The sequence below is a fragment of the Bombina bombina genome, chromosome 1 (genome assembly GCF_027579735.1).
Source record: "Bombina bombina isolate aBomBom1 chromosome 1, aBomBom1.pri, whole genome shotgun sequence".
Lineage (NCBI taxonomy): Eukaryota > Metazoa > Chordata > Amphibia > Anura > Bombinatoridae > Bombina > Bombina bombina.
Genome location: NC_069499.1, coordinates 339,094,845 through 339,239,023, shown reverse-complemented (window position 1 = coordinate 339,239,023; position 144,179 = coordinate 339,094,845). Strand labels below are relative to the sequence as shown.

Sequence of the window (144,179 nt, the reverse complement as noted above, 5' to 3'; positions counted from 1 at the left end):
TTATCCCTTGCACCCTACTCAATTCCAGGAGCCCGAATACGCCAGCGAGGTTTTGCTGGCCCTCTGGCAGTCAGCGTTTTAGTGCATCCCTTTTACACATTATTTAAACATTGATGATAACTGTAACAAAATAGCTTCATAGTTATAATAAGGAGGTTTATTATTTATAGTATAGTTTATTATAAGAGAGTTATTTTTTGATAGTTAGGCAGTTAGCTGGGCGTTCCAGGGGAGTGTAGTTTAGATATTATGTCAGTGTAGGTGGTATTAGGGACTTAGATGGGCGTTCCAGGGATGTGTAGGTTAGGCTTGACATAGGTGTAGGTGGTGAAGGGACATGTGCATGTGACTTCCGTATCGATTCGGTATTTTAAAATTTTGTTTAGTTGCATTCGGATTGATTTGTTATATAGCAGTCATTCGTTTTGGATGCATTAAGATTGATTCATTATAGCAGTCATTCATTTCGGATGCATTTGGAAGTTCATTATGTTCGGATTCATTTGTTATATGTTACGTTGATTTGGATGGTTCCTACCAACACAAAAGGAATTGTAATTGTTTTATCTACTATATTTAATTGTAATATATCTCTATTGTTTTTTTTAATAATAAATATGGAACGGCAAAGGAATTGTGATTAGTCCAGAGAGTCAGACTATCGCGCCATGGCCATTCGAATAAAAAGAATGAATCCAAACTAATTTGGATGTTTCGTTACAAATGAATTCGGATTAGTTTAGTTTCATTACTAGGGTAATTCGGAGATTCGGATACATCCTAATCTCCGAATCATCCGTATTTAGTTGGAATGTTGATTCGGAACAAAACGAATTGCACATGTCTAACAGGAATACATCACCTGAGCTAGTTAGTGTAGGTGTAAATAAACTTAGGTCCCCATGGCAATATTTGAAGTGTGCCTACACTGAAACTAATTTTAGTTTCAGTGAGCGCACTGTCTGCGCCTTGTAGGCACACTTCGAATAGGGCCCCCCCCTCCGCAGCAAAATGCTGACAAGCGGCAATGTAGGCAGTGACATCACGCTCCCACTGACTTCTATAAGCGATAAATCGCTGCTCATCGGCATTGCTCGGACAAGCCCCTTTTCTTTGAATATATATCTGTTGATGCTTTGAATATTGGGGCCTTAGTCTGAACTTCAAATGAGTAGTACATTTTTTTCTGACAAATTTCAAAGGTATGCCTATTTCCACTCCTCCTGTATTATGTGACAGCCATCAGCCAATCACAAATGCATATATGTATATTCTGTGAACTCTTGCAAATGCTCAGTAGGAGCCGATGACTCAAAAAGTGTAAATATAAAAAGTGTGCATATTATGTTAATTTAAGTAAATTGGAAAGTTGTTTACAATTGCACGCTCTATCTGAATCATTAAAGTTTAATTTTGTCTTGTGTCCCTTTAAGAAGATGTAGTAGTTTCAATTACACTTGTATTAAAATGTTATATGCAAGCAAAACTAGAGCTAAATTACAGCCACAACATAATGCACTCGATTGATTTGCAGGTTTGTAGTTTGCAAACACTGTGCTAAATTTGTTATTGCCCCCACAACTCAGTGGTGCTGGTAGTTACCAGCAATGCTGCTTCAATGCCACTCCACCATCATTAAAGTGATGGCAAAGTCAGTTACTCTATATGTCAACTAACTGGCTTTACCATCACTTTAACTGTTTGGTTCCCTGCAAAGGGGAGACGCGGCACAGCTACTACAAGCTGCATGGCAGCTCAGCACTCCGAACATAAAAGAAAAAAGGTTTCCACCATTACACACAGGCTCTCCATTTTAGAGTCCCAATGTACTCCAGCACAGTTCAATCTATGTGCAATATGCAAAACATCATACACAATTGCTCACTTAATATCATATAAATCAATATATCAATAAATGTGACCTCAACGGTACCTCTTCGTGGGGACGCATCTCATTCTAGCAGCTTTCGTTATCTCTGCTCTAACCTCACTGCCGGTCATGTGCCGCCTCTCAATTAAACCACACTGTGATGGGCATGAACAGCAAGGAGGATAACATTGTCTCTTTTAGACTATAGAAACACATGGAGCAGCGGTTCTTCTTAAAATATAACTTTTATTCTCAAAGTCTTTAAAATATATCCACAGTCCACACATATAAAACACAAGCTTAGTTAGTTAACTAAGCTGGTATTTTATATGAGTCTAACTTCCATGGATGTATTTAAATAACTTTGAGAATAAAAGTTATATTTTAAGAAGAACCGCTGCACCAGGTCTTGTTGTTTGCACCTTACCACTACACCCAACCTCTGACTTCATGAATGAAGCCTGCGCGCAGTACTTGCCTACAGCCTACGCGCAGGTAATACATTCAAATAAAAATAATTTTAACAAACCTAAAAATAGTAAATTAAAAAGTATTAAAATCTTCTTGGGGCAGTTCTGCAACAAAATTAATGAGGATTGCAGTACTGACAGTGCAAGAAGCAAAAAGTACACAGCCTGCTGATATGGACAGAGAAGAAATTAAAAGTTCACAGTCGGTTCGTAAAGTAGTAACTTGGCTTGGAAAGGTTAATCAAGCTGCTTTTCTTATGCTGCTGATGAACTGCAGCTCTGTTGTTTAAACTAACCACTCTGTTTTACTTTTGATGCTAATGGATAAATTAGCTGCTAACTCACAGATTGTAGCCTTGCACTACTAACTGTCTTGTTTATGCTTTTTTACTTTATGCCATAATTGTGCATGCACTTTACATGACTTATTGCTGCTATTCGTTTCAACTATTATTTCCTGCGGGCTATGTACCTGAATTATATTATCCTTAAGCTACACTGGAATCCACTATGTAGGGGTACCACTCCTAAGGGACTAAATGCTTATTTACTTATTTAAATACTTGAATAGAGTTTTGCTCATTGGTGTACTTATTAACTTTGGATATTGTGAGTTTTATTAATAAATTTAAATAGATTGATTAACATTTTGAGATCTCCTCCTCCTTATATTGGTTTGTTTCAAAAAGCATTCTTTTGAAAATGTAATAACATTGATTGTGTGGGGGGCTCATTTTGAGTTTTGCCAACGTGGAGGTCCACTGTGTAAGACTTCGAAAACCACTGATCTTGTCCTATTTAAATAACACATTGCCATCTTTTTTACTTCTAAAATGTAGAACCTTATATTTTCCAGTATTGAATCTCATTTTCCATTGACCAGCCAATTATTCCAATTTTTATAAATCCCCTTGCAAAGCAATTTGATCCTGCACTGACCTAATGAAATTACACAACTTTGTATCATCTGCAAAAATAGAGATATTACTATTTAATCTTTGCTACAAGTCATTAATAAAAATATTAAAAAGAACAGGGCCCACTACTGATCCCTGGGGGACGTAACACAAATTCAGATTCCATGTTTGAAAAACAAGCTGAGGATTTATCAAACAGACTTATAGGCAGAGGTTATAACAGTAAGGATTTAAACAACACTTTAAATGAAGTCAGAAATAATCATCATTATAAGTCAAAAAATAAGTCCAAACTGTTTGATAGTAAAATTTAAAGAATATTATTATCTTACAGCGCTGCGTGTGGTGACCTCTAGCTCCTGTCTGTAGTGGGCCCCCCCAAGCACCCACTAGGTGAATAAGAAGTGTAAAAATAGATAGATAGGAGCACCACAAATAGGCAAGGTCTTATATAATTTTGTTTATAGGTCTAATGCTAGACCATGGGTTAGAATAGCATATAGTAAATGTATAGAAAACGTCTCCGGATAAGATTATGTAGCACAGGGATAGGCTCAGATGTTTGATATAAAATATTATAAAAAATTATTACAGTTTGCTCAAAATATCATATAATTAAAAACAATTAAGTACATGGATCCATGTTGACAAAATCCTATATTATATAAGTATGTCCTAAATAGTCTAATCACAAAGAAGGCAGGATCCAGCTTTTGTATATAATAAAATCCAAATTTTATTCAGTATAATTTAAAACGCCAAACAGGCTATAGAAACAGCACAAACAAAGTAGGTGTGTGAGCGTGACACCAGGGCTTACATGTTTCGGCCAGCAGCCGTAATCATAGCCATAGGTGCCATGCAGGTGAGTGCATACTTAAAAAGGTAGTAGTAAATTGTGATTGGACAAAATACAAATTAAAGAAACGCCCACACTTCGCAGGTAGAAAAGGGAGTTAACCCTTACTTCCCTAAATATGGAACAACACGTATAGATACATAGACATGTTAATATGTGTACAGAGTTATGGTATAGAATTCAAGACATCATTAGTGCATGATATACATGTTGGAGAGAATAGATAAAAATAAAGATAAAAATAAAAATAAAAGTTCTGGCCATACAAACCAACAGAATGCTATATAGATGTACAAGACTAAACACTATACAAAATAGAATGCTGCACTAGATGTACTATACTTCAAATTATGGTGCAAAAATGTATAGAATATAAAATATTTAACTTATAATACTTGACACTTCTAATACACAATATTGTATAGTAAAGTTTAGCCCCTGTCTACCTAATCTTAGTATAGTGATAGAATGTGTACTATGTAGACAATGCACCTAAATTTATATAGTGGTGCTTGCGGCTAGTTGTAATACTAAATAGACATTATGAATAATGTATAACAGGATAAGAGGGAAGGGGGAGAAGAAAGAGAAGGATGAAAAAAAAGGATGAAAAGAGAACGCATAATGTATAATTCAATAGTAATGAAAGTATGAAGGAACATATACTAGAATAGTAAAATGAAAGCAAATAACATTGAGTAAAAGTGTGTATAATAGTTAGATATATGCCCTAAACGTACGATGATATACGATTTATATTGGAAAAACATAAGAGCAATGTATATATATTCATAACCTTAATGGGTAATACATAGACCATGGTATGTCCTGAGAGTAGATGATAGTTCTTAAAGAGATAGATGTATACATATGTACTACTCTATCTATAGGGCAACAGTAAAATAAGAGGTATATAAACCCATAATATAGTAATATCAATAATTGCACAGAATGGTAGTTGGATGTAGTGTATAGTGTGTTATACTCTGTAGTATATGAGGCATGGTGTACATAACGGCAGGGCTTACCGATGTGACTATTCCCAAAAGTTGATCAAATCATATCTGGAGTTTAATCCTAATGGAAGTCTAGTTTTTAACGTATAGATCCAATATACTTCTCTTTTAGCAAGTATATTCTCTAAGTTGCCACCCCTTTTTGGGACTTTGGCTTGTTCTATTGCCAGCCATTTAAAAGAATTTAAGCTGCATCTATGTTTAGTGGCAAAATGTTGAACTAGAGGTGTGCTTGACGTACCTTTAGTGATTGTTGAAAAGTGTTCCCTGATGCGTGAATTGATGTCCCTTGAGGTTAACCCCACATACTGGATGTTACATAAGGTGCATATAATAATATATATGACATCCGTACTTTGGCAGTTGAGACAAGTTTTAATAGGATATGTCTGACCAGTTGTTGTAGAAGTAAATTCTTTTGTAACCCAAGCAAAGTCACAGGGTTTACACTTTTTATGGCCACATTTAAACATACCTAAATGTTGTAACCATGAGCTAGTGGGTTGTGATGTCTGTTTGAGTTCTGTTGGCGACAGGATGGATGCTAGTGTAGGGCTTTTTCTGTATGAGCACCTAACCCCTTGTTTTACGGTGTCAATCAGCTTATCATCAGCTGCCAGCAGAGGAAAATGTTTCTTAACTATATTACAAATCTGTGGGTATTGTGTACTATATGTTGTCACAAAGTGTACACCTTGAAAATCACTATGTATTTGTTTGGGTTTGTCTTTCAAAAGTTGGTCTCTATCTAACTTGTCCACAGCTGATCTCGCTTGTTTGATATGTCTGCGTGTATATTTTCTTTCTTTAAGCCTCTTCTCAAGGCAATCAGCCTCCCGCACATAATCTACAGTATTGCTGCAGTTCCTCTTTAGCCTAGAAAATTGGCCCTTTGCAACAGCATATGATGTGTTTTTGGGGTGACAGCTGGAAGCGTGCAGGAGGGTATTGCCAGAGATGGGCTTGCGATATACTTTAGAGGTAATGTGTCCGCTACTTTCTCCTGTAAGGCATAGATCTAAGTAACTGATAGACTTTGTGTCTGTGACATAGGTAAAATTTAAGTTTAGATCATTATTGTTAATCATTTCCATGAAAGATAATATATCTACAGGTGACCCTGACCAAATGAAAAGAAGGTCATCTATGTAGCGTTTAAAAAAACAAATATGTGATCTGTATGGGTTACTATGGTCAAAGATGTTGTCTAGCTCCCATTTGCCAAGAAATAGATTTGCATAGGAGGGGGCGTATTTCGCCCCCATGGCCGTTCCACATCTCTGAACATAGTATCGCCCTTCAAAGGTGAAAAAATTGTGAGTCAAAAGAAATTCCAGGATTCTCAAAACATAGTCTTGAAAGGCAGGTGTGTATTCTGTATGTGTGATCAAAAAGTACCTAACTGCCTCAATGCCTTTATTATGTGGAATTCTGGAATATAATGAGACTACATCCACTGAAAGCCAGTGATAATTTGTTTGCCAATTTGTATCCCTTAGCAAATTGAGTACATGCTTTGAGTCCCTGGTATATGAGGGTAGTTGGTTAACCAGAGGTTGTAAAATAGCATCAAGCCACTGGGACAATCTTTCAAATAAGGAATCAATACCACTAACTATTGGTCGGCCCTTTACATCAATTAATGATTTATGGACCTTAGGGAACATATGAAAGACTGGGATCCTAGGATATTTTACATAAAGATAGTCAGCTGTATTTTCATCCAAAAAACCATGTTCAATACCATCATCTAGGATACCACATAGGAGTTTCTTATACTCATTAGTTGGATTTCTGGGTAAAAGTGAGTAGTCTGAAGGATTACTTAGCTGTCTGAGAGCTTCTGATACATAATCCTTCCTATCAAGGACTACAATAGTACCGCCCTTATCTGACGGTCTAATCACTAGATTTGGTTGTTGTTGTAGTGACCTGAGTGCTTGAGATTGTCTTTTAGTCAGGTTATTTGTTGTACTGTCTATAGTCTCTTTTAGTTTCTGAAGGTCAGCCTCTACACGTGCGTGAAATGTCTCTATTATTGGCCCTCTGTTTTGTATTGGGTAGAAGGTAGATTTGTTTTTAAATGAAAAAGCCCTATTCAGTGTTCCAGATGCACTATTACTCTCTATGGCTAAATTTTGTAGAGATATAAGATCACAGACTTCAGAAAATGTGTTTATACCAGTACATGTTGTAGTGTGGACGCTAGTTGATTCAGAGTTGCTAATCTCATATGAAATGTCTGAAAAATGTTTCTTAAGTGTGATATTCCTTACAAATTTATTGATATCAATGAGTGTTTGGAAGATGTCAAAACTTGTAGTAGGTGCAAAACCTAAACCCAGAGAGAGTACATCAATTTGATCATTAGTCAGTATAGTTGAAGATAGGTTTACCACACTATTTATTTGTATTTGGTCTGTGTGCGGTTGCCCCGTACAGGGTATCTCTCTTGGCTGTTGTGTGGTGTCCCCCCTATACCCTGCAGAGGTGGACCCATTGGAAAAACCTGATTCAAAAGTAGCATATCCTGTGCCCCTGTGTTCCCAATGTGTGCCCCCATTTGTTCATCTGGTCTATTAGTAGAGACATATTTGGACACAGTATTTCTATCTTTGGATCTTGCTGCTTGTGGTACCAGGTTTACAGATGTTGTGTTGGGTATACTGGGAGTATTAGAGGCATTAACAGCATTTAAAGAAACAATGGGGACAGTGGGTGCCTTTAGAATGCCCTGCTGAGTGTTAGACATAGTGTTTGTTTGTGTTACTCTATCTATCTCATTATCACCACCTGAATTATTCTCGCCTCCTGAGTTATATTCGTCAGACGATCTGTCTGTATCACTATCAGAGAAGCTGACCTGTTTGCGGTGACCTCTACCGTGTCTACGATTGCCTCTACGGTGTTTGTTCTGTGGTAAGCTTCGTCTATAGTTGGAACGTTGTTTTTTGTTCCAAATATACACTGAGTTTTTCTGATAATCAGTTTTGTCACGTACAAACTTGACATGTTTGTTTTCCATTATAATTTGCTTACCACGGGCCAAAGACTCTTGCAGAATTTTATCAAATTTGGCAAAATCTGGATCAATACTTCTATTGTTAAACTCAATCTGAAGGGTTTCTATCTCTAGTTTGATGTCATTTAATTGCTTTGTTCTATATTGTATTAGTAAAGACATTAGTTGGCATGAACATTCTGATAACACTGCATTCCATTTATCAACAAATTCTACATCTGTAGTATCAACCTCAAATGTAGGAAACTTAAAAATTCTCAGTCCTCTGGGAATCATTTGGGCTTTAAGATATGATTGGAATGTCCAAATGTCCCACTGTGCTTTGGTTTCTTTAAACAGGAGGGTTTCCATAGTATCAAATAAAGTGCTGTTACATATGTTTGTCTGCAGAAGAATTGCATATTTGAAGAGCTGTTCTCATCCTTCTTTATTTCTTACTAAATAGTCTAAAACAGATTTAACTATCTGAATGTTAAATTATGTATGAGTTTCACATATGCAATGGTGTGGTCGCTCTGATAAGTGACCTCTCTAATGTGGTTTACACAAAAGTTATGTGATAAAAACAAAGAAACAGCAATACAATGTCATATAGGGATGAAAACAGTAATTGGTGTGATGAACAAAGATGTGAACGTTGTGTTCAAATATTAAAAAAGGTCTCCAAAAAAATGAGATCTACAAAAATAGTTGAAACAAACATGTGAGTATAAATACAAATAAAAATTGTGCTCCACAAAACCATATATATATATATATATACTCAGTCCAAAGTTGTGAGAACAAATTGCAGAAATTGTAAAAAATGTTGAAAAAATACTGAAAAAAATCCTTTGTGAGCAACTAGTGTGTACACAAACTAGTAAACGTGATTAAGAAGTCGTCTTGGAGGTGTGAAAGTTCCTGGAATTTACTCCATTTGATGGAATGTTCCTTTATTTGTAATCCTAAAAAATGTTTGAAGATCAAATATAAAATTGTGTAAAAGTGTGAGGAAAAAATGTGAACGTGTATGGTAAAAATAAAATTAGAGATAAAAAATAAAAATGATGATAAGAAAAAATAAAAATAGAAATACTCTGGGAATTCCTCAAGACCTGTAAATGAAAAATACTGACATAGTGTAATACTGTTTAGGTTTTTGATAGTAAAAGTAACATAATTTTTTTCCATAGAATTTACTCCCCAATTCAACGATATTTGCAACATATTAAGGCGTAATTTACCTTTATTACAGAGTGATGAATTATTGGCACCTGAAGTTGAATATTGCAAATTGGTCTCTAAGAAACCAAGCACATTGGGTAAGATACTTGCTCCAAGCATGGTTACCAGCCAGAGAGTGAATAAGACCAATTGGCTAACCAAAACTGGCAATTTTAGTTTTTGTTGTGCCAGAAATTGTAATTGTTGTAGCACCATTAATGTTAGCAAACACTTCATCAGTAAAGTTACAGGACAAACGTTTGACATTAATCTTTATGCAAATTGTGGCTCAGATTTTGCAGTATATCTACTACAATGTGGTTTTTGTGGAATTCAGTATGTAGGGTTAACCACACGTACTATACGTACTAGAATTAGTAAACATATGAGGGACATCAAAAACTTTGACAAGGATTCCCCCGTAGCCAAGCATTTTATATATATTTTTCAAATATTCCCAATATTCAAGTTAGTATCATCGATAGAGCTACTGCACCACCCAGAGGAGGTAATAAAATTTCAAAGGTATGCCTATTTCCACTCCTCCTGTATCATGTGACAGCCATCAGCCAATCACAAATGCATATATGTATATTCTGTGAACTCTTGCAAATGCTCAGTAGGAGCCGATGACTCAAAAAGTGTAAATATAAAAAGTGTGCATATTATGTTAATTTAAGTAAAATGGAAAGTTGTTTACAATTGCACGCTCTATCTGAATCATTAAAGTTTAATTTTGTCTTGTGTCCCTTTAAGAAGATGTAGTAGTTTCAATTACACTTGTATTAAAATGTTATATGCAAGCAAAACTAGAGCTAAATTACAGCCACAACATAATGCACTCGATTGATTTGCAGGTTTGTAGTTTGCAAACACTGTGCTAAATTTGTTATTGCCCCCACAACTCAGTGGTGCTGGTAGTTACCAGCAATGCTGCTTCAATGCCACTCCACCATCATTAAAGTGATGGCAAAGTCAGTTACTCTATATGTCAACTAACTGGCTTTACCATCACTTTAACTGTTTGGTTCCCTGCAAAGGGGAGACGCGGCACAGCTACTACAAGCTGCATGGCAGCTCAGCACTCCGAACATAAAAGAAAAAAGGTTTCCACCATTACACACAGGCTCTCCATTTTAGAGTCCCAATGTACTCCAGCACAGTTCAATCTATGTGCAATATGCAAAACATCATACACAATTGCTCACTTAATATCATATAAATCAATATATCAATAAATGTGACCTCAACGGTACCTCTTCGTGGGGACGCATCTCATTCTAGCAGCTTTCGTTATCTCTGCTCTAACCTCACTGCCGGTCATGTGCCGCCTCTCAATTAAACCACACTGTGATGGGCATTAAGGGATTTACACTTTAACTATCTTCACAGGTACCTGCTACCCAAATGCTCCCACTTTACCTTTAGTTTGGTAACCCCTTTTACCCAATTTTCATATACCAATAATGACAGACACAGATTTGGCATTAGAAAAGGTCACATTTATTAAATTCAAATCTAAATTATGAAAAATGAGCGATCCTCAACTACTAGGATAATAACATATCCTTAATCCAATTTGGATTTGAATTGATAACACAATTCATGCAACAGCATGACGAGAGAACTGGGCGTCCCCACGTAACCAAGGAGCGTGACCGCGCGCAACTCAGGGGCGTCAATTTGCTAGTAACGGGCCGAAAGGTCTGCAGACTAGGAGGGCTTGTGGGTTTGACCGACAGACCAATACCCCGCCCCCGTACCCTACACACCTCCCCCCATTACTGCATTACCCACGTGCCAGGACGCCCACTTCCCGCCACCAAAAGAGGACCCTCTTGCCGCCAACCAAAGCACACCTAGTGACCTTTTCTTACCTTATAAGGGTCTTTACGATGGCCCTCAGATCTCAGACCTCAGAACAGATCATAATAGCCTGGTTTACATTTTTCCTACTCTTGTCGGATCATAACAGATCATAACAGCCTGATTTACCTTTTTCCTACTCTTGTCGGATCATAACAGATCATAACAGCCTGGTTTACCTTTTCCTACTCTTGTCGGATCATAACAGATCATAATAGCCTGGTTTACATTTTTCCTACTCTTGTCGGATCATAACAGATCATAACAGCCTGGTTTACCTTTTCCTACTCTTGTCGGATCATAACAGATCATAACAGCCTGGTTTACCTTTTCCTACTCTTGTCGGATCATAACAGATCATTACAGCCTGATTTATCTTTTTCCTACTCTTGTCGGATCATAACAGATCATAACAGCCTGGTTTACCTTTTCCTACTCTTGTCGGATCATAACAGATCATAACAGCCTGGTTTACATTTTTCCTACTCTTGTTGGATCATAACAGATCATAACAGCCTGGTTTACCTTTTCCTACTCTTGTCGGATCATAACAGATCATAACAGCCTGGTTTACATTTTTCCTACACTTGTCGGATCATAACAGATCATAACAGCCTGGTTTACCTTTTCCTACTCTTGTCGGATCATAACAGATCATAACAGCCTGGTTTACATTTTTCCTACTCTTGTCAGATCATAACAGCCTGGTTTACCTTTTTCCTACTCTTGTCGGATCATAACAGATCATAACAGCCTGATTTACCTTTTTACTACCCTTGTTGGATCATAACAGATCATAACAGCCTGGTTTGCCTTTTTCCTACTCTTGTCCGATCATACAGATCAAGGCACCAGCATTGTAAAGAAATAGGCGGCCCCACGTGACTAAGAAGTTGTAGGACATAGCAAATAACACAAGGTTTGAAGAGCAGGCGAGCATGTTATTTTTACCGGCAGACCACCACTCAATGTCCATCCTTCCTGTGTGACACTATCCCTCCAAGACAGAGACCAGACTAGTTCAGTCCCCACCCATTTTAGCTTGAACCAGCTGAATATTTATTTTACCTGCTCCTGTAGCTCAATCGAAGGAACCAAACCTATGTCTTTCCCACCCAGGTGTATAATTAAGATATCGGGTAGACCCCACTTTCTCGTAGAGATCTGTGCTGTCCCCAATAACTGGTTTCATTTCATCCCTCTCTTCCCAATCCACCTACTTCCTGCTTCTTTAGAACTAAAACCTAAGTTTGCTCCCTGTCTGGTTGCAGCTGTGTGTGAAGCTGCCCAGTGCACGTAGGAGTGTCTGATTATCCATAATCTTGTGGCTCTACCTGAAATGGACACACCAAACAACACATTATCACCACAACGTAACCTAGCTTCTCCACTACTAATGAAAAAACCCTTTTGAACTGGAACCTGGTTAAACTACTACCATTCTTGTGCCTAAAGAACATGACGCCCTTAGCAGGGGCCACACCTAAATAGCCTCTCACATGTGAAACAGGACATATTTACCCCCTGTTGCTTTAGAAGTTATCCAAGCCCCTTTCCCTTCCCTATCTGTCTGATCTTCATATGAATATTAGTCCTGATTCTACAGGCATTCCATCCTCAATGCTTTCCCAAAGCCAGCATAAATATCGTCGCAAAAATTGTATTCTCAAAACCAGCAGTACAAACCTTGTTTAAAATTTTTTCTAAGATTTCCAATCTCTCTGCTGACCAACCTCTAACCCTTTTCCTAACCAGGAATCTTTTTTGTCGCATCCACTTCCTCCAACAGCTGCGCAAAGGAGATTCCTGCCATTACAGTGCTTAAGTTGCCTTTCTTGATACCTGCGTGCCTAGGTTATACCAAATTGTCCAAAAATATCCATGTCCGTGTTGTCAATGATTGTCTGACCAAACCATTGATTACCTCTAATTGCTCCCAATCTGCCAAAGATAAATGGGGCAATCCTTGCCTTTCTGCGCCGCATTGGGTGCAAGCTTCCTAAAGGCCTCCCATTTAAACCTTGATAAAGCATCAGCTACGACATTCTTAACTGCTGGTATGTGTTTATAACTTTATATTATGCTCTAAACATTTTAAAACTAGAGGCTGCGTGAATGCTATGGCCTGAGGGGAAGATGCTGATAGGTTATTTAATACAATTACAACTCCTCTATGTCAGACTGGAACAAAATGCTTTTGTTAGCCAATTCTTTCCCCCATAGTTCTATCGCTGTCACAATTGGGAAAGATTCAAGTAACACCAACCCTTTTCATGCCAAGCCTGCGGCCACTTACCCACGCATCTTCTGCCATCCAAATAAGCCCCCAAACCCTGCCCTTCCTGCAGCATCTGTATATAACCGGATTTCATTAGCTGTCACCTTCTGCTCCCAAATCCTGATGCCATTAAAACTACTTAGGAAATGATCTCATACTTTTAAATCCCCTTTTTATTGACTGTTCAGTCAAATCATGTGACTAGGCTTTACAACCCCTCTGGTAATCACTTCCAACCTTCTTTTAATGATTCTTCCCACTGGAATCACCCTGCATGCAAAATGTAACAGCCTCAGTAATTTCTGCATATTCCAAGTGATACCTTCTTTTATAAATCACCTGCCGTATGGCCTCCCTTATCTTCACAACCTTATCTTGGGGCAATCTGCAATGGGGATTACTGAATAACTCTAAATGCCTAGAAAGAATAACTTAGAACAGGGACACTCTGATTTGTCATCTGCCACTGGAACCCCCATCTCTACAAACATTTTCAGCAGTACATTAAGAACTCTATCACATTCTCCTGTACCCTTTCTACCTACTACCATGAAGTAATCAAGGTAATGCACAATACTACTCTCACCTGCCCTTCTCTCTACCAGCCAATGCAAAAGTGCTGGACATTTCAAAATCCACACAAGATATAGCGCACCCCATAGGCAGATATTTGTCAATATAAAACTTGCCCTCAAATTTGCATCCCATCAAAACAAAACTTTTTGGCTTTATAGGTAGTAATCTGAATGCAGATTCCATATCAACTTTTGCTAAATCAGGACCCAGCCTGCCAACCTAACCAAATTTACTGCCTGGTCAAATGCTGGTAGGATACTGATGCATAATTTACTGACTGACCCTTAGGGTAGGATAATCGCTGAATCATTCAGAATTTACCAGCCTCTTTTTTGGTAACCACTCCCAAAGATAATTTAATCAAATTCTTTAGCTGTTTGTCATTAAAGGGGGGGCCTGCCATCCTTCCTAAGGCTACCTCCTTCCCTAGTTTTTCTCTCAAAACTTCTGGGAATTTGTAAGAACCCCCCATATGCCATCCATGTAACAATCAGCGATCAAATGCAAATACCTCATCATCCCTTTTGTCTGTGCATAGAAAGCAAAACCTATAACCCATTCAGGGCCTTCTCAGCGTTTTCCACTAATTTTGTCTTTAAATGCCTAGATAACGGCAGCAACCTTGTTGCTGAGACTTCATCATCTGCATCATATTCCTGATCAGATTGTTCTGTATCCTTATCCTTTAAACCCCCGTTCTCTCCCCTCCATTAGATATTTTGCTTAATAGAATGTTTCAGCTGTGTATTCAATAAATATGAGTACAGTTTAGGAGTGCCCTCCCAATGAGATTATTTATGGATTATGAATATTAATAACAACAATAAAATTATTGTCAGCAATACCCCCAATTCACATAGTAGAATCTTAGCAGTGCACCCCAGAAAATTGTTATATAATTCCCGAAGCGCACTCCAAAATCACACTATTGAGATATTTAGCAATTAATGACAACAAGCTTACTATCAAATATCAAATAAAATAAATAAATATCCCAAATTAAAATATTTGCTTATTTCTGAACAGGTTGTTTTTATAAACACAGTGATTATATGTATGCAGTAAATAGACTATTGGTTATGACCATATATATAAATTGATTATTACCATATAAAAATTATAATATAAAGTAAGGTTAATTAGATTAATTAATATTCAATTAAATCGCCTGTATCCTGGATATGGTCACGTTATTATTAGGAAATGACTTTACCTCAAAATAACTTAACTATAAAATATCACCATTTAATGTTACTAGATAGAACAATTTATGATTAGCCAGTAACCTTAACGAATTTGGAATATGGCTTATATAACATATAGCTAGTAAATATTAAAGCTACTATAATTTCCAGAAGGTATAATTTAGCTATCTAACCGAAATAGTTATATATGACTTAAATTAGGGCTCAACAATCCCAGGAGCCTGAGAGCCACTGGCTCCTAGAATTTTTACCCCCGGCTCCTAAAGGGTTATTATCCATATATCTATATACAAATCTAACTGTCTGGCTCCAGAAGATATGCCTGGCTCCTAAATATTATTACTGGCTCCTAATTTTAAACAAACATGTAAAAACACTGACTAAATAATCAACCAGAGCATTTTATACCTATTAACAATTCAATATATCAACAAGTACAGCATAATGAGTCTGATCTGGCCACAATCAATTTCAAAACATTTACCAGTAACTAAAAATAGCTTATGAGTATAAAAAACAAAAACCCTTTCTACAGTGGTAAATTGAATCAATGCTAGCATGAATATTATATAGGATACAATGATCTATTTGATATTAAATTATAGATATAAAATACACTATTAAATCACAGCTTTAAGCTGTAGAACCTATTTATACATTACCAGCTAGAAATGTAACAATGAATGAGTATACAAAGTTCTTTCCCAATTTCTTAGCAATTATCCTGTTCCTTGGAGCCATTTCTGCAACAAAGAAAACTGCTCTGCTCTGAAAAAAGAAAATAATTATTGTGAGCTCCAAGCATTGTGCAATCATCTTTATAGGCAGTTAATTTCCTCAACTCCTGTTCATACCCCCTCTCCCCCTCCTGGCCAATCCCTGTGCTAGCCTATTTAGGATCAGCTAGTTGCAGCTTATCTACACTGCCCATCCCTTCTTCTATTGTCCTGCTATAGCTGTGCTATCCAAAGGAAGGGGCTACGCCTAGCCCCCAACCCCCTATAACCTTCCCAGTCAGTAAAGTCAATCTCCCTTAAGCTGTTCCTCTCCTATTTTAGTCGATACACTTTGCGAACAGCAAGGAGGATAACATTGTCTCTTTTAGACTATAGAAACACATGGAGCAGCGGTTCTTCTTAAAATATAACTTTTATTCTCAAAGTCTTTAAAATATATCCACAGTCCACACATATAAAACACAAGCTTAGTTAGTTAACTAAGCTGGTATTTTATATGAGTCTAACTTCCATGGATGTATTTAAATGACTTTGAGAATAAAAGTTATATTTTAAGAAGAACCGCTGCACCAGGTCTTGTTGTTTGCACCTTACCACTACACCCAACCTCTGACTTCATGAATGAAGCCTGCGCGCAGTACTTGCCTACAGCCTACGCGCAGGTAATACATTCAAATAAAAATAATTTTAACAAACCTAAAAATAGTAAATTAAAAAGTATTAAAATCTTCTTGGGGCAGTTCTGCAACAAAATTAATGAGGATTGCAGTACTGACAGTGCAGGAAGCAAAAAACATAATTTATGCTTACCTGATAAATTCCTTTCTTCTGTAGTGTGATCAGTCCACGGGTCATCATTACTTGTGGGATATTAACTGCTCCCCTACAGGAAGTGCAAGAGGATTCACCCAGCAGAGTTGCTATATAGCTCCTCCCCTCTACGTCACCTCCAGTCATTCGACCAAGGACCAACGAGAAAGGAGAAGCCAAGGGTGTAGTGGTGACTGGAGTATAATTTAAAAAATATTTACCTGCCTTAAAAAACAGGGCGGGCCGTGGACTGATCACACTACAGAAGAAAGGAATTTATCAGGTAAGCATAAATTATGTTTTCTTCTGTTAAGTGTGATCAGTCCACGGGTCATCATTACTTGTGGGATACCAATACCAAAGCAAAAGTACACGGATGACGGGAGGGATAGGCAGGCTCTTTATACAGAAGGAACCACTGCCTGAAGAACCTTTCTCCCAAAAATAGCCTCCGAGGAAGCAAAAGTGTCAAATTTGTAAAATTTGGAAAAAGTATGAAGCGAAGACCAAGTTGCAGCCTTGCAAATCTGTTCAACAGAGGCCTCATTCTTAAAGGCCCAAGTGGAAGCCACAGCTCTAGTGGAATGAGCTGTAATTCTTTCAGGAGGCTGCTGTCCAGCAGTCTCATAAGCTAAACGAATTATGCTACGAAGCCAAAAAGAGAGAGAGGTAGCAGAAGCTTTTTGACCTCTCCTCTGACCAGAGTAAACGACAAACAGGGAAGACGTTTGTCGAAAATCTTTAGTTGCCTGTAAATAAAATTTAAGGGCACGAACTACATACAGATTGTGCAAAAGACGTTCCTTCCTCGAAGAAGGATTTGGGCACAAGGATGGAACAACAATCTCCTGATTGATATTCCTGTTAGTGACTACCTTAGGTAAGAACCCAGGCTTAGTACGCAGAACTACCTTATCCGAGTGAAAAATCAAATAAGGAGAATCACAATGTAAGGCTGATAACTCAGAGACTCTTCGAGCCGAGGAAATAGCCATTAAAAATAGAACTTTCCAAGATAACAACTTTATATCAATGGAATGAAGGGGTTCAAACGGAACACCCTGTAAAACGTTAAGAACAAGGTTTAAACTCCATGGTGGAGCCACAGCTTTAAACACAGGTTTAATCCTGGCCAAAGCCTGACAAAAAGCCTGAACGTCTGGAACTTCTGACAGACGCTTGTGTAACAGAATGGACAGAGCTGAGATCTGTCCCTTTAAGGAACTAGCGGATAACCCCTTTTCTAAACCTTCTTGTAGAAAAGACAATATCCTAGGAATCCTAACCTTACTCCAAGAGTAACCTTTGGATTCGCACCAATATAGGTATTTACGCCATATTTTATGGTAAATCTTTCTGGTAACAGGCTTCCTAGCCTGTATTAAGGTATCAATAACTAACTCAGAAAAACCACGCCTTGATAAGATCAAGCGTTCAATTTCCAAGCAGTCAGCTTCAGAGAAGTTAGATTTTGATGTTTGAAAGGACCCTGAATCAGAAGGTCCTGTTTCAGAGGTAACGACCAAGGTGGACAGAATGACATGTCCACCAGATCTGTATACCAAGTCCTGCGTGGCCATGCAGGCGCTATTAGAATCACTGATGCTTTCTCCTGTTTGATTCTGGCAATCAATCGAGGAAGCATCGGGAAAGGTGGAAACACATGAGCCATCCTGAAGGTCCATGGTGCTGTCAAGGCATCTATCAGGACCGCTCCCGGATCCCTGGATCTGGACCCGTAGCGCGGAAGCTTGGCGTTCTGTCGAGACGCCATGAGATCTATCTCTGGTTTGCCCCAACGTCGAAGTATTTGGGCAAAGACCTCTGGATGAAGTTCCCACTCCCCCGGATGAAAAGTCTGACGACTTAAGAAATCCGCCTCCCAGTTCTCCACTCCCGGGATGTGGATTGCAGACAGGTGGCAAGAGTGAGACTCTGCCCAGCGAATTATCTTCAATACTTCCATCATTGTTAGGGAGCTTCTTGTCCCTCCCTGATGGTTGATATAAGCTACAGTCGTGATGTTGTCCGACTGGAACCTGATGAACCCCCGAGTTGCTAACTGGGGCCAAGCCAGAAGAGCATTGAGGACTGCTCTCAATTCCAGAATGTTTATTGGAAGAAGACTCTCCTCCTGATTCCATAGTCCCTGAGCCTTCAGAGAATTCCAGACAGCGCCCCAACCTAGTAGGCTGGCGTCTGTTGTTACAATTGACCAGTCTGGCCTGCTGAATGGCATTCCCCTGGACAGATGTGGCCGATAAAGCCACCATAGAAGAGAATTTCTGGTCTCTTGAATGGAATGAAGGACACGGCATGCACTTTGAAGTTTTGTTAACCTGTCCTCTGTCAGGTAAATCTTCATTTCTACAGAATCTATCAGAGTCCCCAGGAAGGGAACTCTTGTGAGTGGAAAGAGAGAACTTTTCTCTTCGTTCACTTTCCATCCATGCGACCTTAGAAATGCCAGTACTATCTCTGTATGAGATTTGGCAGTTTGAAAGCTTGTATCAGTATGTCGTCTAAGTACGGAGCTACTGAAATTCCTCGCGGTCTTAGTACCGCCAGAAGAGTGCCCAGAACCTTTGTGAAGATTCTTGGAGCCGTAGCCAGTCCGAATGGAAGAGCTACAAACTGGTAATGCCTGTCTAAAAAGGCAAACCTTAGATACCGGTAATGACTTCTGTGAATCGGTATGTGAAGGTAAGCATCCTTTAAATCCACTGTGGTCAAGTACTGACCCTCTTGGATCATGGGCAAAATTGTTCGAATAGTTTCCATCTTGAACGATGGAACTCTTAGGAATTTGTTTAGGATCTTTAAATCCAAGATTGGCCTGAAGGTTCCCTCTTTTTTGGGAACTACAAACAGATTTGAGTAAAACCCTTGTCCTTGTTCCAACCGCGGAACTGGATGGATCACTCCCATTAATAAAAGATCTTGTACGCAGCGTAGAAACGCTTCCTTCTTTGTTAGGTTTGTTGACAACCTTGACAGATGAAATCTCCCTCTTGGGGGAGAGGATTTGAAGTCCAGAAGGTATCCCTGAGATATGATCTCTAACGCCCAGGGATCCTGAACATCTCTTGCCCAAGCCTGGGCGAAGAGGGAAAGTCTGCCCCCCACTAGATCCGGTCCCGGATCGGGGGCCCTCAATTCATGCTGTCTTAGGGGCAGCAGCAGGTTTTCTGGCCTGTTTGCCCCTGTTCCAGGACTGGTTAGGTTTCCAGCCTTGTCTGTAGCGAGCAACAGCTCCTTCCTGTTTTGGTGCAGAGGAAGTTGATGCTGCTCCTGCTTTGAAATTACGAAAGGAACGAAAATTGGACTGTCTAGCCTTGGCTTTGGCCTTGTCCTGAGGCAGGGCATGACCTTTACCTCCTGTAATGTCATCAATAATCTCTTTCAAGCCGGGCCCGAATAAGGTCTGCCCTTTGAAAGGAATATTAAGCAATTTAGATTTAGACGTAACATCAGCTGACCAGGATTTTAGCCACAGAGCTCTGCGTGCCTGAATGGCGAATCCTGAATTTTTAGCCGCAAGTTTAGTTAAATGTACTACGGCATCTGAAATAAATGAATTAGCTAACTTAAGGAATTTAAGTTTGTGTGTGATGTCATCTAGTGTGGATGATTGAAGTGTCTCTTCCAGAGACTCAAACCAAAATGCTGCTGCAGCCGTGACAGGCGCAATACATGCAAGAGGTTGCAATATAAACCCTTGTTGAACAAACATTTTCTTAAGGTAACCCTCTAATTTTTTATCCATTGGATCTGAAAAAGCACAGCTATCCTCCACTGGGATAGTGGTACGCTTAGCTAAAGTAGAAACTGCTCCCTCCACCTTAGGGACCATTTGCCATAAGTCCCGTGTGGCGGCGTCTATTGGAAACATTTTTCTGAATATAGGAGGGGGTGAGAAAGGCACACCGGGTCTATCCCACTCCTTAGTAACAATGTCAGTAAGTCTCTTAGGTATAGGAAAAACGTCAGTACTCGTCGGTACCGCAAAATATTTATCCAACCTACACATTTTTTCTGGGATTGCAACTGTGTTACAATCATTCAGAGCCGCTAATACCTCCCCTAGTAACACACGGAGGTTCTCAAGCTTAAATTTAAAATTTGAAATGTCTGAGTCCAGTTTATTTGGATCAGAACCGTCACCCATAGAATGAAGCTCTCCGTCTTCATGTTCTGCAAACTGTGACGCAGTATCAGACATGGCCCTTGCATTATCAGCGCACTCTGTTCTCATCCCAGAGTGATCACGTTTACCTCTTAGTTCTGGTAGTTTAGCCAAAACTTCAGTCATAACAGTAGCCATATCTTGTAATGTGATTTGTAATGGCCGCCCAGATGCACTCGGCGCTACAATATCACGCACCTCCTGAGCGGGAGATGCAGGTACTGACACGTGAGGCGAGTTAGTCGGCATAACTCTCCCCTCGTTGTTTGGTGAAATATGTTCAATTTGTACAGATTGACTATTTTTTAAAGTAGCATCAATACATTTAGTACATAAATTTCTATTGGGCTCCACTTTGGCATTAACACATATAGCACAGATATCTTCCTCTGAATCAGACATGTTTAACACACTAGCAAATAAACAGCAACTTGGAAATACTTTTCAAAGTAATTTACAAATAATATGAAAACGAACTGTGCCTTTAAGAAGCACAGAAAAATATTATAACAGATAAAATAATTAAGTTATAGCATCAATCTTTGTCAGAATATACAGTTTTAGCAAAGGATTGTTCCCCTCAGCAAATGATAACTAACCCAGGCAGCAGAAAAAAAATACACAAATAAACGTTTTTTATATCACAGTCAATACAATCAGCACAGCTCTGCTGTATGATTACTTCCCTCAAAAAAGACTCTTGAGATCCCTGAACTCTGTAGAGATGAACCGGATCATGCAGGAAGAAAATGAACCTCTGACTGAGTTTTTCTGATGCATAGTGAAAGCACCAAAATGGCCCCTCCCCCACACACATAACAGTGAGAGGGATCAGTGAACTGCTCTAATTTAAATCAAAACTATTGCCAAGTGGAAAAAAAGTGCCCAAAACATTTTTTCACCCAGTACCTCAGAGAAAAAAACGTTTTTACATGCCAGCAAAAAAACATTTTACCTCAATAATTAATTGTCATTTAAAACCTATTGCAAGTCCCTGCAAAATAGGTTAAGTCTATGTATACAGTTTAAAAGCCAGAGAAGTACCATTTCCCAGAAAACTGAAGTGTAAAATATACATACATGACAGCCTGATATCAGCTACATCTACTGCATTCAAGGCTGAGTTTACATTATAACGGTATGGCAGGATTTTCTCATCAATTCCATGTCAGAAAATAATAAACTGCTACATACCTCTTTGCAGATTAATCTGCCTGCTGTCCCCTGATCTGAAGTTTACCTCACTCCTCAGATGGCCGAGAAACAGCAATATGATCTTAACTACTCCGGCTAAAATCATAGAAAAACTCAGGTAGATTCTTCTTCAAATTCTACCAGAGAAGGAATAACACACTCCGGTGCTATTATAAAATAACAAACTTTTGATTGAAGATATAAAAACTAAATATATCACCATAGTCCTCTCACACATCCTATCTAGTCGTTGGGTGCAAGAGAATGACTGGGGGTGACGTAGAGGGGAGGAGCTATATAGCAACTCTGCTGGGTGAATCCTCTTGCACTTCCTGTAGGGGAGCAGTTAATATCCCACAAGTAATGATGACCCGTGGACTGATCACACTTAACAGAAGAAAGTACACAGCCTGCTGATATGGACAGAGAAGAAATTAAAAGTTCACAGTCGGTTCGTAAAGTAGTAACTTGGCTTGGAAAGGTTAATCAAGCTGCTTTTCTTATGCTGCTGATGAACTGCAGCTCTGTTGTTTAAACTAACCACTCTGTTTAACTTTTGATGCTAATGGATAAATTAGCTGCTAACTCACAGATTGTAGCCTTGCACTACTAACTGTCTTGTTTATGCTTTTTTACTTTATGCCATAATTGTGCATGCACTTTACATGACTTATTGCTGCTATTCGTTTCAACTATTATTTCCTGCGGGCTATGTACCTGAATTATATTATCCTTAAGCTACACTGGAATCCACTATGTAGGGGTACCACTCCTAAGGGACTAAATGCTTATTTACTTATTTAAATACTTGAATAGAGTTTTGCTCATTGGTGTACTTATTAACTTTGGATATTGTGAGTTTTATTAATAAATTTAAATAGATTGATTAACATTTTGAGATCTCCTCCTCCTTATATTGGTTTGTTTCAAAAAGCATTCTTTTGAAAATGTAATAACATTGATTGTGTGGGGGGGCTCATTTTGAGTTTTGCCAACGTGGAGGTCCACTGTGTAAGACTTCGAAAACCACTGATCTTGTCCTATTTAAATAACACATTGCCATCTTTTTTACTTCTAAAATGTAGAACCTTATATTTTCCAGTATTGAATCTCATTTTCCATTGACCAGCCAATTATTCCAATTTTTATAAATCCCCTTGCAAAGCAATTTGATCCTGCACTGACCTAATGAAATTACACAACTTTGTATCATCTGCAAAAATAGAGATATTACTATTTAATCTTTGCTACAAGTCATTAATAAAAATATTAAAAAGAACAGGGCCCACTACTGATCCCTGGGGGACGTAACACAAATTCAGATTCCATGTTTGAAAAACAAGCTGAGGATTTATCAAACAGACTTATAGGCAGAGGTTATAACAGTAAGGATTTAAACAACACTTTAAATGAAGTCAGAAATAATCATCATTATAAGTCAAAAAATAAGTCCAAACTGTTTGATAGTAAAATTTAAAGAATATTATTATCTTACAGCGCTGCGTGTGGTGACCTCTAGCTCCTGTCTGTAGTGGGCCCCCCCCAAGCACCCACTAGGTGAATAAGAAGTGTAAAAATAGATAGATAGGAGCGCCACAAATAGGCAAGGTCTTATATAATTTTGTTTATAGGTCTAATGCTAGACCATGGGTTAGAATAGCATATAGTAAATGTATAGAAAAGGTCTCCGGATAAGATTATGTAGCACAGGGATAGGCTCAGATGTTTGATATAAAATATTATAAAAAAATATTACAGTTTGCTCAAAATATCATATAATTAAAAACAATTAAGTACATGGATCCATGTTGACAAAATCCTATATTATATAAGTATGTCCTAAATAGTCTAAAACAGATTTAACTATCTGAATGTTAAATTATGTATGAGTTTCACATATGCAATGGTGTGGTCGCTCTGATAAGTGACCTCTCTAATGTGGTTTACACAAAAGTTATGTGATAAAAACAAAGAAACAGCAATACAATGTCATATAGGGATGAAAACAGTAATTGGTGTGATGAACAAAGATGTGAACGTTGTGTTCAAATATTAAAAAAGGTCTCCAAAAAAATGAGATCTACAAAAATAGTTGAAACAAACATGTGAGTATAAATACAAATAAAAATTGTGCTCCACAAAACCATATATATATATATATATACTCAGTCCAAAGTTGTGAGAACAAATTGCAGAAATTGTAAAAAATGTTGAAAAAATACTGAAAAAAATCCTTTGTGAGCAACTAGTGTGTACACAAACTAGTAAACGTGATTAAGAAGTCGTCTTGGAGGTGTGAAAGTTCCTGGAATTTACTCCATTTGATGGAATGTTCCTTTATTTGTAATCCTAAAAAATGTTTGAAGATCAAATATAAAATTGTGTAAAAGTGTGAGGAAAAAATGTGAACGTGTATGGTAAAAATAAAATTAGAGATAAAAAATAAAAATGATGATAAGAAAAAATAAAAATAGAAATACTCTGGGAATTCCTCAAGACCTGTAAATGAAAAATACTGACATAGTGTAATACTGTTTAGGTTTTTGATAGTAAAAGTAACATAATTTTTTTCCATAGAATTTACTCCCCAATTCAACGATATTTGCAACATATTAAGGCGTAATTTACCTTTATTACAGAGTGATGAATTATTGGCACCTGAAGTTGAATATTGCAAATTGGTCTCTAAGAAACCAAGCACATTGGGTAAGATACTTGCTCCAAGCATGGTTACCAGCCAGAGAGTGAATAAGACCAATTGGCTAACCAAAACTGGCAATTTTAGTTTTTGTTGTGCCAGAAATTGTAATTGTTGTAGCACCATTAATGTTAGCAAACACTTCATCAGTAAAGTTACAGGACAAACGTTTGACATTAATCTTTATGCAAATTGTGGCTCAGATTTTGCAGTATATCTACTACAATGTGGTTTTTGTGGAATTCAGTATGTAGGGTTAACCACACGTACTATACGTACTAGAATTAGTAAACATATGAGGGACATCAAAAACTTTGACAAGGATTCCCCCGTAGCCAAGCATTTTATATATATTTTTCAAATATTCCCAATATTCAAGTTAGTATCATCGATAGAGCTACTGCACCACCCAGAGGAGGTAATAAAAATAAAATTTTGGGAAAAAAAAGAGCTTTTCTGGATTTACAAACTAAGGACCAGACAACCTAATGGTATGAATCTGGAGTGGGACATTACCTACTATTTTGATTGAACAGTCTGATACTGAAACCTAATAAAGTACACCATTTTAGTTCATATTATGAGAATTATGGAGAACAAGCATTTCCATATAGTAGAATAGATTCAGACTTTGAAAAATACGGATATACTTTATGTTACCTCAGTGTCAATAAACAGGTTGATGTCTCATTTAAGATGTAATATATTTTTTTGTAATAATAAAAAAAAATTGTAAAATTTTCTGCAGTTTTGAAAATGTTATAATGTTTATTTTGGGTAATTTATTTTAACTTTGCTTGTGATTTTGAAATGGATATATTCAGTGATAAAAATGTTCAAACAATCTCGCTTATACAACTTAGGCATTTGAATGTTGCCTGTAGTAAATAGCTCTGTTCCATCTTGTGTTTTAATACAATGAGTTAAATCATTATTTAAAATTGTGTAACCTGTTGTTTTACCTTTAAAAGGAAGGTGTAACCATATGACCATTATCTATGATTACGTGCTCATAAGAGTATATATCCAGTTTTTGATGGATTAACCCCCTTCTGTGAACTGTTGTTTTTAGAAGATTCAATAAAGCATTTTTGTTTTATGATTTGGCATTTGGGGCCCTATTTTCTGCTTGGGATCTACACAGCATGGTTCAGCTGTATTGACAGGCACCCCCCGCTATGACGTGTGTACACAGGTGTGATCCTTCCCTATGATCTGAGCAGCAAGTGCATCTGGGACTTTGACCCCACTGATAAGTTTGTCCAATCTGAGTATGATCCACTTACTACCACTCGTTGCTCCGTCTTTTATCCAGTAGCCAAATTTCAGGTATTCCCAGTCCCTTAATTTTGTACATTAATCTCTCATGTGTCACTGTATCAAAATCCTTTGCACAATCCAAGTACAGTATATCACCCTAACGGATTCCCCTTTATCTATATTTACTTACACTCTCATAGAATCTAATTAGATTAGTTTGACATGATCTATTTTTCATAAAACCATGCTGAATTGAACTCATAATCTTGTTTACATGAAAATATTCAATATAATCCGTTCAAGTATCTTGCCTACTACCAATGTCAGACTAACTGGTCTATAGCTTCCTGGATCAGCCCTGCTTTCCTTTTTAAAAAGTGGCACCACATCAGCTTTACGCCAGTCCTGGAGCGCTATGCCTGAGGATAATGAGTCTTGAGGTTTGGTTAAAACAGTGCTAAATTCCCTTAATACCCTTATGTTTATTCTATCTAGACCTGGAGATTTATTTACCTTAATATTATCAATTTTTTTCCTGATATTCTATAGAGATAACCCAGATATTGGTATTGGCTTGTATGTTCTAGTTTGTTTCAAAGTATCTCCCATTGGTTTCTTTCTTGTGTATACTGAAGAAAATAACTGATTTAGTACCACAGGCTTCTCCCTGTCACTGTTATATGAAGATTTCCCTATATATTGTATTAGGTGTGATGAGGTGGATTGTCCCTTTTTTTTTTTTTACTGAACCCCACTCATTTCGTAATTGATATCTGGCTCCTAGGAATTTTCCATTGTAAAAGCTAAATTATACATGTCTTTTGAGGTGATCTCAGAAGAATTTATATCATAGCTTTCTTCTAAGACCCTACCTCTGTTAACGGAGTATAGCAGTTACCAATTATTTTTTTTGTTTATGCGACTTATTATAACAAATTATGCTTACCTGATAATTTCATTTTCTTCCGTGAGAAAGAGTCCACAGCCGCATTCATTACTTTTTGGGAAATAAGAACCCAGCCACCAGGAGGAGGCAAAGACACCCTAGCCAAAGGCCCAAATACTCCTCGCACTTCCCTCATCCCCCAGTCATTCTGCCGAGGAACAAGGATCCGTAGAAGAAATATCAGGGTGAAAAGGTGCCAGAAGAATACAATTAAGATACCCCACATTAAAAAACGGACGGGGGGCTGTGGACTCTTTCTCACGGAAGAAAATTTAATTATCAGGTAAGCATAATTTATGTTTTTCTTCCTAATGGGAAAGAGTCCACAGCCGCATTCATTACTTTTGGTTAAACCATACCCAAGCTAAAGAGGACACTGAATGCCAAAACAGGAGGGTACAATAGGCGGCCCATTCTGAGGGCACCAGGCCTGAAACCACTACCCCACAAAAACCCTGTTTCGTTCGAAGCCTAGAAACCTTGAAAAGGAAAGGCCACAAGGACACTGACCTGCAGATAGTCCAGATGCCTAGCTAGAGACCGCAAAATCGGACTCAACTGAGCCAACAGTCCTCCAGGAGAACCGTCGCCCAACAGGCAGTTCCTCACCCCTCACTAACGAGGGGAACACCAGCCTAAACTCCCCCAGGGATAAGGCAAGGAAGAACCGCAGGGGAACCGAAAAGTCACCACAAAATCTATAAAAGAAAACCCCCCCAATAGAGAGCCCAGCTCACAAAGACCCAAATGGGTCCTGACAGACAAGGGGAGGCTACACCAAGACCAAGCAGAAACCAGAGGTTTAGGACCGGGCCTCGAAACAGAGAAACCTTTCTCTCAATATCGTGTAAACACACCGAAAGACAACTGAAGACGGAGTCCTCACATCGTCAGAACTAAGAATACTACAGTATTCAGACAAAAAAGAATGTATAACATTCTGAGACAAAAAACCCTGAGTCAAGAACACGCAGCCATCATCAGGATGACACAGAAGAATACTTGCTGAGAAGTAAAAAGCGGCCAGCAAAAGAACAGATTGCAAAAAGGAGAACTCCCAGACAGAGGGCACACTCTAGGCAATCGAGCCGCTAGACCTACACACAGGACTCCAAAAGAGGAAGCACATAACTTTAACAAGACCCACTGCACCCCCAAGAGAGAGAGCGGTTACACCCAGAACCTGAAGGTGAATGGTAACCCGGGACCCTCCACTTGTAAACCCAGGCAGCTAGCTACTATGCCAACCTAGATCCCAAAGATGACAACGCATCTCAGAACCCACTCCCAACTGGGCCCCAAGCATCGGTAGGCCTTGAAACAGGGAAACAGAAGCACCCCAACCCCAGCTCAAAAACGAGTGGAAGAATGGCCACAGCCATCCCAACAGAGCATGGGTGCCAACCTGACTCCTTAGAAACAGACAACAAGGCCGTAGACCCAAAGAAATCTAACAAAAGGCCCACCATAGACTCGACACGGAGCCAGCAAGACTTCCAGATGGAACGTAACAACCCAGAGAGAAACACCCCTCTCTGAAAGGTTAACTCTCAGTTCCAACCTCCTGAATCCAGGGGAATCCTTAAGAAAAGGGACCACACCTCCATAAGAAGGAGAATAAGCCCCCCCACCCTAAGAAAAGGGATGGGGCCAAAAAGGCAGAGCACCTGCCCACAAGCACGAAGCCACATTCTAAAGGAGGGATCAATCTCCAACGCAGATGAACTTGGAAGGAATCCCCCTAAGGAATTAGTGCCAATGTGCAATAGCTGCAGCAGTGATACTGCAAACCCATTCGCCTGCAGAGCAGTGAATCCATAAGGTTACTACAGCAAGCTGACTAAGGGAAACTGACCAGAAGGCGTAAGTCAAGCCCAAAGAGCATTGGCACAACCAGCCCTAGAGTCAAAAAGTCCGGCAACACCTCCACAAGGGAAAACACTGAGCAAAGCCTCAGCAACCGGAGGTACCAGGGAGAAAATGGGTCCGAGCCCCCAATTGTTTAAACAAACAATATCCGACAACTTAACACCCCATCTGATAAAAAAAACCAGACCACATGGAGATAACAATGCAATATCCAGGCCAACCCGGATAATGAGATAACTTCCCGACCAAAGGAAGAGACCACTCCTTGCCAAAGTCCAATGCTCCAAAGGAGCTAAGGCGTTAAAAATCGACACTAGAGCCCATAGACTTCCAAACAGCCGCAGGACAACAAGCAAGGGGATACCTCAAGGCCAAAATCACTTGAGCAAAGGCTGGTCTCCACATCACCTCCATCCAATCAGAGGATCACAAAAGAGAAAAGGACACACAGAATCTCCAGCTCCGAGCAGAGCCCAAAGAGACCATGCCCGGCGTCCCTAACAGGGAACAACCATCTCCTGGAGTGGAACCCAGGTCCCTAAAAGGAGACCTAACCCGCATGGAGACAACGAAGGAAGACCAAAAGGTCTCTTAAAAACAGCTAGACAGTACACAGTCAATGTGCAATAGCTGCAGCTGGTCACATTCTGCAAACCATCCGCTGCAAGGCAGCTGAACTACCCAACAAATTACAAGCTGCTGAGAACTAAGTCCAGAAGGACAATTCCCAGAGCCTCAAAAGAAAAAAGGCCAAACCGCACAACTCGGCGGCAAGAGGGTGCAAAGCCCTCCAACCCTCCACTACATGGGAAGGAGCTCTAGGGTCTGACAACCTCAGACACAAGAGAGAGAGACGCAGCGGAACTCCACTGACTTAGTCATCCAAATTGAAGGCTATAAGGACTGAGACAATCCTTCCTGCCTCACGGACCCACCGGCCCTCTAGAATGCTTAGTTGAACACAGATAACAACATGAGCACTCGGCACCTCTACCGGACCAGCCAAGCAGAGCGGCGCCACGTGTCTGAACATCTACCAGACAGAACTGAACCCAAACAGGACCAGCCTGCAATCCGGGTCCTAACCGTCGAGCCGCATTAATCCTCCCTCAGAGGGGAAGAAGGAAACAGACAGGACATCCTATCGGATGAAAATATAATACAAGGCAACTCGTAGGTTAACACCCTCAAAGAAACAGACCTAACCGCAGGACCAGCCGAATGGAGCCCTGATCTTCTAAAAACTGGGAAAGATCTCAATACATGGACAATCAGGAGATTACATCATCCCCACATGTCTAATGAGGTGCGCCATTTGATCAGACTGAGTATTCTGTATCCAATAAGGATAGGGTCGTTCAATAACTGAAAAACATGTCAGAGTAACACGCGAAGGAGCGCAATTCTGTAATGAAAGGCACAACACTCAGGGAAAGTCGCACCCGCAGGGAACTGTACTAACCAAGGTGGAATACCCGGGATAACAGCAGCAGGGAAGGCACCACCCTGTCCTCAACTCTATTCAATTTAGGAATGAAAGGTTCATCAGGCAATATGACCTCTGGAACCCCTGAATTTGCCAAAACTTCCTTTAGAAGAAAGCGCAAATAACTAAAACTAAAGTCTGTTTCCTCTGCAGCTGGAGGTTTAGAGGCAGAAGACTCTGACCCTGAAAGTTCATACTCTAAAGTCTCAGAACTTCATCCTCGGATAACCCTCTCAGTTAAATCAAAACAATTATTTGATGTACTCTGGGAAGGAGTGCTATATGTAACCTAACGATTGCGCTTAGCAGGGCGAGGTAAAGCATTATGGCAGCAGACACCGCCGTCTGGACTGCGCAGTAACGTCTGTAGAAAAAAGGCCCCCTCCAGATGGAGGATCAACAATTCTACGGGAAAACTGCATGTGTATAGAGATAACAATGTAGGGTACACACCTCACTGTACGATAACCCTGTGGTATCAAACATGTTTGATATTATCACATTATCAAGGCATATGGAACATAATTGAGAGGGGGAACTAGGGCCTCCTCACCATATAAACAGGAATTGTTCTTTAGGAATAGAGGGAGTGCCCTCTAAAGAAACCGAATCCTCCATCACTAGTGCAATAACCGGAGAACTAGAGAGATAAAACTTTTTTTTTTTTTCTTTAATAAAATAACGGCACCTCTATACTCTAATGGCTGAGGCACTCACAGTACAGAGATGTATGACTCCTCTCTGATAGTGCACAATGCAGGACCGTCCCTGCTATGAGAGAAAGCGTGCCAAGCTTGTAATCTGCATGGCTCTCAAAGTGAAACCTGTATATTCCATAACAGCCTATTAGCCTATAACATCTCACACATAAAGCAGCATAAAATCAAATAAACACATAAAATTATTATCCCCCCCTGTTCAATAATTCCCCTAAGGAGATATTAACCCTTTTGCACTTTTCACAAGAAATAATCACTTATGAAGACTGTAGTGTCTGAAATATGTTTTTTCTTTTGATTTTTGGGCTTTTTATTTAAAATAAAGAAATAGAATATTGTCTTTTTGTTGCTCCCTTTTAGAGATAATGAACATTGTATGACAATTTGCAGCTCTGGAATGCATTGGAAAAGACTTTATATAGACGAGTAATTCAAATTTACTCCTGATTGCAGTGTCTTTTATGGTTGTGAAATGGGCTAGACAGATGGGAAGAACGGAAGGTGTCTTCTCTCTCCTTTATTGATGAGAATGATCCAAAAAAATCTGCAGCAAAAGAAACTACATCGTCAGGTTTCCGCAGAAGCAAGAATTGCATAAAATCAGCCAGGAGTATCTTCATTTCAGGATGTTGGTGAAGGTACGTTGTGTGGTCTGAGATAAGCTCTTCCTGAAATGAAAGAAATTTAGTGAGCTAAAAAATATTAACGGCTACATTTTTTTTGTATTAGTTTTCACATTATTATATATCTAGTGCTATTTTTATTGCTTTTAAATCAATTCATGATAAACTAATAGTTTTTACAGATGACAAAAAGAATAGACCTTAAATGCATCAAAAGTGGTTAGTCAGTTAAAAGGACATGATGTTCAAAATGAAATGTGCATACATGCATTTCAATTTTGAACAGAATCATTTTTTAATTATACTTGTACAGTATTAGCAAAAATAATTTTTTCGTATACATCCCCCGATTTACTGCAAAACATCAGCATATAAAATAAATATGTTAAAAAAATTAAATTGTAATTCTGTTTATTAAGGGACAGATATATGTGCATCCGTCTATTTTGGTAGCAAACAAATGCAGAATATGGCAACCGCCAGTGGCATTTGGTTATTTTTAGAGGTGGATTTCTTTTTTTGAAAGAGCAACACACTAAGATCTGGATTTACACAGATCTTACATCTAAATTACAAGTTTTGCGTTACAGTGCGGTACGGCTATATCGCTGAAAAATTGGCCATTGTTCGTGGAATGGCAGGTCTCCCGTATTACAAGTTGCTGCGGTATAGCTATACCGAAAGCATTTTAGCCTGTAACGCAACGTCCATTCTGCACTCAAAAAAATGACATTTTAGTTCGGGATTTCCATAGCGCCGTGTTACAGGTTGTGCGGTCCGGCTAAAATGTTTGCGTTATGGTCTATACCGCCCTGATCCATACTGCGATCTGAGACCAGTAGTTATGGATTTTGCTAAACAAAACTCATAACTAAAATGTTACAAAGTACATAAACTAAATATTAACCCCTAAACTGCCACCCTCCCACATTGCAAATACTATATTAAACGTATAAACCCCTAATCGGCCGCCCACCCACATAGTCAACACTATATAAAGCTATTAACCCCTAAACCGTCAGCCCCCCACATCGCTACTACTATAATAAACCTATTAACCCTAAACAGCCGCCCCCCCACATCGCTACTATTATAATAAACCTATTAACGACTAAACCACCGGCCCCCCACATTGCTACTAATAAAATAAACGGGGCAGAGCTAACTGCCAAGCCGAGTGGAAGCTGCAGAGGAGAGCTCCGTTACACATTTACCCATTTACCTCACAAAACCAGTAAAAAGTGCTGGCTCTCTACTTTTTGTGGCTGGCACCTATAAGCCTGCACCTTGACAACTGTTTTTTGGCACCTCAACTACGCTAAAGACGGGACAGCTGGCCCACCTAACTCCCAGACGTCAACTTGGAGCCAGGGCTGAGGGCCGCATCCGGCACCCTACAACAGGGACTTCCACTACCGGTGCCTGCTGGCAACTACGGAGGGTCGGGGCTCCGCTCTGGAGTGACAAGGTCTGCAGCAGTGACGAGTTCAGGGAAAAGAGCAAGGGAGCAACCTCCCCACAAGAAAACTTACGGACCGAGGCTTCGTGACTACGGGGGTTCCCAGAGGGCCTGACCGACGCCCGAGACATACCTGAATCTGCCTTCGGATTATTAGACCCAGCTGGGAGACCGACTGGGAAGCACCCCTTGTGGCTGTCTGGACCGTTAGATGCTATCGTTGGAAGGTCTCCGAGACATTGGCGCCAGGCGGATTGGCGCAAACAGCCACCATCTTGTTTCCATCTGCTGTGCTAAAGGCCAGATCAGCAAAAGAATTCTGATGGAGAACTTAACCTGCATCTAGGACCGAAGGAGGTCTGACCTGCTCCTTTGCAACCCTCCTGAGATCTAATCCCTCCTAGGGAAGCCGGAGAGCACAGAGACAACACTGCAGGCAGGGAAACTCAGGGGCTACACTAGATTGCTGGAGACAGGGTGAGAAATACCACATGTGACATTAACACAGTGATAGGGCCCCCCCTGACTTGACTTGCTAAGGCTGTGTTCCTGGGCCTCAGCCCTTTACCTTCACATCCCCCAACATCTTTCCAGAGGCCACCCCCACATGAACCTGAATGAGACTGCTTATCTCCCAATGGCCTCAGTATAAGTATACCAAGCAGCCATTTGTGTCAACTTCTTCCTATACCAGCCTAACACACAACCCTTATGAGAAGTCTGCATCTGGTATACTGGTGAATTGTGTTCTTTTTCTGTTTCTCCCAATCCTAAATGCTTGCCACTAGCACTAATCCATCCTAGGTTGGCAAAATAAAGTACAGCTAATTTTGTGAGCCTCTGTGACCCCCTCTCACCTCACCCTTTCCTGCCTGGGCCCTCCCAGGTTGGTCACTTCCACATCCGTTTTTCCCTTCCTCTGGGTCATATCCCCTTTTCCCCGGGCATTGATGAGCACGACACACTGTTTATTTGTACCTAGTCTGTGTTATTTGCTTCTTTAATTGTTGATTATTGCCCTGCTGTAATCGATGGGAACCACTTGCACACCTCTCTCCTATCCCTTCACTTCCCCATAACCTTTTCCACTCCTGGCAACAGGTAGTATCCCCTTTCCCCTAGGGAAAGGCAGTGCCAGTGGGAGACCTTAATATATCAGTGATTTACCTTTGTAACTAACCAGTATTTCTTTGCAACATTATATTGTATATTGTTAGTGTTTTCTCAACTGTGTATTGTGGTATAGCCTATTATTATCACCTAGGGCGGCGGTTCGCGGACTCTCTCTCTTCTCACCCTTTCCCGCCTCCAGCTAGTCTGAGCAGGTCATATCCCTAACCCCTTTCCCCCCGGAAGGGAAGTACCACAAATTCCTGAGGGGGGGCGGGGCGGACATGTCCTGCATCCTACCTATCCCTTCACTCTCCATCTCTAGTGGTGCCCCCTTGGCACCAGGGGCATATTCGCCCTATACCCACCGCTCTGCTATTTGGCAATTCCACTTATATCATGAGGTAGAGGTGCCGAAGAGATGCCATCCAGCCCCGCTCTAACGTTTGGGTGTAGTATTTGTATATCCATGTGCTGTTAGACCTAATTTTTCCATCTATGCCCAATAAAACTATCGGGGTGCATACCACCGTAGAGTATCATAAGACCCTTGGGACCTAGATCGGACTTGGGAGTCCTACAAAATGCCTCACACTACTAGGAAGCATTCTAAAACCCATTCCAAACAAAAAAAAAAAAACAGTATTTGATCACTTTTCCCAGCCCATCGCAGATCCAAACATGGAGACCCATAGAGATCTGAGTGATCTGGATTCACAAGACAAGGAGTACCAGTCCAGCACGCATTCCACCATATCATCTCAACATGTCATCACAGAAACTACATTTAAAAAAATGCTGAATCTCCAGACACGTTCTATAACCCAGGAAATACAGCGGAGCTCTGCTGAGCTCAAAAAAGAAATTTCAGAAATCGGAGAGAGTGGAGGCACTGGAGCGTAAACAGGATGATATAGAAAATAAAAATTCTGGCAGCACATAGCATTAAAACTTCAAAAATTCTTTATTTTCAATTGAGGCATACAGGTATAACTCGGAGTAAACGTCTGACGTGTTTCACGCCCCCTAGTGGCGTTTCATGATGAAACGCCACTAGGGGGCGTGAAAAGCGTCAGGCGTTTACTCCGAGTTATACCTGTATGCCTCAATTGAAAATAAAGAATTTTTGAAGTTTTAATGCTATGTGCTTCCAGAATTTTTATTTTCTATGTTGCAATAATTGGCAATTTGATTCATTGCCTCCCTGGCATAGCACCCTGTCACCGTGAGTACTTCGGTTAATGTAGCTGCAGTTACGGCAACGCCTATGACGTCATCCGCCTGAGCCAGCAAGTCGATGCCGACCGGAGAGCTTGGAGCGGCCGCTCACACATCACTCGTATTAAACAGGATGATATGGCTGTGGATCAAACAAGCCTACTTTCCTATTCGGAATGCTTAACCGACCAAATATCACAACTTGAGTCCAAACTGACGGATGTGGAGAATCAGGCCAGACGCAATAACGTGCGATTTAGGGGCATTCCAGAAAGTGTCACCCCAACTGAACTGCACGACTACCTTCAGGCACTATACAAGGAACTGGTGGGCTCACCTGAGGGTCTAACCAGTACTATGGAAAGAGCACACAGGGCACTCCATTCAAAAGCAGTGTCTCCAGACAAGAGATGTGATTATATGCTTTCACAGCTTCCTATACAAAGATAAGTTGATGCAAGCTGCTTTCAAAAAACCAACTTTAACTGAAATGTTTAAAGACATCCAACTCTTTCCTGATATTTTGGCCCACACCCTCCAGCAACGCAGACTATTCCAGTCTGTTACCTTCACTCTCCGCAAAGCCAACATAAAGTACAGGTGGGGTTACCCTACTAGACTCATTATTACCAAAGACAACCAAACCTTTTTGGCATCCTCAACTACTCAGGGTCTCCCCACACAAACGTAGCTTACTATTACGATCCCTTAAACATCACAACCCTGACATTGTTTTCCTCCAGGAAACTCAATGGTCACATAATGAACCCCTTAGGTTTACCTCCAAGGAGTACACTAAAATCGAATTTGCCCATTCTCTAAAAAGGCCAGAGGGACTGCCATTTTGCTACACAAGAGACTAGCTTACGAGTTAATTCAGGTCATCAAAGATCCACAAGCAAGATACCTAATCATCATATGCAGACTGAATCATGTAGCCTACACACTAGCCTCAATATATCTAACAAACACTCACCAACCTACCTGCCTGAAGAAGATTTTGTATATAATAGACCAATCCAAACAGGGTAGAGTTGTCTTAGCAGGGGACTTCAATATGGTCTGGGACCCAAAACAGATAGGAAAACCTCTGTAAGAGATAAACCTCACCCACCAGCCGAACACCTAGACTCTAAATTCCGCTACATAATGTCATGTTATGGATACTACGATGTCTGGAGATCACTTCACCCCAAAGATAAAGACTACACACACTATTCACACCCACACAAAGTGTATTCTCGACTCAACATTTTCTGCACCGCAGATACACTGGATTTAGTCAAACGCACCAACATTTCACTTTGAACTTGGTCTGACCATGTCCACTCTGATATCCTTTCAGAAAACAACTCATACACTAGACCTTCCTGGTGTATGCCTCACCACCTTCTGTCAGACATCCCCTTCAGAGAAGAACTCCGCAGAAACATTACCCATTTCATACATACCAATGACAACTCACTAGTATGAGACGATACTTTATGGGGGGCCGCGAAAGCTACCATTAGGGGACTCCTGATCAGAAAACAAACTTATCTCAGTAAACAGGCAGGTTTCTCCCTATCACAAGCCCACATCAAAGAAACATTGAACCGAGGGCGCCCCCACCATGCCCATAACGCTTCAGATTACGACATCAAAAATCACATTTCCCAAATTGAACTCCGCAGAACTCAAATTACCCTAACCAAGATGAAACAATTATTCTACTACAAAAGCAACAAGGCTGACACCCTCCTAGCCAACAAAATCAGACACAGGGTAGGTTCAACACGTATTCATCATAGTCGACGCTCAGATTTAAGATTCAGACTCCCGTCTCAAATAGGTAAAGAATTTGCGAATTTCTACTCGGACCTGTACAACCTAGAGAGCTCCGACAAACCCCAAACAACCCCCCCAGAACACATCCGCACATTACTAGAATCACTCAAACTCCCTTCACTCTCCCATGAACAGTGTGATTCACTGAACTCCCCCCCGTTCACCCTTAAAGAGATTCAACATGTTGTTAAAAACTTGAAGTCATTTAAAGCCCCGGGACCTGACGGTTACCCAGCACACTTTTATAGGACTTATATGCGCAAATTATCCGCTCTATTACTTAAACTCTTTAATTTAGCAAGAGAGGAAGGCTGCTTTAAAAAGGAATTCTTAGAGGCCACCATTATCACCATCCCCAAACCTAATAAAGACCCATCACTATGTTCCAGTTACAGGCCGATATCTCTTATTAACGTAGACATAAAAATCTACTCTAAACTACTAGCTAATCGTATTTCTTGTCTGCTTCCCCACCTTATTAATCCGGGCCAAGTAGGATTTGTACCCCATAGGGAGGGCCCTGATAACATAAGACGTTTGCTCAACATACTAAGCCTATCCTCCAAATACAACAAGCCTCTGTCGGTCATCTCCTTTGATGCCGAGAAGGCATTTGACCGAATCCGCTGGGACTACCTATGGGGAGTCCTGGGGAACTTTAAATTCTCAAATGAGACTATTGGCATCCAATACCCAAGCTAGAGTACACAGATGATACGGGAGGGACAAGACAGGGAACCTAAATGGAAGGCACCACTGCTTGAAGAACCTTTCTCCCAAAAGCTGCCTCAGCCGAAGCAAAAGTGTCAAATTTGTAAAACCTTGAAAAAGTGTGAAGAGAGGACCAAGTTGCAGCCTTGCAAATTTGTTCCATAGAAGTTTCATTTTTGAATGCCCATGAGGAAGCAACAGCCCTCGTGGAATGAGCTGTAACCCTCTCGGGAGGCTGATGTCCAGCAGTCTCATATGCAAAACGTATGATACTCCTCAGCCAAAAAGAAAGAGAAGTAGCCGTAGCTTTCTGTCCCTTATGTTTTCCAGAGAAAACCCCAAACAGAGAAGAAGACTGACGAAAATCCTTAGTCGCCTGCAGGTAAAACTTTAAAGCACGGACCACATCAAAATTGTGCAGAAGACGTTCCTTCTTACAAGAAGGATTAGGACACAAAGAAGGAACAACAATCTCCTGATTAATGTTCCAATCAGAAACAACCTTAGGAAGAAATCCTAATCTAGTACGCAACACTACCTTATCTGAATGGAAAATAAGGTAAGGAGATCCGTACTGCAATGCCGAGAGCTCTGACACTCTACGAGCTGAAGAAACAAAACCCTTTCAAGATAATAACTTAATATCTAAGGAATGCATAGGCTCAAACGGAACCCCCTGAAGGACTCTGAGAACTAAATTAAGACTCCAAGGAGGAGTAACTGGTTTAAACACAGGCCTGATTCTGACCAAGGCCTGACAAAAAGACTGTACATCTGGAACATCCGCCAGACGTTTGTGTAACAAAATAGATAAAGCTGAGATCTGACCCTTTAGGGAACTCGTCGATAAACCTTTCTCCAAACCCTCTAGGAGTCCTAGCTCTACTCCATGAGTAACCCTTGGATTCACACCAAAAAAGATATTTACGCCAAACTTTATGGTAAATTTTCCTAGTTACAGTCTTACGGGCCTGAATCATGGTCTCTATGACCGGCTCAGAAAACCCCCGCTTGGATAAGATTAAGCGTTCAATCTCCAAGCAGTCAGCTTCAGAGAAACTAAATTTGGATGAGGGAAGGGCCCCTGAATGAGAAGGTCCTTCCTCAACGGGAGTCTCCAAGGTGGCAGAGACATCATCTTCACCAGATCCGCATACCAAATCCTGCGAGGCCAGGCCAGTGCTATGAGAATCACAGAGGCCCTCTCCTGTTTGATTCGAGCTATTATCCGAGGAAGAAGTGCAAACTGAGGAAATAGGTATGCTAGCTTGAAGGTCCAAGGAACTGCCAGAGCATCTATCAGAGCTGCCTGGGGGTCTCTGGACCTCAATCCGTATCTCAGGAGCTTGGCATTCTGCCGCGATGCCATGAGATCAAATTCCGGCTGACACCACTTGAGAATCAGGTTGGAAACCACTTCCGGATGGAGCTCCCACTCCCCCAGGTGAAAGGTCTGCCTGCTCAGGAAGTCCGTCTCCCAGTTGTCCACCCCTGGGATGTGGATCGCTGATAAACAGCAAAAATGGGCCTCCGCCCACTGCATTATCTTGACTACCTCTGTCATCGCCAAGGAACTCCTCGTTCCTCCCTGATAATTGATATAAGCCACTGAAGTTATGTTGTCCGACTGGAACCTGATAAACTGGACCATGGATAACTGAGGCCAGGCCAGAAGAGCACTGTAGATCGCTCTCAATTCTAGAATGTTTATAGGAAGAATAGACTTTGTCCAAATTCCCTGAGCCTTTAGGGAACCCCATACTGCTCCCCATCCCAGAAGGCTGGCGTCTGTTGTCACAATCACCCATGCTGGTCTGCGAAAGCATGTTCCTTGGGAGAGATGATCCAGAGACAACCACCATAGAAGAGAATCCCTTGTCTCCTGATCCAGAGATATTCGAGGAGACAAGTCCGCATAATCTCCGTTCCATTGTCTGAGCATGCTTAACTGCAGAGGTCTGAGATGGAACCGAGCAAACGGGATGATGTCCATTGCCGCTACCATCAGCCCGATTACCTCCATACACTGAGCCACTGACGGCCGGGGAGTAGACTGAAGGACTAGGCAAGTATCGACAATCTTTGATTTCCTGACTTCTGTCAGAAAACTCTTCATAGACAGAGAGTCTATTATGGTTCCCAAGAAAGTTACTCTTGTGTCTGGAACTAAGGAACTCTTTTCAAAATTTATTTTCCACCCGTGAGTTCTCAGGAAAGATAACACTGTGTCGGTGTAACATCCTGCTTGTTGAAAGGTTGGCACCTGAACCAGAATGTCGTCTATATAAGGGGCCACCCCGATGCCCTGTGACCGAAGCACCGCCAAAAGAGACCCCAGAATTTTTGTGTAAATTCTGGGAGCAGTGGCCAGGCTAAAAGGAAGAGTCACAAACTGAAAGTGTTTGCCCTGGAAGGCAAACCTTAGGAACCTGTGATGGTCCCTGTGAATAGGAACATGCAGGTAAGCATCCTTTAAATCCACTGTTGTCATGAATTGACCCTCCTGGATTAAGGGAAGAATGGAACGAATAGTTTCCGTCTTGAAGGACGGAACCCTTAGGAATTTGTTTAGGCTCTTGAGGTCTAAAATCGGTCTGAAGGTTCCCTCCTTTTTGGGAACCACGAACAGATTGGAATAAAACCCCAGACCCTGTTCCTGAACTGGAACAGGAACAATCACTCCCAGGACGGACAGGTCCCTTACACAATGTAAGAACGCCTCTCTCTTTATCAGGTCTGCAGATAATCTTGAAAGTAGAAATCTGCCTCTGGGAGGAAAGCTTTTGAACTCCAGCCTGTATCCCTGGGACACAATCTCTATTACCCAGGGATCCTGAACATCATGAACCCAAACCTGAGCGAAAAAAGAAAGTCTGCCCCCTACAAGATCCGGTCCCGGATCGGGAGCATGCCCTTCATGCTGTCTTGCATTCGACAGCAGGCATCTTGGACTGCTTTCCCTTAGTCCAAGACTGGTTAGATCTCCATGCAGGCTTAGATTGTACCTGCTTAGAGGAGGAAGAGGAAGAATTTCCTTTGAAGTTTCGAAAAGAACGAAAATTACTCTGTCGTCCTTTCTGCTTGTTTCTCTTATCTTGAGGAAGAAGATGACCCTTACCTCCCGTGATATCAGAGATAATCTCTGTTAGGCCAGGTCCAAACAAGGTCTTCCCCTTGTAAGGAATAGCCAGAAGCTTAGACTTAGAAGACACATCCGCAGACCAAGGTTTCAACCATAAAGCTCTGCGGGCAAGAATAGAGAAACCTGAAATCTTAGCTCCCAGCCTTATAATTTGAAGGGAAGCATCCGTAATAAAGGCATTGGCAAGCTTCAGAGCCTTTATCCTGTCCTGGATCTCTTCTAAGGAAGTCTCAGTCCTGAGAGACTCAGACAATGCATCAAACCAATAGGCCGCCACACTAGCGACTGTAGCAATGCACGTAGCAGGTTGCTATTGCAAACCCTGGTGAACATACATCTTCTTAAGAAGGCCCTCTAACTTCTTATCCATAGGGTCATTGAAAGCACAACTATCCTCTATGGGAATAGTAGTTCTCTTGGCTAAGGTGGAAACGACCCCTTCCACCTTAGGAACCTTAGGAACTGTTTGCCAAGCCTCCTTAACAGAGTGAGCTATGGGAAACATCTTTTTGAAAATAGGAGATGGAGAAAAAGGAATACCTGGCCTCTCCCATTCCTTAGAAATAATCTCCGAAGCTCTCTTTGGAACTGGAAATACGTCTGAGTAACTAAAACCTCTCTAAACAGGCGAAGGTGTTCTAGTCTAAACCTAAAGGTTACAACCTTTGAATCTGTCAGAGGCAAAGCACTTTCTGAATCTGAGATTTCCCCCTCAGATACTGCAGCAGTACCCTCCTCTTCGTGTCCTTGGGAGGGTACCTCCGAAATTGCAACAATTGCATCAGAACTTACTGAATGCCTGGTTTTCCTTTTACGCTTTCCTTGCAACATTGGAAAAGCAGACAACGCATCAGAAACTGCAGAAGACATGAGGGAAACCCCTTGTAAAGTAACCCCTGAAGTAGTTATAGCGGAAGTGCAGGGCACTGCTTGTGAGGGCGGTAAACCTTGGGACGCTTGAGGAGAAAGCTGCGGTATACATTGATCATTGGCATTAGACTCCTGAACAGCATCCTCTTTAGTAAATGATGGTTCAGCAAAAAGTCTGTCCCTATAGCTTAAAGTCCTCTCAATACATGAGGAACAAAAAGGGATTGGTGGTTCCACATTGGCATTAAAGCATAAAGTGATAGCTTGCAAAGACTCCATCTTAACTTCACAATAGTTCACAAATTTTGGCAATTTTTTGATCAAATTTAAAACTGACAAAAAACGTTACTGTCTCTTTAAGTGTTAAACCGGAAAACTTTTTTTTATTTTTATTTAATACAGTATTAAATATTAGCCCTTATGTACACCTCTACACCTCAACAGAACCCTGCTGAGGTGCCTGCCTTACTGCTTAGACAGGAGATGTACCCAGAACCGGAACTCTGCAGGATAAACAACACATCCAGACCTCTGAAGGATGTCGCTCCCTTCTATAAGCGATGCACAGCAGAGACCAAACAAGCGCTTATTAAGAGCGCAGTGAATACATACAGTAAAAACAGAAAGAGCATGCAAACTGTTCAATACAGGAAAAAGGAAGCCAGAAACGGCGCGCAAATTTTTTCCTAGAACCGCCCATCGTGGGCGTGCCAAAGTCAGCCATCTCCCGGTCGCATGAATTGCTAAAAGCGCCGGGAGATGAGAACCACACAGCCAAAGCTATCAGGCCCAGTGCCTGTCTAATAAAGTACCCAATCCATGAGTCTCTTTATGGTCCCATAAGAGTTAAGTGCTTCCGTGTCTGAGAATTGTCCCCCAGATACTAATGTCAGCACTTACCTCCTCATCTGCCCGACAGTGAAAGCAGCTCCAGGTTTAAGAGGTCTTCTCCCTCCTATGGACCTGCGATAAAAGAAAACTGAGTAAGAACTCTCAGTATGTCAGAAGTAGGGCAGCATCAGTATGGAAGGCGCAGTGAGAATTATGTCCCACAAGTTCCCATTGCTCTAAAGCCACCAAAGCTCTACTAAAGAGACTGATATGGACTACGGCTACACCCTAGAACAAAGCAGCACAATCTTGTACTACTTTAAAAATAATAAACTTTTGATTGAAGAATGTATACTAACACCTCACTTTACCACTTCCTATCACTAACGTAGGCAAAGAGAATGACTGGAGTGGGAGGGAAGGAAGGAGCTATTTAACAGCTTTGCTGTGGTGCTCATTGCCGCCTTCTGCTGACCAGGAGGTGAATATCCCAATAGTAATTAAGATGATCCGTGGACTCATCGTGTCTTAAAAAAGAAAATGCCCCAGCGATGGATGAAGATATCGCCGCTTGGATGAAGACTTCTCGCCACCTGGATGAGGATGGATGTCCAGACTTCAGAAACTGTGAGTAGATTTCCTGGGGTTAGTGTTAGTTTATTTTTTTTAAAGATTAGGGATGGGCATTAAAAGAGCTGAATGCCCTTTAAAGTGCAATGCCCCTTTAGAGGAAATGGGTAGCTTAGGTTTTTTTAGAATTAGCTTTTTTTATTTTGAGGGGGGGGTGGTGGTTGGGTTTACTGTAAGGGGGACTTTGTAATTTTTAGGTAAAAGAGCTTTTAAACTTAGGGCAATGCTCTACAAAAGGCCCTTTTAAGGGCTATTGGTATTTTATTGTTAGGTTAGGGGTGTTTTTATTTGGGGGGGGCTTTTTTGTTTTTATAGGGGTATTAGATTTGGTGTAATTGTTATTATTTTGGATAATTTCGTTTATTATTTTTTGTAATTTTACAGTTTTTATTTTTTTGTAATGTAAATTTTTTTGAATTTTTTCGTAGTGTTAGGATTTTTTAAATTTGTAATAAATGGCTAGATTACGAGTTTTGCGGTAAGGTGAAAAAGCAACGTTAACAGGTCCTAACGCTGCTTTTTTACGCCCGCTGGTATTACGAGTCTTGCAGGTTTAGGGGCACTGCACACTTTTTTTGGCCTTACCGCAAACCAACTTACGCAAATTGCATATAGTCTTTTTTCAATGGGACTTGCATAGCGCCGGAGTTTGTCCTGGGAGGCCAAAAAGTGAGCGGTACACACTCTACCGCCAAGATTCCTATCGCATTTTAAAGTCAGTAGTTATGAGTTTTACACTACAAAGCTGTAGCATAAAACTCATAACTAAAGTGCTAAAAAGTACACTAACACCCATAAACTACCTATTAATCCCTAAACTGAGGCCCTCCCGCATCGCAAACACTAAAATAAAATTAACCCCTAATCTGCCGCTCCGGACATCGCGCCACTAGAATAAACATATTAACCCCTAAACCGCCGCACTCCCGCCTCGCAAACACTAGTTAAATATTATTAACCCCTAATCTGCCGCCCCTAACATCGCCGCCACCTACATTATACTTATTAACCCCTAATCTGCCGCTCCGGACATCGCCGCCACCTACATTATACCTATTAACCCCTAATCTGCTGCCCCCAACATCGCCGCCACCTACATTATACTTATTAACCCCTAATCTGCCGTCCCCAATGTCGCCGCCACTATTCTAAATTTATTAACCCTTTAAACCTAAGCCTAACCCTAACACCCCCTAACTTAAATAAATTTAAATACAAATTACTATCATTACCTAAATTATTCCTATTTAAAACTAAATACTTACCTATAAAATAAACCCTAAGATAGCTACAATATAACTAATAGTTACATTGTAGCTATCTTAGGGATTATTTTTATTTTACAGGCAAGTTTGTATTTATTTTAACTAGGTAGAATAGTTATTAACTATTTACTTATTTACCTGTAAAATAAAACCTAACCTAAGTTACACTAACATTACACTACAATTAAATAACTTACCTAAATTAAATACAATTAAATAAATTAAATACAATTAGCTAAATTACAGAACATAAAAAACAAATTACAAGATCTTTAAACTAATTACACCTAAGAGCCCTATCAAAATAAAAAAAGCCCCCCCAAAATAAAAAAAAAACCCTAGCCTAAACTACCAATAGCCCTTTAAAGGGCCTTTTGCGGGGCATTGCCCCAAAGAAATCAGCTCTTTTACCTGAAAAAGAAATACAAACACCCCCCCCAACAGTAAAACCCACCACCCACACAACCAACCCCCCAAATAAAACCCTAACTAAAAAAACCTAAGCTCCCCATTGCCCTGAAAAGGGCATTTGGATGAGCATTGCCCTTAAAAGGGCATTTAGCTCTATTGCTGCCCAAAGCCCTAACCTAAAAATAAAACCCACCCAATACACCCTTAAAAAATCCTAACACTAACCCCCGAAGATCCACTTACCGAGACAAGTCTTCATCCAAGCGGCAAGATGTCCTCAACGAAGCTGGCAGAAGTGGTCCTCCAGACAGGCAGAAGTCTTCACCCAGACGGCATCTTCTAGCTTCATCCTTCTGACGCAGAGCGGCTCCATCTTCAAGACATCCAGCGCGGAGCATCCTCTTCAATCAACGTCTTCTTGCTGAATGAAGGTACCTTTAAATGACGTCATCCAAGATGGCGTCCCTTAGATTCCGATTGGCTGATAGAATTCTATCAGCCAATCGGAATTAAGGTTGAAAAAATCCTATTGGCTGATCCAATCAGCCAATAGGATTGAACTTGCATTCTATTGGCTTATTGGAACAGCCAATAGAATGTGAGCTCAATCCTATTGGCTGATTGGATCAGCCAATAGGATTGAAGTTCAATCCTATTGGCTGATTGTTTCAGCCAATAGGATTTTTTCATCCTTAATTCTGATTGGCTGATAGAATTCTATCAGCCAATCGGAATCTAACAGACACCATCATGGATGATGTCATTTAAAGGTACCTTCATTCAGCAAGACGACGTCGATTGAAGAGGATGCTCCGCGCCGGATGTCTTGAAGATGGAGCCGCTCCGCGTCGGAAGGATGAAGATAGAAGATGCCGTCTGGGTGAAGACTTCTGCCTGTCTGGAGGACCACTTCTGCCGGCTTCATTGAGGACATCTTGCCGCTTGGATGAAGACTTCTCCCGGTAAGTGGATCTTCAGGGGTTAGTGTTAGGATTTTTAAGGGTGTATTGGGTGGGTTTTATTTTTAGGTTAGGGCTTTGGGCCGAAATAGAGCTAAATGAACTTTTAAGGGCAATGCCCATCCAAATGCCCTGTTCAGGGCAATGGGGAGTTTAGGTTTTTTTAGTTAGGGTTTTATTTGGGGGGTTGGTTGTGTGGGTGGTGGGTTTTACTGTTGGGGGGTTGTTTGTATTTCTTTTTCAGGTAAAAGAGCTGATTTCTTTGGGGCAATGCCCCGCAAAAGGCCCTTTTAAGGGCTATTGATAGTTTAGTTTAGGCTAGGGTTTTTTTTTATTTTGGGGGGGGGCTTTTTTATTTTGATAGGGCTCTTAGATTAGGTGTAACTAGTTTAAATATCTTGTAATTTGTTTTTTATTTTCTGTAATTTAGTGTTTTTTTGTAATTTAGCTAATTGTATTTAATTGATTTAATTGTATTTAATTTAGGTAAGTTATTTAATTGTAGTGTAGTGTTAGGTGTTAGTGTAACTTAGGTTAGGTTTTATTTTACAGGTAAATTTGTATTTATTTTAGCTAGGTAGTTAGTAAATAGTTAATAACTATTTAGTAACTATTCTACCTAGTTAAAATAAATACAAACTTGCCTGTAAAATAAAAATAAACCCTAAGCTAGATACAATGTAACTATTATTTATATTGTAGCTATCTTAGGGTTTATTTTATAGGTAAGTATTTAGTTTTAAATAGGAATAATTAGGTAATGATAGGAATTTTATTTAGATTTATTTGAATTATATTTAAGTTAGGGGTGTTGGTTAGGGTTAGACTTAGGTTTAGGGGTTAAAAAATTTAGAATAGTGGCGGGGACGGCAGATTAGGGGTTAATAAATGTAGGTGGCGGCGATGTTAGGGGCGGCAGATTAGGGGTTAATAAATATAATGTAGGTGTCGGTGATGTTGGGGGCAGCAGATTAGGGGTTAATAAGTATAATGTAGGTGGCAGCGATGTCTGGAGCAGCAGATTAGGGGTTAGTAAGTATAATGTAGGTGTTGGCGATGTTGGGGGCGGCAGATTAGGGTTAAATAAGCGTAAGATTAGGGGTGTTTAGACTCGGGGTTCATGTTAGGTTGTTAGGTGTAAACATAAAATGTGTTTCCCCATAGGAATCAATGGGGTTGCGTTACTGAGTTTTATGCTGCTTTTTTGCAGGTGTTAGACTTTTTCTCAGCCTTGCCTGTTAACTCTGGGTTGATAAAAACCCGTAATAGCAGTGCTGCAGGTAAGTGAGCGGTGAACTCGTAATCTAGGCGTTATTTTATTTTTCGTTCATTTTATTGTTTTAAAATAGTAATGTTAGGTTACTTTATAGTTTTTATTTATTTAAAGAAAAAGTTATATTGTAAATTTAAAATTAGGGGGGGTGTTAGTTTTAGGTGTTAATAGTTTAATTTAGTGTGTTGCGATGTGGGGGGGGGGCGCGGATTAGGGGTAAATAATTTTATTTAGTGTCAGCGATGTCGGGTATCGGCGGATTAGGGGTGTTTAAACTGGTGGTTTATGTTAGGGTGTTAGATTTTAACTTAACGTTCTTTTCCCCAATGAGGTTGCGTTACGGCGATCTCCACGATCGCAGTTGTTAGTTTTTTCTGACACTTTCTTGCCATTGATGTCTATGGGGGAAAGCATGCATGAGCACATAAAGTCAGGCCTTGGGTTTTGTGCGGTATGGAGCTTACCGCACCATACTGCACAACAAGAGAAGGTTTTGGCTTAACTTGTAATGGCAGCGCTATGGAAAGTGCAATACCGCTCATTTTTTTGCGTTGTTTACGCACCCGGTATAGTGCAAAACTTGTAATCTTGGTGTAAGTGTGATGCATTTTTAGAAGAAGAAATAGCCAAATGCCGCTGGCTGTCAACATATTCAGCATTCGTTTGCTACCGATATAGACACATGCACATTCCTACTATGCAGTGATCTGAATTCCAGATAATGCACTCTAGCCTTTCTGAGGGAAGGGGAAAGCTACAAGTATCAGATTGAAATTATAAGGAAAGGGGGCATAATAAATAAATAAGTGTTTTACATTATGCATAATTCAACCTTTTTGTCCCTTTAAGCTGCACATATACCATCCAATTTGTTAATATATTTTTATGATTGATCAGAAAATGGTATGCAATTTGGGAGATTGATGTGACCTTAGGTATGCTATATATATAACCGTAATGGAAAATAAACAATACTGAAAAACATTGATTGATCAATTGTTATGAAATTTGAGGGACTATGAAAGAGCGCTAGAAGAGAGGGTGGGAAACCTCTGATGAAGTAGGAAGTTACACTACATACCCCATTAGGCCAAACTGTAAAACTCACATCTCTCTATTTTGGAGAACTGCAAATAATATCAGATGTAGCAGAATGCTAGGCTACAAAGCTTAGTTATTTTCTGAGAGTAATAAAATAGTCTGTGAGTGTAGAAATATATAGGATAACAAGATAGGAGTCAAAATAGCATTTTTTTATTTTTAATTTTCAGCCTTGCATTATTCCTATGTGGTTACACATACACTGCACATCATAAATAGAGACTGCAGATGTACATCAAATATATTAGAAAACCATTAATTCACATGATACAGGGAAATGGATGAATTCTTTGAAAATGTTCAGAAATTCTTTAACTGCTCCTTTTATATCCAGAGTATGTGTTGTATTATGCATTTGCTGATTATGCAGTTAGTTCTACTGTATTAAATGGTCCTTTAAAAGCACAAGGGGGGGAAACTATAAACATCTGATTAGCTGGCCTGCCGTTTTGGTAACTGTATCTCTCTTACATTCAGTATCGTTTCTTTATGTACTGGCCTGTAAATACACTTGCACTGCTCACTTTGTAGGACAGGAGCAGTGCAAGGAGTGTTCAATATATACAAAACAGTTCAAAATAGTAAAATGTTACTTTACCTACAAAACTCTGCCTTGTAAGTGTGAATTATATTCACAAGCCGTTTAACAGAAACACAGCACATTATAAATGTAAGATTTATAAGTGAAATATGCATTTCCACTAAAACTATTTTCTTTGTTTTTAAAAGAGGGCATTTTAACTGTACACAGTTTATTGTTTTTTTTTAATACGGATGCCTCTGTAGTGAACAAAAAACCTTTGTTTTATGCTTGAGAAGTGTGTCATTGTTCACCAGTAACACAGTGGAATATCTACTTATATAGCCAGTAAACAATTGGTCTTTAAACCCCAAATTTGTTCTTTCATGATTCAGATAGAGCATACAATTTTAAACAACATTCCAATTTACTTAATTCGTGCTACTGTATAGGAAACGTTGGCGGTCATGCCTCCTTCAAGTAAGCGTAAAAGGTCAGTTCAGAATTTACCTTCTAGCTTATAAGCCTGTTGAGGTTAATGTTTCTGGTTGTAAAGCTGTTGAGTCCTCAGAGGGAGTGTTTTTTTCTAATAATCAACCCTCATAACCCGAAACTTAGTTTATTCTCCCCTGTTACTGAGGAAGAAGTTTCTGCACTAATACTACGCTCTCACCTCACTACCTGTCCCCTTGACCCTATCCCCTCACAGCTGCTCCCCTCTCTCTCTGCTACCCTTACCCCTATACTAACACACATTTTCAACCTCTCCCTCAGCACTGGTACATTTCCCTCATCGATGAAACATGCACTGGTCACACCTATCCTCAAAAAACCTTCCCTTGATCCTACCTCCCCATCCAACTACCGCCCTATTTCCCTCCTCCCTCTTGCTTCAAAGCTTCTCGAAAAACTAGTATATGCACGCCTATCCCATTTCCTTACGTTAAACTCCCTCCTTGACCCGCTGCAATCTGGATTTCGTCCCTATTACTCCACAGAGACAGCTATTGTTAAGGTCACCAACGACCTACTTACAGCTAAATCAAAAGGCCACTTCTCTCTGCTTATCCTCCTTGATCTGTCCGCAGCCTTTGACACTGTCGACCACCCTCTTTTGCTCCAAACCCTCCAATCCTTCGGCATCTGTGACACAGCCCTTTCATGGCTCTCTTCCTACCTGTCAAACCGTACCTTCAGTGTTGCCCTCTCTGGGGCCTCCTCTGCCCCGTCACCACTTTCTGTCGGAGTACCGCAAGGCTCTGTCCTCGGTCCCCTTCTCTTCTCAATCTATACGTCATCACTAGGTTCCCTAATTACGTCCCACGGTTTCCAATATCATTTGTACGCCGATGACACCCAAATCTACTTCTCTGCACCAGAACTATCTCCCTCCTTGCTAAACCCGTGTCACTAACTGTCTTTCTCACATCTCTTCCTGGATGTCCTCTCACTACCTCAAGCTAAATCTCTCCAAAACCGAGCTCCTCCTTTTCCCCCCTTCTTCCAAAATCTCCACCCCCAATATCTCTATAACTGTCGACAACTCCATCATTACCCCTACCCCGCATGCCCGATGTCTCGGGGTCACATTTGACTCAGATCTTTCCTTCACTCCTCACATTCAGTCCTTGGCTACAGCCTGCCGCTTCCACCTTAAAAACATCTCTAAAATTAGACACTTCCTTACACAAGACACAACTAAGATTTTAATCCACTCTCTCATTCTTTCCCGCCTTGATTACTGCAACTCTGTCCTCTCTGGTCTCTCAGCCTGCCGCCTAGCTCCTTTACAATCCATAATGAATGCCTCTGCCAGACTCATCTTCCTTACACGTCGCTCTTCATCTGCTGCGCCTCTCTGCCAATCCCTTCACTGGCTTCCTCTTGCCTCTAGGATCAAACACAAAACTCTCACTCTTACATACAAAGCCCTCAACTGCACTGCTCCCCCCTACATCTCAGACCTTGTCTCCAGATACTCTCCCTCCCGTCCCCTTCGCTCTGCTCATGACCTCCTACTCTCCTCCTCTCTTGTCACCTCATCACACTCCCGTTTACAGGACTTCTCCAGACTGGCTCCCATCTTGTGGAACTCTCTGCCTCGCTCCACAAGACTCTCTTCTAGTTTTAAAAGCTTCAAGTGCTCCCTAAAGACTCTACTGTTCAGGGACGCATACAACCTACGCTAACCTTTCCTAATACCAGTTCCTCTCCTCCACTGCAATCCCCTGAACCCTTTTAGCATGTAAGCCTAAAAGTCCAGCTGTTTGTAGATCACCTTCTTAAGAGCTAACTACAACAGTGCAACTCTTGGCAGGGCCCTCTACCCTATAATTGTTTTGTTGTACTCCCCCTTTGTTTATAGCGCTGCGGAATCTGTTGGCGCTCTACAAATAACCGATAATAATAATAATCAGGGGTCTACTTATGATCATGAATCAGAATCATCCTCCTTTTCGTTTAAAGTTAAACATATTAATTATCTTTTAAAGGAGATTTTGCTTACTTTAGAGGTTAAAGATCCTAAAATAGATATGAATAAGCCGGTTAATAGTATAGATACTGTTTTTAAACCTAGGTTTAAATCTTTTCAAGTATTTTTTTATTCTTGATGCAGTCTCTGAGATTGTTTCCAGAGAATGGACTAAACCAGGTATTCCTTTTAATCCTTCTGCAAGGTTTAAGAAAATGTATCCTTTACTGCCTTCTAACATTTAGTCTTGGGGAACTGTTCCCAAAGTGGATGGGGCCATTTCTACTTTGGCTAAATGTACTACTATTCATTTGGAAGATAGCTCTTCTTTTAAAGACCCTTTAGATAGGAAGTTAGAATCCTTCTTTAGAAGGGCTTTTCATCAAGCAGAATATAGTTTTTTAGACCAGCAGTTTCTATTGCTGATATGGCTGCTGTTACTACTTTCTTTCATGTAAGTGGCAAGAGTCGTATGGGATATACATTCCTACCAGGAGGGGGCAAAGTTTCCCAAACCTCAAAATGCCTATAAATACATCTCCCGCCACACCTTAGTTTTACAAACTTTGCCTCCTATCGAGGTGGTGAAGTAAGTTGTGCTTGATTTCTTCTGTGAAAGGCGCTTCTAAGCATTATGAAGCCCAATTCCACTCAGAGTACAGTGTTTGTCAGAGGGATGTGAAGGGAGTATTGGCTGATGATTTTATGGTTTTACCCATGGGAGATCTATTCAAGGGCTCTCTGTAATCGGTCGCAGGGATTCACCCCCTGCCTCCCTTTTCAAATCGACGTTATATTCCTATACCATTACCTCTGCTGATATTTTTCAGTACTGGTTTGGTTGTCTGCTATATGTGGATGGGTGTCTTCTGGTAAGTATGTATCATTTTTTAAGACACTCTCAGCTATGTTTGGCGCTTTGTATTATATTGTAAAGTTTTAAATATATGTGTTTGCTTATATTTGCCATGAGTCAGGTCTAGGTATATTTCCCTTTTGCACAATATCTGTTTCAGTATGGAAATTATGTTTGGAAAGATTATTTTAATAATTTTTTTCTTACCTAGGGTTCCAGTTCTTGTAATTTGACTTTGTGTTTCAAAAATTTTCGCACGCAAACTAGGCTCGCGAGGATGCAAAAATGCAGTTTCTTTCATGTAATTAGCAAGAGTCCATGAGCTAGTGACGTATGGGATATACATTCCTACAGGAGGGGCAAAGTTTCCCAAACCTTAAAATGCCTATAAATACACCCCTCACCACACCCACAAATCAGTTTTACAAACTTTGCCTCCTATGGAGGTGGTGAAGTAAGTTTGTGCTAGATTCTACGTTGATATGCGCTCCGCAGCAGGTTGGAGCCCGGTTTTCCTCTCAGCGTGCAGTGAATGTCAGAGGGATGTGAGGAGAGTATTGCCTATTTGAATGCAATGATCTCCTTCTACGGGGTCTATTTCATAGGTTCTCTGTTATCGGTAGTAGAGATTCATCTCTTACCTCCCTTTTCAGATCGGCGATATACTCTTATATATATACCATTACCTCTGCTGATTTTCGTTTCAGTACTGGTTTGGCTTTCTACAAACATGTAGATGAGTGTCCTGGGGTAAGTAAGTCTTATTTTCTGTGACACTCTAAGCTATGGTTGGGCACTTTTTTATAAAGTTCTAAATATATGTATTCAAACATTTATTTGCCTTGACTCAGGATGTTCAACATTCCTTATTTTCAGACAGTCAGTTTCATATTTGGGATAATGCATTTGAATCAATAATTTTTTCTTACCTTAAAAATTTGACTTTTTCCCTGTGGGCTGTTAGGCTTGCGGGGGCTGAAAATGCTGCATTTTATTGCGTCATTCTTGGCGCTGACTTTTTTGGCGCAAAATTTTTTTTCTGTTTCCGGCGTCATACGTGTCGCCGGAAGTTGCGTCATTTTTTGACGTTCTTTTGCGACAAAAGTGTCGGCGTTCCGGATGTGGCGTCATTTTTGGCGCCAAAAGCATTTAGGCGCCAAATAATGTGGGCGTCTTATTTGGCGCTAAAAAAATATGGGCGTCACTTTTGTCTCCACATTATTTAAGTCTCATTATTTATTGCTTCTGGTTGCTAGAAGCTTGTTTACTGGCATTTTTTTCCCATTCCTGAAACTGTCATTTAAGGAATTTGATCAATTTTGCTTTATATGTTGTTTTTTCTATTACATATCGCAAGATGTTCCACGTTGCAACTGAGTCAGAAGATACTTCAGGAAAATCGCTGCCCGGTGCTGGAGCTACCAAAGCTAAGTGTATCACTTTTGGTATCTGTTCCTTCAGCTGTTGTTTGTATTAAATGTTATGACAAACTTGTTAATGCAGATAAAATTTCCTTTAGTACTGTTACATTACCTGTTGCTGTTCCGTCAACATCTAATACTCAGAGTGTTCCTGATAACATAAGAGATTTTGTTTCTAAATCCATTAAGAAGGCTATGTCTGTTATTTCTCCTTCTAGTATACATAAAAGTCTTTTAAAACTTCTCTTTTTTCAGATGAATTTTTAAATGAACATCATCATTCTGATACTGATAATGGTTCTTCTGGTTCAGAGGTTTATGTCTCAGAGGTTGATGCTGATAAATCTTTGTATTTGTTCAAGATGGAATTTATTCGTTCTTTATTTAAAGAAGTATTAATTGCATTAGAAATAGAGGATTCTGGTCCTCTTGATACTAAAACTAAACGTTTAAATAAGGTTTTTAAATCTCCTGTAGTTATTCCAGAAGTGTTTCCTGTCCCTGATGCTATTTCTGAAGTAATTTCCAGGGAATGGAATAATTTGGGTAATTCATTTACTCCTTTTAAAACGTTTTAAGCAATTATATCCTGTGCCATCTGACAGATTAGAGTTTGGGACAAAATCCCTAAGGTTAATGGGGCTGTCTCTACACCTGCTATATTTTTAGCAGATGTTGCTGCAGCTTCAACTTTTTGGTTAGAAGCTTTAGCGCAACAAGTAACAGATCATAATTCTCATAGCATTATTATTCTATAACATGCTAATTATTTTATTTGTGATGCCATCTTTGATATCATTAGAATTGATGTCAGGTATATGTCTCTAACTATTTTAGCTAGAAGAGCTTTATGGCTTAAAACCTGGAATGCTGATATGTCTTCTAAGTCAACTTTGCTATCCCTTTCTTTCCAGGGTAATAAATTATTCGGTTATCAGTTGGATTCTTTTATCTCAACTGTTACTGGAAGGAAGGGAACTTTTTTACCACAGGATAAAAAATCTGAGGTAAATTTAGGTCTAATAATTGTTTTCGTTCCTTTCATCACAACAAGGAACAAAAGCCTGATCCTTCATCCTCAGGAGCGGTATCAGTTTGGAAACCTTCTTCACTTTGGAATATATCCAAGCCTTATAGAAACCCAAAGCCAGCTCCTAAGTCCCCATGAAGGTGCGGCCCTCATTCCAGCTCAGCTGGTATGGGGCAGTTTACGTTCTTTTCAAAGAAATTTGGATCAATTCCGTTCACAATCTCTGGTTTCAGAACATTGTTTCAGAAGGGTACAGAATTGGCTTCAAGTTAAGGCCTCCTGCAAAGAGATTTTTTTCTTTCCCGTGTCCCAGTAAACCCAGCAAAGGCTCAAGCATTTCTGAAATGTGTTTCAGATCTAGAGTTGGCTGGAGTAATTATGCCAGTTCCAGTTCTGGAACAGGGGCTGGGGTTTTATTCTCTCTCTTAATTGTACCAAAGAAGGTCAATTCCTTCAGACCAGTTCCGGATCTATCATATTGAATCGTTATGTAAGGATACCAACATTCAAGATGGTAGCTGTAAGGACTATCCTGCCTTTTGTTCAGCAAGGGCATTATATGTCTACAATAGATTTACAGGATGCATATCTGCATATTCCGATTCATCCAGATCACTTTTAGTTTCTGAGATTCTCTTTTTTAGACAAGCATTACCAGTTTTGTGGCTCTACCGTTTGGCTTAGCATCAGCTCCAAGAATTTTTACAAAGGTTCTCGGTGCCCTTCTGTCTGTATTCAGAGAACAGGGTATTGGTATTTCCTTATTTGGACGATATCTTGGTACTTGCTCAGTCTTCACATTTAACAGAATCTCATACGAATCGACTTGTGTTGTTTCTTCAAGATCATGGTTGGAGGATCAATTTACCAAAAAAGTTCATTGATTCCTCAGACAAGGGTAACCTTTTTAGGTTTCCAGGTAGATTCAGTGTCTATGACTCTGTCTTTGTCAGACAAGAGAAGTCTAACATTGATATCAGCTTGTCAAAACCTTCAGTCACAATCATTCCCTTTGGTAACCTTATGCATGGAAATTTTAGGTCTTATGACTGCTGCATCGGACGCGATCTCCTTTGCTCATTTTTCACATGCGACCTCTTCAGCTCTGTATGCTGAACCAATGGTGCAGGGATTACACAAAGATATCTCAATTAATATCTTTAAAACCGATTGTACGACACTCTCTGACGTGGTGGACAGATCACCATCGTTTAGTTCAGGGGGCTTCTTTTGTTCTTCCGACCTGGACTGTAATTTCAACAGATGCAAGTCTTACAGGTTGGGGAGCTGTGTGGGGGTCTCTGATGGCACAAGGGGTTTGGGAATCTCAGGAGGTGAGATTACCGATCAATATTTTGGAACTCCGTGCAATTTTCAGAGCTCTTCAGTCTTGGCCTCTTCTGAAGAGAGAGTCGTTCATTTGTTTTCAGACAGACAATGTCACAACTGTGGCATACATCAATCATCAAGGAGGGACTCACAGTCCTCTGGCTATGAAAGAAGTATCTCGAATTCTGGTTTGGGAGGAATCCAGCTCCTGTCTAATCTCTGCGGTTCATTTCCCAGGTATAGACAATTAGGAAGCGGATTATCTCAGTCGTCAAACGTTGTATCCGGGCGAATGGTCTCTTCACCCAGAGGTATTTCTTCAGATTGTTCAAATGTGGGAACTTACAGAAATAGATCTGATGGTTTCTCATCTAAACAAGAAACTTCCCAGGTATCTGTTCAGACCCCGAGATCCTCAGGCGGAGGCAGTGAATGCATTATTACTTCCTTGGAAGTATCATCCTGCCTATATCTTTCCGCCTCTAGTTCTTCTTCCAAGAGTAATCTCCAAGATTCTGAAGGAATGCTCGTTTGTTCTGCTGGTAGCTCCAGCATGGACGAATTCTTTTTCGGATGGCCTCTTGCCAACCGTGGGCTCTTCCGTTAAGACCAGACCTTCTGTCGCAAGGTCCTTTTTTCCATCAGGATCTCAAATCTTTAAATTTAAGGGTATGGAGATTGAACGCTTGATTCTTGGTCAAAGAGGTTTCTCTGACTCTGTAATTAATACTATGTTACAGGTTCGTAAATCTGTATCTAGAGAGATATATTATAGAGTCTGGAAGACTTCTATTTCTTAGTCTCTTCTCATCATTTTTTCCTGGCATTCTTTTAGAATTCCGAGAATTTTTTTTTACAGTTTCTTCAGGATGGTTTAGATAAAGGTCTGTCCGCAAGTTCCTTGACAGGACAAATCTCTGCCCTTTCTGTTCTTTTTCACAGAAAGATTGCTAATCTTCCTGATATTCATTGTTTTGTACAAGACTTGGTTCGTATAAAACCTGTCATTCAGTCAATTTCTCCTCCTTGGAGTTTGACTTTGGTTCTGGGGGCTCTTCTAGCTCCTCCTTTTGAACCCATGCATTCATTTGGACATTAAACTTCTTTCTTGGAAAGTTTTGTTTCTTTTGGCCATCTCTTCTGCCAGAAGAGTCTCTGAATTATCTGCTCTTTCTTGTGAGTCTCCTTTTCTGTTTTTTCATCAGGATAAGGCGGTGTTGCGAACTTCTTTTGAATTTTTTCCTAAGGTTGTGTATTCTAACAACATTAGTAGAGAAATTGTTGTTCCTTCATTATGTCCTAATCCTAAGAATTCTAAGGAGAAATCATTGCATTCTTTGGATGTTGTTAGAGCTTTGTAATATTATGTTGAAGCTACTAAGTCTTTCCGAAAGACTTCTAGTCTATTTTTCATCTTTTCTGGTTCTAGAAAAAGCCAGAAAGCTTCTGCCATTTCTTTGGCATCTTGGTTGAAATCTTTAATTCATCATGCCTATGTCGAGTCGGGTAAAACTCCGCCTCAAAGGATTACAGCTCATTCTACTAGGTCAGTTTCTACTTCCTGGGCGTTTAGGAATGAAGCTTCGGTTGATCAGATTTGCAAAGCAGCAACTTGGTCCTCTTTGCATACTTTTACTAAATTCTACCATTTTGATGTGTTTTCTTCTTCTGAAGCAGTTTTTGGTAGAAAAGTACTTCAGGCAGCGGTTTCAGTTTGAATTTTCTGCTTATGTTTTCATTAAACTTTATTTTGGGTGTGGATTATTTTCAGCAGGAATTGGCTGTCTTTATTTTATCCCTCCCTCTCTAGTGACTCTTGCGTGGAAAGATCCACATCTTGGGTAGTCATTATCCCATACGTCACTAGCTCATGGACTCTTGCTAATTACATGAAAGAAAACAAATTATGTAAGAACTTACCTGATAAATTCATTTCTTTCATATTAGCAAGAGTCCATGAGGCCCACCTTTTTTGTGGTGGTTATGATTTTTTTGTATAAAGCACAATTATTCCAATTCCTTATTTTATATGCTTTCGCACTTTTTTCTTATCACCCCACTTCTTGGCTATTCGTTAAACTGATTTGTGGGTGTGGTGAGGGGTGTATTTATAGGCATTTTAAGGTTTGGGAAACTTTGCCCCTCCTGGTAGGAATGTATATCCCATACGTCACTAGCTCATGGACTCTTGCTAATATGAAAGAAATGAATTTATCAGGTAAGTTCTTACATAAATTATGTTTTTTTATGGTGTCATTCTTTGAGTGAAAATTTTTTGGGCGCAAAGTTGTGTCTATAGTGACGCAAGTCTTGCCATTTCCTTTGTCTTTGTTGACGTTAGTTCTTTTGGCGCGAAGTTGCGCTTATTATGACGCGAGTTGCGTCATTTCCTCGTGTTAGTTTTTTTGTTCATTACCCCTCTTCCTTTAATGCTTCTGGTTCTCTTTATATTTTTAAGAGCTATGATGCTTATTTTTTTGCATCTTACTTTAGCACAAGCATTTTTTCCCATTCCTGAAACTGCTATATGAGGAAATTGGATATTTTGTTTAAATGCTGTTTTTTTATTTTTAAATTTTGCAAGATGTCTCAGTCTGATCCTGCCTCTGATGTTGCTGTAGAAACCATTCTGTCTGAACACAGTTCTACCAAAGCTAAGTGTGTTTGTTGTAAATTGGCTGATGTTATTTCTTCGGCTCAATTATGTGGCATTTATCATGACAAGCTGTTGAATGCTGATAATGTTTCTATTAGTGCAAATCAAATACATCATCTGTTGTTCCTTCAACATCTAATGTACCTGATATTCCTGCAGATGTAAAGAATTATATTGCTTCAACTACAGAAAAGGCTATGAGGCCTATTTACCATATGTCTGTTGGTTCAGGCCCGACAGACAACGCCGCTCCCTGCAGACTCACGGCTAATCGGCCGCCAGCAGGAAGGTGTCAATCAACCCAATCCTACTTGATCGGGTTGAATTGTGGCGATCTCTGTCTGCCTGCTCAGAGCAGGCGGACAGGGTTATGGAGCAGCGGACCGCTGCTCCATAACTTGCGTTTCTGGGGAGTCTGAAGACTCGCCAGAAACACGGGCCCACAAGCTCCATATGGAGCTTGATAAATGGGCCTCTATGTCTGCTATTCCGCCTTCAAATAAACGTAAAAGGTCTTTTAAAACTTCACATAATTCTGATGAAATTTGTATTGGCCCACAACATACTGAAGTATCCTCTGCTGATGAGGATCTCTCTGGTTCAGAGGATCCTGAATCAGACTCTGAAATTGACAAATCTTCCTATCTGTTTAAGATTGATTATATTCGTCCTTTGTTGAAGGAAGTTTTGGTTACTTTGGGTATTAAAGAGTCTAGTCCTCTTGATAACAAAGCCAGTAAACGTTTAAATTCTGTTTTTAAACCCCCAAAGGTTGCTCCTGAGGTTTTTCCTATTCCAGATGCTGTTTCTAATATGATTACTAAGGAACGGTCTAAGCATGGTTCTTCTTTTAATCCTTCTTCTAGGTTTAAAAAGTTGTATCCTTTACATGTGGCTAATTTAAAGTTTTGGGGAAAAGTCCCTAAAGTTGATGGGGCTATTTCTACTCTTACCAGACGTACTACTCTCCCTATGGAAGATAGTACTTCTTTTAAAGGGACAGTAAACGCCAGAATTTTTGTTGTTTAAAAAGGTAGATAATCCCTTTATTACACATTCCCCAGTTTTGCATAACCAACATTGTTATATTAATATACTTTTTACCTCTGTGATTACCTTGTATCTATGCCTTTGCAAACTGTCCCCTTATTTCAGTTCTTTTGACAGACATGCATTTTTAGCCAATCAGTGCTTGCTCTTAGGAGCTTCACGTGCCGGAGCTCAATGTTATCTATATGAAACACATGAACTAACGCCCTCTAGTGGTGAAAACTGTCAAAATGCTTTCAGATTAGAGGCAGTCTTCAAAGTCTAAGGCCTAGATTTGGAGTTTGGCGGTAGCCGTGAAAACCAGCGTTAGAGGCTCCTAACGCTGGTTTTAGGCTACCGCCGGTATTTGGAGTCATTCAAAAAAGGGTCTAACGCTCACTTTTCAGCCGCGACTTTTCCATACCGCAGATCCCCTTACGTCAATTGCGTATCCTATCTTTTCAATGGGATCTTTCTAACTCCGGTATTTAGAGTCGTGTCTGAAGTGAGTGTTAGAAATCTAACGACAAAACTCCAGCCGCAGAAAAAAGTCAGTAGTTAAGAGCTTTCTGGGCTAACGCCGGTTTATAAAGCTCTTAACTACTGTGCTCTAAAGTACACTAACACCCATAAACTACCTATGTACCCCTAAACCAAGCCCCCCCCCACATCGCCGACACTCGATTTAATTTTTTTATCCCCTAATCTGCCGACCGCCACCTACGTTATACTTATGTACCCCTAATCTGCTGCCCCTAACACCGCCGACCCCTATATTATATTTATTAACCCCTAACCTGCCCCCCACAACGTCGCAGCCAGCTACCTACAATAATTAACCCCTAATCTGCCGACCGCAAAGAGCCGCCACCTACATTATAGCTATGTACCCCTAATCTGCTGCCCCTAACACCGCCGACCCCTATATTATATTTATTAACCCCTAATCTGCCCCCCTCAATGTCGCCTCCACCTGCCTACACTTATTAACCCCTAATCTGCCGAGCGGACAGCACCGCTACTATAATAAAGTTATTAACCCCTAATCCGCCTCACTAACCCTATAATAAATAGTATTAACCCCTAATCTGCCCTCCCTAACATCGCCGACACCTAACTTCAATTATTAACCCCTAATCTGCCGACTGGAGCTCACCGCTATTCTAATAAATGTATTAACCCCTAAAGCTAAGTCTAACCCTAACACCCCCCTAAGTTAAATATAATTTTAATCTAACGAAATTAATTAACTCTTCTTAAATAAATTATTCCTATTTAAAGCTAAATACTTACCTGTAAAATAAATCCTAATATAGCTACAATATAAATTATATTTATATTATAGCTATTTTAGGATTAATATTTATTTTACAGGTAACTTTGCATTTATTTTAACCAGGCACAATAGCTATTAAATAGATAAGAACTATTTAATAGCTAAAATAGTTAAAATAATTACAAATTTACCTGTAAAATAAATCCTAACCTAAGTTACAATTAAACCTAACACTACACTATCAAATTAATTAAATAAAATACCTATAATTATCTACAATTAAACCTAACACTACACTATCAATAAATAAATTAAATACAATTCCTACAAATAAATACAATGAAATAAAATAACTAAAGTACAAAAAATAAAAAATAACTAAGTTACAAAAAATAAAAAAATATTTACAAACATTAGAAAAATATTACAACAATTTTAAACTAATTACACCTACTCTAAGCCCCCTAATAAAATAACAAAGACCCCCAAAATAAAAAAATGCCCTACCCTATTCTAAATTACTAAAGTTCAAAGCTCTTTTACCTTACCAGCCCTGAACAGGGCCCTTTGCGGGCAGTGCCCCAAGAAATTCAGCTCTTTTGCCTGTAAAAAAAAAACATACAATACCCCCCCCCCAACATTACAACCCACCACCCACATACCCCTAATCTAACCCAAACCCCCCTTAAATAAACCTAACACTAAGCCCCTGAAGATCTCCCTACTTTGAGTCGTCTTCACCCAGCCGAGCCAAATTCTTCATCCAAGCGGAGCAAGAAGAGGTCCTCCATCCGGTAGAAGTCGTCATCCAAGCGGGGCAAGAAGAGGTCCTCCATCCGGTAGAAGTCTTCATCCAAGCGGGGCAGAAGAGGTCTTCCATACGATTGAAGTCTTCATCCAAGCGGCATCTTCTATCGTCATCCATCCGGAGCGGCAGCATCCTGAAGACCTCCGACGCGGAACATCCATCCTGGCCGAAGACTGAACGACGAATGACTGTTCCTTTAAATGACGTCATCCAAGATGGCGTCCCTCGAATTCCGATTGGCTGATAGGATTCTATCAGCCAATCGGAATTAAGGTAGGAATATTCTGATTGGCTGATGGAATCAGCCAATCAGAATCAAGTTCAATCCGATTGGCTGATCCAATCAGCCAATCAGATTGAGCTCACATTCTATTGGCTGTTCCGAGATTAGGGGTATGTGGGTGGTGGGTTGTAATGTTGGGGGGGGTATTGTATGTTTTTTTTTACAGGCAAAAGAGCTGAACTTCTTGGGGCATGCCCCGCAAAGGGCCCTGTTCAGGGCTGGTAAGGTAAAAGAGCTTTGAACTTAGAATAGGGTAGGGCATTTTTTTTTATTTTGGGGGCTTTGTTTTTTTATTAGGGGGCTTAGAGTAGGTGTAATTAGTTTAAAATTGTTGTAATATTTTTCTAATGTTTGTAAATATTTTTTTATTTTTTGTAACAGTTCTTTTTTATTTTTTGTACTTTAGTTAGTTTATTTCATTGTATTTATTTGTAGGAATTGTATTTAATTTATTTATTGATTTAATTGTAGATAATTATAGGTATTTTATTTAATTTATTTATTGATGGTGTAGTGTTAGGTTTAATTGTAACTTAGGTTAGGATTTATTTTACAGGTAAATTTGTAATTATTTTAACTATTTTAGCTATTAAATAGTTCTTAACTATTTAATAGCTATTGTACCTGGTTAAAATAAATACAAAGTTGCCTGTAAAATAAATATAAATCCTAAAATAGCTATAATATCATTATAATTTATATTGTAGCTATATTAGGATTTATTTTACAGGTAAGTATTTAGCTTTAAATAGGAATAATATATTTAAGAAGAGTTAATTAATTCTGTTAGATTAAAATTATATTTAACTTAGGGGGGTGTTAGTGTTAGGGTTAGACTTAGCTTTAGGGGTTAATACATTTATTAGAATAGCGGTGAGCTCCAGTCGGCAGATTAGGGGTTAATAATTGAAGTTAGGTGTCGGCGATGTTAGGGAGGGCAGATTAGGGGTTAATACTATTTATTATAGGGTTAGTGAGGCGGATTAGGGGTTAATAACTTTATAATAATAGCGGTGCGGTCCGCTCGGCAGATTAGGGGTTAATAAGTGTAGGCAGGTGGAGGCGACGTTGTGGGGGGCAGATTAGGGGTTAATAAATATAATATAGGGGTCGGCGGTGTTAGGGGCAGCAGATTAGGGGTACATAGGGATAATGTAAGTAGCGGCGGTTTACGGAGCGGCAGTTTAGGGGTTAATAATAATATGCAGGGGTCAGCGGGGGCGGCAGATTAGGGGTTAATAAGTGTAAGGTTAGGGGTGTTTAGACTCGGGGTACATGTTAGAGTGTTAGGTGCAGACGTAGGAAGTGTTTCCCTATAGGAAACAATGGGGCTGCGTTAGGAGCTGAACGCGGCTTTTTTGCAGGTGTTACGTTTTTTTTCAGCTCAAACAGCCCCATTGTTTCCTATGGGGGAATCGTGCACGAGCACGTTTTTGAGGCTGGCCGCGTCCGTAAGCAAATCTGGTATCGAGAGTTGAAGTTGCGTTAAATATGCTATACGCTCCTTTTTTGGAGCCTAACGCAGCCATTCTGTGGACTCTCAATACCAGAGTTATTTTAAAGGTGCGGCCAGAAAAAAGCCAGCGTTAGATACGTGGGTCGTTACAGACAAAACTCTAAATCTAGCCGTAAGAAATTAGCACATGAACCTCCTAGATTTAGCTTTCAACTAAGAATATCAAGAGAACAAAGCAAAATTGGTAATAAAAGTAAATTGTAAAGTTGTTTAAAATTACATGCCCTATTTAAATCATGAAAGATTTTTTGTGACTTTACTGTCCCTTTAAGGATCCTTTAGACAGGAAGATTGAATCTTATCTCAGAAAGGCTTATTTACATTCTGGTTATATTCTTAGAGCTGCCATTTCTATGGCTGATGTGGCTGCTGCTTCAACTTTTTGGTTGGACAGTTTAGCTCCTCAGGTAGAAGATTCTGATTTGTCTAGCATTGTTCTTCTGCTTCAACATGCTAATCATTTAATTTGTGATGCTATCTTTGACATTATTAAGATCAATGTTAATTTTTTGTCTTTAGCTATTTTAGCTAGAAGAGCTTTATGGCTTAAATCTTGGAATGCTGACATGGTGTCTAAATCTAGATTACTATCTCTATATTGCCGGGGTACGAATTTATTTGGTTCTCAATTGGATTCTATTATTTCCACTATCACTGGGGGTAAGGGAGTTTTTCTACCCCAAGATAAAATGTCTAAGGGTAAATTTAAGGCTACTAATCGTTTTTGTTCATTTCGTCAGAATAAAGAAAAAAAAATCACTCCTTCCCCTAAGGCCTTTGGTTCCAATTGGAGACCATCTTCAAATTGGATTAAGACCAAGCCTTATAAAAACAAACAAATCCAGCCCCAAGATTGCATTAAGGTACGGCCCTCAATCCAGTTCAGCTGATGGGGAGCAGATTGAAATTATTTTAGGACATGTTCTGTTCAGAATCAGTGGATTCAGAATATTGTGTCTCAAGGGTATCGAATAGGTTTCAGAATAAGACCTCTCGTGGGAAGATTTTTTCTTTCTCATGTTCCAACAAATCCTGTGAAGGCTCAGGCTTTTCTGAAATGTGTTTCAGATCTAGAGCTTTCAGGGGTGATTGTACCAGTTCCTCTCCAGGAACAGGGTTTGGGGTTCTATTCAAATCTATTAATTGTCCCAAAGAAAGATAATTCTTTCAGACCAGTTCTAGATCTGAAGTTTTTAAATGGTTTGGTAAGAGTCCCAAATTTTAAGATGGTGACTATAAGGACTATTCTGTCTTTGGTTCAGCAAGGGCATTTTATGTCCACAATAGACTTACAGGATGCTTATCTTTATATTCCAATTCATCCAAACCACTATCGGTTTCAGAGATTCTCTTTTCTAGACAAGCATTACCAATTTGTCTCTTCCATTTGGCCTAGCCATAGCTCCAAGAATCTTTTTGAAGGTTCTCGGTGCCCTTCTATCTGTAATCAGAGAGCAGGGTATTGCGGTGTTTCCATATTTGGATGATATCTTGGTACTAGCTCAGTCTTTTCATTTAGCAGAATCTCAAACAAAACATCTAGTGTGGTTTCTTCAAAGGCATGGTTGGAGGATCAATTTACAAAAGAGTTTCTTGATTCCTCAAACAAGGGTCACCTTTTTAGGTTTCCAGATAGATTCAGTGTCCAAGTCTCGATCATTCCCTTCAGTGGCTATGTGCATGGAAGTTTTAGGTCTTATGACTGCAGCATCGGACGCAATCCCCTTTGCTCATTTCCATATGAGACCTCTGCAGCTTTGCATGCTGAATCAATGGTGCAGGGATTATACTCAGATATCACAACTGATATACTTAAATCCCAACATTCAACTCTCTCTGTCTTGGTGGTTGGACCATCACCGTATTGTTCGAGGGGCCTCTTTTGTTCATCCTTCCTGGACTGTTATCTCAACGGATGCAAGTCTTACAAGTTGGGGAGCTGTCTGGGGGTCTCTGACAACACAAGGGGTTTGGAAACCTCAAGAGAAAAGGTTACCAATCAATATTTTAGATCTCCATGCTATCTTCAGAGCTCTTCATGCTTGGCCTCTATTAAAGAGAGAACTTTTCATTCGTTTTCAGACAGACAATATCACAACAGTGGCATATGTCAATCATCAGGGAGGGACTCGCAGCTCTTTATCAATGAAAGAAGTATCTTGGATATTTTCTTGGGCGGAGTCCAACTCTTGTCTAATTTCTGCGATTCATATTCCAGGTGTATATTGGGAAGAGGATTATCTCAGTTGTCAGACTTTGCATCCAGTGGAGTGGTCTATCCATCCAGATGTGTTTCATCAGATTGTGCAGATGTGGGGTCTTCCAGAAATAGATCTGATGGCCTCCCGTTTGAACAATAAACTTCCCAAATACCTTTCCAGATCCAAGGATCCTCAGGCAGAGATGGTGGATGCTTTGGCATTTCCTTGGTTTTACCAACCTGCTTACATTTTTCCACCTCTAGTTTTTCTTCCAAGGGTGATCTCCAAGATCATAATGGAACAATTTCATGTGTTTCTGATAGCAGCAGCATGGCCTTACAGGTTTTGGTATGCAGATCTTGTCCGGATGTCCAGTTGCCAACCTTGGCTACTTCCTTTAAAGGGACAGTCAACACCAGAATTTTTGTTGTTTTAAAAGATAGATAATCCCTTTATTACCCATTCCCCAGTTTGCATAACCAACACAGTTATAATTATACACGTTTTACCTCTGTAATTACCTTGTATCTAAGCCTCAGCAGACGGCCCCCTTATTTCAGTTCTTTTGACAGATTTGCATTTTAGCCAATCAGAGCTGACTCCATAGTAAATTCACGTGCATGAGCTCACTGTTATCTATATGAAACACATTAACTAATGCCCTCTAGTGGTAAAAAACTATCAAAATGCATTTAGATTAGAGGCGGCCTTCAAGGTCTAAGAAATTAGCATATAAACCCCCTAGGTTTAGCTTTCAACTAAGAATACCAAGCGAACAAAGCAAAATTGGTGATAAAAGTAAATTGGAAAGTTGTTTAAAATTACATGCCCTATATTAATCATGAAAGTTTTTTTTGTACTTGACTGTCCCTTTAAGGCCTGACCTTCTGTCTCAAGGGCCATTTTTCCATCAGGATCTCGAATCTCTAAATTTGAAGGTATGGAAATTGAATGCTTAGTTCTTAGTCATAGAGGTTTCTCTGACTCAGTTATTAACACTATGTTACAGGCTTGTAAGTCTGTTTCGAGGAAGATTTATTATCGGGTTTGGAAAATCTATATTTCATGGTGTTCCTCTCATAATTTTTCTTGGCATTCTTTTAGAATTCCTAGGATTTCACAGTTTCTTCAAGATGGTTTGGATAAGGGTTTGTCTGCAAATACTTTGAAAGGACAAATCTCTGCTCTTTCTGTCTTATTTCATAGAAAGATTGCTAAACTTCCTGATATTCAGTGTTTTGATCAGGCTTTGGTTCATATCAAACCAGTTAAGTCTATTTCTCCTCCTTGGAGTCTCAATTTAGTTTTAAGGATTTTGCAGGCTCCTTCTTTTGAGCCTATGCATTGTTTGGATATTAAGCTACTTTCTTGGAAAGTGTTATTTCTTTTGGCTATCTCTTCTGCTAGAAGAGTTTCTGAGTTGTCGACTCTCTCTTGTGAGTCTCATTTGATTTTCCCTCAAGATAAAGCTGTTTTGCAGACTTCGTTTAAGTTTTTGCAGACTTCTTGGGCTTTCAAGAATGAAGCTTCAGTTGATCAGATTTGCAAAGCAGCAACTTGGTCTTCTTTGCATACATTTACTAAATTTTACCATTTTGATGTATTCGCATTGAAGTTATTCAGGCAGCTGTCTCAGTTTGATTCTTTTGCCTATGATTTGAGTTTTTTGAATTTTTTTTAAGAAAACAATTATTATTTGGATTTAATTTTTCAGCAGAAATAGCTGTTTTTATTTTATCCCTCCCTTTCTAGTGACTCTGTGGATTTCCACATCTTGGGTATTATATCCCATACGTCACTAGCTCATGGACTCTTGCCACTTACATAAAAGAAAACATAATTTATGTAAGAACTTACCTGATAAATTAATTTCTTTCATAGTGGCAAGAGTCCATGAGACCCACCCTATTTTTTGGTGGTTAGGGTTTTTTTTGTATAAAAGCACATACAGGTATACCCCGCTCATACAGCGGGTTAGGGACCGGAGTCCCGCTGTAAAGTGAAAACCGCCTTAAAGTGGAACAAGGCAGTTTTAGCTTTCTTTTCACTTGCCAGTGTGTTTAAAAACTTAAAAACATGTTTTAACTAACTTATATTAGGTGTACAATAGCGCTAAGTTTAGTTTAACACTCGCACAGCACAGTATTCAATAAATACTGTACCTGTAAAATAGTGACAATCACTGTAGTACAATTTGCCAGAGTATAGCACTGAGACACAGATTGCACTGTAATGCTGTAAACAGAGTGAACTAAGCATAATAAAATGGTGCCAGTCACTTTTCTTGCAATCTCACGAAGATTACAGCACTGTTTTAAATTCCTTGGAGGTTGAACTTTAGCTCCACAAAGCGCTGTATTAGTGAAGCGCTGTAAAGTGAAGCGCTGTAAAGTGAGGTATACCTGTAATTTTTTCCAGTTCCTCTTTTTGTATGCTTTTTTACTCCTTTTTACACCTCACTATTGGCTATACATTAAACTATGGTATGAGTGTGGTGTATTTATAGGCATTTTGAGGTTTGGGAAACTTTGCCCCCTCCTGGTAGGAATGTTTATCCCATACGTCACTAGCTTATGGACTCTTGCCACTATGAAAGAAATGGATTTATCAGGTAAGTTCTTACATAAATTATGTTTTTTGGTTAAATAGTCTTTCTGGGAAATCTTCTGAAGAATCTGCTAATAATGATTTTTTTTAAACCTTTTAGAGTTGCTTAAATGTGCTAATGCTTTCATTTGTGATGTTGTTTTAGACATCATTTAGATTAATGTTAATTCCAGGCCTGTATCTTTCAGGGAAAGATGTTTTTTGGTTCTGGTTTGGATTATATTATATTATCTCTACTGTGAATGGAGGTAAAGGGGCTTTTCCTCCTCAGGACATGCAGTTCAAAGGTAAATTTAAAGTTCCTAATGGTTTTTATCCCTTTCATTAGAACAGGGCACAGAAATCCGATTCCTTCACTGAGAAACAATTCTTCTCTGGTTCCGTCTGGTACAAGTCTAAGTAGCCCAAGAAATCTACTGCCTCATCCAAGTCTGCATTAAGGTGAGCCCCCAATCATGAGGCTCTAGTAGGGGGCAGGTTACGCTTTTTTTCAGGAAGCTTGGTTTCAGTCTGTTCTGGATCCCAAGGGAAGGTTTCTTTTGTCCAATGTCCTGAAAATCCTGTAAAGGCTCAGGCCTTTTTTCAGTCAGTTTTGGATCTAGAATCTATGGGAGTGATTGTTCCTGTTCCATTGTCAGAACAGGGAATGGGGTTTTACTACAACCTCTTCATTCATCTTTCTTTCACTCCTCACATTCAGTACTTGGCTAAATCCTGCCGCTTCCACCTTAAAAACATCTCTAAAATTAGACATTTCCTTAAACAAGACACAACTAAGATTTTAATGTACTCATCCTTTCCCGCCTTGACTACTGTCTCTGTCCTCTCTGGTCTCCCTAGATGCCGCCTAGCTCCTTTACAATCCATAATGAATGCTTCTGCCAGGCTCATCTTCCTTACATGTTGCTCGTCATCTGCTGCACCTCTCTGCCAATCCCTTCACTGGCTTCCTCTTGCCTCCAGGATTAAACACAAAATTCTGACTCTGACATACAAGGCCCTCAACTGCACTGCTCCCCCCTATATCTCAGACCTCGTCTCCAGATACTCTCCCTCCCATCCCATTCGCTCTGCTCACGACCTCCAACTCTTCTCCGCTCTTATTACCTCCTCACATTCCCGTTAACAGGACTTCTCCAGACTGGCTCCCATCTTGTGGACCTCTCTGCCTCGCTCCTCAAGCACTCCCTAAAGTCTTTACTGTTCAGGGATGCATACAACCTACACTAACTTTTTCTAATACTACTTCCTCTCCTCCATTAATATCCACTATGAACCCCCTTAGCATGTAAGCCTAAGAGCTCAACTGTTTGCAGATCACCATCATAAGAGCTGACTACAACAGTGCGACTCTCGGCAGGGCCATCTACCCATTTGATCCCTATAAATGTTACCTTGTATACCGCCTGTGTTTATATCGCTGCGGAATCTGTTGATGCTCCACAAATAACCGATAATAATAATTATAATTGTTCCAAAGAAGGAGGGAACTTTTAGAACAGTTCTGGAACTAAAGACTCTGAACAAACTTCTCAGGGTTCCTACTTTCAAAATGGAGACTATTCGGACTATTCTGCCTTTTGTTCAGCAAGGTCAGTTTATGTCCACAATAGATTTAAAGGATGCTTAGCTTCATATTCCAATTCACATGGAACATTATCAGTTTCTAATTTTTGCCTTTCTGGACAAGCATTTTCAGTTTGTTGCTCTACCATTTGGTCTGGATAGAGCTCCCAGAATATTCTCAAAGGTTCTTGGTAATCTCTTGTCTCTGATCAAAACTCAGAGCATTGCAGTGTTTCCTTACCTGGACAATATCTTGGTTCAAGCTCCATCTTTTAATTTAGCAGAATCTCACACCAACAGACTGTTGTTCATTCAACAACATGGTTAGAAAGTAAATTTTTGCTCTAGTTCCTCAGACAAAGGTTATTTTTCTGGGGGTTCAGATAGATTCAAATATCATGAGACTTTGAAAGATCAAAGAAGGTTGAAGCTAGTGTCCGCTTGCCTAGACCTGCAGTCTATCTTTTCCATCAGTGTCCCTCTGTATGGAGGTCTCATGATTGTTGCTTTGGATGCTATTCTGTTTGCTTGTTTCCACATAAGGCCTCTTCAGCTTTGCATGCTTTAGCAAAGGTGCAGGGATCATACTCAGCTATTTCAAAAGATTCATCTAGATTTCAGGGGTCTTCTTTTGTTCATCCTACTTGGTCTGTGATCACTACAGATGCAAGTCTTTCAGGTTGGGTGGCCATCTGGGGATCTCAGAGAGCACAAGGGGTGCAAGGTTACCAATATATGTTCTAGAACTTGTGATTTTCAGAGCCCTTCAGAGTTGGCCTCTGTTGAAAAGGGAGTCTTTTCTCTGTTTTCAGACAATGTTACAGTGGCCTATGTCAATCATCAGAGGGAACTCTCCATTCCCTAGCCATGAAGGAAGTATCTCAAATTATTTCCTGGGCAGATGTTAATTGCTGTCTAATTTCTGCTATTCATATTCCGGGAGTTGACAACTGGGAAGCGGATTTTCTCAGATGTCAATTTCTACATCCAGGAGAATGGTCTCTTCATCTGGATGTTTTCGATCAGATAGTGGATCTTAAGAGATATATCTGATGGCTTCTCGGTTGAACCACAAACTTCCCAAGTACTGTGCAAGAAGCGGCATCAGTAATTCTGATTGCTCCGGCTTGGTCTTGCAAAGTTTGGTATGCAGATTTGTCCAGTTGTTGTCCTTGGCCACTTAATCTGCGTCCAGACCTTCTGTCCCAAGGTCCGTTTTTCCATCCGGATCTCAAGTCTCTAAGCTGGGTTAGTTCTTAGGCAGAGAATGTTTTCAGATTCTGTTATTAAAACTGATACAGGCTCGAAAGCCTATGACCAGGAAAATTTGTCATAAGGTCTGGAGGTCCTTTATTTCTTGGTGTTTGAATCATGGTTTTTCCTGGCATTCCTAGGATTTTGCAGTTTTTGCAGGATGGTTTGGATAAAGGTTTATCTGCCATTTCTTTGAAGGGTCAGATTTCTGCTCTTTTAGTTTTGTTCCACAAGAAGATTCCTAATCTTCCTGACATTCATGGTTTTTGTTCAGGCTTTGCCCAGAATTAAACGTGTAATTAAACTAATTTCTTCTCCTTGCAATCTAAATTTGGTTTTGAAGATTTTGTAGGCTTCTCCATTTCAGCCTATGCATAAAGTGGATATTAAGCTTCTTTCTTGGAAAGTTGTGCTACTTTTAGCTATCTCTTCTGCTTAAAGAGTTTCTTAGTTATCTGCTGTTTCATGTTATCCTCCTTTTCATCAGGATATCGCAGTTTTTACGGACCAAATTTTTCTTCTTACCTAAGGTTGTGTCTTCAGACATTTGTTCTCCCTTCTTTGTGTCTTAATCCCAAGAATTATTTGAGTAGACTTCTTCATAATTTGCATGTTGATAGGGCATTGAAGTATTATGTTGATGCAGACAAATTTCCATTTTTTGTAAAAAAAAATTCAGGGTTCCTGGAAAGGGCTGAAAGTTTCTGCTATTTCTTTGGCTTCTTGGTCGAAGCTTTGGATCCATAAGGCTTACATGGAGAATGAGGCTTCAGTTGACAAAACTTGCAAGTCTTCTTTGCATACTTTCACAAAATTCTACCATTTTAACGTTTTTGCTTTTTTGGAGGTAGTGTTTGGTAGGAAGGTCCTTTAGGCAGTTGTCTTAGGTTAATTTATTTTGCCAGTTATTTTAAGTACATTTAAAAAAAAAAAAAGTGTGTTTTGCCCTTTGGGTTCTTTTGGGGTTGTGAAATTCGTTTCTCTGTGAAAAAAATATGTTCTTTATATCCAGCGCTATGGAATTTTGCGGCGCTATACAAATAAATAATAATAATAATATCCCGCCCTTTAGGTCTCATTACTTGTGGACTCCACAGCTTGGGTATTAGCTCACAGGAGTAATGGTTCGTGGACTCTCACCACCTGTATGAAAAAAACCACAATTTATGCTTACCTGATAAATGAATTTCTTTCATGGTGCTGAGAGTCCACAAGACCACACCCTGTGTTTTGTTTGGTGTTGGTTTATTTTTTTGAACACATCTTTTTTCCCTGCTCCTATTTTTTGCTTATTTCTTTTCCTACCTCTTTTGGTTGGCTATACATTAGACTGTGTTGCCATTGAGGTGGGAGGGGTTTTATAGAGCTCTTGGGCTTTGGGAATCTGTGTCTCCTCCTTAAGGCAGGGAAGAGTAATTCCCAGCAGTAATGGATCGCGGACTCTCACAACCATGAAATAAATTAATTTATCAGGTAAACATAAATTGTAATTGCGATTTTAATTGCAGTTCTATTAAAATATTTTTTTACATACCTTTTGCATTAAAAATGCATTTAAAGGGACACTGAACCCATATTTTTTATTTTGTTATTCAGATAGAGCATGAAATTTTAGGCAACTTTCTAATTTACTCCTATTATCAAATTTTCTTCATTCTCTTGGTATCTTTATTTGAAATACAAGAATGTAAGTTTAGATGCTGGCCTATTTTTGGTGAACAACCTGGGTTGGCCTTGCTGATTGGTGGATAAATTCATCCACCAATAAAAAAGTGCTGTCCAGAGTCTGAACCAAAAAAAAGCTTAGATGCCTTTTTCAAATAAAGATAGCAAAAAAACGAAGAAAATCGATAATAGGAGTAAATTAGAAAGTTGCATGCTCTATCTGAATCACAAAAGAAAAAATTTGGGTTCAGTGTCCCATTAACACTGCAATATGTTTGCAAGAGCACTAGGTAGCAGCAGTGCAGTGTTTACAACATGTGCACACTACCTACCTAGGTATGCTTTTTAACAAAGAATACCTTGAAATAAGGCAAATTCGATAACAGACTAAACTTGAAAAAAAAAAATGTTTACAAAAGTATGATCTGTCTGAATGTCAAAAGAAACATGTTGGGGTTAGAGCTGTGGAATCTGTTGGCGCTCTACAAATAACTAATAATAATAATATCCCTTTAAGAACTGTACTGTAAAACATCTACATAAACAAATGTTTCTAAAGCATCTAAAAAAAAAAAGTTGTAATTTTAATATTAAAAGCTGCAGATTTATTACCAGACACACCTCTAAAAAAAAAACGCTGCTCTTTTCCAGTGGTCAACTAGACTAAAAAGAAGGATAGTTTTGCCAAGACATAAATTGTGTACAAATTAGAAACCATATCAATCCATACTCCAACATCCTAGATGTATTCCTTACTTGATATCTTAAAATTATACAATTTATAGGGTTTTTCAGACTAATTGATTTTAAAGGGACACTGAACCCAATTTTTTTCTTTCGTGATTCAGATAGAGCATGCAATTTTAATTAACTTTCTAATTTACTCCTACGATCAATTTTTCTTCGTTCTCTTGCTATCTTTATTTGAAAAAGAAAGCATCTAAGCTTTTTTTTTTTTTGGTTCAGACTCTGGACAGCACTTTTTATTGGTGGATAAATTTATCCCCCAATCAGCAAGGACAACCCAGGTTGTTCACCAAAAATGGGCCGGCATCTAAACTTACATTCTTGCATTTCAAATAAAGATACCAAGAGAATTAAGAAAATGTAATAAAAGGAGTAAATTAGAAAGTTGCTTAAAATGTCATGCTCTATCTGAATTACGAAAGAAAAAAAATTGGGTTCAGAGTCCTTTTAACTATTCAAAAGGGATAATTGTGCAACAACCACATCTAGGATGTGCAGCAGACGTTCCTTATGAGAAGAAGGATTAGGACATAAAGAAGGAACATTAATCTCCTGATTAATGTTCCGATCTGAAACCACTTTAGGGAGAAACCCTAACTTAGTACGCAAAACTACCTTATCCGAATGAAAAATAAGGTAAGGAGACTCATACTTTAATGCCGAGAGCTCTGAAACTCTACGAGCAGATGAAATAGCAACAAGAAACAAAACCTTCCAAGACAAAAATTTAAATTCTAAGGAATATATAGGCTCAAACGGAGCTTGCTGAAGAACCGTAAGAACAAGCTTAAGACTCCAGGGAGGAGTAACCGGTTTAAACACAGGCCTGATTCTGACCAAGGCCTGACAGAACGATTGCACGTCTGGTACATTCGCCAGGCGTTTATGTAACAAAATAGACAAGGCAGATATTTGACCCTTTAAGGAACTTGCCGATAAACACTTCTCCAAACCCTCTTGGAGAAAGGACAAAATTCTAGGAATCCTAACTCTACTCCAAGAGTAGCCTCTGGATTCACACCAATACAGATAATTACGTTTCCTGACCGACTCAGAAAACCCACGCTTAGATAAAATTAAGCGTTCAATCTCCAAGCAGTCAGCTTCAGAGAAACTAGATTTGGGTGAAGGAAGGGCCCTTGAAGTAGAAGGTCCTTCCTTAGTGAAAGTCTCCAAGGAGGGAGAGATGACATCTCCACTAGGTCTGCGTACCAGATCCTGCGAGGCCATGCTGGTGCAATGAGGATCACCGACGCCCTCTCCTGTTTAATTCGAGCAATGACCTGAGGAAGGAGAGCGAACGGAGGAAATAGATATGCAAGACTGAAATTCCAAGGGACCGCTAGAGCATCTATCAGTACAGCCTGAGGATCCCTCAACCTTGACCCGTATCTTGGGAGCTTGGCATTCTGCCCAGATGCCATGAGATCCAGTTCCGGCTGTCCCCATTTGAGAATCAAGCTGGAAAACACTTCCGGATGGAGTTCCCACTCCCCCAGGTGAAAAGTTTGTCTGCTCAGAAAATCCACTTCCCAGTTGTCCACCCCTGGAATGTGGATCGCAGACAGACAGCAGTTGTGGGTCTCCGCCCACTGAATTATCTTGGCTACCTCTGTCATGGCCAAGGAACTCCGAGTTCCCCCCTGATGGTTGATGTAAGCCACTGACGTTATGTTGTACGACTGAAAACTGATAAACCGGGCCGAGGCTAACTGAGGCCAGGGCAGAAGAGCATTGAAGATTGCTCTCAGCTCCAGAATGTTTATGGGTATAACAGACTCCTTCCGAGTCCATGTCCCCTGAGCCTTTAGAGAGCCCCAGACTGCTCCCCATCCCAGTAGGCTGGAGTTCATTGTCACAATCACTCAGGAGGGTCTGCAGAAGCAGGTTCCCTGGGAGAGATGTTCCTGAGACAACCACCAAAGAAGAGAATCCCTTGTATCCTGATCCAGATGTAATCGAGGAGACAGATCTGCATAATCTCCGTTCCACTGCCCGAGCATGCATAACTGCAGAGGTCTGAGGTGGAAACGGCAAACGGAATGATGTCCATGGCAGCTACTATCAGACTGATTACCTCCATACATTGAGCCACTGATGGCCGAGGAGAGGACTGAAGCGCCAGACAAGAATCGGAAATCTTTGATTTCCTGACTTCTGTCAGAAAAACTTTCATTGATAGGGAATCTATTATAGTTCCCAAGAACACTACCCTTGTAGCTGGAGTTAAGGAACTCTTTTCCAAATTCACCTTCCATCCGTGAGATTGTAGGAAGCATACCAACATCTCTGTGTGGGATTTAGCTTGCTGAAAAGATGGTGCCTGAACCAGAATGTCGTCCAGATAAGGCACCACTGCAATGCTCCGCAACCGGAGCACCGCCAACAGGGATCCCAGAACCTTTGAAAAAATTCTGTGAGCTGTGGCAAGACCGAATGGAAGAGCCACAAACTGGAAGTGTTTGTCTAGAAATGCAAACCTCAGAAACTTGTGGTGATCCCTGTGGATGGGAACATGCAGGTACGCGTCCTTTAAATCTACTGTTGTCATAAATTGATTCTCTTGAACCAAGGGAAGAATGGAACGAATAGTTTCCATCTTGAAGGAAGGTACTCTGAGGAATTTGTTTAGACTTTTGAGATCTAAAATTGGTCTAAAAGTTCCCTCTTTCCTGGGAACCACGAACAGATTGGAGTAAAATCCTAGACCCTGTTCCTACATTGGAACAGGAACTATCACTCCCAGGTCGGAAAGGTCCTGAACACAGTGAACTCTAGTTTGTATCCCTGGGACACAATGTTCACCGCCCAGGGATCCGGAACATCCAGAACCCAAGCCTGAGCAAAGAAAGAAAGTCTGCCCCCCACAAGATCCGATCACGGATCGGGGATAGTCCCTTCATGCTGACTTTGAGTCAATTGCGGGCTTCTTAGATTGCTCTCCCTTGTTCCAAGACTGGTTGGGCCTACAGGAAGGCTTGGACTGTTCCTGCTTGGTAGAGGGAGAGGAGGACTTACCCTTGAAGTTTCGAAAGGAACGGAAATTACTCTGACGTCTCTTCTGCTTATTCCTCTTATCCTGTAGGAGGAAATGACCCTTTCCTCCCGTAATGTCAGAAATAATTTCCACCAATTCCGGCCCAAAAAAAGTTCTTACCCTTGTAAGGAATCGCCAGAAGCTTAGAATTAGATGACACATCCGCAGACCAGAATTTTAACCATAAAGCTCTGCGAGCCAGTACGGCAAACCCGGAAATCTTTGCTCCCAGCTTAATAATTTGTAGGGAAGCATCCATAAGAAAGGAATTGGCCAATTGATATATCTTGGATCTCTTCAAGGGGAGTGTCTGTCCGAATAGAATCAGACAACACATCAAACCAGTATGCCGCTGCACTAGTGATGGTAGCAATACACACAGTAGGTTGCTATTGTAAACCCTGGTGTACATACATCTTTTTGAGCAACCCCTCCAACTTCTTATCCATTGAATCTTTAAAGGAACAACTATCCTCTATGGGAATAGTGGTCCTCTTAGCTAAAGTGGAGATTCCCCTTCTACCTTAGGGACCGTCTGCCAAGATTCCTTGATAGAGTCTGCTATAGGAAACATCTTCTTAAAAATAGGGGATGGAGAAAAAGGGATACCCGGTCTCTCCCATTCCCTAGCAATAATTTCTGTAGCCCGGTCTGGTACAGGAAAAACCTCCACCATGCAAGGTACATCAAAATATTTGTTAAGCTTACTAGACTTTTTAGGATTAACTACAACACTAGTGTCAGAGTCATCCATGGTAGCCAAAACCTCCTTAAGTAACAAACGGAGGTGTTTCAGCTTAAACCTGAATGATACAACTTCAGTATCAGAAGAAGAGATTTCACCCTCAGATGCTACCGAAGTATCCTCCTCCTCAGATTTCTGGGAGGGAACATTCTGACTGTGTCAGAAACCTTAATCACTGATTCTTTACATTTCCTCTTGCCTTTTCCCTGCAGCATGGCAAAAGCAGACAGCGCATCAGATACCGCAGAGGACATGAGGGAAGCAATGTCTTGCAACGTAACTCCAGGCAGAGTAAGAGAGGAAGCACAGGGCACTGCATGTGTGGACAATACATTTTGGGACACTTGAGGAGAAAACTGCGGCATATCTTGAGCATTGTCAGAAGACTCCTGAACAGCATCCGCCTTAGACAATGTTGGCTCAGAAAAAAGTATATCCCTGTAATGTAACAGAAAGGGATTGGTGGTTCCACGTTAGCATCAAAACATAAAGAACATTTAACATTTTGCAGGGCCTCTTGATCCATCTTTATTCACAAATAAACCAAATAGATAAATAAACTGATATATTATTTAGAAATTACCCCACACAAAAAAAAAAAACGTTACTGTTCCTTTAAATTTTAAAATGAAAGTTCTTTATTTTTCAGCAAGAAAATAATAAACTCTCATGCAAAACACTCCGGACAACCTCTACACCTCAGCTTTAGCCTTGCTGAGGTGCTTACCTGCCTTAATGATTACAGAGTGAAAGTTCAATTAGAAAATCCAGACTCAACCTCTCTATACTGAAAATGCAGTCCGATAACCGTAGCACTGTCTCTCAACTGCGACAAAGCTATCTCTGCTCCGGAACACAGGAAGAGTATAAGGAAAATGGCGTGAAACAGAAATTTGCCGCCTCAGCTAACCGCACCTCAGCTAACCGCACCGTTACAAAATTAACCTCACGGTCGGCTAAATGTGTTCTAAAGCCGCCGGGAGTAAAATAACAATAAAAACACCACCTATTGAGCCATAAGTCTCCTCGTCCCCCGTGCCTGCTAATACTGCCAATAATAAAATGATCCCCCTAGCAATAGGAGAATGTCCCATAAACATATTTTAAAGTGCCATCTTTCTTTTGGTATATGTGCTTCCAGAAAAAATAAAGTCAACACTTACCTTAGACTTCTGCCAGGCAGCAAGGCAGCTCACTGGGTTTGAGAGGCCATTTCCCTCACATGGACCTGTGGAAGAAAACAAAGACTGAGTAATCTTACTCAGGCTTGCAAAGATAGGGCAGCATTAAATACATGGGAGGCGCAGTGAGGATTGTACCCCACAAGTTCCCATTGCTTAAAAGCCACCACTGCTCTACTAAAGAGACTGATGTGGACTACGGCTACACCCTAGGACAAAGCAGAACAATCTTGCACTGCTTAAAAACAATAAAATCTTGCTAGAAGAATCTTCTTTCAAACACCTAAACTTTACCACTTCCTTGCTCTAGGCAAAGAGAATGACTGGGGTTGGAGGGAAGGGAGGTGATATTTAACAGCTTTGCTGTGGTGCTCTTTGCTGCCTCCTGCTGGGCAAGAGTGATATTCTCAATAGTAATTAGATGATCCGTGGACTCACCGTGTCATTAGAAAGAAAACTAAGCATCAGGGCATACACAAGAAATTTACTTTGGGCTCTTGAAATCCTTTGTTTGAAAACATACCTAGGTATGTTCAAGAGTAGCAATGCACTGCTGGGATCTAGCCGGTGATTGGTAGCTACACACATATGCCTCCTGTCATTGGCTCACCAGATGTCCTAGCAGTGCAAGGTGGTGGCTAAACACAGTTATATGCAAGCAATAGTGCAATAATAAAATGCCTCGTTAAGCGCATTTTTTTTTTTGGCACTTTTAGGTCTTTTTAAGTTTTAATTTTAGTATCACATAGGAACTGTTAGTACTGTTAGCATGCTACCTGCTTGTCTGAAAAAGAGACATTAAATGCTAAATTTTCTAAACAAAACGCAACACTGTAAACTAAGCAACATATTATAACATAGTAACATGAATGATACAACTTCAGTATCAGAAGAAGAGATTTCACCCTCAGATGCTACCGAAGTATCCTCCTCCTCAGATTTCTGGGAGGGAACATTCTGACTGTGTCAGAAACCTTAATCACTGATTCTTTACATTTCCTCTTGCCTTTTCCCTGCAGCATGGCAAAAGCAGACAGCGCATCAGATACCGCAGAGGACATGAGGGAAGCGATGTCTTGCAACGTAACTCCAGGCAGAGTAAGAGAGGAAGCACAGGGCACTGCATGTGTGGACAATACATTTTGGGACACTTGAGGAGAAAACTGCGGCATATCTTGAGCATTGTCAGAAGACTCCTGAACAGCATCCGCCTTAGACAATGTTGGCTCAGAAAAAAGTATATCCCTGTAATGTAACAGAAAGGGATTGGTGGTTCCACGTTAGCATCAAAACATAAAGAACATTTAACATTTTGCAGGGCCTCTTGATCCATCTTTATTCACAAATAAACCAAATAGATAAATAAACTGATATATTATTTAGAAATTACCCCACACAAAAAAAAAACGTTACTGTTCCTTTAAATTTTAAAATGAAAGTTCTTTATTTTTCAGCAAGAAAATAATAAACTCTCATGCAAAACACTCCGGACAACCTCTACATCTCAGCTTTAGCCTTGCTGAGGTGCTTACCTGCCTTAATGATAACAGAGTGAAAGTTCAATTAGAAAATCCAGACTCAACCTCTCTATACTGAAAATGCAGTCCGGTAACCGTAGCACTGTCTCTCAACTGCGACAAAGCTATCTCTGCTCCGGAACACAGGAAGAGTATAAGGAAAAAGGCGTGAAACAGAAATTTGCCGCCTCAGCTAACCGCACCTCAGCTAACCGCACCGTTACAAAATTAATCTCACGGTCGGCTAAATGTGTTTTAAAGCCGCCGGGAGTAAAATAACAATAAAAACACCACCTATTGAGCCATAAGTCTCCTCGTCCCCCGTGCCTGCTAATACTGCCAATAATAAAATGATCCCCCTAGCAATAGGAGAATGTCCCATAAACATATTTTAAAGTGCCATCTTTCTTTTGGTATATGTGCTTCCAGAAAAAATAAAGTCAACACTTACCTTAGACTTCTGCCAGGCAGCAAGGCAGCTCACTGGGTTTGAGAGGCCATTTCCCTCACATGGACCTGTGGAAGAAAACAAAGACCGAGTAATCTTACTCAGGCTTGCAAAGATAGGGCAGCATTAAATATATGGGAGGCGCAGTGAGGATTGTACCCCACAAGTTCCCATTGCTTAAAAGCCACCACTGCTCTACTAAAGAGACTGATGTGGACTACGGCTACACCCTAGGACAAAGCAGAACAATCTTGCACTGCTTAAAAACAATAAAATCTTGCTAGAAGAATCTTCTTTCAAACACCTAAACTTTACCACTTCCTTGCTCTAGGCAAAGAGAATGACTGGGGTTGGAGGGAAGGGAGGTGATATTTAACAGCTTTGCTGTGGTGCTCTTTGCTGCCTCCTGCTGGGCAAGAGTGATATTCTCAATAGTAATTAGATGATCCGTGGACTCACCGTGTCATTAGAAAGAAAACTAAGCATCAGGGCATACACAAGAAATTTACTTTGGGCTCTTGAAATCCTTTGTTTGAAAACATACCTAGGTATGTTCAAGAGTAGCAATGCACTGCTGGGATCTAGCCGGTGATTGGTAGCTACACACATATGCCTCCTGTCATTGGCTCACCAGATGTCCTAGCAGTGCAAGGTGGTGGCTAAACACAGTTATATGCAAGCAATAGTGCAATAATAAAATGCCTCGTTAAGCGCATTTTTTTTTTGGCACTTTTAGGTCTCTTTAAGTTTTAATTTTAGTATCACATAGGAACTGTTAGTACTGTTAGCATGCTACCTGCTTGTCTGAAAAAGAGAGATTAAATGCTAAATTTTCTAAACAAAACGCAACACTGTAAACTAAGCAACATATTATAACATAGTATATTTCCAGCAGCACCACATGTATAAAGTACAAATGCATCTAAGGAAAATATATAATAAATTATATGTATGTAGACAACAAACAATACATTATTGAACAATTTCTGTTTGTAGTTTCACAGAATTTACATTTTCAAAAAATTTTTAAAACTTCAGACACACTTGTAGGCGCTTAATTTTGCAAAATAAAATACAGTCCCTGAGAAACAAAACTGTTATTAAAAAATACCTTTCTGCCTAAAAATTCTGAATGCAATTGCATGTCCTCCTCCCAGTCTAGGACCTTCTTTCCAAAAACAGGTTTAGGATCAGCTTCGTCTACAGAAAATTAATTGAAAAGACATATGTTTAAAATACTATACAGTTAGCTCTACTTTCCAAAGGTTTTCCCCCCTTTTTTAATTTGGTTCCCTTCCTAAAAGCCACAAAGAACACTTATTAACTTAATTCTAAATACGAAAAATATATTTACAATAAAAAAAAATAGAGATGTTTCCTCTTCAATTTTAGTTTAATTTTAACTCTATGACATCTGAGCAGCTGAATACATCAACCAATAACCTCCATATGAATAACCTTAGTTAAAACTTGTTTTTTAAAGTGATGGTATATCATTTAACCATGGGCTAAGAGGTGGAAACGTCAACTGATCAGAAAAAAAATAAACACTTTTGCTGTGGGTGGCCGGAGCCGCTTAGGTTAGCAGTGAAGCCGTGGAAAAAACATAATTTATGCTTACCTGATAAATGTATTTCTCTTGTAGTGTATCCAGTCCACGGATCATCCATTACTTGTGGGATATTCTCCTTCCCAACAGGAAGTTGCAAGAAGATCACCCACAGCAGAGCTGCTATATAGCTCCTCCCCTCACTGCCATATCCAGTCATTCGACCGAAACAAGCCGAGAAAGGAGAAACCATAGGGTGCAGTGGTGACTGTAGTTTAATTAAAATTTAGACCTGCCTGAAAAGGACAGGGCGGGCCGTGGACTGGATACACTACAAGAGAAATAAATTTATCAGGTAAGCATAAATTATGTTTTCTCTTGTTAAGTGTATCCAGTCCACGGATCATCCATTACTTGTGGGATACCAATACCAAAGCTAAAGTACATGGATGATGGGAGGGACAAGGCAGGAACTTAAACGGAAGGAACCACTGCCTGTAGAACCTTTCTCCCAAAAACAGCCTCCGAAGAAGCAAAAGTATCAAATTTGTAAAATTTGGAAAAAGTATGAAGGGAAGACCAAGTTGCAGCCTTGCAAATCTATTCAACAGAGGCCTCGTTTTTAAAGGCCCAGGTGGAAGCCACAGCTCTAGTAGAATGAGCTGTAATCCTTTCAGGAGGCTGCTGTCCAGCAGTCTCATAGGCTAAACGGATTATACTCCAAAGCCAAAAAGAAAGAGAGGTTGCCGAGGCCTTCTGACCTCTCCTCTGTCCAGAGTAAACAACAAACAGGTTAGATGTTTGGCGAAAATCTTTAGTAGCCTGTAAGTAAAACTTCAAGGCACGGACTACGTCTAGATTATGCAAAAGACGTTCCTTCTTTGAAGAAGGATTAGGACATAATGATGGAACAACAATCTCTTGATTGATATTCTTGTTAGAAACCACCTTAGGTAAAAACCCAGGTTTTGTACGCAGAACAACTTCATCTGAATGAAAGATCAGATAAGGAGAATCACAATGTAAGGCAGATAACTCCGAGACTCTTCGAGCCGAGGAAATAGCCATCAGAAAAAGAACTTTCCATGAAAGAAGTTTGATATCAATAGAATGAAGGGGTTCAAACGGAACCCCTTGAAGAACTTTAAGAACCAAGTTAAAGCTCCATGGAGGAGCAACAGGTTTAAACACAGGCTTAATTCTAACTAAAGCCTGACAAAATGCCTGAACGTCTGGAACTTCTGCCAGACGCTTGTGTAAAAGAATAGACAGAGCAGAAATCTGTCCCTTTAAAGAACTAGCTGATAATCCTTTGTCCAAACCCTCTTGGAGGAAGGACAATATCCTAGGAATCCTAACCCTACTCCATGAGTAATTCTTGGATTCACACCAATGAAGATATTTACGCCATATCTTGTGGTAAATTTTCCTGGTGACAGGCTTTCGTGCCTGTATTAAGGTATCAATTACTGACTCTGAGAAGCCACGCTTTGATAGGATCAAGCGTTCAATCTCCATGCAGTCAGTCTCAGAGAAAGTAGATTCGGATGATTGAAAGGACCTTGTATTAGATGGTCTTGTCTCAGAGGCAGAGTCCATGGTGGAAAGGATGACATGTCCACTAGGTCTGCATACCAGGTCCTGCGTGGCCACGCAGGCGCTATCAATATCACTGATGCTCTTCCTGTTTGATTGTGGCAATCAGACGAGGGAGCAGAGGAAACGGTGGAAACACATAAGCCAGGTTGAAGAACCAAGACGCTGCTAGCTAGAGCATCTATCAGTGCCGCTTCTGGGTCCCTGGACCTGGATCCGTAACAAGGAAGCTTGGGGTTCTGGCGAGACGCCATGAGATCCAATTCTGGTTTGCCCCAACGGAGAACCAATTGAGCAAACACCTCCGGATGGAGTTCCCATTCCCCCGGATGAAAAGTCTGACGACTTAGAAAATCCGCCTCCCAGTTCTCTACACCTGGGATATGGATTGCTGACAGGTGGCAAGAGTGAGTCTCTGCCCAGCGAATTATCTTGGAGACTTCTGACATCGCTAGGGAACTCCTGGTTCCCCCTTGATGGTTGATGTAAGCCACAGTCGTGATGTTGTCCGACTGAAATCTGATGAACCTCAGTGTTGCTAGCTGAGGCCAAGCCAGAAGAGCATTGAATATTGCTCTTAACTCCAGAATATTTATTGGGAGGAGTTTCTCCTCCTGAGTCCATGAACCCTGAGCCTTCAGGGAGTTCCAGACTGCACCCAAACCTAGAAGGCTGGCATCTGTTGTTACAATTGTCCAATCTGGTCTGCGAAAGGTCATACAATTGGACAGATGGGCCCGAGATAACCACCAGAGAAGAGAATCTCTGGTTTCCTGATCCAGATTTAGTAGAGGGGACAAATCTGTGCAATCCCCATTCCACTGACTGAGCATGCATAATTGCAGCGGTCTGAGATGCAGGTGCGCGAATGGCACTATGTCCATCGCCGCTACCATTAAGCCGATTACTTCCATGCACTGAGCCACCGTGGGGCGCGGAATGGAGTGAAGAACATGGCAAGCATTTAGAAGTTTTGATAACCTGGACTCCGTCAGGTAAATTTTCATTTCTACAGAATCTATTAGAGTCCCTAGGAAGGAAACCCTCGTGGGAGGAGATAGAGAACTCTTTTCTTCGTTCACTTTCCACCCATGCGACCTCAGGAATGCCAGAACTATCTCTGTATGAGATTTGGCAATTTGAAAGCTTGACGCCTGTATCAGGATATCGTCCAGGTAAGGAGCCACCGCTATGCCTCGCGGTCTTAGGACCGCCAGAAGTGAGCCCAGAACCTTTGTAAAAATTCTTGGGGCTGTAGCCAACCCGAATGGAAGAGCTACAAATTGGTAATGCCTGTCTAGAAAGGCAAACCTCAGGAACTGATGATGATTCTTGTGAATCGGAATGTGAAGGTAGGCATCCTTTAAGTCCACTGTGGTCATGTACTGACCCTCTTGGATCATGGGTAAAATGGTTCGAATAGTTTCCATCTTGAATGACGGAACTCTGAGGAATTTGTTTAAGATCTTTAAATCCAAAATTGGTCTGAAGGTTCCCTCTTTTTTGGGAACCACAGATTTGAATAAAACCCCTGTCCTTGTTCCGTCCGCGGAACTGAATGGATCACTCCCATTACAAGGAGATCTTGTACGCAGCTTAGGAATGCCTCTTTCTTTATCTGGTTTGCAAGTAATCTTGAAAGGTGAAATCTCCCTTGTGGAGGAGAAGCTTTGAAGTCCAGAAGATATCCCTGAGATATGATCTCCAACGCCCAGGGATCCTGAACATCTCTTGCCCACGCCTGGGCGAAGAGAGAGAGTCTGCCCCCTACTAGATCCGTTGTCGGATAGGGGGCCTCTCCTTCATGCTGTCTTAGAGGCAGCAGCAGGCTTTCTGGCCTGCTTGCCCTTGTTCCAGGACTGGTTAGGTTTCCAGGCCTGCTTGGATTGAGCAAAAGTTCCCTCTTGTATTGAAGCAGAGGAAGTTGATGCTGCACCTGCCTTGAAATTTCGAAAGGCACGAAAATTAGACTGTTTGGCCTTTGATTTGGCCCTGTCCTGAGGAAGGGTATGACCCTTACCTCCAGTAATGTCAGCAATAATTTCTTTCAAACCAGGCCCAAATAAGGTCTGCCCCTTGAAAGGAATGTTGAGTAATTTAGACTTTGAAGTCACATCAGCTGACCAGGATTTGAGCCATAGCGCCCTACGCGCCTGGATGGCGAATCCGGAATTCTTAGCCGTTAGTTTAGTCAAATGAACAATGGCATCAGAAACAAATGAGTTAGCTAGCTTAAGAGTTCTAAGCTTGTCAACAATTTCAGTCAATGGAGCTGTATGGATGGCCTCTTCCAGGGCCTCAAACCAGAATGCCACCGCAGCAGTGACAGGCGCAATGCATGCAAGGGGCTGTAAATTAAAACCTTGTTGAATAAACATTTTCTTAAGGTAACCCTCTAATTTTTTATCCATTGGATCTGAAAAAGCACAACTGTCCTCAACCGGGATAGTGGTAGAAACTGCTCCCTCCACCTTAGGGACAGTCTGCCATAAGTCCCGTGTAGTGGCATCTATTGGAAACATTTTTCTAAATATAGGAGGTGGGGAAAAGGGCACACCGGGCCTATCCCACTCCTTACTAATAATTTCTGTAAGCCTTTTAGGTATTGGAAAAACATCAGTACTCACCGACACTGCATAGTATTTATCCAGCCTACACAATTTCTCTGGCACTGCAATTGTGTCACAGTCATTCAGAGCAGCTAATACCTCCCCAAGCAATACACGGAGGTTCTCAAGCTTAAATTTAAAATTAGAAATCTCTGAATCAGGTCTCCCCGATTCAGAGACGTCACCCACAGACTGAAGCTCTCCGTCCTCAGGTTCTGCATATTGTGACGCAGTATCAGACATGGCTCTTACAGCATCTACGCGCTCTGTATCTCGTCTAACCCCAGAGCTATCGCGCTTGCCCCTCAATTCAGGCAATCTGGATAATACCTCTGACAGGGTATTATTCATGATTGCAGCCATGTCCTGCAAAGTAATCGCTATGGGCGTCCCTGATGTACTTGGCGCCATATTAGCGTGCGTCCCTTGAGCGGGAGGCGAAGGGTCCGACACGTGGGGAGAGTTAGTCGGCATAACTTCCCCCTCGACAGACCCCTCTGGTGACTATTCTTTTATAGATAAAGACTGATCTTTACTGTTTAAGGTGAAATCAATACATTTAGTACACATTCTCCTATGGGGCTCCACCATGGCTTTTAAACATAATGAACAAGTATCCTCTGATTCAGACATGTTTGCACAGACTAGCAATGAGACTAGCAAGCTTGGAAAACACTTTAAAGCAAGTTAACAAGCAATATAAAAAAACGTTACTGTGCCTTTAAGAGAAACAAATTTTGACAAAATTTGAAATAACAGTGAAAAAAGGCAGTTACACTAACAAAATTTTTACAGTGTATGTAACAAGTCAGCAGAGCATTGCACCCACTTGCAAATGGATGATTAACCCCTTAATAACAAAAACAGAATAATAAATGACAAAAACGTTTTTTTAAACACATTCACAACAACTGCCACAGTCTACTGTGATTGTTACCCTCCTCAAACACGACTTTGAAGCCTTTTGAGCCCTTCAGAGATGTCCTGTATCATGCAGAGGGAAGCTGAATGTCTCTGTCAGTATTTTTATCTGCACAGAAAAGCACTAAAATAGGCCCTTCCCACTCATATTGCAACAGTGGAAAGCCTGTTACTAGGCAAAAATCAAGCCAGCCATGTGGGGAAAAAAAACTAGGCCCCAATAAGTTTTGTCACCAAACATATATAAAAACGATTAACATGTTAGCAAATGTTTTATATTACACTTTTATAAGAGTATGTATCTCTGTTAATAAGCCTGATACCAGTCACTATCACTGCATTTAAGGCTTAACTTACATTAATCCGGTATCAGCAGCATTTTTCTAGCAAATTCCATCCCTAGAAATATGTTAACTGCACATACCTTATTACAGGAAAACCTGCACGCTATTCCCCCTCTGAAGTTACCTCACTCCTCAGAATATGTGAGAACAGCAAAGGATCTCAGTTACTTCTGCTAAGATCATAGAAATCACAGGAAGATTTTTCTTCTAATGCTGCCTGAGATGAAACAGTACACTCCGGTACCATTTAAAAATAACAAACTTTTGATTGAAGTTAAAAAACTAACTATAATACACCACTCTCCTCTAACTACGTCCATCTTTGTTGAGAGTTGCAAGAGAATGACTGGATATGGCAGTGAGGGGAGGAGCTATATAGCAGCTCTGCTGTGGGTGATCCTCTTGCAACTTCCTGTTGGGAAGGAGAATACCCCACAAGTAATGGATGATCCGTGGACTGGATACACTTAACAAGAGAAATAAAGGTATATTCCACACATTTTTTTTAAAAAAAACTCATGAATGAAGGTCACCTTTATTTTTAGTGCTGGTAAATTTGAGCGTTTTTGAAATGCTGGGATTTTCCATCACTTTAACCCCTTAATGACCGCAGCACTTTTCCATTTTCTGTCCGTTTGGGACCAAGGCTATTTTTACATTTCTGCTGTGTTTGTGTTTAGCTGTAATTTTCCTCTTACTCATTTACTGTACCCACACATATTATATACCGTTTTTCTCGCCATTAAGTGGACTTTCTAAAGATACCATTATTTTCATCATATCCTATAATTTACTATAAAAAAAATTATATAATATGAGGAAAAAATGGAAAAAAACACACTTTTTCTAACTTTGACCCCCAAAATCTGTTACACATCTACAACCACCAAAAAACACCCATGCTAAATAGTTTCTAAATTTTGTCCTGAGTTTAGAAATACCCAATGTTTACATGTTCTTTGCAAGTTATAGGGCCATAAATACAAGTAGCACTTTGCTATTTCCAAACCCCTTTTTTTCAAAATTAGCGCTAGTTACATTGGAACACTGATATCTTTCAGGAATCCCTGAATATCCCTTAACATCCTATACTATAAAAGGCCAAGTGTGTTTGTCCGAAGCTGTCATGCGCAGTAGAGACAGCACGCGGACAAACACACTGGCCTAAGTCCCTACCTGTTCTGCCGACTGCGCCGAGCAAAAGTGGGCGTGGTCGATCGTGAAGGGGGCGGGGCCTAACGCGAAGGCCCGCGAAGGGGGCGGAGCCTAGCGTGAAGGCCCGTGAAGAGAGCTCAAACAGCTCAAGAGAGGGTGGAGGGATGTGGGGAGATGTGGGAGATGTGGAGTGAGGGGGGAGATGTGGAGTGAGGGGGGAGATGTGGGGGAGATGTGGAGAGAGGGGGGAGATGTGGGGAGAGGGGGGAGATGTGGAGTGAGGGAGGGGGAGATGTGGAGAGAGGGGGGAGATGTGGAGTGAGGGGGGAGATGTGGGGAGGGGGGGGAGATGTGGGGAGAGGGGGGAGATGTGGAGAGAGGGGGGGGAGATGTGGGGAGAGAGAGAGGGGGGAGAGAGAGGGGAAAGAGAGAGGGGGGAGAGGGAGAGAGAGAGAGAGGAGAGAGAGAATGAGAAAGAGAGGGGGAGAGAGAGAGATGGGGGAGAGAGGGAGAGAGAGAGAGGGGAGAGAGAGAGGAGAGACACAGAGAGAGGGGAGAGAGAGAGAGGGGGGAGAGAGAGAGAGGGGAGAGAGAGAGAGAGGGGGGAGAGAGAGAGGAGAGACAGAGGAGGGAGAGAGAGAGGGGGGAGAAAGAGAGAGAGAAGAGAGAGAGAGAGGGGGGAGAGAGAGGGGGGGAGAGAGAGAGAGAGAGAGAGGGGGGAGAGAGAGAGGGGGGAGAGAGAGAGAGAGGGGAGAGAGAGAGGGGGGGAGAGAGAGGGGGAGAGAGAGAGATGGGTAGAGAGAGGGTGGGGAGAGAGGGGGAGAGAGAGAGAGGGGAGAGAGAGAGAGAGAGAGAGAGAGAGAGAGGTGAGAGAGAGAGGGGAGAGAGAGAGAGGGGGGGAGAGAGAGAGAGGGGGGAGAGAGAGAGAGAGGAGAGAGAGGGGGAGAGAGAGAGAGATAGAGGGGAGAGAGAAAGAGAGAGGCGAGAGAGAGAGAGGGGGGAGAGAGAGAGATAGAGGGGAGATAGAGAGAGGGGAGAGAGAGAGAGAGAGAGGGGTGAGATAGAGAGAGGCGAGAGAGAGAGAGGGGAGAGAGAGAGAAAGGGGGGGAGAGAGAGAAAGAGAGAGAGGGGGGAGAGAGAGAGGGGAGCGAGAGAGAGAGAGAGAGGGGGAGATGGAGAGAGAGAGGGGGAGAGAGCGCAAAAGAGAGGGGGGAGAGAGAGAAAGCAAAAGAGAGTGGGAGGGAGAGAACGCCAGGGGTGGGACCACTGTACTGCAAAAAATGGCCCGTGTGAACGGGCTTTAGGACTAGTGTATATATATTTTTTTAGAAGACACCCCAAAGTATTGATCTAGGCCCATTTTGGAATATTTCATGCCACCATTTCACCGCCAAATGCAATCAAATAAAGAAAATCATTCACTTTTTCACAATTTTTTTCACAAACTTTAGGTTTCTCACTGAAATTATTTACAAACAACTTGTGCAATTATGGCATAAATGGTTGTAAATTATTCTCTGGGATCCCCTTTGCTCAGAAATAGCAGACATGTATGGCTTTTGTTGTTGCTTTTTGGTAATTAGAAGGACGCTAAATGCCACTGCGCACCACACGTGTATTATGCCCAGCAGTGAAGGGGTTAATTAGGGAGCATGTAGGGAGCTTCTATGGTTAATTTTAGCTTTAGTGTAGTGTAGTAGACAACCCAAAGTATTGATCTAGGCCCATTTTGGTATATTTCATGCCACCATTTCACCGCCAGATGCGATCAAATTAAAAAAAACGTTAAATTTTTCACAATTTTAGGTTTCTCACTGAAATCATTTACAAGCAGCTTGAGCAATTATGTCACAAATGGTTGTAAATGCTTCTCTGGGATCCCCTTTGTTCAGAACTAGCAGACATATATGACTTTGGCGTTGCTTTTTGGTAATTAGAAGGCCGCTAAATGCCGCTGCGCATCACACGTGTATTATGTCTAGCAGTGAAGGGGTTAATTAGGTAGCTTGTAGGGAGCTTGCAGGGTTAATTTTAGCTTTAGTGTAGAGATCAGCCTCCCACCTGACACATCACACCCCCTGATCCTTCCCAAACAGCTCCCTTCCCTCCCCCACCCCACAATTGTCCCCGCCATCTTAAGTACTGGCAGAATGTCTGCCAGTACAAAAATAAAGGGAATCTTTTTTTTTTTTTTTTTTTTTTAAATTGTATAGAATATTTACATATGCTGCTGTTTAGGATCCCCCTTAGCCCCCAACCTCCCTGATCCCCCCTCAAGCATCTCTCTAACCATCCCCCTTTGCCTTTTTGGGGGCCATCTTGGGTACTGGCAGCTATCTGCCAGTACCCAATTTGCAGAAAAAAACAGAATTTATGTTTACCTGATAAATTACTTTCTCCAACGGTGTGTCCGGTCCACGGCGTCATCCTTACTTGTGGGATATTCTCTTCCCCAACAGGAAATGGCAAAGAGCCCAGCAAAGCTGGTCACATGATCCCTCCTAGGCTCCGCCTTCCCCAGTCATTCGACCGACGTAAAGGAGGAATATTTGCATAGGAGAAACCATATGATACCGTGGTGACTGTAGTTAAAGAAATTAAATTATCAGACCTGATTAAAAAACCAGGGCGGGCCGTGGACCGGACACACCGTTGGAGAAAGTAATTTATCAGGTAAACATAAATTCTGTTTTCTCCAACATAGGTGTGTCCGGTCCACGGCGTCATCCTTACTTGTGGGAACCAATACCAAAGCTTTAGGACACGGATGAAGGGAGGGAGCAAATCAGGTCACCTAGATGGAAGGCACCACGGCTTGCAAAACCTTTCTCCCAAAAATAGCCTCAGAAGAAGCAAAAGTATCAAACTTGTAAAATTTAGTAAAAGTGTGCAGTGAAGACCAAGTCGCTGCCTTACATATCTGATCAACAGAAGCCTCGTTCTTGAAGGCCCATGTGGAAGCCACAGCCCTAGTGGAATGAGCTGTGATTCTTTCAGGAGGCTGCCGTCCGGCAGTCTCATAAGCCAATCTGATGATGCTTTTAATCCAAAAAGAGAGAGGTGTAGAAGTTGCTTTTTGACCTCTCCTTTTACCAGAATAAACAACAAACAAGGAAGATGTTTGTCTAAAATCCTTTGTAGCATCTAAATAGAATTTTAGAGCACGAACAACATCCAAATTGTGCAACAAACGTTCCTTCTTTGAAACTGGATTCGGACACAAAGAAGGCACGACTATCTCCTGGTTAATGTTTTTGTTAGAAACAACTTTCGGAAGAAAACCAGGTTTAGTACGTAAAACCACCTTATCTGCATGGAACACCAGATAAGGAGGAGAACACTGCAGAGCAGATAATTCTGAAACTCTTCTAGCAGAAGAAATTGCAACCAAAAACAAAACTTTCCAAGATAATAACTTAATATCAACGGAATGTAAGGGTTCAAACGGAACCCCCTGAAGAACTGAAAGAACTAAATTGAGACTCCAAGGAGGAGTCAAAGGTTTGTAAACAGGCTTGATTCTAACCAGAGCCTGAACAAAGGCTTGAACATCTGGCACAGCTGCCAGCTTTTTGTGAAGTAACACAGACAAGGCAGAAATCTGTCCCTTCAAGGAACTTGCAGATAATCCTTTCTCCAAACCTTCTTGAAGAAAGGATAGAATCTTAGGAATTTTTACCTTGTCCCAAGGGAATCCTTTAGATTCACACCAACAGATATATTTTTTCCATATTTTGTGGTAAATTTTTCTAGTTACAGGCTTTCTGGCCTGAACAAGAGTATCAATGACAGAATCTGAGAACCCTCGCTTTGATAAGATCAAGCGTTCAATCTCCAAGCAGTCAGTTGGAGTGAGACCAGATTCGGATGTTCGAACGGACCTTGAACAAGAAGGTCTCGTCTCAAAGGTAGCTTCCATGGTGGAGCCGATGACATATTCACCAGGTCTGCATACCAAGTCCTGCGTGGCCACGCAGGAGCTATCAAGATCACCGATGCCCTCTCCTGATTGATCCTGGCTACCAGCCTGGGGATGAGAGGAAACGGCGGGAATACATAAGCTAGTTTGAAGGTCCAAGGTGCTACTAGTGCATCTACTAGAGTCGCCTTGGGATCCCTGGATCTGGACCCGTAGCAAGGAACCTTGAAGTTCTGACGAGAGGCCATCAGATCCATGTCTGGAATGCCCCACAATTGAGTAATTTGGGCAAAGATTTCCGGATGGAGTTCCCACTCCCCCGGATGAAATGTCTGACGACTCAGAAAATCCGCTTCCCAATTTTCCACTCCTGGGATGTGGATTGCAGACAAGTGGCAGGAGTGAGTCTCCGCCCATTGAATGATTTTGGTCACTTCTTCCATCGCCAGGGAACTCCTTGTTCCCCCCTGATGGTTGATGTACGCAACAGTCGTCATGTTGTCTGATTGAAACCGTATGAACTTGGCCTTTGCTAGCTGAGGCCAAGCCTTGAGAGCATTGAATATCGCTCTCAGTTCCAGAATATTTATCGGGAGAAGAGATTCTTCCCGAGACCAAAGACCCTGAGCTTTCAGGGGTCCCCAGACCGCGCCCCAGCCCACCAGACTGGCGTCGGTCGTGACAATGACCCACTCTGGTCTGCGGAAGCTCATCCCCTGTGACAGGTTGTCCAGGGACAGCCACCAACGGAGTGAATCTCTGGTCCTCTGATCTACTTGTATCGTCGGAGACAAGTCTGTATAGTCCCCATTCCACTGACTGAGCATGCACAGTTGTAATGGTCTTAGATGAATTCGCGCAAAAGGAACTATGTCCATTGCCGCTACCATCAAACCTATTACTTCCATGCACTGCGCTATGGAAGGAAGAGGAACAGAATGAAGTATTTGACAAGAGTTTAGAAGTTTTGATTTTCTGGCCTCTGTCAGAAAAATCCTCATTTCTAAGGAGTCTATTATTGTTCCCAAGAAGGGAACCCTTGTTGACGGAGATAGAGAACTTTTTTCTACGTTCACTTTCCACCCGTGAGATCTGAGAAAGGCCAGGACAATGTCCGTGTGAGCCTTTGCTTGAGGAAGGGACGACGCTTGAATCAGAATGTCGTCCAAGTAAGGTACTACTGCAATGCCCCTTGGTCTTAGCACCGCTAGAAGGGACCCTAGTACCTTTGTGAAAATCCTTGGAGCAGTGGCTAATCCGAACGGAAGTGCCACAAACTGGTAATGCTTGTCCAGGAATGCGAACCTTAGGAACCGATGATGTTCCTTGTGGATAGGAATATGTAGATACGCATCCTTTAAATCCACCGTGGTCATGAATTGACCTTCCTGGATGGAAGGAAGAATTGTTCGAATGGTTTCCATTTTGAACGATGGAACCTTGAGAAACTTGTTTAGGATCTTGAGATCTAAGATTGGTCTGAATGTTCCCTCTTTTTTGGGAACTACGAACAGATTGGAGTAGAACCCCATCCCTTGTTCTCCTAAAGGAACAGGATGAATCACTCCCATTTTTAACAGGTCTTCTACACAATGTAAGAATGCCTGTCTTTTTATGTGGTCTGAAGACAATTGAGACCTGTGGAACCTCCCCCTTGGGGGAAGCCCCTTGAATTCCAGAAGATAACCTTGGGAGACTATTTCTAGTGCCCAAGGATCCAGAACATCTCTTGCCCAAGCCTGAGCGAAGAGAGAGAGTCTGCCCCCCACCAGATCCGGTCCCGGATCGGGGGCCAACATCTCATGCTGTCTTGGTAGCAGTGGCAGGTTTCTTGGCCTGCTTTCCTTTGTTCCAGCCTTGCATTGGTCTCCAGGCTGGCTTGGCTTGAGAAGTATTACCCTCTTGCTTAGAGGACGTAGCACTTGGGGCTGGTCCGTTTCTGCGAAAGGGACGAAAATTAGGTTTATTTTTGGCCTTGAAAGACCTATCCTGAGGAAGGGCGTGGCCCTTGCCCCCAGTGATATCAGAGATAATCTCTTTCAAGTCAGGGCCAAACAGCGTTTTCCCCTTGAAAGGAATGTTAAGCAATTTGTTCTTGGAAGACGCATCCGCTGACCAAGATTTTAACCAAAGCGCTCTGCGCGCCACAATAGCAAAACCAGAATTTTTCGCCGCTAACCTAGCCAATTGCAAAGTGGCGTCTAGGGTGAAAGAATTAGCCAATTTGAGAGCATGAATTCTGTCCATAATCTCCTCATAAGAAGAAGAATTATTATTGAGCGCCTTTTCTAGCTCATCGAACCAGAAACACGCTGCTGTAGTGACAGGAACAATGCATGAAATTGGTTGTAGAAGGTAACCTTGCTGAACAAACATCTTTTTAAGCAAACCTTCTAATTTTTTATCCATAGGATCTTTGAAAGCACAACTATCTTCTATGGGTATAGTGGTGCGTTTGTTTAGAGTAGAAACCGCCCCCTCGACCTTGGGGACTGTCTGCCATAAGTCCTTTCTGGGGTCGACCATAGGAAACAATTTTTTAAATATGGGGGGAGGGACGAAAGGTATACCGGGTCTTTCCCATTCTTTATTTACAATGTCCGCCACCCGCTTGGGTATAGGAAAAGCTTTGGGGGGCCCCGGGACCTCTAGGAACTTGTCCATTTTACATAGTTTCTCTGGAATGACCAAATTCTCACAATCATCCAGAGTGGATAACACCTCCTTAAGCAGAGCGCGGAGATGTTCCAATTTAAATTTAAATGTAATCACATCAGGTTCAGCTTGTTGAGAAATTTTCCCTGAATCTGAAATTTCTCCCTCAGACAAAACCTCCCTGGCCCCCTCAGACTGGTGTAGGGGCCCTTCAGAACCAATATCATCAGCGTCCTCATGCTCTTCAGTATTTTCTAAAACAGAGCAGTCGCGCTTTCGCTGATAAGTGGGCATTTTGGCTAAAATGTTTTTGATAGAATTATCCATTACAGCCGTTAATTGTTGCATAGTAAGGAGTATTGGCGCGCTAGATGTACTAGGGGCCTCCTGTGTGGGCAAGACTGGTGTAGACGAAGGAGGGGATGATGCAGTACCATGCTTACTCCCCTCACTTGAGGAATCATCTTGGGCATCATTTTCTCTAAATTTTGTGTCACATAAATCACATCTATTTAAATGAGAAGGAACCTTGGCTTCCCCACATTCAGAACACAGTCTATCTGGTAGTTCAGACATGTTAAACAGGCAAAAACTTGATAACAAAGTACAAAAAACGTTTTAAAATAAACCGTTACTGTCACTTTAAATTTTAAACTGAACACACTTAATTACTGCAATTGCGAAAGAGTATGAAGGAATTGTTCAAAATTCACCAAAATTTCACCACAGTGTCTTAAAGCCTTAAAAGTATTGCACACCAAATTTGGAAGCTTTAACCCTTAAAATAACGGAACCGGAGCCGTTTTTATATTTAACCCCTTTACAGTCCCTGGTATCTGCTTTGCTGAGACCCAACCAAGCCCAAAGGGGAATACGATACCAAATGACGCCTTCAGAAAGTCTTTTCTATGTATCAGAGCTCCTCACACATGCATCTGCATGTCATGCTTCTCAAAAACAAGTGCGCAATAGAGGCGCGAAAATGAGACTCTGCCTATGATTAGGGAAAGCCCCTAGAGAATAAGGTGTCCAATACAGTGCCTGCCGGTTATTTTACATAATTCCCAAGATTAAAATAATTCCTCAAGGCTATGGAGTATAAAATATGTTTATATATAAATCGATTTAGCCCAGAAAATGTCTACAGTCTTAAAAAGCCCTTGTGAAGCCCTTTTTTTCTTTCTGTAATAAAAATGGCTTACCGGATCCCATAGGGAAAATGACAGCTTCCAGCATTACATCGTCTTGTTAGAATGTGTCATACCTCAAGCAGCAAAAGTCTGCTTACTGTTCCCCCAACTGAAGTTAATTCCTCTCAACAGTCCTGTGTGGAAACAGCCATCGATTTTAGTAACGGTTGCTAAAATCATTTTCCTCTTACAAACAGAAATCTTCATCTCTTTTCTGTTTCAGAGTAAATAGTACATACCAGCACTATTTTAAAATAACAAACTCTTGATTGAATAATAAAAACTACAGTTAAACACTAAAAAACTCTAAGCCATCTCCGTGGAGATGTTGCCTGTACAACGGCAAAGAGAATGACTGGGGAAGGCGGAGCCTAGGAGGGATCATGTGACCAGCTTTGCTGGGCTCTTTGCCATTTCCTGTTGGGGAAGAGAATATCCCACAAGTAAGGATGACGCCGTGGACCGGACACACCTATGTTGGAGAAATGATGTTTTTTTTTATTTTTCCCCAGTTTTTTTTCTGTAGTGTAGCTTCCCTCCCACATACCAACCCAACACCCCTTGATTTCGCTTTTTATTTTTATTATTTTTATGTTTTTAGAACCCTGATTAGATTAGATATTTTCTGTAGTGTAGCGGTTCCCACCCGCTCCCTCCCGTGCACGCGCCCGCCCCCTCCCCATCACGTGCACGCCCCTGGTCATCCCCGCCCACAATCCCGCCCGCCTCCACATCACTGGGCCCATCGATGGCCGCCACCCGCCTCCCACGTCGGCTCCCACCCACCCACCAACGATACCGGCCATCGATGTCCGGTGCAGAGAGGGCCACAGAGTGGCTCTCTCTGCATCGGATGGCCATACATGGTTATTGCAGGATTCCTCCATATCGAGGCATCACTGCAATAACCGGAAAGCAGCTGGAAGCGAGCAGGATCGCTTCCAGCTGCTTTCCACACCGAGGACGTGCAGGGTACGTTCTCAGGCGTTAACTGCCTTTTTTTTTGAGGACGTACCCTGCACGTCCTCGGTCATTAAGGGGTTAAAGTGGATATTACTTTAACTGAGTGTGGGGATCCTTTTTAGCCACCAGATTTCCTAAATACAATGGCACAAAATCTGGATAATATAACTGTGGAGTTAAAGGGACCTGAAACCCAAACGTTTTCTTTCATGATTCATGTAGAGCACAACATTTTAAACAACTTTCCAATTTATTTCTATAATCAAATTAGCTTCAGTCTCTTGGTATCCTTTTTGAATGACAGGGCATATGTGCAACCACTAGTCAGCAACTAGCTCCCAGTAGTAGCTATGTATGCTTTTCAACAAAGGATACCAAGTGAACAAAGCAAATTATAACATAGAAGTAATTTGGAAAGTTGTTTAAAACTGTATGCTCTATCTACATCATGAAAAAATGATGTTATGTTCTATGTCCCTGTATCAGCATTCTTATAATAGGAAGATGAGTTGATGGTTTACCATGACATTGATGATAAAGCATGGGTCAGCAACCTTGGGCCCCCAGATGTTTTGGAACTACATTTCCCATGATGCTCAGGCAGCCTAAAGAGTGTCTCAGCATCATGGGAAATGTAGTTCCAAAACATCTGGGGGCCCAAGGTTGCTGACCACTGTATAAGGATATATTTCACTCCTTACATAAACATATGTTTTACAGTAAAACAAGGAATTATACAAAGCAGATTTAAAAAAAAACAAAACTAGATGGTTATCCTGTTTTATTATAGTTTATAAAATATATTATAAAGACTCAATAACAACTCATCCCTATATATCTCTGTGATGCTTAGGCAACAGATGCTATTGTCTAGCATTTTGGAGGTTACACTTAGAATTTCACTGCCACAATGTCACCCACATCACAAAATTGATAAATTCTTGTTGCAAAATTACATTTCTATTGTGGGAATCTTTTAAAAAAAATATTATTTTAAAGATATTGTTTAGGTAAGATATTGTTTAGTAGTAATTTCAGCACTACAATATATTTGCTTACATTATGAATTACATATTGAATTTTTTTATTATTTTATTAATTTTGTTCAAAATATGATTGCGTTTAAATAAAGTTTCAAGGTACATGTTTAATACCAGAAATTACGACTGCATATCTGTGCTTACATGCACATTAAATAAGCCCAGAAACTGCAGAAATCATAGTGTCCGCATTGTTTTATTTGGATGTATTTTAAGATGATATAAACAAGACAATTTTAAAATAATTAATTGAATGTGAATTTACCTGCTTCAGCTAATATCGGAAGTTGTGTAAGCTTCATAATAATGGGGGATCCAATCTGGACTCGACTAGCTAAATGCCTGAAACAAACCAACGTAGCAGACAAAAAATTGCTTTATTATTATTCATTTAGACTGGTGGAAGAAGCATTATTTTTTCAGACAGTTTTCCAAATCAGTATTACACAACTTTTCATGTCCAGAGGTAGGGTTGCACCGATACCATTTTTTTAAGACCGAGTACAAATACCGATACTTTTTTTCAAATACTCACCGATACCAATTACCGATACTTTTTTTATGTCATGACAGTTTACCTAGCACATTACAGAGTAATGATTTAAGATCACTTCTTTATAATTATGAACTGTATCTCAAAAGACATTTTGAAATAATAAAACAGTTTTAAGTGCTTGTTATCACAAAGTTTACAGAACAGGTTTATAAATAAAAATATTACAATAACATGTTAATAACAACAACAATAAATAACAGCTGAAGCAGCTAGGGCTGGAAAGCTACAATTTAAAGGAGGGGATTACTGGATGCAATTGGGTTGTAGGGTGCCTATATAACTCATCAATCTAACATTTGTACTTAATACAAAGTAATATAATTTAATTATGAAAATAATATTGAGGAAGGGGTATCCCAGTAATCCCCTTTGTGAAAAATGGGGCATTTGCATTCTACTGACTCAACAGAAAATAGGGCTGGTCTTCATATTTTTCCAGGGCTGCTTTTTATTCCCAGTCCAGCCCTGGCTAAGGTTGTTCCTCAGAGTACAGTATGTTTTGAGCATAACTGTGCAAGAGGAGAACTAGTAGTATAACAGGCAATCTAGCAATTAGAATATTTTTTCAAAAGTTAGTGGAAAGTTCTTATTAAGGAACAGAAGCATCTCTGCATGTTCAGCTATAAGTCTGCTTCTGCTAACAACAAGGACGTTTGATGCTAAGCTGAACAGTCTTTCACTTTTCACACTACTGCATGGGTTAGAAAGATATTTTTGGGCCATTAAATCTCAGTTTATTAACTGCCCACTACTTCAGGGGTTTGTCTGAATGGCTGCTCTGATGTACAATAATACAAATAATAGCAATTTGTATTGGCAGAACAATTTTAGTTAAGTCTCCACTCCAGCTTAAAATGAAATGGGAACATGCAGTTTGAAAAATGCCACAAGATGGCGTATGGGTAGGAATTGGAGGTATCGGTTTAAGTATCGGTGCATTTGCACGAGTACAAGTACTCATGCAAATACTTGGTATCGGTACAACCCTATCCAGAGGTATATAATTTATATTTATAGTTTATATGTCATAGATATGAGATATTAACTTACTTGTATCAAACACCATGGATGAGATTGACTAAATTGAGAAAGGAGAGATGCAAGGTCCTAATGCAAGCTTAGATAAATGTGGCTTTGTTTTTTAAAAAATGTTATCTGTACAATTTTTAACAACTGAAGTTTATTATATAGACTTGTAGACAAAATGTTTGAGGTGTCTATAATTTTGCAAGTCTTATGCTATCAGTGCAGTCTCCCCTTTGGACCTACAAGATCAATAATGCTAAATTTCTCTGTGATCATACACTCATTTGTAGTTAGGCTCAGATACATTCTGCTGAGTCTGTTTGGTCACACAATGACTTTTGCATGGCTGAGACAGTTGTACTGAGATACGAGGGGTAACTTGGAACCATATTGGTCATTAGTAGTAATCACACAGCATGTTTATTGCTAGGAGACTCTGGCAAATGTGCCCCTACAACAGGGCTGCCCACACTTTTTTGTGTTGGGATCTACTTTTTAAATGACCAGCTCAAAGAGATCTACCCACAAAAAATGGGCCAGCTCCTAAGCTTTGATTCCTGCTTTTCAAATAAAGATACCAAGAGAATGAAGAAAATTTGATAATAGGAGTAAATTAGAAGAAATAAAAATGTGTGTTTCATATCCCTTTAAGGTTGCATGATTTAGCAACACATGAATGTGCAAAAGCATAAAGATACAACAGAATAATCCTGATGACAAAAGTAGCACTGACTTTAATTCGGGTTAACAGCAGCAGCCCCTTGTGCCATGTTACAAAACACTGCATTCAAATTACTGCCACTGACCCCCTTTACTTTGCACCGCAGGCTTGGCCTGATATGACCCAGTGAGGCTTACACAAATAAATTTCAATAGCGCGCCATGCAGACCATTACTTACGGGGTCAACACGTTCATTTGCTAGACATCAAACAGACTTGTTCCTTTAGCATAGCACAGCAGCCTCCGCCTTTACTGTTTCTATCTATTGAAGCTTACCCTCTTAACTATACTATTCCGCCACATCCATTGGTAGAGTACGCACTCAACCATGCTTTTGATAGGAAAATTGTGATGTTGTTCAAAAATCATCTACATTGATTGGTTGAAATTGATGTCCCTCAAGATCCAATCCAGCAGCACTTTTCGTGTCCGATCATCAGATGTTTAATGACCTGCCCCTTCAGACACTGCGGTAGATAAACCGGTATCCCTAGCAACCATACTCTACTCATGCCTCAGTGTTGAGATCGCATAACTTGACCACGTAATTTTGATCACATCGGCCGCAATCTACCAGCAGCGCCTTCGGGATCTACTGGTAGATCCCAATCTACCTAACGGGCACCCCTGCCCTACAAAGTAGGAAAACCGCTACAGAAGAACTAGGTTTTGATGAGTTGTTAAATTGTGTGGATTGTACTAGACTGTGAAGGCCAGTGTAGCTACATACTTTGAGACATGTTTAAAGGTTACCTGTACAATTTCAATTAGACGTGTGGTAACTAAGGAAAGTTCAGTCTATATGGCTGGCCTAGGGGTAAGCAACATTGGCTCTCCAGATGTTTTAGAACTACTATACAAAACAAATCAAAGGGTTTATGGATAACTCTCATAACTGCCTACAGTAAGGGGCCTCTGTTTATGTATATGTATGTAGCATTGATCTGTGGGATCTGGAGAATATGCTCATTCATGAGATGAATAAAGGATATGGTATCCAGTACACTAAATTTGTAGCATTGATTATACATTTATATCGTTATGCTCTTTCCTAGTCCACCTAAATAAGAGCAGAGGAGGTTCTGAGTAACGCTGGAACCTGCTTACACATAAAAGCAAGCGTCATGATGACGCTTCTACCTGCAAGAATCTCCAAGCCACGAGTGGGAGGAGTGAACCGCGCATTAGAACGCATTGGTTTTGGCAGTTATCGTAAGTGGGTTTCCCCCACTGTCCCCTTTTGGGCTTGGTTTGAAGTGCACAGAGCGGTGGTACTTACAGAAGACCTTAGATTTCCAGGTAGAGACTGGATGAGTCTAGGGTACATCTAGACTGTGGTCTCCCCGTGCAACACACTGTGCCAATCATTCCTCTGAAGCTCTGGTCTGTATTGTGCCTTATTCTATTTTGCCATTTGTGGGATTTACAACTGCTGTGACTAGTCGGCCCTGCTATGCATGCCACATTACTTTCCATACTGTGTGGACAAATAGTCAGAGGGCCACTCAAGTTTTTTTTTTAGGAGTTTTTAACTGTTATGTAATATTTTGTATTAATTAAACTTTGGTGCTTTTTGTTTTCCTTCATAAGATGGTGAGAGCCCAGGAGTCATTACATGGGATCCAATACCCAAGCTGTGAAGTCTATGAGACCACCAAGAAATAGGGAAGGGAAAACAGTTAATTCAGGGAGAGATACTAAACAGACACTGCGGCCCGCATAACTTTCCTACCAAAAGCAGCCTAAGAAGAGACAAACATGTCCAAATGGTAGCATTAGTCAAATGTATATAAAGATGACCAAGTAGCTGCCTTGCAAATCTGTTCAAAGGAAGTTTAATTTCTAAAAGCCCAAGAGGTAGTGAATGCCCTGATAGAATGAGCAGTAATTCATTCAGGGGGAGACTTCCCCGCTACATGGTATGCCATGTGAATCAAAGCTTTAAGCCACAATTTTTTTCTTTCAGAAGAAAAAAACCTTATGAAGGAAAGAGTAGTTTGCTTTTTGCTTTATACAGATGGAAAAAAATCAGGAAACAAGAAGGTAGATCAGAAAGGAACTAGCTAAGAGAAAAAAAACATTTTAACACAACCCTCAAAACCAAGTTATGGTTCCACAAAGGGGAAGCCAGCCTGATAACCAGTCTTATCCTGACCAAAGCTTAAATGCCAGGAACTCTTGAAAACTTCTTGTGTTACAAGGCTGAAAGGACAAACATTTGGTCATTAAGAGATCTGGCTGATAAACCCTTATCCAGAGTTCCAGACCATCCTGCAAAAATTTAAGAATTTGAGATATTCTAAGAGTTTGAACCGTACTTCTTAGACTCAAATCAGAAAAACTTTCCAAAGTTTCTGATAAATACGTCTTTTAAACAGGCTTTCTGGCCTAAATTAAAGTGTCTAACACTTGATCTAAAAAACTTCTCTGAAACAAAAACAGGGGTTCAATCAACATGCTGTCAAAATGAGAGATTTGATGTTTTGATGGAAAAAGGGACCTTGAGAGAAAAGGTCCTACCTGAGAGGAAGAGGCCAAGGCTTGCTGGAGGACATTTGTATAAGATCTGCGTACCAAGCCCTGCAACCCCAGGCCAGAACAATTAGAATCACTGAGGCCCTTTCTGTTTATTCTATTATTTTGGATTGTAAAACAAAAGGAGGAAAACGTAAATCAGATTGAATGGCCAGGGAACCACTAGTTTATCTATTAGAGTTGCTTGTGGATCTCTATATCTCGCACAATACTGTGGTAGTTTGTAATTCAATCAGGAGGCCATAAGGTCTATGTCTGGCCTGCCCCTATAATTCACAAGCTGTTGAATACCTTCTGATTCAAGGACCATTCACTAGGGTAAAGGTACTGACGACTAAGGAAGTCTGCTTCCAAATTGTTCACATCCGGAAAGTGAATTGCAGAACTACCTCTTCCGGCACTTTGTTTACTGACTTAGTGATCAATGTTAATGACTGCGGTGTCAATGTCTGACTTAAATCTAAGAAAAGACTGTTTTTGTAACAGGGGCCAACTCTGGAGAGCTCTGAAGATTGCAAAAGTTTCAAGATGTTGAATTGTAACCTTCCAGCTTTTTCCAGGAGCCCCAAACTGTGCCCCAACCCAGCAGGGTGGCGTGCATGGTAATTACTACCTAATTCAGAAGGAAAAAAATGAGCTCCCTAAATCAATGATTGGTGAATATGTCACTAAGTTAGAGAATGTCTCAGATGAGCCTAATCATGCAAATGGTTGTTATTGTTCTTTGAATGCAGGCATGACAGCTATCAGTTGTGACATTGCAAAATTAATGAATGTTTTATTTAAGGAGGCAGGCACATAGAACTATTCAGGGGGTAAACCTGGTGAATAACATATCCCTTAGTACTCTGCTACAAATGTAATGCTGCATGACCCTGTCTAGCAATGGACATATAGGTTACAAATTGGAGTAGGGGAACACACCAACACTTCTTTACATAGCAAACACATGTGAGAAAGGGTTAAATAGTCAGTAGACTGCCCTTCTAAGGGATCAGCGATATGTCCTAAGATTTTACCTTCAACAGTAAGTAGACAAGTATCTAAAATTAGATAGCAGCACAGAAATATGGTATAAGAGGAACAGAAAGGGTCAACAGATGATAGAGAAAGACAAAAATTACTACTCTGTCTTAGTTTATACTAAGAGGTATACTGCAAAGTAAGACAAACATAAAAGATTTAACCTTACCCGTCATTCAAGAAGTAACACTGCCATGCGGTGAGAATGTCTTCAGACTGAATTGTTCTTTCTATGCCATAAACTTCTGTAACTTCTTTTCCAATAACTTGCGTACACATTCCCAGCTCTCTCTAGTATACACAGATCAGGGGATGGATGCATATTAAGGAAAGACAAATCTTGAATAGCTACAGGTTTTTTTTTTTTGGCTTTATAAATTCAGTACAGTTGTTTAATTTGAATCACCTAAACCTCATGGGTCCAAGCTACCATGCTGGAATCTATTTGTGAAGAAAATAATGCTGCCAAAAACGACTGTAATATTAGTACAGGGCAATAAAACTATGTGCATAAGTAATAAAGAGGCTCAAAATAAATGGGTGCTTTATCAGTGTGTTTATTAACAGCATTATTCAATACATTCTTAACTGGTAACCATAAGCTACAGATGAACTGAACTAAAAACAGTTTTAGCTGTTTCTTTTTATTGTAAAGTGGGTCACAGTTACCTCAAGCATTACAATCAGAGCACAGAATCATAAAGGCATCTTGATAAATTTGCTGGTGTTAAAGGGACAGTCAAGTCAAACTCAAACTTTCATGATTCAGATAGGGCATGCAATTTTAAACAACTTTCCCATTTACTTTAAACATCAAATTTGCTTTGTTCCTCTTTGTATTCTTTGTTGAAAGATAAACCTAGGTATGCTCATATGCAAATTTTTAAACCCTTTAAGGCCGCCTCTTATCTTAGTGCAGTTTGACAGTTTTTTACAGCACTAGTTCATGTGTGTCATATAGATAAAATTGTGCTCACTCCCGTGGAGTTATAAATTATTTATGAGTCAGCACTGATTGGCTAAAATGCAAGTTTGCCAAAAGAACTGAGATAAGGGGGCAGTCTACAGAGGCTTAGATACAAGATAATCACATAGGTAAAATGTGTATTAATATAACAGTGTTGCTTATTTAAAACTGGGGAATGTGTAAAAAAAATTATCTATCTTTTTAAACAATAAAATCCCTTTAAGAAGAGCTGCTTCTTCAGATGGTACATTAAATAAAAAGCCGTCTCATTTAATTACACCACTTTGATAAAAAATTAAACTACAACATAGCATAGAAACTGTTTTTTCCCCACATATATTTCTCATTTTTTAAAGCTTTGTGGCTGATGTCAGGCTTTACAGGTAGCTAAAGCTTAGTGGCATCATGAAATTATAGCAACAGAATAAGATGCTGTTGCAAACAGTATTTATGACACCCAAAGAACGATATTGCTGCAGTTATGTGCTTGCTGACACTGTCTGACTGCAGGTCACTTAACTGACACTATGATTCTTACTGCCTTGAAGTCGAGATTGTTTCATTACCAGGTTGCAAGTGTTCACCGGTCCTCTTGCAAATAATTATAACATGATGAAGATTTTGCCACATTTTTAAGCCAAATATTGCTTTATTCTTATTTTAAAGAACATTTAAAATAACACAGATAGTAACTGTATCTTTTCTGTTTGTTTATACAGGCTTACCTCGTTTTACTGCGCTTTTTTAAAAATTGAAGGTTTGGGGCAACCCAGAGTCGAGCAAATCTATCGACAACATTTTTCGAACATATATACACATATAAGCACATTTTATATAATATAAACGTATAATTAATGAAAAAATTAAATAAAATGTATGCTTACATGATAAATTATTTTCTTTCGGAATGATGATGGTCCACAGTCCTTCATAAAATATGGGATATAATTCCCACCACTAGGAGGTCAAGAACCCATACAAGAGCTTTAAAACCCTCCCATCTCTCTCTAAGTTTTACGTATAGCAGAGAAGAGAATATGAAAGAAAGGTAGGAAAGGCAAAGCATGGTCTATAGAGGTGTCATTAAAACTGTCACCCAAAAATTGAAACAGGCGGGGCCTGTGGACCATCATTCTGAAAGAAAAAAATTAATCAGGAAAGCATACATTTTATTTTCTTTCTTAAAATGATGATGGTCCATAGCCCTCCATAACATATGGGATTAATCCCAAAGCCAATGGTCTATGTTACGGAAAGGGTGGGAAAAAATGTCTGGCAGTTCTTATTTAGCTGACTCTGCGGCCTGAAGGACTTTCCTGCAAAAAGCTGCTTGCGAAAAAACTCTGAAAAGAAAGTATGCTGATAAGGAATGTTGCAGCTTTGCAAATCTGCTTCAAAGATGCATTATCTTTCAAAAACCTACAATGTTGCAATAGGTCTTGAAGAAAATCAGATTATGTAATTTCCGCTACCTAGAGTTAGCAGGATCTGATGAAGGAACAACCATCCCTTGATTGGTATTTTCCTTAGGAAGAAAATCATATTTAGTACAAAGTATAGCCTTCACCTTGTGAATAGTGAGAAATGTATAATCACAAGACAAGGCTAACGATTTAGAAACTCTTTATGCTAAAGAGATTGCTAATAGAGTACTTTCCCAGATAATAGTCAATATCAATGGAATGCAATGGTGCAAGAGAAGAACCTTGTAATATAGAGAAAAGTAAGTTCAGATTCCAGGATGGAGAAATAGGTTCCATCAGTAGCCTAATTCTAATTAAAGTTAGAAAGAATGTCCCTAAAACCCCTAGGGAAAAAAGGGGGGGGGGGATTTATGTGGATTATCTCCACTAACCAACCCAATATAGACCTTGGGTATAAGGGTAGGCAGTGCCTTATGCTCGTGTGTAACACGTTTATTAAGAAAAAAAAGGGACAGAAAAAGGGGGCATAATATGGCACACTCATGGGAAGATAATCATAGCAGTAGGTAGATGTGTGGAGTGTAGTGATTTAAAACTTAACTTTTATATAAATATGGTGTAAAAGGAAAGTGGAATATTCCACTACTAAAATTTAAACAAAATAAAACTGTGTCAAGGTAAAAATTGACACACAAACTACTCACAGAACTCGGTGCAGTGATCAATCTGTACTGATTACAAATCCCCCTAGCCAAGCATATCATTCCAGGGGGTCTAAGAGTAAGACTCTTCCCATCCTTTAGCTTCCACATTGACAGTTATAGAGACAAATGGGAACAAGCTTTAATTACATGCTCTGAAGTACTTGTTGCCATACTGTCTGATTATGAGACAGAGATCGTGGAGGAATTAGGAAAAGAAATCTCTGAAATGACAACCAAACTTTCAAAATTTGAAACCTTAGATAATTTTAAACCGCTAATAAAAGCTTAAGGGAAGAAATGGATACTAAGGAAAGAGATATTATTAAAACTAAATGTGAGAAGCTAAGTAGAGACATAAAAGACTTCGAGAAAGGCCGGATTTTTACATGGGACGAACAAAACCCCAGACGTAGAAGAAATTACCTACCCTCTAAGAATGATAGAGATGACGTATCCACATCAGAATACGAATACTCAGCTGCTGAGGATGGAGAGGAAGGGTCATCTAATAGAACATTACTAGTCCCAAATGCCAATGAAAGATCAGCTATACTCTCTAGGACAGAGTCAAAAAACGAGGCAGGTACCAAACCAAAAACAAAAGAAAAAGGAGGGGAGGGAAGGTCAGATTGCAACCTAAGGAACAGGTCGAGGTGGGGGTATGGGAATGACAGGAACAAGGAAGGCTGGTCAACGGGACAGAGGTGGTAAATACCACAAACCTACAAATTATTAATCTATCAAACAAAAAGCTATCCCCTGATCATCTTAGTGTACTGAGAAAAGGTCTCTCTTTCTCACCAACCAACAATATAGACTACTTTGAAATTATCAAGAATGTACATCTTTTCACTAGGAAAATTGCCTTAAATAAAATGTATGTGAAACATGAGGATATTAATCTTGATGCACAGGCAATTATGGACCTTGTATCCCTGTTAGAGGAGAACAAGAATACAAATATTGATACCAACGACTGGCAAAAGAAACTAGTGAAAAAAATCAATGTATATGTCCCAAGTATCTCAATTTCCAAAGATTGATACTTATCAGAAAGTAGTAAGCAGAGACATTCTCAAGCTCCGAGACCGCAAAATTAATAACATAAGTGAACAAGAATCAAAAGCACTAAGAGATATACAAAAGTGGGAAGATGTGGCGGTCAAAGCCTCCGATAAAGGAGGAAATTTAGTCATCTGGCCCACAGACATGTATCTAATTGAAGCCATGAAACAATTAGGGGATAAGAATTGCTACAAACCCCTATGGGGCAACCTCACCCAAGACTTTTTAGCAAGTTATAACACTTTAATTGAGGGAGCTAAAAAGGATAAACTACTTAATACTCAAGAGTATAAATTACTCAGTGTTATGAACCCTTAAGTAGCAACATTCTATTTACTACCTAAAGTGAATAAAAATATAAAATTACCACCAGGCAGACCGATTGTCTCTGGGATTGGGAGCCTATGCGAAGAGGCATCCAGATACATTGATCTTAGACTACGAGACACAGTACTCTCACTACCCTCCTATACTAGAGACACCATATTCTCAATAAAATTGAAGGCATGGTTCTTGACTGTGATACTTTGCTTGCTACATGTGATGTTGAATCACTCTACACCTTCATAGAGCATAAATGGGGGTGTCATGCAGTCCGATATTTCTTGGAAATGGAGACATCTGTTAACAGGCCTAAAAATGAGTCTATATTTAAATTATTACAGTTTATTTTAAGCCATAACTATTTTGTCTTCAATGACAAATTCTTTCTCCAAACACGCAGCACAGCCATGGGCACAGCATGTGCCCCCACATACGCCAACATATACCTCGGTTGGTGGGAGCGCGAATATGTGTTCGGAGAAAAGATGGAACAGTACACAGATAACGTCCTATTATGGCTTAGATATATCAACAATATATTCATACTATGGAGAGGTGAAGAATCGCTTTTCAAACAATTCATAAACTAATTGAAGTGTAATGATCTTAATCTTAGACAGATGTATGAGATCAGCCATACAAAAGTGATCTTCCTGGATTTAACAATCTCCAGAGATCTGTTTGGGCAAATTCAATCTAGCCTATATAGAAAAGAGACAGCCACAAATTCAATACTGTCCTTCGAGAGTGCACACCACCCATCAACAAAGAGAGCCATCCCTTATGGAGAATTTCTAAGGATACGTTGAAACTGCTCAAATATCGAGTCATTCAAAAGTGAATCACAAGAATTGAAAACGAGATTAAAAAACAGGGGCTATCCTAACAGCATTCTCAAAAAGGCCTACCATAGGGCACTCCACATGGACAGGAATGACTTAATATTCCCTAAACAAAAGCAAGCTAAGGATACGAGGGTTATATTTATATGTACTTACAATGTAGCCCACAAGGAAATTAGCACAATACTGAACAAACACGCCCACATACTACAAACTGATGAAGACCTGGCAAAGATTGTGGGCCAAAAGGTAGCGATTAGTTGGAGGAGAGCTCCGACCATCAGGGATAAAATTATGAGGAGTCACTTTATAAAGAAAACAAATCACAGAAAAGATGGCCTAACAGGCACATATCCATGTGGCACTTGTAAATTTTGTATTTACATGACAAATGTCAAGGAGATATCCATTTTTCCTGAGGGAACGAAGAAAATCAATGGATTTTTTAACTGCAGAACCAGTAATATAATCTATTGCTTAGAATGTAGCTGCAAGAAAAAGTACATTGGAATGTCCACCAGAGAATTTAGGAAGAGACTAGGCGAACATTTGGGGAACATAAGGAATGCCAAAAACGACCTGGAAAAAGGCAAAAAATTAACGTCAGTTGTGAAACACTTCCTTGACCATCATAACAGTAACAACATGGCAACATGGAAAACATTTTACTCAAAGCAGAATCCAGATTGATCTTCTGGCTACAGAGTATGGCCCCCCAAGGACTGAATGAAATTATCACATATAGTGCATTCCTCCAGTAATTAGTATAAAATGAGGGGGTACATATTAATCTATTTGCTCTCTTTATTCTGATATGATCCTATAATAGTGATACATAATGACTCAGTTTTATCCTGTAAAGGGTTGCAATAAAATTACTTTCTCCAGCTAGTACAAGATGAGGTTAAGATCCGGAATTATTTACACACTATACTATTATAGAAATTATATGATTGATTTTAATATGGACAGTCACCCCTTTACTTGTTTCTGACATTCTATATAACTAAAGCAGAGGATGACACTATTTAGATGTCACTATCTAGGAGCATGTATATTGATCTGTAAACCATACCCTTCAATAGTCTTACTACTGCTTAGATAGGAGTGAATGATCAAGTAGTATTAATAACCACTGCATAACTCACATCGCTTTCAGTGACACAGCGTCAGTGTGGACTATATACTCATCCTCAAAACCATGCATGACTATTAAGGGTATTTTCGATCCACTGATCATCATTGTTATACTTTGGTTTTTATTCTTACATATTTGGTGTGGACTGACCTTTATCGTAACATATCTTGTTTCTATTTGTGTAGTCAAAAGGGTGTTATTTTGGAGTAAGAGCGGTTTTTCACTGATATAACTAGTATGCCCAATGCAAACATGATATCTGTACTGAGTATTTGATTAACTCACTTCGATCTGACACTTGCTTGTCTCTATCCTTTTGACAGCACTCATAGGTATACGCTGTAAGTATGGAAAGCCAATCCATTGGACTATGGGGATACACACCCCCCGCCCCTCTTTTTCTAACTGGCTGATATAACAATGACGATAATCTGTCACCCAGAAAGACACTATAAACTGTTATAACAATGCCGATTGGCTGGCGTGAACAAGCTCAAATGTAAACGGCCACAGGATTGGCCAATGATCCTTTTAAATACCTTGTGTGGCGGTAGATCCGGGCGCCTCTGAGCAGTTGCGAAACGCGCATCAGGCGTTCGCACTGCTCCTCTCTGCCAGATCTCATCCTCTAGCTTAATTGTTGGCCTTTAAGGCATTTATTCGACTACAGACTTCGCTCATGATTGGGGTTAAGTTTTAGCTTAAAATGTTGGCCACCTTGGCAATTGTTCTGTCATAGGGTTAAGATATTTTACCTATGCGGTACTTATTACGGTACCTAATATATTTTTTAAGCTAATCAGTTCTACCTGCTAGTCTTTAAACACTGTTACCTGTTATATTTTGGATATCTGACCTACATGTTATATTAAAGGGAAAAGTAGCTGTTTAGGCTAAACCTATTACTAACAAAGTAGGGTAATTGTCAGATTATCGTGACATACACCTTATATTGCGATCTTTAGGAACCACATTATTGTGTAGGACGCACTACGTGGTATCCTTCTCTCCACAATTTAATATTATTTACCTAGCTTGATATATATAGATATTATTACTAAGTCTGTAGATCGATAGCACAAACAGTATTCTGCTAGGGGGATTTGTAATCGGTACAGATTGATCACTGCACAGAGTTCTGAGAGGAGTTTGCAACTTGAAACGGTTTTATTTTGTTTAAATTTTAGTAGTGGAATATTCCACTTTCCTTTTATACCATATTCATATAAAAGTTAAGTTTAAAATCACTCCACTCCACACATCTACATACTGCTATGATTATCTCCCCATAAGTGTGCCATATTATGCCCCCTTTCTCTGTCCTTTTCTAATTAACGCCTGAACAAAAGTCTGAACCTCAGGAAGTTTAGCCAACTTCCTATGAAAAAAGATAAAGCAGAAAATAGTGGACAAACTCTTGCCAAGGGCATCCTGGAAAAACTGAAGGATTCAAGGAATTTTAAAGGATACCAATGAAACCCTCTGAAAGAACACCACTTTAAGTTCCAGTCAGTATATTTTTAAAAAAATAATATTTGTTCATGCACATGAAACTAGCTGCTAATTGAAGTTGTTTTTTTTTTTAGTTTAAAATTTTTTATTAAATTTTTAAACAGTATTACAGAATACAAATAAGAAATACAGAAAAATACTCTGAATATATGGGTTACAGGCATTTTACTAAATATAATTAGTATGATAATATGACTATACCTTAGGAAGAAATGAGTCAGTGAAGAGATGTAACGGGGGGGAGGGGGTCAGGTATTTGAGCTGATTTGCTTTATACATGTATTACGGGCTATCCTATTTTCTGTTCCCATATAAATATGATGTCTAAGATAAAGTCTGATTTACCCTAAAAGCTATAGCGGAGTTTTTCCAAGGAGAGAACATGGTCTACTTCCGGCAGTCACATTTGTGGAGTAGGTATTGTTTTTTCCCCAAAAAACTGGGTATTAGTAGTTTGGCACAGTTCATTATACATTGGAACAGTTTTCTGCAGTATAGACATGAGATCTTTGGGACGTTGTTGATCTAATTGAAGTTGTTTTATCCACAAGTTAGTGAGTGGTGTCAGCCCTTTTATTTTGATACCTGTTCTTTTCTCTTTTTTTTTTTTTTATTATACTAATTTTCTAGGTAACATTGCTATGTGATCTACTATATTGCGGGGTCTATAAATATACCTGCTAACAGTATGTCAAACAGCATATAAACTTGGGTAACATCTTAAGTACTGCATTTAGGGTTTGATGGCTGCAGCCAGGGCAGTGGACCCTCTTTCCTTTGTTGATGTCACCCCAATTTACTGCAATTTCATCTTGCTCCGCTCCTTATTTACCTACTCAATTCCTTCTTTAGTACCCCATGAGCTGTTGTAGGGTCACACAATTTTTATGTTCCCCAGCCTCTTTTAAACAATAAAATTATACAAACCTTTTTGAGCATTAGTGGCAGCCAATCACACACACACACATATATATATATATATATATATATATATCTCTATATCATATCCTACACACCGATCTAAGATAACTACGTATACATATGTCCCAAGTGGCTGTAGCCCCGCTCCCGGTTTGCATTCTGCATATAAGTACCCTGAATTTTTTTCAGTTCACATGTGGTCCCACTAGCATGATATTATAATGTATTCTTCCTAGCTTACTATTCTAATGCATTCTTTGCTACTTTCATTTTAAGGAGTGCTATATATAAGAATATTTTTTACATACTATGGTTTAGCTCAATTGTTCCTTTAATATTATATTTCCCTCTAAAATATTTATATAAAATGTTAGGCCCAAGAGCGGCCTTGAATGTTTGTTGAGGGATATCCATCTCATAAAAAAAAAATAGTATCTAGACTGAGAGAAATGTCCTCTTCTATCTCTATATGTAAAATCATACTTGTTTTGTTTGTTTTATTTTTTATATTTTTGCCATATCTGTGCCATATTTTTGCCATATCTGTGTTGCTTGGGTTCATATATATTATGTACACCAGATGTAATTTGTTCTCATTTGTTTTCACTTGCTTTGTACAAACTAGTAAACCTCAATAAAAATTATATATATATATATATATATAAAAAAAAAAGAGACACACCCTCTGAACCTTAATAATGCAAACTTCCGAGAGGAGGATTGAGTCTATTATGACTCCTGTAAATGCTACCATCATAGCATGAAAGACAGAAGAGAGTATTAGCTATCTTTTAAATAACTTGCACTAGATATTAGCCAGATAAGGAGCAACTGAAATGTCCCGATTCTGATCACCGGCAAGATTGTATCCCACAGAGAGTGGCAAACTAGCTGAGTATTGCAGATATACAAACCTCAGTAAAGGAAAATAATGCTTAATATGTTTAGGAATATGTGTCCAGGACAGGACTGCAAATCCCTTTGGATAATAAACAGTTACTAGGATTAAGTATGCCTATATCCTTCACTCCTTTTGTAAATGTTGCAGCTCTTAAAGATCACAGACAACATTTAGATAGAACCGCTGGTCAATCAGGGGGACTCTGCTTCAAAGATAACAAAACACTTGATCTCTTTTTCAGTCCGGATATCCATTCTATTTTCAGGGTAGAACCGGAAATGTAGAAACGTATACAAAGTTTAAAAAAATCTGTAAATGACATAAGCATCAGATGTAGTATACATGTACATACTTAAAATATCTACTCAAATATTAATAATTAATGCTCAGTGTCTGCATGATAAATGTATTTGCATACATATAAATCACTCAAACAATGGAATAAAAGAGATACCAATGGATCTTATCTCTAAAGGATCTCTACAAATAGTAAAAATATTTATCACCATTGTACGAATGCATCAGTATCTGATGAAAGAACCTTTGTGCATATAAATTACATATAGCATAGCTATAAAGATATACCATTAGATATTATCTCTAAAAGATCTCTACATATAGCGAAAATATTCATGATCAAAGTTCAGTATCTGCATGAAAGAACTTTTGTGCATATAAAGTACACATAACATAGCTATAAAAGAGATACCAATAGATGTAATCTCTAAAGGATTTCCACTGTTGTATTAAAATACAGATAAATCATGCAAACTGCAATAGGAAATAAACATGCAGAGTGCAATAAATCAAAGGTATATACCTAGAGGGGTATATACTATAGAATTGTGCACACTAATAGCATACGACATGTAATGTCTTGCATCCACAGAGACAGGAGTTCTGCCTATTTAAAAATTATTATTTAACAGAATAGTGTACAGAATCTGCATGATGCAACAGTATATAAAATGCACAAGTAGTAAGAAGTGAATACAGCGCCAACAAGAGGCCAAGGGATAAATATACTCACAGAGAGATAAAAGAAGATTATTTAATGAACCATGTTAAAAAGCATCAGTAATAAAAGACTATATATAAAAAATGTAAAAAGCACATATAAATAAAATTACAAATACAGGAATATCTTACAGAAGCGGCTCAAAGGGCCAAAGCTGATAATTACAATAAAAACAGAGGTAATAACAGGTGATCAGTGTGAGTGGTACACCAGAATAAGAGTGTATACTAATAAAACAGAATTAGCCTAAGTACAACTGTAGCAAGTGCATCAAGCAAAAAACTACTAAACAATAATACAAACAATAGTGTTCAAAATTAGTGTTACAAAAATAGAAAAATGCACTGCAGTGCAAAAAAAGGGGGGTAGCAAAATAATTGTATAGATACAATCAAATAGTGAGTGAGTGCAAATGGATATAAAAATGCTAGCTACTTAATCCAGTGAGGTTAAGATATAATTAAATAAAATACACAATATGCAATAACATAAAAAATAAAATACACAATATGCAATAACATAAAAAATAAAATATAATCCAAAAAAGTGTTCAAAAAGTTGATCAACAAATGTTAGTGAAGAACAAAAATAAGTCAATCAAAACAAAAAAATGGGTGATGAAAAGCAAGGTGAAAGTGAGGAAATTGATTCCTTCCAATGTTAGTTACTTTAACAGATCCAAATTCCTGAGTGTGGTTGCTGAAGTAGCTGATTGGATCCTAGCACCTGTCAGCTGCTCCTATGGTATCCTAAAAAGTGTCCCTGTAAAAAAAGAAATTCACAACATAGTGTATCCAATATGAGAATGAAGTAAAGATTAAAGTAATGCTTACCAATATGTCAACGCGTTTCTGTCCTCAAAAAAGGGCCTTTCTCAAGACTAGTCTTGAGAAAGGCCCTTTTTTGAGGGCAGAAACGCGTTGACATATTGGTAAGCATGACAGGTGCTAGGATCCAATCAGCTACTTCAGCAACCACACTCAGGAATTTGGATCTGTTAAAGTAACTAACATTGGAAGGAATCAATTTCCTCACTTTCACCTTGCTTTTCATCACCCATTTTTTTGTTTTGATTGACTTATTTTTGTTCTTCACTAACATTTGTTGATCAACTTTTTGAACACTTTTTTGGATTATATTTTATATTTTATGTTATTGCATATTGTGTATTTTATTTTTTATGTTATTGCATATTGTGTATTTTATTTAATTATATCTTAACCTCACTGGATTAAGTAGCTAGCATTTTTATATCCATTTGCACTCACTCACTATTTGATTGTATCTATACAATTATTTTGCTACCCCCCTTTTTTTGCACTGCAGTGCATTTTTCTATTTTTGTAACACTAATTTTGAACACTATTGTTTGTATTATTGTTTATTAGTTTTTTGCTTGATGCACTTGCTACAGTTGTACTTAGGCTAATTCTGTTTTATTAGTATACACTCTTATTCTGGTGTACCACTCACACTGATCACCTGTTATTACCTCTGTTTTTATTGTAATTATCAGCTTTGGCCCTTTGAACCGCTTCTGTAAGATATTCCTGTATTTGTAATTTTATTTATATGTGCTTTTTACATTTTTTATATATAGTCTTTTATTACTGATGCTTTTTAACATGGTTCATTAAATAATCTTCTTTTATCTCTCTGTGAGTATATTTATCCCTTGGCCTCTTGTTGGCGCTGTATTCACTTCTTCCTACTTGTGCATATTTTTTGGAGGTTGGTTAGGATCTCTGTTTGGATACAGCTTGGGGATTACCTTAGCGCTTGTACACACACCCTTTTTCAGTATATAAAATGCAGACCAAAAAAAACCCCTGCAATGATGGGAGTGCAATTCTTAATTGGCTTATAAATAAGTATTAATAGTGCAGATAGTTATAATAAATGGTAATGACACCATATGTTATTATGTTTAGTACAATATTTAATTGCACATATAATAAATTGGGTACACTGCAGATCATATAAGAATGTGTTATGGTGTACAGCTGCCTATAGTCCTTGTAAAAAAACACCTTCAGTGAGGATGTTATCAATTCTGAACCTTAGGTTATCAGCACAAGAAATATTTTGCACATTTACCTCAGACGACTGAGTTAAAACCCCAGATTTACGCTTATGCTTACTTAGTTTTGGGACATCCAATAAACAAACAGTCACTATTTTGCATATTTTATTTTTAGCTTCAGGAGTAAAAACAGCAGTTTTCCCCATGAGTGTCAAGTACAGGGAGAATTAACTCTGAACTGTAGACTGTTGTGGCTGATAAGTATGAAAAATTTAAGGTGTACAATTCTTACAGATTTGAGTGACCTGTCATACTTGAACATCTTTGTAAAATAAACATATATATTTAAATAGAGGGAAATATCAGTGGGGACAGAAATATTGTTGTTCCATGTTTGTACTTATATAACAGTTTACAATGACAACTTATATAATAAACAGTACAGAGAAAACCTGGTAGATAGCCCTCTACACTATAAAACACTCCCTCAGACACTTACACAATCTCCCAAAGTAATCAGTTTTATAGCCCCCAGAAATAATAAGATACCCATAAGTACCCCTTGGGATTGGCAGGCACTGAAAATCAGATTAAAATCTGTTTTGAAGTAGGACCCAACTGTTGTAACTGAAATCTAGTCACAGAGGCTCTGGATTGAGAGAGAAAAGCCTAGGAACACAGAGGGTGGAGCTACTGCTGGGAGTAAAGCCAGTGTCTTTGTAAAATTAAAAAACACTTTTGACTGCTTGTGAATAAAATATAATTCACTAAGCATAAAAATCCTGTCAAAATGTGTTCCCCAGCCTAACCCAGAACCTGCCCTTCTGAACCCTATCATGCACTAAGCTATTGCCGGTTCTCTTAAAAGGGCCATACACATTTTTTAAAGTGCTTAACTAATAAACCTAAAGCTGACAGAGGGTTACAAAGGGTCAGAGGCTTCCCTAATAATGTTCCCAACTGCTAGTAGAACTGTTAGGGATATGATATGGAGAAAAAATTGTGTCATGAACGGAGCAGGTTAAGTACCCTGGCTATGCTGTACCTACAAATAGCCTCTGGGCTGTGTATGTGCTGTCTAAAGTCACTTACCTAATGCAGCACCCCTCCACTGGCTTACCAGGCATGTCAATATCAATGCAGCAGTATCCAGTAGAGAGCCCATTCAGTGCAGATATTGATTACCACAGAGTATTGCAGTAGAAAATCCCTGAGTCCCTTAGTGGGAGGCTAGGGACGAGTCCCCACGATGCCTGAGGGTAGTTATGGCTGAAGTTCCGTTAGGGAAATGTTGTGCACATAACAGGGTATTCCTGTGTCCCTGTATCATTCAGCTGCTGTGTCTTTTCTTTCTTCTTTGTAAATGATACATCTCAGGGACTCTGGATTTCACATAGGATTGAGCTCCCAATTTGAGAATAGAGGTTGTTCCAGCTACTTGGATTACAACCATCTCCAACAAGGCCAAAGAAAAAACTAAGAGAGAGATTGGAGGTGGGGGGTTAAAGCTCTTGTATGGGCTCTTAACCTACTCCTAGTGGCGATAAATATATCCCATATGTTATGGAGAACTATGGACCATCATCATTTTACAAAAGAAAGAAAACGTGTTTATGGAGTACATTTTTTTATCTTTTTATGAGAAGTATATCAATTTTCTATCTTTCATATTGTTTTTACAGTGAAAGTACAAATATGATGGTTTGTGAGATTTTTCATAACAGCCATTAATGAGCTCAGTGTAAACTGTGTGCAAATTATCAATTGACTAGCCACGGCTGTAGTGCCAAAACAAAATTGCAACATAGATAACATCTGCAATGTAAATTCAACAATATTTAGCAAGGAATGCTAGTGTTAAAATAAATTATATATATATATATAAATAAGTAACAGTACCTAAAAAGTGTATTTTTAATACCACTGGTCTTTAAACATGTACATTTATTTACACCAGTACATAATATTTATTTAATATTCCTGCATGTTTTGTGTATCTTTCATATATAAATGTATATATGTGTGTATATATATATATATATATATATATATATATATATATATATACACACACACACACTGGTTATTAATACTTGTCTGTATCGAGAGAGAGAGAGAGAGAGAGAGAGAGAGAGAGAGAGAGAGAGAAAGTGCCATTTAATAGTAAGCCTTTAATAGGGATTTCATACAAGGAATAAACAACTTACGTAGGTAGAAGTAGACAAGTTTGTCTCGTCATCAAAAGTCAAAAAGACCATCTGTTGTGGAATTTTCCTTCTAGCCAGAAGTCGCATGACCAGCAAGTTAGAGGCTTCCAAGATTAACCCTGTCATCTTACTTAAGTCATGAGAAATTGTTTCCTTCTGTACTCTCTAGAGAAGGAGATTTGAAAATAAATCATAGGAAACTAATATAGCAATTCAATATATATATTTGCCAGAGGTAGAGAAGAGTGGCTAAAAAATCATATAAAAAAGTCTGAAGATAACTAATCTAATACCTTGCATGAATACTTCCCACTTGAAAATACATTTTTTTTGATAAACACAATATTTTAAATGAGTTCCCACAGACAATCTAATTTTTTAAATAAAGCTTTGGGCCTGCAACCAATTAGATGATGCATCAAATGAGTAATTTATCCTTTCACTAGCTCCACAATCAAAATCTTTTACTTGAAAATATCTGTAAACTTCTGCAAATGGTTTCTCAGAAAGGTAAATGTGCATTATTTTTTGTGGCAAAACATACAAAAAGATAGTGGAAGTGATGTGTTAAAATGAATATTTTACTTTGCTTCTGTGAAGGTCTTTTAGAATCCTTTTGAAACGGCTCTTGGAAAGCCTGCAATATGTCTGTTTCTAATAGTTTTTAGGATTCGGATAAAGATGGCACAGGTCCTGTATTCCTCTTGAGTTAGTTCTCCCAGATATCACTGAGGATAAGAAAAACTTCACTGGTGTATGTAAACATGAACCACGAAATAAAGGTGCAGTATACTCACTCTGATATATTTTAGAAGTCGGCTCCTCACGGTAGGATTCCTCTGGTCTATGTGTGCAGATAAACTGGAATATAAAAGATACTCCGATATTGATGTTGTAGCAAAATCCAGAAAAAAGTAGCAAATACTCACTTCCTTGGAACTCAAGGTCCAATGATTTCACAAAAAAACAGCAGCAGAATCGAAGTATATAAAAAGAACAAATATTTATTACAATATCTCTATGCGTTTCGGCGATTATATCGTCTTTTTTAAGAGCAGAAAAAGCTTTTATTTCTGCTCTTGAAAAAGAGAATATAATCGTCGAATCTGCTGCTGTTTTTTGTGAAATCCCCGGACCTTAAGTTCCAAGGAAGTGAATATTTGCTACTTTTTTCTGGATTTTGCTACAACATCAATATCGGAGTATCTTTTATATCTCTAGATCATCTGCACACATAGACCAGAGGAATCCTACCGTGAGCAGCCGACTTCTGATATATATCAGTGAGTATACTGCACCTTTATTTCGTGGTTCACGTTTACATACACCAGTGAAGTTTTTCTTATCCTAGTGATATCTGGGAGAACTAACTCAAGAGGAATACAGGACCTGTGCCATCTTTATCCGAATCCTACATATTTCAGCAGTCCTTTGGGACTTTTTTCCACCTAAAGGGGAGTACTGTTCTTACCCATTGTATACAGTATTTTGCAATAGCATCTGCAATAGTCTGTATTTGTTGTTTGTTCCAATAGTTTTTTGTGTCTAACTAGATTTTCTAATTAGTTTGTGCATTATCGCATAACATTTTTGCATATATGACCCTACATAACTGTGCAGGGGTTAAACACAAGTCCCCTCTTGGGAGCAGCAAGCCTTGCATCTCCCATTAGGTGATTGCTATGGTCAGGCAACTGTTTGGCTGACCAGCTGTGTCCTGCTCAGGAGATACAAAGCTTGCATCTCCCAAGCAGGGCTTTACCTTTGTGTTTCAATGTCTTTGTGGGTATTCCGAGCATAGTTATCGTGAATACACACAGAGAGAAGCGCACTCACAGAAACGAACAACCAGCTCAATACCATTGTTAGCCTGTTCTATGGCGATTTACCACCTGGGTGCAATTCTTTTTAGCCCAGTAATGCTTTTCACAGAGTAGAACTTTTCTGTAATATATCAGCCTGATCCCGCCTATTACAGTCAGTCCAGCACTAAAATAACAGGCAATTTCTCTCAGAACAAGGTACAAAGCAACCCCAGACGATTGTTCCGGCGTTCATTGGGCCTCGTCAGTGAGGTGTAGCCATATTCCTCTAAGCACACTGAGCAAGGAGTCTACATTTGGTTGCCCATTTTTCCTTTAGGGAGACTAAAAACACACAGAAAGAAGTGCACTCACAGGAACGAACAACCAGCTCAATAACATTGACCTAGATTACAAGTTTTGCTATATATTTTTTATTTTTCGTAATTTTAGTATTTGATTTTCTTGGCAATGTTAGATTATTTTTTTTCTTTTCGTAGTGTTAGGTTTTTTAATTTTTTTTTATTTTTTTTTCCGTAGTGTTAGATTATTTTAATCTTGTAATTTAGGTTTTTTAATTTGTAGTTTATTTTATTAAAATAGTAATGTTAGGTTAATTTATAGTTTAAAACTTAGTTGTTTTTTTTTAATTTCACAGCTAAGTTTTTATTTATTTTAAGATAGGTATATTGTAAATTTAATTAAAAGTTAGGGGGGGTGTTAGGTTTAGGGGTTAATAGTTTATTTTGGTTATATGCGATGTGGGGGGCCCCGCGGTTTAGGGGTTTATTTTAGTATAAGTGATGTGGGGGGCAGGCAGTTTAGGGGCTAATAGCTTTATTATAGTAGTAGCGATGTGGGGGGCTGGCGGTTTAGGGGTTAATAAGTTTATTTAGTTGTTAGCGATGTGGGGGTGGTGGTTTAGGGGTTAATCACTTTATTTAGTGTCGGCGATGTCGGTGGGTGGCGGTTTAGGGGTTAATCTATTTAGTGTCGGCGATGTCGGTGGGTGGCGGTTTAGGGGTTAATCACTTTATTTAGTGTCAGCGATGTTGGGGGAAGGCAGGTTAGGGGTATTTAGACTAGGGGTTAATGTTAGGGTGTTAGGTTTTAATGTAACTTTCTTTTCCCCATAGACATCAATGGGGATTGTGTTACGGCAATCGCAAGTTTTTTTCTAACACTTTCTCTCCATTGATGTCTATGGGGGGAAACGTGCACAAGCACGTCAAATCAGGCCTTAGGTTTTGTGCGGTATTGAGCTTATTGCACCGTAACGCAAAACAAAAGAAGATTTTTCAGTAACTTGTAATGGCAGCACTATGGAGAGAGCGATACCGCTATTTTTTTTGCGTTATTTACGCACCACGTTTAGCGCACAACTTGTAATCTTGCCGCTTGCGATTTATCACTTGGTGCAGCTTCTTTTTAGCCCAGTAATGCTTTTCACAGAGTAGAACTTTCCTGTAATATATCAGTCTGATCCCCCCTATTATGGCCAGTCCAGTTATCTTGAATCACTAATGCAAAACATGATATGCTATATAAATTACAACTTGTAATTTTTTTACCAGACTAGTCCGCAATGCATTTTTATTAAACTTAAAAATAAATACATTTGTATCAAACTAGTCAGCAATAAACGTCTTAAACAAAGCTATATGTTTAATCCCTGCAAAGAAGTATAGGTACTATAAAATGCTTAGATTGAAATAAAGACACTACTGTGACAGTACTTAAAAACATAATTTATGCTTACCTGATAAATTTATTTCTCTTGTGGTGTATCCAGTCCACGGATCATCCATTACTTGTGGGATATTCTCTACTATATTGCTCCTCCCCTAACTGCTATATAGCTCCTCCCCTAACTGCCATATCCAGTCATTCGACCGAAACAAGCCGAGAAAGGAGAAACCATAGGGTGCAGTGGTGACTGAAGTTTAAATTAAAATTTAGACCTGCCTTAAAAAGACAGGACGGGCCGTGGACTGGATACACCACAAGAGAAATAAATTTATCAGGTAAGCATAAATTATGTTTTCTCTTGTAAGGTGTATCCAGTCCACGGATCATGAGATCCAGTTCTGGTTTGCCCCAACGATGAACCAATTGAGCAAACACCTCCGGATGGAGTTCCCACTCCCCCGGATGAAAAGTCTGACGACTTAGAAAATCCGCCTCCCAGTTCTCTACACCTTGGATATGGATTGCTGATAGGTGGCAAGAGTGAGTCTCGGCCCAGCGAATTATCTTGGAGACTTCTAACATCGCTAGGGAACTCCTGGTTCCCCCTTGATGGTTGATGTAAGCCACAGTCGTGATGTTGTCCGACTGAAATCTGATGAACCTCAGGGTTGCTAACTGAGGCCAAGCTAGAAGAGCATTGAATATTGCTCTTAACTCCAGAATATTTATTGGGAGGAATTTCTCCTCCTGAGTCCACGATCCCTGAGCCTTCAGGGAATTCCAGACTGCCCCCCAACCTAGAAGGCTGGCATCTGTTGTTACAATTGTCCAATCTGGCCTGCGAAAGGTCATACCTTTGGTCAGATGGACCCGAGATAGCCACCAGAGAAGAGAATCTCTGGTCTCTTGATCCAGATTTAGTAGAGGGGACAAATCTGTGTAATCTCCATTCCACTGACTGAGCATGCATAGTTGCAGCGGTCTGAGATGTAGGCGCGCAAATGGCACTATGTCCATCGCCGCCACCATCAAGCTGATTACTTCCATACACTGAGCCACCGAAGGGCGCGGAATAGAATGAAGAACACGGCAAGATTTTAGAAGCTTTGATAACCTGGATTCTGTCAGGTAAATCTTAATTTTTACAGAATCTATCAGAGTCCCTAGGAAGGAGACTCTTGTGAGTGGGGATAGATAACGCTTTTCCTCGTTCACCTTCCACCCATGTGACCTGAGAAATGCCAGAACTATGTCCGTATGTGACTTGGCAATCTGAAAGCTTGACGCCTGTATCAGGATGTCGTCCAGATAAGAGGCCACTGATATACCTCGCGGTCTTAGGACCGCCAGAAGCGATCCCAGAACCTTTGTAAAGATTCTTGGAGCTGTAGCTAACCCGAAGGGAAGAGCCACAAATTGGTAATGCCTGTCCAGAAAGGCAAATCTTAGGAACCGATGATGATCTTTGTGAATCGGTATGTGAAGGTAAGCATCCTTCAAATCCACTGTGGTCATGTACTGACCCTCCTGGATCATAGGTAGGATGGTCCGAATAGTTTCCATTTAGAACGATGGAACTCTGAGGAATTTGTTTAAGATCTTTAGATCCAAAATGGGTCTGAAGGTTCCCTCTTTTTTGGGAACCACAAACAGATTTGAATAAAAACCCTGTCCCTGTTCCAACTGTGGAACTGGACAGATCACTCCCATAACTAGGAGGTCTTGCACACAGTGTAAGAATGCCTCTTTCTTTATCTGGTTTACAGATAATCTCGAAAGGTGAAATCTCCCTTGAGGAGGGGAAGCTTTGAAGTCCAGAAGATATCCCTGAGATATGATCTCCAACGCCCAGGGATCCTGAACATCTCTTGCCCACGCCTGGGCGAAGAGAGAAAGTCTGCCCCCTACTAGATCCGTTACCGGATAGGGGGCCGTTCCTTCATGCTGTCTTAGAGGCAGCAGCAGGCTTTCTGGCCTGCTTGCCCTTGTTCCAGGACTGGTTAGGTTTCCAGCCGGCTTGGATTGAGCAAAAGTTCCCTCTTGTTTTGTAGCAGAGGAAGTTGATGCTGCACCTGCCTTGAAGTTTCGAAAGGCACGAAAATTAGACTGTTTGGCCTTTGATTATGACCCTTACCTCCAGAAATATCAGCAATAATTTCCTTCAAACCAGGTCCGAATAGGGTCTGCCCCTTGAAGGGAATGTTAAGTAATTTAGACTTTGAAGTCACGTCAGCTGACCAAGATTTAAGCCATAGCGCCCTACGCGCCTGGATGGCGAATCCAGAATTCTTCGCCGTTAGTTTAGTCAAATGAACAATGGCATCAGAAACAAAAGAATTAGCTACCTTAAGTGTTCTAAGCTTGTCAAATATTTCAGTCAATGGAGTAGCTGTCTGAAAAACCTCTTCCAGAGACTCAAACCAGAACGCCGCAGCAGCAGTGACAGGCGCAATGCATGCAAGGGGCTGCAGGATAAAACCTTGTTGAATAAACATTTTCTTAAGGTAACCTTCTAATTTTTTATCCACTGGATCTGAAAAAGCACAACTGTCCTCGACAGGGATAGTGGTACGCTTTGCTAAAGTAGAAACTGCTCCCTCCACCTTAGGGACCATCTGCCATAAGTCCCGTGTGGTGGCGTCTATTGGAAACATATTTCTAAAAATAGGAGGGGGGGAAAACGGCACACCGAGTCTATCCCACTCCTTATTAATAATTTCTGTAAATCTTTTAGGTATTGGAAAAACATCAGTACACACCGGCACTGCATAGTATTTATCCAGTCTACACAATTTCTCTGGCACTGCAATTGTGTCACAGTCATTCAGAGCAGCTAATACCTCCCCAAGCAATACACGGAGGTTCTCAAGCTTAAATTTAAAAGTAGAAATATCTGAATCAGGTTTCCCCGAATCAGAAATGTCACCCACAGACTGAAGCTCTCCTTCCTCAGCTTCTGCATATTGTGACTCAGTATCAGCCATGGGCCTTAAAGCATCTGCGCGCTCTGTATTACGTCTAACCCCAGAGCTATCGCGCTTTCCTCTAAATTCAGGCAGTCTGGCTAATACCGCTGACAGGGTATTATCCATGATTGCCGCCATGTTCTGCAAAGTAATCGCTATGGGCGTCCTTGATGTACTTGGCGCCATTTTAGCGTGGGTCCCTTGAGCGGGAGTCAAAGGATCCGACACGTGGGGAGAGTTAGTCGGCATAACTTCCCCCTCGTCAGAATCCTCTGGTGATAATTCTTTTAAAGATAACAGCTGATCTTTATTGTTTAAAGTGAAATCAATACATTTAGTACACATTCTCCTATAGGGTTCCACAATGGCTTTTAAACATAATGAACAAGGAGTTTCCTCTATGTCAGACATGTTTATACAGACTAGCAATGAGACTAGCAAGCTTGGAAAACACTTTAAAGCAAGTTAACAAGCAATATAAAAAACGTTACTGTGCCTTTAAGAGAAACAAATTTTGCCAAAATTTGAAATAACAGTGAAAAAAGGCAGTTAAACTAACGAAATTTTTACAGTGTATGTAACAAGTTAGCCCCTCCCACTCATACTACAACAGTGCAAAGCCTCAGGAAACTGTTTCTAGGCAAAAATCAAGCCAGCCATGTGGAAAAAACTAGGCCCCAATAAGTTTTATCACAAAAGCATATATAAAAACGATTAAACATGCCAGCAAACGTTTTATATTGCCATATTATCAGAGTATATATCTCTGGTAGTAAGTCTGATACAAGTCGCTATTAAATCACTGTTTTTAGGCTTAACTTACATTAATCAGGTACCAGCAGCATTTTCTAGTCCCTAGAAAAACTTAAAACTGCACATACCTTATTGCAGGATAACCTGCACGCCATTCTCCCTCTGAAGTTACCTCACTCCTCAGACATATGTGAAAACAGCAGTGGATCTTAGTTACTTCTGCTAAGATCATAGAAAAACGCAGGCAGATTCTTCTTCTAAATGCTGCCTGAGATAAAATAGTACAACTCCGGTACCATTTAAAAATAATAAACTTTTGATTGAAGAAAAAAACTAACTATATTACACCACTCTCCTCTTACTACCTCCAGCTTTGTTGAGAGTTGCAAGAAAATGACTGGATATGGCAGTTAGGGGAGGAGCTATATAGCAGCTCTGCTGTGGGTGATCCTCTTGCAACTTCCTGTTGGGAAGGAGAATATCCCACAAGTAATGGATGATCCGTGGACTGGATACACCTTACAAGAGAAAGAAGGTTTATTTTTTAATAAGAAATGGCTGATTTTGCTCTTTGAAACCACAACCCATTAAACTGAGCTTGCAGGGAGAACAGACATCCTTATTTTATCACTATTTATACAGATACTTATTTGATCTCTGCCTGTATACCTAAAGCCCAATACTTAGAGCTAATAATGTAAAATTAACATTTTAGTACCTATCTCAAGGAGAAATTTATACAAAAAATGTAATACACTCCATCAGGTAAAAATCGATCATTGGGAACACAAAGGGAATTACATTTTACAGCACACTGTCACTTTAAAATGCTTCCGGTAGATACCATCTACTTTTAACACATAACATATGTAACTCTGTACTGGATAGGTAGTTCTTAATTTAAGCTCTAGTAAAATATTGCAAGGTTTTTGTACATGTACATTCCTAATTTTCTTATTAAAGGGGCATAAATTGCATTCTGTGTTACCCATAAAGACCTAGAGTGGAGTCAAAAATATTAATAATATTATATTAAAGGGACAGTTAAGTCAAAATTAAACTTTTATGATTCAGATAGAGCATGCGATTTTAAACAACTTTCCAAGTTATTTCTGTTATCAAAGTTGCTTCGTTCTCTTGGTATCTTTTATTAAAGAATAAAACTAGGTAGGCTTATAAGAGCTCAGAAGTGTGTACGTGTCTTTAGTACTCTATGGCAGCAGTGCACTAGTTTTATGCTTTAATAAAAGATACCAAGAGAACGAAGCAACTTTGACAACAGAAGTAAATTGGAAAGATGTTTGAAACTGCATGCTCTATCTGAATCATTAAATTTTAATTTTGACTGTCCCTTTAATTGTTGTTAGTTAACATTTCTTGAGCACAATCAATAGTGATTTTATTTTTGCCCTCATATAACAACTCCAAAGTTATTTTTTATCATGCAATAGTGTAAACGCAGACATCCTCAAACTTGGCCCTCCAGAGGATTTGAAACTACATTTCCCATGATTCTGAGGTTCAGCAAAAAATAAAGCACCCTGTGTTACTGACAGCACTCCACTTGTTTTCTAGCCCAAAATGGTTTATTATGCATAATAAAACAAATTTGCAATATCATTTTATCATTTATTTTGCCCCCTACTCCAGACTTCAAAACTCTAATCCAGCTACATTGCACACAGAAGATAGACCACATCGGCACATAGAGGAGCATTGGCCTATTCAGAGGCATTGATTGGATACAGACCGGTGAGAATGTGGAGGAATTGCTGACGTCACGTCCGATCGGTAAGTCCCGCACACGCTTGCAGCTGAACCGGAGTTGGAGAGAGAGTGATGGTCGCGCTCTATAGCGTGGCTACCCTTTCGTCTACACAGAGGTGAGCCTAGCCGAGAGAAGTAGAAGACTTCCGCCTTCACGGAAAGGTAAAGAAGGGCTAAGGTAAATGCGGGTGTGTGGGTGAAGTATTTGACGAGACTGCCGTGTCAAGTGTTTGTTATATATTGCTAAACTGCACTAATCTCACCTGTGCTCTATTATATGTATCCTGGTATACACCATTCCAATGCTTAAAAAGTATTTCATCCACTTGGTAGCGTTATACAAACTTTGCTATAATTTTTAAACTGATATATGTCCCTGCATCAGCACAGGAGACAAAGGGTATGTCCCTGGACTGCAAAACAATGTAAAGTTTTCTTATAATATGACAAGTGCGATCTACTAAAACTTTACCCCAAGAAAAGTAAATATGAACTCACCTCTCCTTCAGTTATGGTCTTATTAATAATTAGCTTATCATCCTTTTGTATCACATGAACCTTCTTATCCACTGTATGTCCTTTCAGCTGTAAAAGGCAATAAGGGAGGTTGTAATCTAAAGATTTAAGATTGGACTAAGTAGATGCAATTTGCAGCAGAAAGATAATTATACTGCATACTCAATAAACCATGGAATAACTATTAAATGTGTACTGAAAAAAATAAGAGTAATCAAATCAGAGGGTTATTCATAATAGAGGCTTTGTATGTTTCTTTGATTGTTGCTGTTCATGTACAAAGCACTTTACACTAGAAACAGAATAAACTATTTCAGTATGGGATCTGAAGTCCCTGGCCCAAACAGTGTACAATTGTATTGCAAATGATTATATTGTGTATCTATCTATTTACATTTCCCAATACCGTGCTCATTTTTAAATTAAAAGGTAATCTGGATTGTACCTTTAAAGACTCATGGTGATGCTGTTCCAGTGTTTCAAACGTATGTGAGATGTAAGCTGTAATGAGTGAACAAACACAACAGAATATTAATATGGAATCAAATCTATCCTGTGATAGAGAAGCAAATTAGATTATTTTTGTCATCACAATTTGACAGTAGAACAAATGAATCCTAACCAAAGATGGAGGTTCCACAGGGGGTGTCATTGACGGTGCATTGGCTGGTAGCGTGCACAAGAAAGCATTTCTGTTCCTCAGCCCCTTCCAATTCATAGTAGGCAGGCTGCACATTTACTGTGAATGACCCCAAGTCCTTTCCAGAATCTGATACAGAAACTAAAGAATCGGAGAACATGCACAGATCCAGCTCTTCCCGACCTGTAGGGAAATAAACACTTTAGAACTAATGTGGTTTAAAGTTAGATTTGTAATTTGAGTTAGGTTTACTCTTAGCATTAATACAATATTGCATTATAAGATATAATTTGGACAGGTTTGTAAGTAGTGAAACCATCCGCCTGCAATTGCCACTTGTGATGTAGTATTGCACGGCAAAATCTAACCATGCACAAGAGTATACTTGTGCAATGCTGCCCCCTGCTGCGGAGCAACCAATTGCGCTAGAGCAGGGAATGCCAATCACCCCAAACAAGCGAGTGTCTGAGTGATTGATCTCACCACCTCTAAGGTGGTGGAGAAGAAAAAGTTATTTTCAGCTATTGCCCCACATAGCCGAAAAAGCTGCAAATGCAGCTTATGAAATTAAGCCCTATGAATCAATACAGGAATTCTCTCATATGCAAACCTTACGTCTCTTCCAGCCCACTTTCCTTCTGTAGTGCATATCTGTATATGATGGGTCTCTGGCTTAATAAACAGCAGGGTTCAGTGGAACACTAACTGGCATGCTAGCCTTTTTATTTTTTACTAGCAGGTTGTGTTTTTGGAAAAGGCTAAATCTTGGTAAGCAATGACTTTGTTATTATATAAATGGGAATAGATCTTAAAAGATCTCATCAGTTAAAAGACATGACACCCACATTTTTTTATTCCACTATGCAGAAAGAGCATACCATTTTAAATAACTTTCCAATTTATTTCTACTATCAATTCACTTCATTATCTTGGTATCCTTTGTTGAAGGAGCAGCAATTCACTACTAGGAGCTTGCTGAACTCATTTAGGGCCAGATTACAAGTGCAGCGGTATTTAAGGCTCCCAATTGCGCGCTAACTCCGGTAGAAGCTTGTAGCACTTGTATTAAAAGAAATGTTTTTGATTGCTTGCTTACCCGATGCTCTGAGGAGCACTATCCCAATGCTTATTAACTTTAATTGCGCTCAAGCGATTGCGTTTATTTTCAACTTGTAATACGAGCGCTACATCCGACGTGCACAAACAGCCATGATAAACCACTTTTCGCTTGTGCCAACTGTTAGCGGACCATTCGTAATAGTTGGTCAATTACAAGAAGTATGATTGTGCAGCTACCAATCAGCAGCCATGTCCCAGTAGTGCACTGCTGCTCCTAACCCTACCTGGGTATGCTTTTTAACAAAGGATATCAATAGAACAAAGCAATTAGATAATTGGAAAGTTGTTTAAAGTTGCAACTTTTTTAACTAGAAAATAATTTACCGTACCATATCAGTACAACTATGAAGTCATTTGCTAGATGTAGCATTTTCCTCTGTAACTGAACATGTCCAGGTGAATAACAAAAGAGTCTTAGATTTGTATTTCTGAACTGTAAACGTATGTATTGTTTTATGAGTGAACAAGTCATTTGTCTTTTGGCATAGCATAAGCACATCATTTAAACAGATTTGCCTTTTCCTTATTCTTATAAATCCCATTTATAAAGCAGTGCATGCAGCTTGGGAGACCATGTGATGCAGGATTGCTCAGCCTGCAACTGCATGTAAAGTAATAACGATCTTATAGGAAGACCCAAACTTTTCTTTCAAAAAATCTTGTAATTACAACATTTTTCTACAGTCTTCCGGATTTAACATATCAGCAGAGTCTGAACTGTATTAAAACAGATAAACACCTTATTTGCTGCAATTGATTTTCAATGGACAAACTCCACCCACCACTTTCCTTATTTGGAAGAGCCAATCCGGATCTGCTTCTGGAGATAACAGGGCTTGCCACTGTCATTGTGTTAAAGGGACAGTCTACTCCAGAATTGTTATTGTTAAAACTGGCTAAAATGCAAGTCAATAGATAATAAATAAATAGCCATGTGATCAGGGGGCTGTCAGAAGAGGCTTAGATACAAGGTAATCGCAGAGGTAAAAAGTATATTAATATAACCATGTTAGCTGTGCAAAACTGGGGAATGGGTTATAAAGGGATTATCTATCTTTTTAAGCAATACCTTTTTTAAGAGTAGACTGTCCCTTTAAAAAAATCTCCATTGTTTGGTGTCAGCAGAAAGATGAGATAAACTACAAATCAGGAAGAGATATGTGGTCTGCCATGTTCTCTTTCAGAATTTTATATTACAATCTCAAAGCACAAAGTGTTACCTTTGTAAATTATTACAAGACTGGAATGAAGTAACACACCCCACAGAGAGAGCATGTTATTAATACACATTTTATAAAATTACCAACAATGCCAGTAGTTTATTAAACAAATGAAGTAAAAGGGGCTGAGTGAATACTCACCAATACTGTAAAGAAATTCAAGTGCCTCTGGGCTGGCACTAAGGGTGTTTGCCAGCTCATGTTGCTCCACAACTGGTGAACTGTAATCCATCAAGTATGTACCTGAAAAGAACAATTCAATTGCCACCCATAAGTGCTCTCAGGTCACGTGGTTATATTGTAAAAATAGTGTATCCGAGAAGTCATTTTTTTTATAAATATTAGTCCAAGGAAATAAAACAAGGCAGTGCAATCTATGCTTCAGTTGTAAGATTTTTAAGCACTGATTTTACATTTCAGTATATAAAGAAGATTTTGGGCGAGATTACAAGAGGAGCACTAGACGGAGGCTTTTTGCACGTGTCGGGTTCCACTCGTATTACAAGTTGAAAGTAAAAAGTTAGCAAGTGAGTGGAAATCTGACAAGCGCAAAAAGTTAAACTTCGGAAATCGTGACTGTGTTAACGTATTCTCCCACAGACTTCAATGGAGCAAGCAAACTCGAAAAAAAAACTAACACCCATGTTGCTACACCCAATATTGATTATGATTAATTCACATTCCAATATTCTTCACATAGAAGAATATGCTCTATTTATTCCTAAAAGTATATTTCTACATATATCTGAAGACGTTTTGGTAATATATTATATAATTTTATATATATATATATATATATATATATATATATACACAGATATATACAGATGTTTTTTGGAATTTAAAAATACTTTAAAAAATTCACCTATGTGAAATATTTACAGTAAACACATAGTTAAAACCATTTTAAAAATATTAATATTGAGTAAAAATGCGTTTTCAGGTATTTGACTGCAAAGGGCTCCAATGCATAAAATGTGTGTGTATATAAATATATATATATATATATAAATATACACACACATATACATATTGAGACATCTCTATGTATGCATACATGTTAAAGTCCTTTGCAGCCCTTTTTTCCCCAAACACCTTATTTTTTTTTCAGTGTTTGAGTGTAACTGGACTTTTACATGCACTTATGTTGTATTTTCTACAACTTTTGTTTCTTCCCCCACCCTTTACGCGACCTCTGAAGTCGTGCTAACCTGACGCATGTTAATTTTGATTGTGCTTGAACAAACACATTTACTTTCAACTTGTAATACATGTGGCAGATATTTTACTGGGGTTGATGTTGCAGTGGAAATCCTGATGTATATAAATAATCCATGGAGCCCTGCACTCACTTCAAAAGTTAAAAACCACACACCTGCCCAGGTGAGATCATTTCTTTACTTATTATTACAAAAGTAATACGGGTACAAAACCCTTTATGCAAACTGCTTGAGACATAAATGACAATGCTACGTCATAATGTAACTTAAAGGGTAGTTTTATAAAAATTGTAATACTTTTGCAGGGGTCTGTTCAGGTGAGAGTGCTGTCTGTCCCACATTGACCCTGGCCCCTGCACTGTTGAGTTTTTTTTGGGAACAAAAAAATTCCTTTTGGATCCCCCTACTCATCGGTAAAGTCAGTAACGTGACATCTGCACGTGGCCCCAGTAACAAGCACGTGATCGCAGGGCGGGTGCTAAACATGTGACCGTGCGTCTCTGTGCAAGGGGACGCAGCTCTGGAATCAACTCAGCGCTAGCAGTCACTTCTTGTTGTGACCCTTAACAACTCACATTGTGTTGTGAACAATTCTTGTGCCAGGTGGGTGAAGCCATCCAGTGCTGGGATAAAGCAGACAGGGAGGGTGCTCAGACCGCCATACAGTGACCAGTGTCCTCCTTCCTTGAGATACTGTCATGAATGGCCTTAAAGGGATATTCCAGCCAAAATTGGAAACCACATGGGTGCATTTTGGTATTGAACAGAAGCAATTTTGTAATATACATGCATGAGCAAAAAGGCTTCTAATAAAAGCTATAGCGGTTTCAAACGTATATTTAAGTATGCACCGTGCACCAGCATTTTAAACATAACACTTGTTCAGAGAGCCTAAGGTGCTTGTACCATCTGGTAATGACTCAATTTGTTCATTGCTGACATGATACAAGCCCCAGTGATGATCTGAGCAGCTAAATTATTTTAAACGTGGGTGCAGTGACAATATCTAACTATGCTTCACATGCACGTGCAGAGAGAAATGTTAACACTAAAACAGTGATAACTTTTACTAGAAGCATTTTTGCCAATACATGTATATTGCAAAGATCTTTCTATTCAAAGATGTAATTAATCTATGTGCATTTAAATTTTGACTGGAATGTCCCTTTAATTCACTCACTAGCCACTGAGTCTATTTAATCTTACTGGCTCCTAATTTTTAAACAGATTTGACAAGCACTGTACTAGGATTTAGTTTAGCAGAACAGCACAGAGGTTCCCTATGTCACAAGGCAGTGACTACTAGATCCCACTACTACCCCTATAGTGTGTGTGACAGGGAGAAACCGCCAAGTCACATAGGGAGAGACCATACATAGATATAAAGTATGAGTATACGTCATCTTTATTGCAGACAAGCAGTAATCAGCCTGTAGCCTCCATTGCACACTGGTTATTTGACTGGGTTAGTAGGCCTGTGGTTTACCGCTAATGTAGTATAAAAAGCTATAGACAAACACTAATATTTTTTGCTGCGTGTGCCTGTTTGTGTATGCTCTGCAGTGTGTGTGTTAGGATTTAGGGACAGACATCAGGCTTCCAGTCTCATTGCGTGTTAAATTGCTGAGAAAAGATAATAATAATTATATATATATATATATGACACAGGATTTTTTTATATGTAGATTATGTGTTTTATTTAAAATTTAATTTATATTACCTATAAATATTGACTATCATTATTGCATTTTTGAGCACAAAAAAATAATAATCAAAAAACAAACCAAAGACACAGGCAGAGAATATGGTCATTTTTAATAGTTTTTTTTTTTTTTTTTAAATCTATGAAATATTCTGGATTTTGGAATGACTGATTTGGGGATATGTTGTTTTTTTTTTTACCTGTACTGCTCTATATTCATTTTTTTTTCTTATTTACTATCCACCTAAATATACAATACTTTATGTGGAAAAAGAGAACCATCAATAAAATAAATGAAACGTAACATGCTCTAAGTAGGCAAAAAGAAAAACTGCATTAGAAATTGTTTGTAATAAAAACAGCAGTCCTAAAAGATGATTTTTTACTTTTGCACAGTAAGAGCTGTTGAAATTGGTAAACCTCCACCCTCAAACACAAAAAATATAAAAATTCTTATATAAATGCAACACACACTCACCTAATTACATAGTAAGCAAAAAATAGATACATGTATACAGACTGAGGATAGCGTAAATAGCATTTTTCATTTAAAAATAAATAAATAATAAATCTACCTTTTTTGACAACTATTTCTGAAAACCGTCCCAGTGCTCAGGCTGCAACACGATATAGGGCCTTGTTTCAGTAGCAGTAACTGTCACTATGACAACGGGGCTTAAAACGTCTACTTACAATAGTACCATCTAGTGAACAGCTACCGGTACTGCACGTTCTTATTTATTAAAACTTTATCCAATTTTGTAACCAAAGTGCTACAAAATATAGTAGATTGCCTGAGGCAGCTACATGCTACACTGTGATTTCTTACAGCAGTGCACAAACAAACACTGCTAGCTCTAATTTATCACAAACAAGGGAGTAAAGATTAACACATTTAAAATATTTTTCAAGTAGTTGGTTAGCACAAGGTGCAGTTTTACATAGGATAACAAAAATGAACGACATACAATGCTTTTGAAACATTTATTCTGTATGCAGATTTATTTCCCGTTTCAGTATTTTAATTGTCTGTGCATTTCCTCCGAAATTACATAAAAAGGACATAGAAACAAATATTTATATATAAATCATTAATTCTGGATTTGTAGAATTTAAACAGATCATTTCTGTTAAATCAGATATACGGTCATAATTAGGAAATAAATCTAGGGACATTCTAACTTGTTGCAAGCCAATAAAATATGTTATGAAAACAGTATATTCTGTATCAAGCTAAATCTCTTAAAGTAACAATGCTCAGAAATAGTTTAATTCGTTTTTATTTGTTCACATTTACAAGACATACAATCAAGTCAGACAAGTGTACAGATATTCAGAATGTTATAATGAGTGTCAGATACACATCTCTCTAAAATATGTAAACACCAGACATCAATTCACATACTATAGATTATCATTTTTCTAACAATAACTTTACCTGAAAGGGATATCGAAAGATGTGCCCATCTCGCTAGTTCCTCTTTAAAATGCTTCCATAGAGGTTTAAAATTCAAATCATACCAGTAATCAGGAGATAAACTAAGTTTAAGTCCCAAATACTTTATGTAATCTTTGACCTCTTTAAAGGGGACTTCAACTGAAAAGCAATTTTTTTTAAATTTTTTTTTAAATCTATAAGATTTCTGATTTAGAGAAGTTTATTCTGTAGCCTGAAAATGAGCCAAAACTTTGTAGGATTTTTAACAGTTTTAGTAGTAGGTTTCCGTCTGGCCAGAAAAATCACAGGATAGAAATGTTGTTTGTAACAAATCTAATACAGGAATAACCACAAAACAAAGCTTTATTTTTTTCATTAAATATAACAGTTCTCAATACTACTTCCCTTTATAGTAAGCATCTTGCTTGATGATATCCTGTAGCTCAGCCCCAAAATGTTGTAACCATGAGGTGGTAATATTACACTTGGATACATTTCATTTGAGATTATTTCTGTCATTACAAGCATCTACAACTTGTGAAATATATATATATATATATATATATATATATATATATATATATATATATTTTCATAGAACACACCATGCATAATTAACATTTATATGTTTAAAGAGTTGTGTATATATAAAGAAATAACATAAGCAAGTCTGTGCTCTCTGTAAGCTCAGCCTATTTAAATGGACATGTCTGAGAACAAGAGGTGGTGTTAATGAGCACAACCAGTTATTTCAATTAAAAAATTAAAAACGAAGGAGACATTTCCCATGCATTTAATACCCTTTATCAGTTATAAGAAGTAATTTGGAACCCATTAAGGGAAAACAGATTTTATAATACAGTGGCCCTTTAAGATAGAGATGTCCTGTGAAAGGCCTGTATTTCAAGATCCCAATACATGAACACAGGTGAATTAATTAGGTTTAGTTACTCAAAAACAAAATTTATGCTTACCTGATAACTTTCTTTCTTCAAGATGTGGTGAGTCCACGGGTTAATTTTAATTACTCGCCAGCAGGAGGAGTCAAAGAGCACCACAGTAAAAACTGTTAAGTAACACTTCCCTACCCATAAACCCCAGTCATTCGACTGAGAGTAAATAGAGAAAGCAAAGTAACACAAGGGTGCGGAGGTGACTGAGGTTTAGTAAAAAACCTATAACAATTACCCAAAAAACAAAGGGTGGGTTTGTGGTCTCACCACATCTTGAATAAATACATTTATCAGGTAAGCATAAATTTTGTTTTCTACTAAAGATGTGGTGTGTCCACGGGTTCATCTTGTTACCCAAGCTAGAGTACACAGATGAATATGGAGGTATAAAAACCCAGCATGCCTAAACAGAAGGCACCAACGCTTGAAGGACCTGTCTCCCAAAAGCTGCCTCAGCCGAGACAAAGGTATCATATCTGTAAAATTTAGAAAAAGGTATGTAAAGATGACCAAGTTGCAGCTTTGCAAATCTGCTCTATAGAAGCTTCATTCTTGAAAGCCCAAGAAGAGGCTATGGCTCTAGTGGAATGAGCCTTAATCCTCTCTGGAGGTCGTTTCCCAGGGGACTCATATGCCATGTGAATCACACTCCTCAACCAAAGGGCCAGAGTATAGGCAGAAGCCCTCTGACCTCTATACTTTGCAGAAAAACGAACAAAAAGAGAAGAAGGCTTCCAAAAGTCTTTAGTCACTTCCAAGTAAAACTTAATAGCACAAACTACGTCCAAATTATGCAGCAAACGCTCCTTATCTGAAGAAGGCTTAGGACACAGGGAAGGAACAACAATTTCCTGATTAATATTCTTAGGGGACACAACTTCGGGAAGGAAACCCAATTTAGTACGAATAACAGCCTTATCAGCATGAAAAATGAGATAAGGAGAATCAAACTGTAAAGCGGAGAGTTCAGATACTCTTCGAGCAGAAGAATTAGCCAACAAGAACAAAACTTTCCAAGACAAAAGCTTAATGTCAAGAGAATGCATCGGCTCAAACGGACGCCGTTGTAAAACCTTATGAACAAGATTAAGGCCCCAAGGAGGAGCAATCACCTTAAACACCGGCCTAATTCTGAACAAGGACTGACAAAAAGACGGAACGTCCGGCACATCTGCTAAACGTTTGTGCAAAAGGACTGATAAGGCTGAAATTTGACACTTCAGGGTACTAACAGACAAACCTTTCTCCAGACCCTCCTATAGAAAGGATAATATTCTTGGAATCCTAACCTTACTCCAAGAATATCCCTTAGCTTCACACCAAATAAGATATTTTCTCCATATCTTATGGTAAATCTTCCTAGTAACCGGCTTACGAGCCTGGATCAGAGTCCCATTTACAGACTCCGAAAAACCCCGCTTAGATAGATTCAATTGTTCAATCTCCAAGCAGTCAGCTTCAGAGAAACGAGATTTGGATGAAGAAAGGGTCCCTGAAGAAGGTCTTTCCTCAGGGGAAGTCTCCACGGAGGTAGAGATGACATCTCCACTAGATCTGCATACCAGATTCTCCGAGGCCAAGCTGGAGCGATTAGAATCACTGATACCGTTCCTGTCTTATGCAAGCAATCACCTGAGGCAGGAGAGCAAACGGAGGAAACAGTTAGGCCATCTGGAAGTTTCACGGAACTACCAAGGCGTCTATCAGAAAAGCCTGAGGATTCCTTGACCTGGAACCGTACTTTGGAAGCTTTGCATTTTTGCGGGACACCGTGAGATCCAACTCCGGCATCCCCCATCTGGATACCAGCTTGGAGAACACTTCCGGGTGGAGTTCCCATTCTGCCGGATGGAAAGTGTGCCTGCTCAGAAAATCCGCTTCCCAGATGTCTACTCACCGGTCTTCCGCCCACTGAACGATCCGAGACACCTCCCTTATAGCTATGGAACTTCGCATTCCCACCTGATGGTTGATTTACGCTACTGACGTTATGTTGTCTGATTGGAATCTGATGAATTGGCGCGAGGCCAACGGAGGCCAAGCTAACAGTGCATTGTAAATTGCTCTCAACTCTAGGTTGTTGGTTGGCAATTTGGACTCTGAGCTTTGAGGGACTTCCAGACTGCCCCCCAGCCCACTAGGCTGGCATCTGTAGTCACTATCACCCAAGATGGTCTTTGAAAGCAAGTGTCCTGGCACAGGTGATCCTGAGATGGCCACCAATGAAGAGAATCCCTTGCCTTTTGATCCAAAACTAGCTTTGAAGAAAGATCCAGATAATTTCCGTTCCACTGTTTGAGCATGCACAACTGCAAGGCTCTTAGATGAAAATGAGCAAATGGGACAATGTCCATGGCTGCCACCATTAGCCCAATTACCTCCATACACTAAGCAACTGAAGGACGGGTGTCTCCTGAAGGACTTGACAAGACGATAGAAGCTTGACTGTTCTGGTCTCCGTCAGGAATATCTTCATCAGGACAGAGTCTATGATAATCCCTAGTAACACAACTCTTGTCGCTGGAACCAGAGAACTCTTCCACATTTACCTTACACCCTTGAGACCGGAGGAAGGACGGTAACATCTCCGTGTGAGATGCTGCCTTTGGAAAGGAAGAAGCCTGAATTAGAATATCGTCCAGATAGGGGGCCACCGCTAGAAGAGCCCCTAGGACCTTCGAGAATAATCTGGGAGCTGTGGCCAGGCCACAAACTGAAAGTGACGATCTAAGAATGCAAACCTCAGAAACTTGTGATGATCCCTGTGGATGGGAACATGTAAGTAAGCATCCTTTAGGTCTATGGTCGTCATATACTGGCCCTCTTGGATCAAGGGAAGAATTCTCTGTACGGTTTCCATCTTGAATGACGGAATCTTGAGGAATTTGTTGAGACATTTTAAGTCTAGAATTGGGTGGAAGGCTCCCTCTTTTTTGGGAACCACAAAAAGGTTTGAGTAAAAACCCAGACACAGTTCCAACCTTGGAACTTGAACAGTCACTCCCCAGAACCAAGAGGTCTTCTACACACTTCAAGAATGCCTCTCTTCATCTGGTCTGCAGATAATCTGGAAAGGTGAAACCTGCCCCTGGGAGGACAACCCTTGAATTCTAACCTGCAGCCATGAGAAACAATTTCCACCACCCATGGGTCTGGAACGTCCCTTAACCAGACCTGAGCGAATTGAGAATGTCTGCCCCCCACTAGATCCAGGCCTGGATTGGGAGCAACCCCTTCATGTGGGCTTAGAGTCAGTCACGGGCTTCTTAGCCTGCTTACCCTTACCCCAGGACTGGTTCGGTTTCCAGGCTGGCTTGTTATTATCCTGTTTAGCCGAGGATGAGGAAGACTTTCCTCTAAAATTTCAAAAAGAATGAAAATTACTGACGTCCTTTCGGTTTTCTCCTCTTATCCTGGGGCAGAAAAGATCCTTTTCCGCCTGTAACATCAAATTATTTCTGCCAAACCTGGTCCAAACAAGGTCTTCCCCTTGTAAGGAAGAGCCATCAGCTTAGCCTTAGATGAAACATCAGCTGACCAAGACTTCAACCATAAAGCCAGTCTAGCTAAAACAGCAAAACCAGAAGCCTTAGATCCCAGTCTAAGGACCGCATCAGCAAAATAGGAATTGGCGAACCTGAGCGCTCTTATTCTGTTCTGAATCTCGTCGAGAGGCGTTTCCTTCTGTAGAGAATCTGTTAGAGCCTCAAACCAGTATGAGGCAGCACTAGTCACCATAGCAATACATACCACAGGTTGCCATTGGAGACCAAGATGTGTATACATTTTCTTAAGATAAGCCTCCATCTTTTTATCCATTTGATCCTTGAAGGCACAACTGTCCTCAATAGGGATATTAGTCCTCTTGGCCAGAGTGGAAATGTCACCCTCTACCTTGGGTATCGAAGACCATGACTCCGTAATGGAGGAATCTACTTTTTCTTAAACACAGGAGACGGTGTACAAACCACTCCTGGTTGCTCCCACTCTTGAGCTATTATTTCCTTAGCCCTATCTGGGACAGGGTAAAACCTCTGAAGAGGAAGGAACATCAAAGAAACTATTACATTTTCTGCACTTATTAGGCGTAACTACTGTAAGTATCAGAATCGTCCAAAGTATTTAAAACCTACTTTAATTGCACCCGGAGGTGTTCTAGCTTAAACAAGAAGCAAGATCCTTCACTATCAGAGAAAGCCATTACACTGTCTGAATCTGAAATCTCATCCTCTGAGCGAGACTCCTCCTCATCCTCTGATCTTAAAGGAACCTAAGGGTCAGCGTTGATAACAGATACCCTAGTCTCTGAAAACTTAGATTTCCTCTTGTGCTTCCCTGAAAACCTGGGAAACTCGGCCAAAGCTGCAGATATCGCTGAGCATACCTGTGCACCAATCTCTGCCTTTAAAAATGCTCAAATGCCCATACCACCACCTGAAACGAATCAACCCTGCAATGTATTCACTTGTGCTCCAGCGCTCCTCACTACGCAGCAAGAAATTCACACAGAGCAGACGCGCGCAGGCCCGATAATGTCACAGGCGTCAGAAAGGCGCGAAAACACTCCCGTGGTCTAGACAAGGAGGTGGGCGTGGTTAAAAAACGCCCGCAATCTGAAAATAAAACAGTTTAAACTAACAAACAGTGCAGCCTCGAAACACACAAAAAACAGAATTTATGTTTACCTGATAAATTACTTTCTCCAACGGTGTGTCCGGTCCACGGCGTCATCCTTACTTGTGGGATATTCTCTTCCCCAACAGGAAATGGCAAAGAGCCCAGCAAAGCTGGTCACATGATCCCTCCTAGGCTCCGCCTTCCCCAGTCATTCGACCGACGTAAAGGAGGAATATTTGCATAGGAGAAATCATATGATACCGTGGTGACTGTAGTTAGAGAAAATAAATCATCAGACCTGATTAAAAAACCAGGGCGGGCCGTGGACCGGACACACCGTTGGAGAAAGTAATTTATCAGGTAAACATAAATTCTGTTTTCTCCAACATACGTGTGTCCGGTCCACGGCGTCATCCTTACTTGTGGGAACCAATACCAAAGCTTTAGGACACGGATGATGGGAGGGAGCAAATCAGGTCACCTAGATGGAAGGCACCACGGCTTGCAAAACCTTTCTCCCAAAAATAGCCTCAGAAGAAGCAAAAGTTTCAAATTTGTAAAATTTGGTAAAAGTGTGCAGTGAAGACCAAGTCGCTGCCTTACATATCTGATCAACAGAAGCCTCGTTCTTGAAGGCCCATGTGGAAGCCACAGCCCTAGTGGAATGAGCTGTGATTCTTTCAGGAGGCTGCCGTCCGGCAGTCTCATAAGCCAATCTGATGATGCTTTTAAGCCAAAAAGAGAGAGAGGTAGAAGTTGCTTTTTGACCTCTCCTTTTACCAGAATAAACAACAAACAAGGAAGATGTTTGTCTGAAATCCTTTGTAGCCTCTAAATAGAACTTTAGAGCACGAACTACATCCAAATTGTGCAACAAACGTTCCTTCTTTGAAACTGGATTCGGACACAAAGAAGGCACAACTATCTCCTGGTTAATATTTTTGTTAGAAACAACTTTCGGAAGAAAACCAGGTTTAGTACGCAAAACCACCTTATCTGCATGGAACACCAGATAAGGAGGAGAACACTGCAGAGCAGATAACTCTGAAACTCTTCTAGCAGAAGAAATTGCAACCAAAAACAAAACTTTCCAAGATAATAACTTAATATCTACGGAATGTAAGGGTTCAAACGGAACCCCTTGAAGAACTGAAAGAACTAAATTGAGACTCCAAGGAGGAGTCAAAGGTTTGTAAACAGGCTTGATTCTAACCAGAGCCTGAACAAAAGCCTGAACATCTGGCACAGCCGCCAGCTTCTTGTGAAGTAAAACAGATAAAGCAGAAATCTGTCCCTTCAAAGAACTTGCAGATAATCCTTTCTCCAAACCCTCTTGTAGAAAGGATAGAATCTTAGGAATTTTTACCCTGTTCCATGGGAATCCTTTCGATTCGCACCAACAGATATATTTTTTCCATACTTTATGGTAAATTTTTCTAGTTACAGGCTTTCTAGCCTGAATAAGAGTATCAATGACAGAATCTGAGAACCCACGCTTTGATAAAATCAAGCGTTCAATCTCCAAGCAGTCAGTTGGAGTGATGCCAGATTCGGATGTTCGAACGGACCTTGAACAAGAAGGTCCCGTCTCAAAGGTAGCTTCCATGGTGGAGCCGATGACATTCACCAGGTCTGCATACCAAGTAGCTATCAAGATCACCGAAGCCCTCTCCTGATTGATCCTGGCTACCAGCCTGGGAATGAGAGGAAACGGTGGGAACACATAAGCTAGGTTGAAGGTCCAGGGCGCTACTAGTGCATCTACTAGAGTCGCCTTGGGATCCCTGGATCTGGACCCGTAGCAAGGAACCTTTAAGTTCTGACGAGACGCCATCAGATCCATGTCTGGAATGCCCCATAATTGAGTTATTTGGGCAAAGATTTCCGGATGGAGTTCCCACTCCCCCGGATGAAATGTCTGACGACTCAGAAAATCCGCTTCCCAATTTTCCACTCCTGGGATGTGGATTGCAGACAAGTGGCAGGAGTGAAGCTCCGCCCATTGAATTACTTTGGTCACTTCTTCCATCGCCAGGGAACTCCTTGTTCCCCCCTGATGGTTGATATATGCAACAGTCATCATGTTGTCTGATTGAAACCTTATGAATTTGGCCTTTGCTAGTTGAGGCCAAGCCTTGAGAGC

At 39.9% G+C, this 144,179-nt stretch overlaps 1 protein-coding gene across 1 annotated transcript; it reads right to left on the bottom strand.

Annotated features, from left to right (window-relative positions):
- Positions 1-31,462: 31,462 nt before the first annotated feature.
- CATIP (ciliogenesis associated TTC17 interacting protein) lies at positions 31,463-135,765 on the bottom strand. Its single transcript, XM_053689806.1, has 10 exons — positions 135,604-135,765; positions 132,248-132,349; positions 129,750-129,950; positions 129,573-129,628; positions 129,110-129,196; positions 119,635-119,799; positions 104,758-104,879; positions 98,992-99,068; positions 81,897-81,985; positions 31,463-31,858 (listed from the first exon to the last, which is right to left on the bottom strand). Exons 2-10 carry the CDS (start codon positions 132,336-132,338, stop codon positions 31,628-31,630), a joined length of 1,119 nt encoding a protein of 372 aa, XP_053545781.1. The 5' UTR covers positions 132,339-132,349; positions 135,604-135,765; the 3' UTR covers positions 31,463-31,627.
- Positions 135,766-144,179: the final 8,414 nt, after the last annotated feature.

What these genes read in the sequence shown, in the direction of transcription:
- CATIP (XM_053689806.1), bottom strand. Translation starts at nt 132,338, where the DNA reads ATGGATTACAGTTCACCAGTTGTGGAGCAACATGAGCTGGCAAACACC. An exon ending in ATCACCATGAGTCTTTAAAG is followed by an intron (nt 129,197 to 129,572) that starts GTACAATCCAGA and finishes TGCCTTTTACAG; the next exon opens with CTGAAAGGACATACAGTGGA. An exon ending in TGTTACTTCTTGAATGACGG is followed by an intron (nt 99,069 to 104,757) that starts GTAAGGTTAAAT and finishes GGTTTGTTTCAG; the next exon opens with GCATTTAGCTAGTCGAGTCC.